We start from the raw sequence: 144,179 nt of genomic DNA on the forward strand, positions 1-144,179 counted from the left end.
TTACAATATATGCTTTCGTCAACATACCGACTTGGCGTAGAAACACTTTCACGTTTTTTGAATAACTGGATTCTCGAGACTTGCTACTTGTACGATGTATCGTTGGTGACTATAACGGCCATTTTGTATGATAGTATGTTTTAGTTGTATTGTTGTGAGGACAACCATGTGATGACTCAGCGCTTTTCGTTAGCAAAGTAGGTTGATTTGTGTGTAAGATGTAAGCACCGTGCTAGAAAACATATGTACTCTGTTGTTGGAGTAGTTGATTTATTGTTATGACATGGACATATCCTGAAGCCTTGGTTTGTTGTCTTACGAAAGATGAGGCGACCTCGGTGTCGTAAATTGTGTTAACTAAACTCGTATGGATACCACAATTGTGCTGGACTTACACCACCAATCATTGTACAGGTTTGTAGCATGAGCGAATATTTTCGTGTAACATGAATATCTTTCGTATACACTTAGTATGAAATGAGATGTGTGGAACAATAATTAGTGTCGTACAAAGTGTTGTGTTTGATTGCTTACTTTTTATCAATGTCTATGTGATGTTAAAAGACGACTGAGTTTTCATTTACATTAAGCGGAGAAACTCATGTAATAAATTTTACTCATTTGAAAATCGACTCGCGTGAAAATACCGATTAACAGTATCAATATGAGCAGTATGTTATTTTTCGCGATATGCAACCAATCTTCTAAGCATAACTTGTCAAAATTTATCGTGTCATAGAAAAGTCGGCTGTTACGAATTCGAAACAAATGTACTTCGGTTATCACGACAAAGGGAATTGAGATCAACGCAGTATTTCGGAAGTGAATGTGTATCGTTTGGTATGTTCAGCAATCACTAAATGATAAAAATATGAAACTGTGCATACAACTCGGTTAGGTAAACGATACAGTTACAAGTCGGATGTGATCTCGATTTACAGATGACAGCTTGATGATGTAAAGCTCAACCACTCCAGTGTGTGTGTTTATTGCAAAGTATTTGACACAAACAAAATATTGAACGTAGGTCCACCACTTGGTTTCATTACGAGGTGAGTGAAAATTGTTTTCTGTTGGTCAGGTATGATTTGCATTTAGAAAAACGCTCTATGCCGATTAAGCGACGCTGTTTAACATCATAATCCGATGACTGAGTGAAATTTCCTTATGGTTTGATTTAGCGAGTTAATTACCGGCGATTCAATCACATACAAGTAAGATCTTTTACGGGATGAGTATTGTGACAACATATACTTTGACGAATGACAATGGGGAGAAATTTCCGATTTCTTTGGTCGTGAGCGTTCTACAAATATTTCCGGCATACATTTAGCAAGCAACCTACAATATTCTTTTGTTATGGTAATGACTTTCACAAGTTTGGTTTTATGATTACAATTACTTATTTAAATGATAATTTATGATCACTACTTTGAGTAACAATACAAACACATTTTGTAGATTTCAGTGTAGCGCCTATTGCGATTTTGTTAATGCTATGAGTTTTGTGTATTACTCAAGTCTGGTAGAATAGGATGCGTCCAGTAAAGATATTCCAAACGAAATTGTTGTGTCATCTTTAGTCTTGGTTACTGGAAACAACTACATTTGTAAAAATATTTTCTGATATCCGTAATACACAGAGTGATTTGTACCAACACGGAATATCTTTCAAACCAAGAACATTTCAGACAAGTATAGTTTTACAAATCAATATGTTAATAACCACGGCGGTGAAAAGTTTGTTGCTGTCATAATAACCTTTACCGCAACGCCGGGTCTAATTAACGCGAATAATTTAATAATCAAGTCATGATCAACTATTACATATGTCAAATCCATGTGTCAATCCTTATGTTTACAGCATGATAACTTTCAATGTAATACCGGTGTTCGATCGTATAAAATGAATTCTTAACTACGTTGGTCAGACATTCAAATATCATATACTCAAAACATATGTTAATCTCAAGTCGCCGACACCGAGAAGTAATTACTTTTGTCTTACAAAATATACCACATAGTAATTTCTTTGTCTTGCGGAATAGTAACGACTTTTACAGTTGAATAAAAGTACGAGTTGGTGGACTATGAATACAACCGAACTTGCTATGGATTTTGGATTGTGGTGATTACTCGCGTAGTCTTGTCTACTTTTCATAAGGATACTTTTTGCTTTGGTTGGGTAAGTTACAAACGGATTGACTTGACAAGGTTTTTTGTATTTTACTCTTTTGTGTATGGGAAGATGTTAAAATGTTGAGACGTAATACTATTTCCGTTCACTCGATTACAACAAAAAAAAATAACCCGATAGCTTGTTCAAGGTTTCGACAAATAGATTGAAATATTCCGATTTAACTCATCGCGTCACAAGTCGATCGCGGTATGCACAAGTGGTTGTCAAGTTAGAAATATTTACAACAGGTGCTATTTCATTGAATGATTCTATTGTGTGTAGTAGTACATTAAAATATCGCGATAGTATTTACTGAAACTGACAAACGGAAAACTCAGTCGTGAATAGAGTTGTAAGTTTCAAGGATTGTTTCAAAGTATAATCTTGAAATGTGACTGGATCAAAGTTAGTAGTCATGTTTGTCAAAGTCCAAATATTTCATTTTGGATTATCTGGATTTACCTTTAGTACATCCCGCGAATGGATTCCGATGCGGTACTATAACATTTTTCATAATAATGACTCAAGGATTTTCAATCAACAATACTGGAATTTTTTGGTAATGCTAGAGTTGCCGAATGATTAGTTGCGTGTTTTTGTTAAGTGTTTGATTTCAAGTTAATAAAGACAATAACTGTATAATGCACATACTTGCGATTCTTGATTCTTGTAGAGTTATAGTTGGTATTGATTCTATAAGTGTGAAAACAGCGGCGAATGTGCGAATAATTCGATGCGGCTGAAAGTCGGCGTCAGTAATATTCGGGTTACGTTCGATTCAACAAAAACGCGTTAAGGGATTTGTCAAAGGATTAGAGTTGTACCGATTTAGAACATTCAGATACGAATCGACTTGATTTGTGTAGTGAGTTTCATTTCAAGTTGATAAACTAACACATTGATTGAATATTTTCATGGATCTTATCACGCAACTAAAGTCAGCCACTATTCTGGAGGCGTGAAACATATAGCGATCGCGGGCGAGTGACAAATTGTTGGTTTTCGAATCACCGCCTGCGACGGTTCTGTGACAAACTAATTACCGAAATATTACCTTGTGAGCGGGTATGAGGGATTGCTATGTCTGAAGCATTATCCGGTGAGTGGTCGTTGGATTTTAAAATTATATCACACCCTTTTGAATAAGCGTTCACTTCACAAAGGATTAGGGTTAGAGCGGAAATAAGTGACAATTTGTCGCTATTCAAGTTACCGACACTGGTGGTCTGTTATTCGTTACTTAATAAATCTTACGAGTGAAATCAAGTTCCGTACCAAACTATCAAAATATTACCTTGTGAGCGATTGGTATGTATGTAACATCAAGTCACGAATGATGGTTATGTCTGGGACATTATCTTGTGAGTGAACGTAGCATTTTACAAATATTTCACACCCTTTTTGAAGTGTTAGTTTGTGTGCATGGTTATTGTTGGTGTTGGAATCACCGTCTACGCCGGTTCTGTGACAAAATAATTACCAAAATATAATTCTGCGAGTGATGCCTACGAATATTTCACCGCGTGAGCGATCGATATGCCTGTAACACCAAGTCGCGAAAGATGGTTATGTCCGAGACATTATCTTGTCAGCGATCGCGGGGTTTTGTAAACTATTTCACACATTTTTGAAGTGTTAGTTTGTGAACGCGGTTATTGTTGATATTCGAATCGCCGTCTACGCCAACTCTGTGGTAAACTAATTACCAAAATATTACCTCGGAAGTGACTCCTAGATTTAGCAAACTATTTCGCACTGAATGGAATAGTGTAATAATCGATAGTAGCGGTTGGCCGTGAAACAATTCAGCGCGCAGGTCATTCGAAATATAGATCGCACTGCTTAATCCTCACAACAAGCCACGTTTCCGTTAGTGCGGTTATTGTTGGTGACTCGTAGATATTCAACACCACGCGAGAGATGCCTGAAAGTGCGAATCACGACCGCACCCATAAGAACACATGGTGAATCACCACAGATCCCGTAAGAATACACGACAGGCGAATCGCCGCCACCGCCTATAGCAAAAAAGGCGAGTCACGACCACGAGTTTTCACGGCGAATCACGACCGCGGCCTATACCCGAAAAGGCGAATCACGACCGCACCCATAAGAACACATGGCGAATCGCGGCCCCGCCATAAGAGATAAGGGTCACCTCACCACCCCCGGTTTTCAGGCACCTCACCACCCCACCCATAAGAGATAAGGGTCACCTCACCACCCCCGCCATAAGACACAATGGCACCTCACCACCCCCGCCATAAGAGATAAGGGTCACCTCACCACCCCCGGTTTTCAGGCACCTCACCACCCCGCCCATAAGAACCCCATGCAAAAATTAGCCGCTCACGACCGATCTACTTAACTACTGTCATTGGCGCTACAGGAGTCGTGAGCAAAAAACTCATGAGACATATCCAACAGATCCCGGGTAACGTTAGATTCGACATGATCCAGAAGCTCACGTTATTGGACACTGTGTATATTCTTCGGATAGCCTTGAATGCACCAGTAGACTGAAATTACACTTGTGAATCACAGCATAAGTTCTGTAATTTCGATTCTTCATTTTCAATCATCTCTACCTCTGCTCTGCAACCCTTGCCAATTCTTCATCCACTGCAATTCTGTAATCTGATTTCTTCATGTATTGCGTAGGAATAACAAATTGACTGTATTACTGAAATTTTAAAAAAATTGACTCCAATCCCGCCATTTTCCTTTGGGGCAGGTTGCTCCCAGTTTTACTGTGAATAAAGAATATATTAATAACACAATCAAGCACTCCTAATTGATGAAAGCATTGGTTGAATCACGAAGATGCGTAAGCGAGATTCCCAGTAGTTGGGTTACCATACGTACTCTTTCAAGAGGCTTTGTCCTCTTTTTTGACTGTTTTTAAAGTGTCCTCGGAGGACGCTCTTTTGTCCTTTTTTTTGAGATTTTGTCCTTTTTTTTGAGAATTTTGGTCATATTGATAGCTAAATTCGACTGAGATTCCATTCACCTGGAAATGTGAAGGGGAAAACGGAATCGCTGAGCGAATAAGTTGACCTTTTTTAGTTTGTTTTGGTAACCCTACGCAATAGTGCTTGCTCGTCCGTTGCTCGGTGGAATGGAGAATGATGCAACAGCAACAAGGAAACTACATAGGCAACCAAAGGAAAGAAGAACAGTAATCAAATAATCAGGATTAAAGTCAGACAATTAGAATGATTAGAAAAGCGAGATTGATATAAAGGACAGTTGAATTAGAAACTGAGTCTCTAAGACGTCATCAAATAGAGAACAGCAAATAACATGCGCAATCGCAAACATGGCATATTTAAATGCAAAGTATTGTAATTTTGGCACATATTTATGTTGGTTGGCACCAGAATTTTGAGTTTATTGCGCTGGCAGTTTCGACTTTCTTCAACTATAATAATTAGCACATTAGATCTGTAACAAGCGTTGTTTACTCGCGTACCTAACCAAGTATTAGTGGCTAATGAAAATAAAATTAGAGTAAGCACATTGGTGTCTTACGTCCGAATAATCTTTATCTTGCATTACATCTAATTATTCATTCACTGGGCAGTTTATCCACTAACCAGTGCAATATCCTCTTTGTTGTAAACCGCACCATTTCGGCGTAGACACGTTCTCCTGTTCTTGGACTGATGATCCCAGGCCGAGTCTATATCGTTAAAGCATATGCATATCTATAATAAATTTGTGATGCCCCTAAGCTTGCTGATTCATAGGAAAAATTTGCCTGGTTCGTATTCGTACCGCCTTTATTTCTATTACAAACTTCGCAAATTCTTGGTATCACATGACTTTTATGAAAATTGAATGTCGGTACTACGTGAAAACAGCCCCCAAATTCCTTAGGCTATCTTTCTTATAGGGGGATTAAACTACTTCTACTTGACGAACTGAAAATAGCGAAAAGTAAGTAAGTGGTTCACAGAATATTACGAAGTAGAAGTAGCGGGAAAAAAGATCTGCATGAGTATGTACCAGAAGTAGAGGAAAACTAGTTGAGTACTTCCAAAAAGTAAGAAGTGCTACGTTACTGACCACCTCTGCTTTTACCCAGCAATACAGTATACAGAATTTGTTGAATCGTTCGGAATCGAATTACTGAATGGTGTACTTCTGACGGTATAACTATGCCATTAGTGTCATATATTTTCACAAAACAATCTGTAGTAAAATGTAAATTTTACCAATCAATTGAGAATCATGAAAAACCTTTAATAAACCCATCCTTAGTTACTTATAGGCGATAAAGATTTATTTTTCTATTTTTTTCAAATTTGTCAAATTAAACAGCTTTTTTCTGGGTTTCCCACAAGAGTTGAACTTCAACATTTTAACACATGTTATAGGAGACCTTGACAGACATATTGGTGAAGAAATTGTTTGGTAACAATATAGTTCACAGATTTGTGAGATATTCGATAAAATGCTCTTACTAATAAATGCCTATTCTCTGCAGCCAACAAGCCTAGGGCAAATCCGTGATTTTTTAATCCAGTGATTCTTGACCTTGTCTCCAGCGCCTCCGAAGGGGCGATTTGGATTTTGAAGGGATCGGAAACGCTCAGGGGGCGAAATGGGGGGCGCTGAAGAAAAATGGCCTCGCAGTAGATGGTGTAGTAAGGACATATGATTATATAGTAGACCAATAATTCTATATATCCCTGAGTTCTCATTGCAAAGTAACATTCGACAAAATCTGTCAAATCAAAACGTTTTTCGTTGCGCTCATCGTGAAAAATCCACCAACGATATTTCCATGAATGCAGTGGTTCATTTTAATTCATATAAAATGAATTTGGCGTACTTTTGGATTGTCAATTCCCCGTTAAAACACTCCTGTCGCGCTAGCCACTCCAAGTCGTTTGGACACCTTCCTATCTTTTCACAGTATCGCAGTTTTGTGGTGTTTTGAAATGATGAAAATAATAATAAACGGATACTTATACTGATAATTCGGGTTAATTTCCACAAAATGTTATGAACTAGATGTTGTATCCTGCAGCGCACTGCGTGTCGATGTCGAAAAGGCACTGGACTGTAAAACTTTTGAGAGTTAGGCCCATTGTACATTGAAGATGTCTTGAAGCTTTTTGGCAAAGCATGCTCAACTAAATATACTTGTATTTGAGAGCTACAAAATCAAATCCTCGTAATATTTCTTCATCGTATCATGAAGAATGATACTGATTAGTGTTGTTAGTTTGTTACCCTCATTCATGATTTAATAGTCACACAAAGCAATAAAACAAAACCCATTACAATTAACTTCCCCGTATTGCCAATTGCAGAGGAGAATTCGGGATCTGTACATCGATCTCGAACCAATGCTATGAGCCCGTAGGCCTTACCCGATGGTTGCTCTAACAACCTGGATTTGATCCCGAATAACACATACAATTTTACCGTTAATTAGTCGAAAGGTCTAATAGTTACTAAAGTCCTTAAAAAAGGGGGTGTCAGACCCAGGCAATTTTTGAAAGACGGCGCTGGAAAAATTACGTAAAAATTTTCGTTAATAATCTGATTATTTAATCCGTCAGTGACAACGATAATAGCTCTCGGTTTTGCATAACGATTAGACAGTTGCCCCTGTCACCGACATGATTCCAATAGATTCCGATCCTTCCTTGAACGTGCTTATGCCGGGCAGATATTTTTCATGATATATTTAAACTTTGAAGCTCCTCATGGCTATGAAGTGAAGGCTGTGATGCAAAAGTGTCAGCAACCGTTTGGAATCGATTTGAAAATAATTAGAACTGCGATGTGTGTATTCAGGTAACTGTAGCAACCAAAACTTGTGAAGGGCCCCAAAATTAGTTCTTAAATGAACATTAAATAGATTATCCATGCGAAGATCTAGTTAACCCCGCCCCTTCCAAAAAACAGTATTTGCAATTCGGAGACAATGTTATATTCATAGTATATCGCTGGAAACAGTTAGAATGCTTTAGTAGCGGAGATTGCAACCTCCGGGTGCAAGATTATCAGGCAATTGCATTTTTAAGGGTCATTTGCACCCCAGGAAACACCAAGATCCGCGAAATGCCCTGCTAAAATATCAGCGGCGATATATCATTGACCTCAAATAAAACACTACATGCTGGGCGAAACCTTCGATATCGATTAGTCCAGACGTCAAAATGGTCGGCGCAAAATAGCAATGTCTTTGCAATCTCAATGACTGAGTTTCACTTCACAAAAATCAGAGAAAATTAGTGCGCTGTTGGAGTTACGCGAATTTATAATGGATTGCATCTCACTAAATATGAGCGTGCTTCGACAAAGTAATTAAAAACAACGTGCCTACACGGACATAACCCGCGAGAAACTTGTGCAAAGTCGTATGGAATGAACAACGCTAAATACGTACAATTACGTGCCTAACATGTTTACCGTAATCATTGAGACATCATAAGATGTGCTATACGGTTAATCTGATAATGATTGGTCTTGAATAACCGTTTACTTGATATCTACGGCAGCAACAATATCAACATAAATGCTATGTGAACGATATATACGATCTCATACATTTTTTCTGCTTGGGGGTCCTCGAAGACTCAGAAAAAAATAGGAGTCCGCATTGGAAAAAGTTTTTAAAAAACCATCACGTATTTGAAATTACCCATATGCATCCATCCGTATGAATAACCGCCATATCTAGCCCAGGATTGAGGCATTTTTATGAAATTCAATATGATAATTGGCAAATCGAGCATGGTACAAGTTGTGACTTTAAAATTCACACAATTCACACAATTAAAAAAATTCCGTTATTGTAGTGCTAAGTCGAGTTCAATGGAAAAATGCAAAGCCCAAAAGGATGTTGCAAGAAAGTGCTGACGCGAAATCAGCGTACGCGAGGACATTAAACAAACCTACAACACTTCGTCTGCAGTCGTACCAGAATCTGAGGCGGTAGGACATATAGCCTAATACTATATTTACACTACTCGTCATAAATAAATTTTCATCTTTTCATACTCAAGTAACGAATGGGAGTAAGATATCACATGATTGACGGGTAACGGTATAGATAGCTGCGTTAATCTTTTCCAGTCATTGACAATATACTGGGATGTTTTGGTCAGCACTGTTAGGGAATATTGGGAAAATACATTTAATGAAAAATTTTGAACACACGACTTCTAGTCGGACTCCATGCTAGCAAATATTTATTTACTCGGCTTTTAAGGCGAAAAGACGAAGTCATATGCTATATTCTACCTCTACCATATCATATCATATTATAAATAGATATGAAAAAAATATTTCGCTTGATAAACTTTGCTTCCAATATAAACCTCGAAAGAAGCAACTATCCCATATACGCATGAATACGAAATATGTATACCTCTGCTGGTGAAGCTATTTCAGGAATGGGGAATCAGGTCAACTCAGGGAACTTCCACCGACTGCACCATCATTTTGAAACGTTTCGGTATCATGCATAATGCAGAACTATTATTTTGGCTGACAGTGTCAGCGACGACGCCGCATAGATGAGATGCTTAACCGGATTTTTTGTTTAGTTCAAGTTTATTCTATAGTGAGACAGCTTTAAGGCGTGAACTGTGGAGTCACGAGAGATTTAGGACCACGATTAGTTGCAGTGTTGCACGTTTGACTGCGCGCTTGCAACAAGTCAGTCACAAATCAACGTGGGTTTGTAACCGCCATGGCGTAATCAGTTACTCACGGCGAGAAACTTGTGATGATCGTAGGATATATTCAAGCTCAAATAAAGCGAGTTCCTGATTTCAGAGGTGTTGTCTATCTGTTGGATTTCGGTGCATCGTTCGGTGATGTAAGTAATAAGGAGTAGGCTGCAAATTCACTGTTTTATTGCGGAGCCTCTTCGAGGTACAGAACTTCAATATACAATTGAATAGTATATTGCGATAAAATCTTATTTGTTTCCACTCCATGTCTACCATGTACGAGGTAAAGGGGTGAACAAACTACAAAGAATACATCCTTGGTTGGCGATTTTAAGTGGTCGGATGCCCTTCCTGACGCAGCCTCATCTGAGCCTGGTATAGCAATACGAATGTTCTGGCCAGTGCGAGACAACCACATATATGATTTAAAACCTAGTGTGTGGATTGCAAGACCAACACTCACAACATTGAGTTTTGGCGGCATGTGTCAAAAAGATGTAATATAAATTTTCATTTTGGGTTACTACAGCAGTATTATAACAAAAGGAGTGTCTGATTTTGACAGGAATCGATGAAATGCATACGAAATTGATTGCTAATGTTTCTCGATTTAGCTGTGTTGCAACTTGCAATAAAATCTTTTAAATCTTTTATGTATTGGCAGAAAATCACCAAGTCGATTTTTATCAAGTCGATGAAGGGCCTCGCTCCATTGGATCTAACGTGACGATTGTGTCAAATGTAACGACTATAAAGCCACGTGCAGGAATGAAATTTGATTTCTTCGTGAAATACCCCGCCGCGGTTAGTATGAATTATAGACTCCGAAGTCTTTATCGATCATTATGAATGCCAATCAATAGATAGAAGTGTCCAAAACCCCATGCAGAAAAAATAGTGACGTTTTGCGGGATTCTGAATGAGGCGTTATTATCCGAATCCTCAGCAACTAGTATAGCGATGTCATCAATTGCCACAATTCCTATACATGTTTATTGGTATTCAATATATAATTTCGATTGAATATAGACTATATCAGCCACTTGTCATGAAAAATAATGTAGGGTAGGTACGATGAAATAAGCATGGATGAATATGCAGTGACATATTCCCAGTACTATCCTTATTGTTGTTCTGTACGGCCCAGCAATACAGTTGCATTCTTGTGAAATCACGTTTAGCGTGTTTATGAAATGATCCAGTGATAAGATCACCGAGAATGAGATGGCCAAGTACCTTGTCTGTTGGCTGGTAACGTGGTACTGTTGTTTGCTCGGCAATTTTCTGTAGCTTGCATCATATATTTTAAAATTTTAGACCTGTTGCAATAGGACTTTCGTCGGGTTCATGAGAGTATTGAATCAAAAGGTCGGAGTTCATTTTCTACACTCGGCAGTTCCACACCTCCGCATCAGGTAACGTCAAGTAGTATAGCCTATGTGAAGTTTTATATCGCTTTCAGAAATGATGCATGTGCGTAACCAATTTAGAAGCATGTGCAGTGCATAACCAATTTAAATGAAATATGCGCTACTGTGTACACCGTTTACATTAGCATACTTACGCAACTTATGTGCATGACTCAATTTCCAAATGAACGACATGTTCGCAGCAGAACAATATACGAGTATTGCATGAGATGCATAGTGTAACAATTGTTATTAATAAAGGGGAACTGCGCTCTAAAAATGATGTGGTCTCTTATTGAAGCACATATCGATTTGTTTTTGATGCAGCCATATTCTTGCAGAAAGCCACCTGCGATTAAATGAATTTCGGATAAGGGCAGTTCTACTCCCGCTGCCGGGGCTGAGTGTCATCGTTGCTTAACCCGTTGCGATTTTTCTGGCGCGATATCATCATTGGTTTATTAGCAATTTTATCATTTCAATACACCGCAAAAATGCGATACAATGAATAGACAGGAAGATGTCGAAGCGACTTGGAGTAGTCTATGGAATCAGACACCCACCACCGATATCTTGACCGTCACCCACGCTCGACGCGATTAAGCAGTCACGCAGCTGTCTAATCATATCCTGAAAATTACTGCTGTATGAATAGCTTTGCATCAATCTACAACTATTCTGGCATCTCAGTTTCAGTCAACTGACAAATATTATAGAGTCAAGACTAGTTTCGGACACAAATCCGTTGCGGTGCGCCTATACTTAAAGTAATTAAACCGCCGTGGTGTGCAAGACATAACTCTTTCATGATATCGGCTGAAAACTATCTAAAGCTCGCTGTTCCCGTGACTGCCTTATCACGTCGAGCAAGTGCAACGGTGGAGATATCCCGCACGAAATTTCACAATGGATTAACCAACGATAACGCGCAGCCGAAGCAGCTGGAGTGGAACGGCCCTTATCCAAAATTCATTTAATTACAGCTCCATTATGGTGGCTTTCTGAAGAAAATGGCTGCAACCAAAATATTTTTTCGATCTGTTTTACTATTTGAGACTACATTATTTTTAGAGCGCAGTGTCCCTTAAACTGATTTGGCAAGTGTACACAGCTCCATAAAATGGAGCGATACTAAAACATAGCAATGCTACAAATTATAGCGTTCCCTCGGTTCATATTTCACGGAAATATGCGAACGATTTACCTGCTTGCACTGGACCTGCCGGTATGAATGTATATGCGAGGGTTACCCGAAGCCCTGGCCAGACGCCGCAAAAGTAGTCATCGTTGCTACTCAAGCAGACGTAGATGTCAAGCGGTCAATTTTTACTCGTTACACAAATACAAGTGTCGATTTCCAACACATATCATAACTTCTTAAAGCGCCAGTAGAAAATAAAGATCTGAAAAATGCTGAATAAATAATTTCAAAACGTAGATTCGTCGATAATTTTAGTATTCAATCGAAGGTGACTGTTTTGGAAATTACAAGATGGATTGTCGCGACTAACGCTAAATAACTAATTCACTGCAAATTGGTGCAATTTTTGAAAACATAGTCAGATACTGTGATTCGGGAGCTAGTCTAGTTATTATGACAATTTTACTCATAAAAGTAATAAAAAAACTGTCGACTCCGCTTAATTCGGACACCTTTGTTCCAGTCACTTCCGGCCGAATTAAGCGGTCAAGCGGATTTGTCTGAATTATGCAGAAAACCAATTGTTCGCTCCATGGTCACGCGTAAAGCCAGATAACGCAATAAAAATACTGTAGGGGAGCCCGGGGACAAATGCAACTATAGGGGCAAATGTAACAATCGACCTCACCGCTAGTAGGATGGAGAAATCAGCTTGATATTTTAAGTGCGCATGCAGTAGTTATCTCTCCTATTATACCTGGAGTTACGTTGAGCTACGATGCGAAACCCCGGAATAATTTGCAAAAACGAAATTTTTGACCCTTGAGTAAAGTTTTTCTGGTCTGGAATAATTTGTCTAGACGAATAGTACCTCAAGTAGTTACAACGTAATATGTGTAGTTGGAACAATGTTACTATAGTCTACCGTGGTGATAGAAAGAATAGGACTTGCATCGCCGGGAAGGTACCATACTGAGACACTAATCATGATCGAGCGTGTCAGGGGCAATCGTAACACTCTGTTACTTTTGCCCCGTTACAATATGTTATCAATTCTGAATGTCTTTGTTCATATGTTGGTATTACCCTTCATCTACTGCAGAATAATCTTGCATCCGCTAGAAGTGCACCAGAACAGATACTGCCTTGCGATACCAATTCTAACATGATCATCTGTCGAAACGGCCATACAATAGTGGTGATGTGAATCTGACGGTTCGGTTATTTTCGTGATTCCACCCTTTCTCATGTTGATCGACTTTTGGTGTATCGTACTTCAATGGCTTAATTCTCGTCCTCTGACTTTGATCATGGCCCACTTACATTTTGATATTTGATGTGAACAATTTATCTTAATTTTCTACAGCACAGAGGAATGTCATTACAGCTTTGACGCCACACAATGTTGCGTCCTCGTTTTACTATACTATCATCGGCCCATTCAACCAAGATATGCTAGCCAGGTCGGTTTCGCACCTTCGCAAGTGACCGAATGACCAACCCATTATGCACGCTGAACAACAGAACCTTGGTAGAAGAGGCCGAATATGTGTAGGGAGATGATGGAATGAATGTGTCTCTTGTACACTTTAAGCTTGAACAAGACACGAAGGGTGATATTACATTCAGATGCCATAAATGCGATGGGGCGTAGCCTGGAAGCGTTCACACGTCTCTTCCTTTAGTTTCATGCAATATTACAATTTGTGCTTCCGTTTTCGTTGTTCATTTCGTTTGAGTTTAGTTATAAATAACACTGTTACAATTGCCCCGCAAGGGTGGTACAATTGCCCCTGGGTACGGGGCGATTATAACCTTTGAGCAGCGATTTTGGCGACCCAAAATTTACATGATTGATTGTTGATTGAGTTTCAATTTATTTTTTTATATCAACTATCGAATTGTTGGCTTCTTTATATAAAACTTTAGAAGTTAAATTTCCATGAGAAAAACACGTAATGTTGGAAAATACGAAAAGTGTTACAGTTGTCCCCGGTCTCCCCTACTGTTGTGCAATAAATTAATTGCATTTACGCTTTACTGCGGTAATGGGCCCTGACCGCATAAAACGCTCGAGAGCGACTATCTGAAACTGGCACGGCTTTCTATGAGTTCATTGTCGATTGTTACAGCATGGATCGTCATTGTTTCACCATCATCACTCATGTTGTGTAAAACGAAGTACTATTTATTATGTCATAACGATAGAAATTGAGTTTTTCACGTGCAAATTTTACTTTTGCGGAGTTGACTGGATTCTCTGAGTATTGGACATACCACCTAGAACTGGGGTGGCCAACCTTTTCGGCCAAAGGGCCACATTTCATTGTCGAACCATCGCGCGGGCCACTAGCTGCGCGAAATATTTTCAAAGTTTATAGGTCAATATTATTGTTGCTTGAGTATATTGCGGGTCTGCTATATATTGCTGGGCTCAGTTTACAAGAACTGGACTATTCGGCGCCTGGACATATCGATATCGAAAGCTTCGGCCAACATGCGTCAATAATGTACTGCCTATGTTTCATCGTCGACTGTCTTTTTGCGAGTGCAAACGCAAGGTCGCATGTTGGACGACACTTTTTCTCGTAATTGCGATTATAATTAGACTTAATCTGGTACATTAGGCGTTCTTTCATTTTCAGGAGGGGGTAACAATATTAAAAGCAAGAAATAGAGTGACAACATATTGCGGAAAGCGTCAAGAAAATTTTTACCCTAGATAAATCTACCAAAATTTGACTGGCCCATGGATCTGCCAATGCGTCGGAACTGATATTTTAGTCGTCACATCCCAAGTTTTGGGGCCAGACTAATCAAATTTTTGGTTGGCCATGCAAGTTCACAATCTGGGCAATCCACTTTTGGTAATATTACTAATTTCTAAAATTACCTCGCGGGCCACTCAAAACCTTCTCGCGGGCCACGGGTTGGCCGGCCCTGACCTAGAAACTGATAGGACTACCTACGTCCGGCTTTGCATGTTGTCACTTATAGTGCCACCGTTGACGTACCATCAGAAATGCCGTGCATATAGTGAAGGAAAGAGGGGTGAAGTCGTTTGACATGCTGTCGTTACACACGAGTTTTGCCACAGTAGACACTAGTCATCAGCAGCGCACTTAGCTTAAAACTACACCTCTGCATAGAATTCGTGCCTTTGACTCATTCACACCAGCGGGAATCAGTGTAAAAGCAGAATATTTTACCGGAAAGTTTTCGTTCTGTACGATGGAAATCAGAATAATCCACGAATTTCGGTCGGGGTCAACATATCGTTCAAATACATGCACCGGATGAAATAAACGCATTATGAATGCGATTTTATGCGATGTTCAAAGAATTAAATGATTTACTGTACTAAATGCATACTTTTCGCGATCGAGCATATTTGATGTGTCGTTGCAGCGATGTTGTTAATCATGGCGACCGCACAAAACTTGTGATGTGGCACTTCAACAACTTGCCGGAAAGTTACGACGGAGTCAAATTAATTTCTCGTTTTCAAGGAGCTGAAGCCCGAATTAAGAACAATATAACATTGACTGTATTGGGTAAGTGTATACGTGTCATAATCTCCGGGAGATGGACTTGGTGGATAGAGACATATATAATAGTGACCGCGTCAATGAGTCGATCAGTATAGGCTACACACCATAGATAAAAATGTTTTATTGAACAATTATGTCATGTTGTTCAATCGCTCACTATCTACAACGGTGGTTCTTAATTTTTTCACTCCCATAGCACCAAGGCAGAGGAGGTCAAGGTCACTGTTCCCGGTTGTTATAAAGACGATTTGTGAGATTTAGTCAATTGCGTGTCTGTCAATTGCGCAACTGGTGACGTCTTGGTAGGATTTCCTATCTTACTGCGTAGTGAACTTACTACTCATTTGTTATTTAAATACCAAGGAGGCCACATGAGTACAGCAAAACTCAACTCTTCAATAATCACAACAAAAGAAGCACGCTCTCTGACTGGACCCTAAAATGGTGCTAGTTAGAGTGGTGAAATCTATCGGAATGATAATATTAGACCGATAACGTGCCGGAAATTAACGTAATACATTACAGAACGATCGATAGGTTTGTTTACAGACCGAATCGATTTAGGGACATGGTGGTTCACTCGTTCAGCCAACCGCAAAGATGTGCGACCCACATACCGACTATCCCAGTGGCATTGGAATTTATAGACAATATTACTCGTTTGTAAAGCAGGAAGCACATCCTTGCGGGTTTGAGGCATGAGCGGTTAGCTGAACGAGTGAACCAACTTGTCCCTGAATCGATTAGGTCTGTAAACAAACCTTTCGATCGTTCTGCACTTGCTCGTCGGTGTAGGGAAGCGGTTGACTCTATTTCCTATAACCAGGTCTCAGCGTTTAATTCAGCAATCGGTCAACATCTAATGATCGATCGGTTTGTGCCAGTCATTATAATGACAGTGTGTCCACTGTGATTGCTAAATCCGGATCTGCCTTCCATCTGTCCGTCTTGGAGTAAACTATTATAAAATTGACCAATCCTGATTTATGTCGGCAGAAGGAGTCTCAATACAATAATAACAATTTCCAATTAATAGATACCGTTATTTGCCTGTGTGTTGTCTTCCGCGTATAATTTGATTTTCTCACGTCTCACGTCTCACGACTACCGGTACAGCTGACTTTGCCCAGTCTTCATTTTTATGAGAGAGTTATTATTAGTCAGAGAGAGGCAGGTTTGGCAGTTCAGGCAAATTAGTTGGTTATCAGAACAATCGAATTAGTTGGTTATCAGAACATTCGAATATACCGCGTACCCTAAAGCCCAAGATCTCTAAGTTTATTTTGTACTATTTTGTACTGAACCTTTTTACCAGACAATTTTGATTATCCCAGGGTCAATCAATCGAAAGCTACTTTCAATCTCCTCAGGTCACAGGAAATACCAGAGAATCACCCGCAGAGTTGGGGATTGGCATTGTTTTGAGTTTTGACTCCGCGCACCAATTGTTTCATAGCAATGCGTCGAGCGGTAAACACCACATTCTTGTGGGATTTGCAGAGTAAACCGAGCCAAATTTATTGTATGAACTGTGGGAATTACGATGTCAGGGGCTAAAACTTACTTCTATTTCTGTAAAACTGTAATTAATGACTTTCCAGATTCTCAGCTATCGCATAGAAATTTGAGTGAAATTGGGGATCTGTTTTTTCTCGGTTCATTTAACGTCTACATCTGGGTTTTTCCGAATTACCCCAGTGGCATCCCTGGTTATTGTGCTCATATCTCTTGATAAGGGGCACACGAAAAGACTTCGAGGAAACAAATTCTTTACTGAAATGAAAGTAGTTGTGAAAGCAATACTCATCATTTACAGCTTGCCCCGTATTTTCGAAAACATCCTCTCCAAGTCTCCATCAACTCCACCGGTGAGTCTGATCTCGTGGGCTGAGAAAGAACAAACGTTTGATCGCTATATGAAAAACTACCAAGGACGAAATTCATTGGTTAATCTGAAAAAAAATTCACACTTCACGTGACCATAAACAAGCCCATAGCATAACCACTCGTGATTTCGGTGCGTTGAGCAAGCCGATATCTTTATACAGAATAGTTTGGAGTTCATCGGAAATGGACACAGTTGAACATCGGTATTTTGCGTCCAGATAGCTAGTTCATTACAACTATGCCCCGGAATGCGGCCGTTGGCTATATGACTAGTCGAAATGTGGTTGTGAATAGTAAAAATAGTTTGCCACCCCTTGGCTAGCCGCTAGTACTACAATAACCGCAGAAAAGATGTCACAACCCAACTCCAATGAACAGCATAATTTCAATACCGTCCATATTTCCGTCCCACAAAACCGAGCGAGATATCACCATTTGTGAATCATCTAGCTACATATAATTTGCCAGCCTGCTTACTTTCGTTACAGCATGTAAATCGTCTGTACGTGTTGGAGCGTCTCGTCAAAATGCAACATACACAATCACTGCTACTGGAAGGTGATTATTATCATTTATCATTATTGCTCAAGTGCTGAGTCTAATAAATCATCGATTGATGCATTTAACGTGGCATTCCTCTCGTATCATGATTGAATGCAGAGTCGGGAATTCAAGTGTTCGCTTCCAGGATCTTGGAATATGCAATTGTACAGAAGAAAATCAATTACCGTTCTATTCAAATGGGACTCGAGCCGACGGAGTAGCACGATGCGCATATAATGCTATCTGGACAGGCTGCGAAAAGCTCCAATGTTGGTCAGGTAATGCACTGTTTTCATGTATGCCCGGCCGTACAAACAATATCACATGGTTCTTGAAAGTAAAATATATATTCGAAATACTTCTGAGCTCTTTGATATATTAGTACAGTCTGCCTGACGTTACCAGCCCGATTAGGGATAACCATGCAACAACTGAGTCTGGATTCTGGCGTCGACATAATACCCTGATCATTTTCTGTAGGCCTAATTGACTGCCCAGGATATAGATGGTGAGCAGCTCCTTCTCTTTTTTTTTCAATTTTTTTTTTGATGGATTAGAAAGTATTTAGAAAACTGCGTTAATAGGAGGAATACAATATCAAATATCTCTCTTGGGCCTGGTGTCATTGTTCATGATCAGCGCAGAATCAATTTGAACGACTACAAAAACAGGGGTTGTTCATTTATTATTGTCTATTCAGCACCGCGAAACTTAAAAATTATTCAATTGAAACGAACTGCGGGATCGCAACGTCCGTTTGATTGCATTTACACCGATGGCTTTCCCGCAGCTCATGAGATCAGATATAAAATCAATAATGTGGTAAGTACAAATGAGTTTGTGTGGTCTGGCCAATGGTCATGAACACTTGTACTTCTGATCAGATACTATAATTTCCAAACCCCAATAAGGTATGTAGTGACGTGCGGTGAGGTTCATGGCTGGTGAGGCACGGACCCCATGGGGTGTATGGGGTGTGCACACATACAGACACACACACAAGTACGCACGCACGTAAAGTACCTGATAAAGTGACCAACAATGTGAATAACAACACCAACGGGTATAGAGAGCATTTTCTTTGCACACTGATAGCCGTTGCAATTCCACATTCTACAATACAGGCAGGACTGGTCGCTATTGTGCTAAATGGGCAAGTCTCGACGGATAATAATTACTATCTCTTCAAGTACCGGTATAAATTATTCGAAGCTCATGAAAGTAGCATCCTCATTTACAAATATTTTTTCAGTAAAAAATCACTATAGATTTGCTGAATTTCGACAGAAAATAACCAAGACACTAGGTCAAGTCAAAATGCACTAGATCTAGTATAAAAACACCAGGGATGGCATCGCTGACCAAAAACAACGACAACGCAGGCTATGTAAGTATCGCTATAACATACCACAAGGGTTATAGGTATTGCAGTTGAACGCGGCATAAAGGCCACAAACAACGGCAATGCAGCCTATGCAAGTAGCTATCGCATACCATAATTTAACGGAAAATACATAACAGCTACAAAAGTAAGGGAATGTATTTGCTCCGCATTACGTATTGGCCGTCGCAACTATATAATTCCTACAGGACTGTTGTATTCCGAAATAGATAGCGCGTTTAACTGTACTGCGATTGTCCAATTGTCACCGAATAGTGCATGAGGCAGATTCGTTTGTGCCTCTCCTGACTATTGTTTCTCTGCGATTGCATTGTCTGTAATAAAGCCGAATGTCACCTTCCTTGGCGATTTTTTTGGGGGGGAGGGGGGGTTATGGTGCTATGACAATGTTATTATTTGGATTTTCCGAATCAGTGTAATAATAGCATTTGATTTATACCAGTTGTTATGAATTCCGAGCTATTTATGATGAATTGCATTATCGCAGGTGAGGCACGACCCGCCCGTGCCTCACATGGGCCTCAATTCTCCATTCGCGCTGTATTTCTGAATATTAATTATGCAAAATGCTAGGTGGTCTTCTCCACACCACCACCTATAGACTAGTGCAGTGCTTTTCAACCTGTGTGACGGTTCGCACTGGTGCGAACGAAAAAAATTGCAGTGCGAATGACGAAGGTGGTGCGAATAGTGCGAATGAAAATCCGGGTCAAGTGCGAATGACGAAGGTGGTGCGAATGGTGCGAATGAAAATCCGGATCAAGTGCGAATGAAAATCGTGATTAATTGTTAACTTTTCTGATGAGGAATAATTCAAATAAACTTAATAGGAAATTTAGAATCAGTGTAACTTTTGTAGTTGCGACGCAATTGTAAAAACTTGATACGACGCACCACTAATCGTAGCTCTTACAAGCCGTAGTGAATTGTTATTCCCACACTATAATTATTACGTCACCAAAAGTCTGGTTTGTAAGCTGGTGTAGTGGCAGTGTAGAGATCTCTACAATCTCTATAGTGGCAGAGATATAGTATATCAGTCCGTCTGACCCTGCGACAGGCCCCCAAAACGATGTCAAATTGACTTTCTGCTTTCTTTGGCTAAGCAAGCATCATATTTTCGTAATAACTGGTCGATTAGCGCGAGGTACGAGGATAGTAGTAAATACCATCATTACAGCGACTCACATTTGCAAGTTTACTGTAACGTAAAGTTTTACCCCTTCATGGTTATTAAAGTAGGGACCGTAAAGGGTATAATTTTGGGTCGACACGGTGCCATAGCAGTCTGTTAATGTGTGTGTAATATTTATTGAATTTATTGCAAAAAATCCTGCGATCGTTTTTGCCTATCCAAGGTCACTGTGTTGGGTACTGTAGCCAATAACTGAGACGCGCAGCAAATATGGTATATGGCATGGAATTCATGATCAAATTTGTCCGACTGTTTTTTTCTGAAAATCATGGTTGAAAACCGTTGGGATGAGCTAGTGTAGGGTGTGCAGCCAGCGAGTTCAGGCCTACGAGACTCATTAATTTCGAGGCCAACCCCTTCTGCGTCGGGGCACATGAAGACGTAAAGTTGTGGCGAATAAACCGCTGATAAAATGCGGGGCCAAAAACATGAGCGGCGACAAAACCTCGGTCTAAAAATGACCGATGCTGGATGGCCAAACCTTTCGAGATGGATTGGATGTACTCCGTTGTCGGCACAGAATAGTCGCGTTCTTGCAATCTGAGTATACAGTATAGTACAACTGTGATACGTAGATGAATTTAATTTGCCCTAATTTGAAATCGCGTACGTCAGACACGTGTTGTAGAGCTGTGTTGGTTAGAATTGTGATGTGCGCGTTCTGTATATGTCATATATAGGCCTACCCGTAACATCGTAGCATACAACTGTAATATTAAATATAAATTGCTCTTCATGGGTGAGGCTCGGGTCGCGAGATGCCACAAAAACTCAGATCTTGGTGGTAGTCTAAAAGCTGTTTACCGTTAATAAACTGTTATGGATTCTCAAGTTTGATTAATGTGAAGAGTAGAACACGCAGTACCATGAGTTATTTGCTCTTCCCATAAACATGCGAGACAGAAGTTGGAGCAACGTATCATCGGGTATCGAGCTCTAATGTGCCAACTCTCCTTGGTCGTTTTGCACCTTATGTTCCAAAGACATAGGACAAAAGCCTCAGCACAAACATATTGGTTTTTAATCGTCAAACTGGAGCTTCACGGGACCTCTGTGTCAGCTCTCAAAAACGATTTCTGCCAGCAAGCATTTTTCACTCGCGAAAAATACGCTGGATTTTGGATAGGAGTGCAGAACAGATTTTAAGACCGGGCTATCCAAGCACTAGTAGAAGTTCTTGTACAAATTCCGAACAACATTGTTTGTCGATAAGGATTGTATTGAAATAATTGGAAGTAAAACGAGCGAAAAAATTTGCCTTTTTATTGAGACATTTGATAGCTTAAGCTACATAGTTATCCAATTTGTTGCACATCTGAACAAATGTTGAGTAGGTCTATCTTCATCTATTTGTATAACAATTTTCGATTAGTTCGTGCGAATGAAATTTATTTCACAAAAAAAGTGCGAATGGAGCTCAAAAAGGTTGAAAAGCACTGGACTAGTGAGAAGCGGATCGACAAATTCACTGGTCCGACACCGATCCTGTTTATCAATTCTCTGGTACGACTCCGAAGCCGGATTCTTCCCAACCGAAGAACTCCAATAATAACCATCTGGAAGTACCTATTTCTAATAAACTACATGAGCATTGTATTATTCGACGCGGGTAAAGGTTATATTGCAAAAACGAAACATGGCATTAGGAACTCACAGGTTGTTATTGAAAATTGAAACAAAACAACATGACAATCAGTTTCAAGTTCACAGATTGGTTGAATATTAATTGAAACAAACAAAATTAAAAACCTAACGACCAAGCCAAACCTTTATCTGAAGTAATTATACATACTTGGACTTCGCCTGTGATTTATTTCCCAGAACTGTTCAATGTTACTATTGGTATTGATTCCAGTTTGAAAGAGGACATGGCTGTACTTTTCTTTGTAAAACGGCATTGCCACATGTAATAAATAGTCACTCACTGGCAACATTAGATGCTGCTATTGAAGCTAGGAAAAGTCAATGTCGATCGGTGTAAGAAGCGAAATAATTTATTGACTGACTGAAATTACCAGATTTTCAGTTCTTTGTTTATTTTGGCGAAGGTATTGGATCCTCATTTTCCATATCTTGCGAGCTTACTTCTTTATGCAAGGTGACCAGAATGCCGGTGTGCCCTGGTTCTTTCCCTTTCAGTCAGTGATATCAGTCCAAATCTCTGTGGTGAACGCAAATACGCAATCATCCATATTCGTCGATAGCCTATTTCAAATTGCTGGAATTTCTTTTCTTCTCTACAGAAGCACTCCTCTTCCAAAAGCATTATCTGGATGGCATGATGGTATAAAAAACAGACAAGTACTCTCCTCTGATAGTACTAACAGAATACTTGGGGCATTTATTGATAATCCATTTCCTCTCATGATTTCCAATCATTGATTCGTTCGTCAATGTTCGACAAAATGAAAAGGTAGGAAGGGTCGAAATCGAAATGACTTGTAGTAATCTTGTAATCGGACACCCACCTTGGCAAGGAACAGGTAAATAGAATGTATGTGCAGTGAAGGAACGGAAGTGACATCATTCCATATAGGCCTATATTCGGAGCAAAAATTACTTTAGATACTCCCCTAATGTTCCCGCGGTCTAAAAGTCGTTAGAGACCCATTTTCAAATCGTGGAATCTATTTTCTAATCGTCTACGGAAGGTATTCTAGAAAATAGATAATTTCTCTTGTGTATTGTTTATGAACATAATGCATATTCTTTACAGACTTTACCATCTAATTACAAATTGCGATTATCAGACAATGGAAAATCTCTCTCTTGCGAAGTGATATCAAATTACTCGTTGGTAACAGGCGAAAAGCCGCCTACGTCATTCCAAGACATTATCGTTTACTGTGAGTATACTCAATAAAATGCATCGTTATTTTATTTTTTGTTTTTGTTTATCTATGACCAATTCTTTCCATTTACACCGTAGACCACTCAATGTGCAATGCTTCACACAAGGAAAGCTCTGTTTACCAATGGTTTTATCACTCAAAAGCTTCGATAAATAAATTTAGCAGGAGGAATAATGATGTAAGCTGTTTTTTGTTGCCCTCCTTAAGCTCTGCGCCCGCAGCAACTTGACAAGATATATCAAATACCTTATGCTGTACATATTTTTACTAGCTACTACCTATAATTATGAAGCGTTGATAGATATTTATATATATATATATATGTATCACATTTGGTACTATTGGTGCGAACCCGTGAAAAGTTATGGTTCATATGACCATAAGCGTTCATGGAAGGTTTGCTTTACACGCGTAGCCTACTTATAAATGGATCGAATAATAAGTCTATGGTAAAATTATAATATCTCTGACGCCACTTGACAGTCCACGAAAAACACACATTCGCAGCAAAATTGCAGAGCTATTGACCGAATCGTCTCGTGGGAACAATTACGTAGCACAACAGACAAATACAGTTTGCGATTGTACCAGACATAGCCATCTCTGTAAGCCACTGCGTCGAAGTATCTGGACTCATAATTCTACCCTATTAGCACGTTTCAAGGCCAAACCCGTACCAGTGAGGGAGGTGAATCATAGTATTATTAACAACCAGATGAGCGTGATGTTTTAAAGTTGAATTCTGAAGAATCGGTAAAAGGCTCATCTTACTTCGTGTTGAATTTCCTTTCATGCATTCCCCACGATACAGACAGTTGCCAGCAAATTCTGATAACAGAATGTCCCTGAATCGATTAGGTCTGTAAACAAACCTATCGATCGTTCTGCACTTGTTCGTCTGTGTCGGGAAGCGGTTGACTCTACTTCCTATAACCAGGTCTCAGCGTTTAACTCAGCAGTCGGTCAACATATGATGAATTATCCGGTCTGTGCCAGCCATCACAATGACAGTATGTTCACTGTGATTGCTAAATGCAGGTCTGCCTTCATCTGTCTGCCTTGGAGTCAACTATAATAAAATTGACCAATCCGGATTTATATCGGCAGAAGGAGTTTCTAAACAATCTTAAAATTTTCCATTATTATAAACGCAATTTGTCTGTGTGTAGTCTTCCGTGTATTGTATAATTTGATGTCTCTGGTTCCTTGTTATGACTACCGGTACCGGTGACTTTGCTTAATTGCCTAGCGTGAATTTTTTATTATTGTGTTATTACGTCATACTTTGCCAATGGGGCTGTTCCACTTCATTTTGAACACGCGGTGGCGATAAAGGTAACTCGACCCAAATTTGTTTTGTTGCAGTATGCTTTACTATGGGAATGGACTAAACATGGACCCAATTTCGTCTATTTGCGTACAATAAGGATGGTGAAAGTATTCATATCAATATAAATCATCCATATGGATATCAAGTAGCTGTTAGCCGACGAAAATGAGGCTATTACTTGGCGTCTTGTCCTCGTGATGGACATTGGCACCATGGCAGGTGGAAGCTTACCGGTACATTGCTGTCAATTTTCCGAGAGTCGTATGATATGGCGAGTGTTATATGCCTCATTGTGTAAGGATGACGGTCATTTGATCTCGGAAGATGCATCAATTAGAAACAGAAAGTTATCGGGAGGATGAGTTCCGTTAACGAAGAAGAGGTATGGATGCCTGGTCCTCTCCTGGAAAAGCTGTCTGCAGAATATCATTTCACCAACATGATTTATCCTGCCTCCCCTCACCGTAAATCAGTTCCTCCGTGAGTGTTGTGTGTTATGGAAAATTATGTTGTGTACATTGTACAATGTATATTTGCTGCTGTGAGGTCCTACAACATATGACAATCATGCGTTCGAATTACAATGAAGCTGATCAAACTTCAGTAAAGGCAGCCTCATCTGTTCTGTTTTCAATGAAAAAGGTTGCAGAAGAGACGTCAGTGTCAAAAGCTGTTGCGAAAGAATAAACCGTACGAGTCATCAGTCACGGCATCTTGTTCTGACAATTAAACAATTTGGAAAAGGGGATAGCTGAATCTATAGTGATTCACCCCTTATTGAAAGAAGCATACTATATAGTTGATAGTGAAAAGCAACCATCATTCCAATTATAAAACCTGAACACTCAACACTGTCGGATATTGTAAGCATGGCGTCATTTTTGTACTTCCAACTGAAAGACTTGGAAATTAGGCTTAGCTGTAAGACAACTATCTCATATGACTTCAACAAAACAGGACTATTGTCAGCTGCTCACTACGTGGACTCTTATTATATGTATCTGATACATAATATATGTTGTTAGCACAACGAACTTTGCTACAACGTTCAAGATTTCCAAGTACAAACTCGATGATAAAAATGACCAAGGCTCACAAGCTCATTTTTGTGTTTTACAATTCTTGGATATGGCGACGCTATTAGTATCAATTGGGTTTACACCATAGTATTTTGCTTTTTGTCTTAAAAGCAGTCCCATATATACATGGTTTTTCGAATAGCCGATTGACATTCCTTCTTCCCAAGAATTATGTAATTGTGTAATAATGAGCATGTATAAATACGTTGCTTAGAATGTTATAATCCAATGTGTATGTGCTTACCATTCTAGAACCTCTGCTATATTGACTATAGACGCTTTGCGACTTCAGTTTATAACCGTTCCATTTTATTCAACAAAATAACTGCAACAATACAACTGGTACATCGTTTAATTGTCAATCATCAGTGAGGATGAGATACAGTTGTTATTATTAGGATTTTATCACTTACAAACACCAACAGATAGTGATGAGTTCGAAGAATAGGAAGGTATCGTAATGACATGAAGTCTTTCCAGACAGCTATTTAGTTAAGGTCATAATATATCTAGAAAGGGTTTGTGTTGAATCCAGTCCAATCTGGTGTAGTTTGGCCGCTAAATGACGAGAATAATAATGATAGAACCATTGCAGTTGGTGATAAGGATAGAATCATAATTTCAGCACTTCCATCACGAGGACAAGACGCCAAGAAATAGCATCATTTTCGTTGGCTAACAGCTATTTCATATCCATATGGATGATTTAAGTTGATATGGATACTCTGACCATCCTCATTGTACTTCAAGAGACGAAATTAGGTCCATGCTTAGTCCATTCCCATAGTAAAGTATATAGCAACAAAACAGATTTGGGTCGAGTTACCTTTGTCGCCACCGCGTGTTCAAAATGAAGTGGAACAGCCCCATTGGTTTTCGTTTGAATCGATTTCTGTATGCTTGTTATTGTGCCGTTAACTCTAGATAAGGGAAGACGAAAAGTCTTCGAGTTAATAAATTCTTTTATTCCAATGAATGTAGTTGTGAAAGCTATATTCAAGTTCGGTACTGCCAACCATATTTTGGAAGACAACACCCAGATAAATGGCGGTATTTATTATTGATAAAATTTTAAGATTGTATAGAAACTCCTTCTGCCAGCATAAATCAGGATTGGTCAATTTTATGATAGTTGACTCCAAAACAGACAGATGGAAGGCAGATCTACAATTAGCAATCACAGCGAACATACTGTCATAGTAATGACTGTCACAGAATGATAGTTCATTAGATGTTGACCGATTGCTGAATTAAACGCTGAGACCTGGTTGTAGGAACTAGAGTCGTCCGCTTCCCCACTCCGACCAAACAAGCGCAAAACTATCGATAGGTTGGTTTACTGACCCAATCGATTTAGGTACATGTTGGTTCACTCGTTCAGTCAACCGAAAGAATGTAAGTCAATCGTACTGGATATCCATTGTCGAACGAGATGAATTCGATAATAATTTCGTTGTTTAATTTTCGTTGTTTAGGGAAAAATGAGTGCCAGCGAATGTAGTTACCAGTAAATGTTGGTTTTCTATATACTGAAGTAATAAAACCGGTGTTACTATTTTCGACTAATACGTCGAGAATGGCGAGTGAGTCGTCAGACAACGAATATTTAAACGAAAATTGAAACGAAAGTTACATTTCAAACTGATAACAAAATTAAATAGGATTTCGTAACTGGTTTACCGTGCGCTAATGATATGTTATGATGTTCGGCCCATGGCAGAAATTGACAATATCAAATATATCCTGATCGACAATGGATATCCAGATTACGCAATTGAATCACAAAGAAAATGTGGCAATTCAAACAGCCGCTGATTAATGGAACCGGTAAATGCCCTGTGTCCATGCATCTCCCTTGGCTTAGGTCAATGTCAGACCGCTTTTCTAATCAGATTCGGTCAACAGTGCGATCGTGCTATTTTATGCTGAATACCCGAGTGGTGTTTATGACTAGACTGCTCAGGCCTCAGACCTGCAAGGAGGTTCTTCATGCTTTACAAAGGAGTAATATTATACATGGATTCCAGTGTCACTGTGATAGTCGGTATGTGGGACGCACATTTGCGGTTGGCTGAACGAGTGAAGCAACATTGCCTATATCGATTAGGTCAGTGAACCAACCTATCGATCGTGCTGCACTTGTTCGTCGGCGAAGGAAAGCAGTTGTCTCTAGTTCCTACAACCAGGTATCGGCGTTTAATTCAGCAATCGGTCAACATCTAATGAACTATCCGGTCTGTGCCAGTCATTATAATGACAATGTGTTCACTGTGATTGCTAAATCCAGATCTGCCTTCCATCTGTCAGTCTTGGAGTGAACTATCATAAAATTGACCAATCCTGATTTATGTCGGCAGAAGGAGTTTCTATACAATATTAACAATTTCCCATTAATATATAGCGCTGTTTGTCTGTGTGTTGTCTTCCGCGTATAATTTTATTTTCTCACGACTGCCGGTACAGCTGACTTTGCCAAGTCTTCATTTTTATGAGAGAGTTATTATTAGTCACAGAGATTTTGGCAGCTGTTTGGCAGTTCAGGCAAATTAGTTGGTTATCAGAACAATCGAATTAGTTGGTTATCAGAACATTCGAATATACCGTACCCTAAAGCTCAAGATATCGAAGTTTATTTTGTACTAAACCTTTTTAATAGACAATTTTGATTGTCTCTGGGTCAATCAATCGAGAGCTACTTTCAATCTGCTCAGGTCATAGGAAATACCCGAGAATCACCCGCAGAGTTGGGGATTGGCATTGTTTTGAGTTCTGACTCCGCGCACCAATTGTTTCAAAGCAATGCGTCGAGCAGTAAACAACATACTCTTGTGGGATTTGCAGAGTAAACCGAGCCAAATTTATGGTATGAACTGTGGGAATTTCGATATCAGGGGCTAAAACTTACTTCTATTTCTGTAAGATTATAATTAATGACTTTCCAGTTTCTCAGCTATCGCATAGAAATTTGAGTAAAATTTGGGATCTGTTTTTTCTCGGTTTATTCAACATCCACCTCTGGGTTTTTCCGAATTACCCCAGTGACATCCTTGGTTATTGCGCTTTATCTCTTGATAAGGGGCACACGAAAAGACTTCGAGGTAACAAATTCCTTACTGAAATGAATGTAGTTGTGAAAGCAATATTCTTTACAGCTTGCCCAATATTTTCGAAAACACCCTCTCCAAGTCTCCATCAACTCCACCGGCGAATCTGATTATATGGGCTGAGAAAGGACAAAAGTTTGATCGTTATATGAAAAACTACCAATGACGAAATTCATTGGTTAATCTGAAGAAAAATTCACACTTCACGTGACCATAAACAATCCCACAGCATAACCACTCGTGAATTCGGTGCGTAGAGTAAGCCGATATCTTTATACGGAATAGTTTGGAGTTCATCGGAAATGGACATTTACTGTTTAACATGGGTATTTTGCGTCCAGATAGCTAGTTCATTACAACTATGCCCCGGAATGCGGTCGTTGGCTATATGACTAGCCGAAATGTGGCTGTGAATAGCAAAAATAGCTCGCCACCCCTTGGCTAGCCGCTAGTACTACAATAACCGCAGAAAAGATGTCACAACCCATCTCCAATGTGCAGCATAATTTCAATATCGTCCATATTTCCGTCCCACAAAACCGAGCGAGATATCAGCATTTGTGGATCATCTAGCTATATACAATTTGTCAACCTGCTTATTTTCGTTACAGCATGTAAATCGTATGTACGTGTTGGAGCGTCTCGTCAAAATGCAACATACACAATCACTGCTACTGGAAGGTGATTATTATCATTTATCATTATTGCTATAGTACTGAGTCTAATAAATCATCGATTGATGCATTTAACGTGACATTCCTCTCGTATCATGATTGAATGCAGAGTCGGGAATTCAAGTGTTCGCTTCCAGGATCTTGGAATATGTAATTGTACAGAAGAAAATCAATTACCGTTCTATTCAAATGGGACTCGAGCCGACGGAGTAGCACGATGCGCATATAATGCTATCTGGACAGGCTGCGAAAAGCTCCAATGTTGGTCAGGTAATGCATTGTTTTCATATAAGCCCGGCCGTACAAACAATAACACATGATTCTTGAAGTGAAAGATATATTTGAAATACTTTTGAGCTCATAGATATATTAGTACAGTCTGCCTGACGTTACCAGCCCGATTAAGAGTAACTATGCAACAACTGAGTCGGGATTCTGGCGTCGACATAATACCCTGATCATTTTTTGTAGGCCTAATTGACTGTTCAGATATAGACGTTGAGTAGCTCCTTCTCTTTTTTTAAATTTTTTATTGGATGGATTAGAAAGTATTTAGAAAACTGCGTTAATAGGAGGAATACAATATAAAATATATCACTTGGGTCTGGTGTCATTGTTCATTATGAGCGCAGAATCAATTTGCAACCACTGCAAAAACAGGGGTTGTTCATTTATTATTGTCTATTCAGCACCTCAAAACTTGAAAATTATTCAATTGAATCGAACTGTGGGATCGCAACGTCCGTTTGATTGCACTTACACCGATGGCTTTCCCGCAGCTCATGAGATCAGATATAAAATCAATAATGTGGTAAGTACAAATGAGCTTGTGTGGTCTTGCCAATGGCCATGGGCACTTGTAGTTCTGATCAGATGCTATAATTTCCAATTCCACAATAAGGTATGCAGTGACGAGCGGTGAGGTTCATGGCTGGTGAGTCACGGACCCCCCACACAAACATACACACACATACACACACACAGACACGCACGCACGTAAAGTACCTGATAAAGATACCCAAAATGTTAATAACAACACCAACGGGTATAGAGAGCATTTTGTTTGCACGCTGATAGCCGTTGCAATTCCACATTCTACAAAACAGGCAGGACTGGTCGCTATTGTGCTAAATTGGCAAGTTTCGACGGATAATAATTACTATCTCTTCAAGTACCGGTATAAATCATTCGAAGCTCATGAAAGTAGCATCCTCATTTACAAATATCTTTCAGTGAAAAATCACAATAGATTTGCTGAATTTCGAAAGAAAATACACAGGACACTAGGTCAAGTCAAAATACACTACATCTAGTATAAAAAAACAAGGTGTGGGATCACTGACCATGTCCACAAACAACGTCAACTCAGGCTATGTAAGTATAGTTATCACATACCACAATTAAGGGTTATAGGCAGGCCGTGTTATTTTTGGCATTTCAGGAGCCAGATGCCAAAACTGCCAAAAATAAAAATTTGAAAATGCCAAAAATAAGCAATTTTTGGCGTATGCCAAAAATAACACGGCCTGCCAAGTAGTGTATCTCGTTCATGGTGTTGTGTTAACAGGACCGCGTTACATGCGAGAAGAGCGTTTGTGAAAGGCAGGTTTCTTAATCTTGGTCCTGCCCACCCATTAGGGGTGAAAGCATGGTGTCCTAAATGGTGTGGGCACAGCGAGATTGAACGGCTTACTGCATTTGGTTTACGTCATACTTTCCATTTGTCCAAAGGCAATTTTACGACCATTTTTGACCGGCTTGTCGAGCGCTAAATTTGATAAAACGGGTATCAATGAGAAGCTGCCGCAGTACTGATTATTAAAATATAAATTATATTCTGCTCATGGAACTGGAACCCCAAAATCAACTACGATTTTTGCATTGTGATCGAGTTGAACATTTTGACGCAACAAACTGTCTGGCTATTTCTGAGCCGCATAGTCTCGTTTTGCCAGACAGTCTTGTTGCGTCAATGTTCTTAAACAATAGCTAACCTTTCCAGGACTCTTCCATGAGAGTTGGTAATATTAAAGCCGCCTGAAGTGACAAAAGTCCTCCGAAAATATATCGGTAGACTGAAGGAGAAATGATAGTCGGGCTACTAAATAGAATGTGTTGAGAGACAACACAGGAAACTCCTGGAAAAGGATCGTGAAGAAAATTCTTTCCGCGATGAGATCGATGGCACTGGCGAAGCGATCTCTTTTCATGATGCATGGAAGCCGGTTCGGCCCTCCAAAGATTTTGAAGCTCTGAAAACCTTTTGTGGATGACTGGCAACATTCTTTCCCTCAACGGCTACTGTTGAAGCCGATATTTCCCAGATTCGCTGGGCGAGAAATGAATTTCGGAGAAACTTAGCGGACCTGAGTTTGGAAGCACTGTTACAGTGCAAACGATTCAAGTCCAACCAACAGCTGTAACAATCAGCTGTTGAGCGTGTTTGTTAGGCTTTTCTCTTTTTTGCTTATTGGCACCGATTATGATGGATACTGCACATTTTGTGGTTTCGTTTGGTATTATTAACCTATGAAATCGTTAGGTTTTTTCTTCTTCTTATTGTTTGTTGGCACTGATTATACGTGGATGCTGCACATTTTGTGGTGTCTTTTGACAAACTAGCCCAAATAAAGCGTTTTTGTGACTAATTCAAGGCTGAAACTATCTATTTAGAGGACGATGCCAAAACTGCCAAAAATAAAAATCGAAAAATGCCAAAAATAAGTTATTTTTGGCAGTTTTGGCATATGCCAAAAATAACACGGCCTGGATAGGTATTGCAGTTGAACACAGCATAAAGGCCACACACAACCGCAATGCAGCCTATGCAAGTAGCTATCGCATACCACAATGTAATGGAAAATACATAACAGCAACATAAGTAAGGGAATGTATTTGCTCTGCATTACGTATTGGCAGTCGCTACTATATAATTCCTACAGGACTGTTGTACTCCAAAATCGATAGCGCGTTTCACTATGCTGCGATTGTCCAATTGTTAGCGAATAGTGCATGAGGCAGATTCGTTTGTGCCTCACCTGGCTATTGTTACTCTGCGATGGCATTGTCTGTAATAAAGCCAAATGTCACTTTCCTTGGCGAATTTTTTTTGGGGAAGGGGGGTTCTGGTGCTCTGACACTGTTATTATTTGGGATTTCGGAATCAGTGTGATGATATCATTTGATTGATACCACTTGTTATGAATTCCGAGCTATTTATGATGAATTGCATTATCGCAGGTGAGGCACGACCCGCCCGTGCGTCACATGTGCCTCAATTCTCCTTTCGCGCTGTATTTTTGAATATTAATTATGCAAATTGCTAGGTGCTCTTCTCCTCACCACCACCTATAGACTAGTGCGAAGCGGATCGACAAATTCACTGATCCGACACCGTTCCCGTTTATCTGTTCTCCGGTACGACTCCGAAGCCGGATTCATCCGAACCGAAAAACTCCAATAATAACCATCTGGGAGTACCTATTTCTAATAAACTACATGAACATTGTATTATTCGCCGCGGGTAAAGGTTATGTTGCAAATACGAAACATGGCATTAGGAACTCACATGTTGTTATTGAAAATTGAAACAAAACAACATGCCAATCAGTTTCAAATTCACAGGTTGGTATTGGATATTGATTGAAACAAAACAAACAAGAAATTAAAAACCTAACGACCAAGCCAAACCTTTATCTGAAGTAATTATACCAACTTGGACTTGGCCTGCGATTTATTTCCAAGAACTGTTCAATGTTACTACCGGTATTGATTCCAGTTTGAAGGAGGACATGGCTGTACTTTTCTTTGTAACGGCATTGCCACATGTACTATAGTCACTCACTGGCAACATTAGATGCTGCTATTGAAGCTAGGAAAAGTCAATGTCGATCGGTGTAAGAAGCGAAATAACAGACAAGTACTCTCCTATAATAGTACTTACAGAATACTTGGGGAATTTATTGATAATCCATTTCCTCTCACGATTTCCAATCATTGATTCGTTCGTCAATATTTATCAATTTAGAATATCACAAATTGCGACAAAATGAAAAGGTAGGAAGGGGTCGAAATCGAAATCGAAACGACTTGTAGTAATCTTGTAATCGGACACCCACCTTGGCATGGAACAGGTAAATAGAATGTATGTGCAGTGAAGCAAAGGAAGTGACGTCATTCCATATAGGCCTATATTCGAAGAAAAAATTACTTTCGATACACCCCTAACGTTCCCGTGGTCTAAAAGTCGTTAGAGACCTATTTTCAAATCGTGGAATCTATTTTCTAATCATCTACGGAAGGTATTCTAGAACAGGGATGGGCAAACTTCTGAGCTCGCGGGCCGCATTCAACATCTGAATCCATTCGCGGGCCGCACTCTATATTATGCGATTATAAACCAAAACGCAATATTGGTATTTGATTATATAGTGAGGACATGGAGATAATATATGTGCTACAAAACAAACATTGCTTTGATGATATCGTACACGCGTCAGAAAGATAGTGACGAGATTTCATAGGCTGGTCGACCTCTAATAACCAATTTGTCAAAACTACAGAGATGAAAGTCGGTTGTCCCGATTCTTAGAACAGTATTGAAATTAAAATCGGTGAGCAGCGATCTGTTCATAGATTTACTAATTTCACTTTTGGTTCAGTTCCAAGACACACAATGCTCACAGAATCATAACCATGTCAGCTTCAAACACGCTTCTACTATGTGTAGATAAAATAAAAATGCCCCAATTCTACGCATAAAGAGAACGAATCTACCTAAGACACGCGCGAATTGGTTTTTATAAGCACATCACTGAAATAATTAAAACTGGAGGGACCAATCTGAAATCACACTCGTGATCCGAATTATGTCAATCTCGTTTAGGATTTCTGTGATGCTTAGCAGTTGAAACCTGTCAAACTGTGTGGGCCTTGCGATCGGGCTGTCGCGCCAGAAATTAAACATAAAAATAAAATAGGAAGTATTTACCTTAGAACAGCGGCTCTCAAACTTTATAAGACACGCCCCCCCCCCTTATGATAGTGAAAGATTTCACGCCCCCTTATCGTCATATCACATAACGCAACCAGGTTGCTAGCAACCTAACGGATAGTTTGATGGCATGGAAATTTACGACTATGGATGAGAGGTTTTTGAATGTCAAATTCAGACTAAATACAGGGCAACAGTTATGAAACTGTTGGTAAATCGCGCGGAGCGCTAAAATTTATTTTTAGTTGAGCTCAGCTTCGAGCCCCACTTCTGATGCTTTCACGCACCCCCAGTTTGAAAACCACTGTCTTAGAATTATCATGGTAAAATATACTAAGAAATAATTCAATCAAGTCCCTGCATTATTTCGATTTTTAGTACGCATTTTATCAATCTTTTTAAAAAGTTTATTTAGACTCTCGCGGGCCGCACAGAACGGTGTGGCGGCCGCATGCGGCCCGCGGGCCGTAGTTTGCCCACCCCTGTTCTAGAACAGGGCCGGCCAACCCGTGGCCCGCGAGGTAATTTCCGAAATCATCAAAAATGGATTGCACAGATTGTGAACTTGCAAGGCCAACGAAAAATTTGATTAGTCTGGCCGCAACACTTGAGATGTGATGACTAAAATATCCGTTTCGACTCATTGACAGATCCATCAACCATTCATATGTTGGTATATCTTCGTACACTACAATATAGCAGAATAATTTGCGATAGATTTATCAAAGGTAAAAATTTTCTACAAGCTTAGCGCAATATGTTGTCACTCGATTTCTTGTTCTTAATATTGTTGCCCTTTTGTGAAAATTGCAGAACACCCAATGTATCAGATTGAGTCTAATTATATTAACGATTACGAGACAAAGTGTCGTTCAACATGTGCGACCATGCGTTTGCACTGGCAGTAAGACTGTCGATTATGAAACCTAGGCACGAAATGATTGACGCATGATGGTCGCAGCTTCCGATATCGATATGTCCATGCGTCGAATAGCCCAGTCCTCGCAAACTTAGCCCAGCGATATACAGCAGGCCCGCAATATAATCAAATGACAATATTATTGACCTATGAACTTCGAAAAATTTTCGCGCTTCGCGCGGATAGTGGCCCGCGCAAAATTTCGTCAATCGAATGTGGCCCGTCGGCCGAAAAGGTTGGCCAGCCCTGTTCCAGAATATAATAATTTCTCTAGTGTATTGTTTATGAACATAATGCATATTCTTTATACAGACTTTACCATCCAATTACAAATTGAGATTATCAGACAATGGACAATCTCTCTCTTGCGAAGTGATATCAAATTACTCGTTGGCAACAGGCGAAAAGCCGCCAACGTCATTCCAAGACATTATCGTTTACTGTGAGTATACTCAATAAAATGCATCGTTATTTTATTTTTTGTTTTTGTTTATCTATGACCAATTCTTTCCATTTACACCGTATACCACTCAATGTGCAATGCTTCACACAAAGAAAGCTGTGCTTACCAATGGTTTTATCACCCAAAAGATTCGATAAATAAATTTAGCAGGACGAATAATGATGTAAGCTGATAAGATATATCAAATGATATATCAAATACCTTATGCTGTACCTATTTTTACTAGCTACTACCTATAATTATAAAGCCTTGATACATATTTGTATCTATATAGCCTATGTATCACATTTGTTACTATTGGTGCGAACCCGTGAAAAGTTATGGTTCATATGACCATGAGCGTTCATGGAAGGTTCGCTTTACACACGTAGCCTACTTATAAATGGATCGAATAATAAGTCTATGAAAAAATTATAATATTTCTGACGCCACTTGACAGTCCACAAAAAACACACATTCCCACCAAAATTGCAGAGCTATTCACCGAATCGTCTCGTGGGAACAATTACGTACCACAACAGACAAATACAGTTTGCGATTGTACCAGACATAGCCATCTTTGTAAGCCACTGCGTCGAAGTATCTGGACTCATAATTCTACCCTATTAGCACGTTTCAAGGCCAAAACCGTACCAGTGAGCGAGGTGAATCATATTATTATTCACATCCATATGAGCGTGATGCTTTAAAGTGGAATTCTCGAGAATCGTTAAAAGGCTCATCTTACTTCGTGTTGAATTTCCTTTCATGCATTCACCACGATACAGACAGTTACCAGCAAATTCTGATAACAGAATGTCCCTGAATCGATTAGGTCTGTAAACAAACCTATCGATCGTTCTGCACTTGCTCGTCGGTGTAGGCAAGCGGTTGACTCTACTTCCTATAAGCAGGTCTCAGCGTTTAACTCAGTAACCGGTCAATATCTGATGAATTATCGGGTCTGTGCCAGTCATTACAATGACAGTATGTTCAATGTGATCGCTAAATGTAGGTCTGCCTTCCATCTGTCTGTCTTGGAGTCAACTATAATAAAATGATCAATCCGGATTTATGTCGACAGAAGGAGTTTCTAAACAATCTTAAAATTTTCCATTATTATAAACGCTATTTCTGTGTGTGTTGTCTTCCGTGTATTGTATAATTTGATTTTCTCTGATTCCTTGTTATGACTACTGGTACAGCTGATTTTGTCTAATTGCCTAGCGGTAATTTTTTATTGTTGTATTATTGCTTTCAATACAATATCCATTGTATAATAATATTTATTAACTCGAAGACTTTTCGGGTGCCTCTTTTCAAGAGTTAACGGCACACTAAAGGGATTTAAACGGATTTAAAAGCAAAACCAAAAAGGCGAAGTATGACGCAACAATCAAAATCACAAACCATGAAATTCGCATTGTATCAATTACAACAATAACTAACCATGAAGTATACGGACATACGGTACTATAGTAGCGACGCAATTCGTAAATAAACAGTTACACGCACGAAACACATGCACTAATGAGAAATTTGTAGGTTATAGAGGAAATCTTTTTGTCTACATAAAATAGGTTTGTTCAACTGAATAATAGTAAGAGACGCTTAGGAGTACAGAACTTCATAACACATTTGAATAAAATATTCATATTTATTCCCGAAGCTTTTCGGCAACAAAGTAACGTCATTTATGAATTCAAGTGCCACTGCGATTGTCGGTACGTAGGGAGAACTTCCAAACGGTTGCAGGACCGAATTAAAGAACACATCCCACCGTCTGTCAAATCATATATCTCGGAATTGCAGCATAACAATCCGCTTGTTCTAGAACATAACCAGGCCATGAGTCAAAAATCTTCTATTGGCAAACATTTACTAGAAAATCATACATGTGCTGCTAACTACCACGAGGACATGTTCTCTGTATTGGCTAAGGGTCGCAATTTATTTCATTTGTCTGTTCTTGAGTCCACCATCATCACTATGAGTAAACCTAGTTTATGGCAACAGAAAGAATTTGTGTATCACTTGAAAATCGCGCATGAACTTGTTTGGTTTCGCTATCTCCATGCCAACGCTTCAGTTCTCTCGTTTTCCTAACTTTGTATATTTTCTGTGTGACGTCATAATTAGCGATACATATTGTTGCTGAACATAGTTATTCGAATTCTCGCATTATTGCCAGGGTTGTAACCAAGTCACAAGGCACCGAGTCACAAGTCAATCTCAGTTTTATAGTTTTGACTCGAGTCAAGTCGAGTCATTTTCAATTCACCACCGAGTCAAGTCCGAGTCCAAGTCAGCGAAAATAGGCTCGAGTCCGAGTCACGGTATTATGACTCGAGTCAAGTTCAAGTCACTGTGTTGACTGCTCAGATTCCTGTCAATGTCTTGTTAAACCCACCTTTTATAACTCTGTTTGATGATATCGAATGGTTCGCATTTATAACATACTAATTTTCCTCAATTTTAGCAGTTCCTGGTCGCATTTTCAAGTACCAGTACCAATAGTCGAGATCCCAATAGCGTGATAACTTTACTATTCTTCGAAATTATAATGAATTGTCGGTCTTCCAAGTCTGAGTCCCGAGTCATATGACTTGGTTCGAGTCATGCGCAATGACTCGAGTCCAAGTCGAGTCAATACACAAATTGACTCGAGTCGAGTCGAGTCATTTCTGAATTTTGCGAAAATGACTGGAGTCAAGTCGAGTCATCAGAAAATCGTGACTCGAGTCGGACTCGAGTCGAGTCATGACTCGAGTCATTACAACCCTGAGTATTGCTGACGATATTCCCCTGACGAGGGTCAGCCGAAAAGCTTCGGGAATAAATATGAATATTTTATTCAAATGTGTTATGAATAATAGTAGACTCCAGCAATTTTAGAAGAAACAGCCACGCGCAACGACAGTGCAATGACCTGCCACGCGCAATGACAGTGAACATATTGTCATCATAGTGCTGTGCACAGGCGAGGTTTTCACTCAAATGCTGACCGATTGACGAAGCATATGCTTGGTCAGGGCCGTAACTGCTGCACCCCAAACCCCCCAATTGGGGGGGCGAGCTCGAAGGGGGCCCAAAATTATTTCGTGAATTAGCACAAATTATAGTGCATTTTTTTTTTAATTTTTGCAACTTTTTCAAAAAATTTTCGCGCTGCGCGCGATTTCAGGTTGAAATATTTATTTATTATTGGGTACTCTTCCCCCAAGAAAAAATACGCAACATTTATAGAAATTGGCATATCAGCGTTGGCCATTACCGCGCACGACGCACCAAGACGTATAAAGTCTTAGGCCATGCAATATGCGATTCCAAGAAGTGTGCCAGAACGATTGGCAGCGAGAAAACCTCGGCCGAAAGAGGTTGCCTTTATACTGACCGAAAACTTCGTTATATATACAAATTACGCATAGGTTTAATTGTCCATAGGCGTCTGAATGACTGGCGCCGGATGTCTTGGCAATCTGAACCTCACAAGACAAAACCATCCCGCAGGGAAAAATTATATGGGAGTGAAGAAATACCAATTTGAAATCGTGTGAACTTTTAGTTTAGTCCGTTTGGGCGATTCTATATCTTTTGATATAGCAGACAGGAGGTCACGAAATATCATCATGTAACGAAGTCGTACCAACGGGTACGCCCGCCCGAATATGTTTAATTATTATTTACGGGCTCTACAGTTTCGAAGACAGCTCACTATGCTATACCGGTAAATATGAGTAGAGAGGACAAGAAATTCATAGCAATAGGCTATATATGTAATTCCCGATCTTATTGACTGATTTATCATGAATTATCGAAAATTTTCGCGCATGGCGCTGGCTCACGAAACGATACCAATATAATTACGTGGTAAAAGTGAACAACGTGATGTGGGACGGTTTATCGCGTAATGGAAGCCCATGACTCAAGTTTTTTTGGGGGCCTGACGAAGTGCTGTTTCGTTCCTGCCAACGGGTATACACCCGGAGATGTTTAACTATTATTGAGGGTCCCTACCTTTTCAAACACCTCACTCAGCTATACCGGCAACTTAGATTGCGTGAGCAGAGAGAGGGTAAAAATTAATAGCAATATATATGTAATTCCCGATCATATTGACCGATTCAGTCATGAATTATAGAATTTTCTTGCGCCTCGCCCGTTCAGGCGAGAAAAGCTGACTCACTAAACGGACACCCAATGTATAATACAAGGACAGCGGTAAACAGCGTACAGTCTGAGGGGGGTCTGGGGGGCTTCGCGTTGTTGCGTTTATCACCCTATAGGGGGCCCAAGATCAACGTTTTGGGGGGGCCTGACGAAGTGCTGTTACGGCCCTGTGCTTGGAAATCGTCATAGCAGTCTGTTTTGGCAGCCAATTTGCACTGACGTGCAAGCTCCGTGCAAGTATTTGCGCATGTTTTTGACCGAATTAATTTTGGGATATGCTGCTTAATACGCTCAAACAATCTTTGAGATGTACGTCCTACATACCTACTATCACAGTGGCACTTGTATTGGTAAACAACATTACTTGCATTAAAGGCAGGAAGTACATCCTTTCGAGAGTTGGGCAACAAGGGTTTCGTTGTGTACACCACGTGCATGTTTACGCTGTAATAACAACGGTGAACAGCCGATTTAATGAGTTTTTCAAAACGGTTAGACACGTTACCTAGCCAAGGTAAGTGTAAAAATGCCGGGCATTTTTCTGGTCCGTATTTGGGAGCTATATCCGATTTTTTCAAAACCCTAGAGATGGAGCATTTTAATATGTGGTCTGGATAGCCATTTTTGGACAGAATCAAGTGGATATCATTCAATTCGCGTGACAGTTTTTCCGGTGAACAGATGCTTGATTCTGTCCAGAGTCGTCAGACAACGAATAATAAAACGAAAATTGAAACGAAAGTTACATTTTAAACTGAAAACAAAGTTAAATTTGATTTCGTCACTGATTTACCGTGCGCTAATGATATGTTATGATGTTCGGCCCGTGGCAGAAATTGACAATATCAAATTTATCTTGATCGACAATGGATATCCAGATTACGCAATTGAATCACAAAGAAAATGTGGCAATTCAAACAGCCGCTAATTAAAGGAATCGGTAAATGCCCAGTCTCCATGCATCTCCCTTGGCTCAGGTCAATGTCAGACCGCTTTTCTAATCAGATTCGGTCAACAGTGCGATCGTGCTATTTTATGCTGAATACCCAAATGGTGTTTATGACTAGACCGCTCAGGCCACAGACCCGCAAGGAGGTGCTTCCTGCTTTACAAAGGAGTAATATTATACATGGATTCCAATGTCACTGTGATAGTCGGTATGTGGGACGCACATTTGCGGTTGGCTGAACGAGTGAAGCAACATTGCCTATATCGATTAGGTCAGTAAACCAATCTGTCGATCGTGCTGCACTTGTTCGTCGGCGAAGGAAAGCAGTTGACTCTAATTCCTATAACCAGGTCTCAGCGTTTAATTCAGCAATCGGTCAACATCTAATGAACTAACCCGTCTGTGCCAGTCATTATAATGACAGTGTGTTTACTGTGATTGCTAAATCCGTATCTGCCTTCCATCTGTCCGTCTTGGAGTGAACTATTATAAAATTGACCAATCCTGATTTATGTCGGCAGAAGGAGTTTCTATACGATAATAACAATTTCCCATTAATATATACCGCTATTTGTCTGTGTGTTGTCTTCCGCGTATAATTAGATTTTCTCACGTCTCACGACTACCGGTACAGCTGACTTTGCCCTGTCTTCATTTTTATGAGAGAGTTATTATTAGTCAGAGAGAGGCAATTTTGGCAGCTGTTTGGCAGTTCAGGCAAATTAGTTGGTTATCAGAACAATCGAATTAGTTGGTTATCAGAACATTCGAATATACCGTACCCTAAAGATCAAGATGTCAAAGTTTATTTTGTACTATTTTGTACTAAACCTTTTTACCAGACAATTTTGATTGTTCCAGGGTCAATGAATCGAAAGCTACTTTCAATCTGCTCAGGTCACAGGAAATACTCGAGAATCACCCGCAGGGTTGGGAATTGGCATTGTTTTGAGTTTTGACTCCGCGCACCAATTGTTTCAAAGCAATGCGTCGAGCAGTAAACAACATATTCTTGTGGGATTTGCAGTGTAAACCGAGCCAAATTTATTGTATGAACTGTGGGAATTTCGATATCAGGGGCTAAAACTTACTTCCATTTCTGTAACATTGTAATTAATGACTTTCCAGTTCCTCAGCTATCGCATAGAATTTGAGTAAAATTTGGGATCTGTTTTTTCTCGGGTTATTCAACCTCCACATCTGGGGTTTTCCGAATTACCCCAGTGGAATCTCTGGTTATTGTGCTCTTATCTCTTAATAAGGGGCACACGAAAAGACTTCGAGGTAACAAATTTTTTACTGAAATGAATGTAGTTGTGAAAGCAATACTCATCATTTACTGCTTGCCCAATATTTTCGAAAACACCCCCTCCAAGTCTCCATCAACTTCAACGGTGAATCTGATCACATGGGCTGAGAAAAGACAAACGTTTGATCGTTATATGAAAAACTACCAATGACGAAATTCATTGGTTAATCTGAAGAAAAATTCACACTTCACGTGACCATAAACAATCCCATAGCATAACCACTCGTGATTTCGGTGCGTATAGTAAGCCGCTATCTTTATATAGATTAGTTCGGAGTTCATCGGAAATAGATATTTACAGTTGAACATGGGTATTTTACGTCCAGATAGCTAGTTCATTAGAACTATGCACTGGAATGCGGCCGTTGGCTATATGACTAGTCGAAATGGGGCTGTGAATAACAAAAATAGTTTGTCACCCCTTGGCTAGCCGCTAGTACTACAATAACCGCAGAAAAGATGCCACAACCCAACTCCAATTTACAGCATAATTTCAATACCGTCCATATTCCCGTCTCACAAGACCGAACGAGATATCACCATTTGTGAATCATCTAGCTATATACAATTTGCCAACCTGCTTACTTTCGTTACAGCATGTAAATCGTCTGTACGTGTTGGAGCGTCTCATCAAAATGCAACATACACAGTCACTGCTACTGGAAGGTGATTATTACCATTTATCGTTATTGCTCTAGTACAGAGTCTAATAAATCATCGACTTATGCATTTAACGTGACATTCCTCTCGTATCATGATTGAATGCAGAGTCGGGAATTCAAGTGTTCGGTTCCAGGATCTTGGATTATGCAATTGTACAGAAGAAAATCAATTACCGTTCTATTCAAATGGGACTCGAGCCGACGGAGTAGCACGATGCGCATATAATGCTGTCTGGACAGGCTGCGAAAAGCTCCAATGTTGGTCAGGTAATGCACTCTTTTCATATAAGCCCGGCCGTACAAACCATATACCATGATTCTTGAAAGTAAAAGATATATTTGAAATACTTTGGAGCTCATAGACATATTAGTACAGTCTGCCTGACGTTACCAGCCCGATTAAGGGTAACTATGCAACAACTGACGTCGACATAATACCCTGATCATTTTCTGTATGCCTAATTGACTGCCCAGGATATAGACGTTGAATAGCTCCTTCTCTTTTTTTTAATTTTTTCAGATGAAATAAAAAGTATTTAGAAAACTGCGTTAATAGCAGGAACACAATATAAAATATCTCTCTTGGGCCTAGTGTCATTGTTCATTATCAGCGCAGAATCAATTTGCAACGACTACAAAAACAGGGATTGTTCATTTATTATTGTCTATTCAGCACCTCGAAACTTGAAAATTATTCAATTGAATCGAACTGTGGGATCGCAACGTCCGTTTGATTGCACTTACACCGATGGCTTTCCCGCAGCTCATGAGATCAGATATAAAATCAATAATGTGGTAAGTACAAATGAGCTTGTGTGGTCTTGCCAATGGCCATGGGCACTAGTACTTCTGATCAGATACTACAATTTCCAAATCCCCAATAAGGTATGCAGTGACGTGCGGTGAGGTTCATGGCTGGTGAGGCACGGACCCCCACATATACATAAACACACACAAACACGCACGCACGTAAAGTACCTGATAAAGAGACCCAAAATATGAATAACAACACCAACGGGTATAGAGAGCATTTTCTTCGGACACTGATAGCCGTTGCAATTCCACATTCTACAATACAGGCAGGACTGGTCGCTATTGTGCTCAATTGGCAAGTTTCGACGAATAATAATTACTATCTCTTCAAGAACCGGTATAAATTATTCGAAGTTCATGAAAGTAGCATTGTAATTTACAAATATTTTTTCAGTAAAAAATCACTATAGATTTGCTGAATTTCGAATGAAAATACACAGGACAATAGGTCAAGTCAAAATACACTAGATCTAGTATAAAAACACCAGGATTGGCATCACTGACCATGACCACAAACAACGACAACGCAGGCTATGTAAGCATAGTTATCGCATACCACAATTAAGGGTTATAGGTATTGCAATTGAACACAGCATAAAGGCCATAAACAACGGCAATGCAGCCTATGCAAGTAGGTATCGCATGCCACAATATAACGGAAAATACATAACAGCTACATAAGTAAGGAAATGTATTTGCTCCGCATTACGTATTGGCCGTCGCTACTACATAATTCCTACATGATTGTTGTATTCCTAAATCGATAGCGCGTTTCACTGTGCTACGATTGTCCAATTGTTAGCGAATAGTCTATGTGGCAGATTCGTTTGTGCCTCACCTGGCTATTGTTTCTCTGCGATGGCATTGTCTGTAATAAAGCCGAATGTCAGCTTCCTTGGCGACATTTTTGGGGGTGGAAGGGAGTTCTGGTGCTCTGGCACTGTTGTTTGTGGGATTTCGGAATCAGTGTGATGATAGCATTTGATTGATACCAATTGTTATGAATTTCGAGCTATTTATGATGACTTGCATTATCGCAGGTGAGGCACGACCTGCCCGTGCCTCACATGTGCCTCAATTCTCCTTTCGCGCTGTATTTTTTAATAATAATTATGCAAATTGCCAGGTGCTCTTCTCCACACCACCACCTATAGATTAGTGAGAAGCGGATCGACAAATTCACTGGTCCGACACCGATCCTGTTTATCAATTCTCTGTTACGAATCCGAAGCCAGATTCATCCGAACCGAAAAACTCCAATAATACCCATCTGGGAATACCTATTTCTATTCAACTACATGAACATTGTATTGTTCGACGCGGGTAAAGGTTATGTTGCAAAAACGAAACATGGCATTAGGAACTCACAGGTTGTTATTGAAAATTGAAACAAAACAACATGACAATCAGTTTCAAGTTCGCAGGTTGGTATTGAATATTGATTGAAACAAAACAAACAAGAAATTAAAAACCTAACGACCAAGCCAAACCATTATTTGAAGTAATTATACCAACTTGGACTTTGCCTGTGATTTATTTCCAAGAACTGTTCAATGTTACTACCCGTATTGATTCCAGTTTAAAAGAGGACATGGCTGTACTTTTCTTTGTAACGACATTGCCACATGTACTAAATAGTCACTCACTGGCAACATTAGATGCCGCTATTGAAGCTAGAAAAAGTCAATGTCGATCGGTGTAAGAAGCGAAATAATTTGTTGACTGACTGAAATTACCAGATTTTCAGTTCTTTGTTTATTTTGACGAAGGTATTGGATCTTCATTTTCCATATCTTGCGAGCTTACTTCTTTATGCAAGGTGACCAGAATGCCGGTGTACCCTGGTTCTTTCCCTTTCACTCAGTGATATCAGTCCAAATCTCTGTGGTGAACGCAAATACGCAATCATTCCATATTCGTCGATAGCCTATTTCAAATTGCTGGAATTTCTTTTCTTCTCTACAGAAGCACTCCTCTTCCAAAAGCATTTTCTGGATGGCATGATGGTATAAAAAAACAGACAAGTATACTCTCCTCTAATAGTACTTACAGAATACTTTGGGAATTTATTGATAATCAATTTCCTCTCACGATTTCCAATCATTGATTCGTTCGTCAATATTTTATCAAGTTAGAATATCATTAATTGCTACAAAATGAAAAGGTAGGAAGGGGTTGAAATCGAAACGACTTGTAGTAATCTCGTAATCTGACACCCACCTTGGCATGGAACAGGTAAATAGAATGTATGTGCAGTGAAGGAAAGGAAATGACATCATTCTATATAGGCCTATATTCGTAGCAAATATTACTTCAGATACTCCCCTAACGTTCTCGTGGTCTAAAAGTCGTTAGAGACCTATTTTCAAATCGTGGAATCTATTTTATAACCGTCTACGGAAGGTATTCTAGAATATAGATAATTTGTCTAGTGTATTGTTTATGAACATAATGCATATTCTTTACAGACTTTACCATCCAATTACAAATTGAGATCATCAGACAATGGACAATCTCTCTCTTGCGAAGTGATATCAAATTACTCGTTGGCAACAGGCGAAAAGCCGTCAACGTCATTCCAAGACATTATCGTTTACTGTGAGTATACTCAATAAAATGCATCGTTATTTTTATTTTTTATTTTTGTTTATCTATGACCAATTTTTTCCATTTACACAGTATACCCCTCAATGTGCAATGCTTTACACAAAGAAAGCTGTGCTTACCAATGGTTTTATCACCCTAAAGCTTCGATAAATAAATTTAGCAAGATGAATAATGATGTAAGCTGTTTTTTGTTGCCCTCCTTAAGCTCTGCTCCCGCAGCACCTGGATAAGATATATCAAATACCTTATGCTGTACATATTGTTACTAGCTACTACCTATAATTATGAAGCGTTGATACATATTTGTATCTGTATATATGTATCACATTTGTTACTATTGGTGCGAACCCTTGAAAAGTTATGGTTCATATGACCATAAGCGTTCATGGAAGGTTCGCTTTACACACGTAGCCTACTTATAAATGGATCGAATAACAAGTCCATGGTAAAATTATAATATCTGTGACGCCACTTGACAGTCCACGAAAAACACACATGCGCACCAAAATTGCAGAGCTATTCACCGAATCATCTCGTAGGAACAATTAGGCTACGTAGGCTACCACAACAGACAAATACAGTTTGCGATTGTACCAAACATAGCCATCTCTCTAAGCCACTGCGTCGAAGTATCTGGACTCATAATTCTACCCTATTAGCACGTTTCAAGGCCAAACCCGTACCAGTGAGGGAGGTGAATCATATTATTATTCACAACTAGATGAGCGTGATGTTTTAAAGTTGAATTCTCGAGAATCGGTAAAAGGCTCATCTTACTTCGTGTTGAATTTCCTTTCATGCATTCACCACGATACAGACAGTTGCCAGCAAATTCTGATAAAAGATGTCATGAATACCTGAGAAAATCCTGTCATCTCAATAAAGTGTTCACAGTGTGGAACCTACCAACATTACTTTGCAAACACGAACTACTGAAATAGCAGAGTTCTCATAACCAACGCGAACGTTCAGCGAATCTCTAGAAATTACATATTTTTTTCTGGCGAAACGCAATCTTTGAGTGTAAAAGTCCGTCACCACATTATATCCAAGCTGCGTCGAGCAGTGCTACTGCACAGGACTGTCAAAATAAATACACTTAAGCCATAACGTTGGAGACCCTGCATATGAGATTGTCACGTCTTTACTTCCAGACCCGCCGGAAAAGTCTTTCTTATCGATGGAATTCGCTTCGGTTCATCTCAATTCTACGGAGATTTTGCATTTCGTAATCTTCGCTAATCCATTAGATGGCAGAATTAGATTGAACCTCGAGGATGCCGCAGGACAAGGCATGTCTATGGCATGTACTTTGTTCCTAAATTGCATCCCGCGAAAATTACGTTTTTGCTTCTCAGGAAACGAAGCCTTGTCATCGCGATTATTTCTTTTGACGGAGTCTTACTCACAGCAAACGATCCATATATATGCTTTTAAAATGCAAGTTGTGAGTATTGCCAGAAAATCACTCGGTAGGTGAATCCATTCCACGTGAAACTGATTTCAATGTTTCCACAGACTAGTCCAGCAGATTACGGCAATTACAATGTATGCGCATCAACGTCAGAGCCGGTGGGGCGATCGTGCTCGCAATTTACCCTCTCTAATCCGTCACGTGCTCCTTATTATGGGACTCCGTCTTTTCTCATTGTTGTATGTGTAGCAGCCACGGTCGTATTACTTTGCATCCTATGCTGCGTTGTTTTATTCCTTGTTTTGCGAAGACGAAATAGCAAAAATCCCAAATCGAGCACAGAAACAAACAGCAAAACCGTAAGAAGCAACAGCGACGAATACGCTGGTATCTTTGTAATATTTTGTAATATATCTTGAAACTATATGGCAATCCTTCCAATTTCAGAATACGAAATGACAAGCTGTGATGCGGAATATGAAGAAACCGCACCTGCTCAACCGATCTATGAAAGCACCGAACCTCGTTCGTGCTATGAAGAAGTTCAGTAAAACGGCTTAAATGCGACAGCAAGTGCACTTGTCGTAATTCGCTACAATGAACTTTTTCAGGCAAAGCTAAATTGACATAATTTAAAGTTAGTATAAGAACCGATCATCGTCTAAATTGACTTATCCTTTTCCTGCGCTTTCATTTGCCATGTGAATTTCAGCAGTGATGATATTTTTTTCGCTTCGTTCAATTTTAAGTGTAAAATGTATATAAAAGTGTATTAGTATGACCATAAGCTATGTGCAAGAGACCTATGATCTTAGACTATGATTGGCTAACGCATGACTCGTTTTCTGTTGTCGTGTGGCAAGAGTTTAATCTATTTTGTGAGCGTTGCTAATCGTCCGAAATGAATACGATATTTCAAGAATATGTACTCATTGCAGTAAAAAGTCATTACTAGGTATGGTGTTAGCGTAAGGTTCACGTTCGCGTTCTGTGTGTGAACATCAGAAATTTAGAGGTTCACGTTCACAAATGAACCTCGGTAGGTTCTGCACTGTGGACCTTTTTAATGTATTACACATTTTCACGTAATTATAACATCTTTGGTTTAAATTCTTTGCATTTCAACTTCAGACCTCTTTATGCAATGCACTGGGAGCATAAAAAAAAATCAACTCTAAACGAGCATGCACCTTGCTAATATAAAAAATTTAACTTGCTTCGTTATAAAGGATTGTTGAAATTTTCAGCTTTCCGTTCGTGAATATTTATTGACTCTCTGCTGTGAACTTGATCCGCAATCGCACAACATCAAGTCGAGATACATGTAGGTAGTCACCGCATTATGCTTATTCAACTAATCATTGAAATGGATATAAAGAATACGTCGGTGTTAAATGAAAATCCAGCAGGCGTACGGGATCCATTTTGAATTGACATGTTTACTATATCATAAAAATAATCTGTTGCGATTGGGGTGTTGGCTATACTGCAGAACTGGTTCATGGTGCAGTATCGGTAGCAAGGTGTATAAACTAGTGAGGAGCATGCACCGGAGCCGTATTGGATATCCGGCCTGATATCCAATACGGCTCCGGTGCATGCTCCTCACTAGTTTATACAAAGTTTATACCACCCACACGTCAGCAACCACCAAGCCAGTGCGAAAATAAACGAGCCATATTTAAAAATTCACGGAACCACCGTATACGAAACCGAATTTATACACAGTCATCACAACAGTCATTTTCTGACTAGGCATTTTTCCTCCAATATTCTAGTCTAGTCTCGTTGTGCAGTGAAATGGCTTGCGTTATCGAAGGAAGGTCTTTATGCAAAAGAGAAATTAAAAGTCAAGGATATCAAGGGCAATGGAAGTGGAATATGGAACAATTTTACCTTGCTCAATCGCACCTGTGAGGGAAACCAATCTGGATTTGTTTTGCAAAACAATCGTATCCTCTCCACAATACCGAGAATCGGAGTCGGAGTCATAGTTGGAGTTTCACTGGTCAGAGTCCACTGACTCCGACTCCGACTTCTTTGATATGAAAGCAATTTTATTCGAAGGCCTCTTAAAATTACTCATAATAAATAAGATTCTATTTTCGAAGAGGAAGAACATCGCAAGATACGTCTTCGTGACGAACGCAAAATTGCCGCTGCAATCGCAAGCTGGTGCAATTTTGGTAATTATGCCATGAAACTGTGAAAGATCAAATAAATAATTTGGTATAGTAAGTGACAACATCACCTGTAAAATTGATGCGAATATAACCAAACGCTGCTGCTTCCGACTTCACAAAATCCAAAATATTTCAAGTAATGAGAAGCTTTGGGTCGAACAAATCTTCGATAAAGAGTTAAAGTATAGTCCTATTCTATGAATCCTTGACTAAGTGCATGTAGACATATGTTGTTTGACTACTCCCTAAACTGCGTTTCTGACCACCGTTTATTAGTAGTGAGAGATTGTGTGCTTGTCATCAGAATAGTGTGTAGTGGAAAAATTGTACATCTATGTATTAGTTGCTGACTCATATATAAAGAGCTAGACTATCATCGTTTTAATCGACATCTTAATAATACACGATGGGATATATATCATCCTTGAAGGATTCATACAAGTTAGAGCAGGGCCGGCCAACCCGTGGCCCGCGAGAAGGTTTTGAGTGGCCCGCGAGGTCATTTCCGAAATTTCTAATATCATCAAAAATGGATTGCACAGATTGTGAACTTGCAAGGCCAACGAAAAATTTGATTAGTCTGGTCGCAACACTTGAGATGTGATGACTAAAATATCAGTTCCGACGCATTGACAGATCCATCAGCCATTCACATATTGGTATATCTTCGTACACTACAATAAAGCAGAATAATTTGCGGTAGATTTATCAAAGGTAAAAATTATCTCAAGCTTGGTGCAACATGTTGTCATTCGTTTTTAATATTGTTGCCCTTTTGTGAAAATGGAAGAACACCTAATGTATCAGATTGAGTCTAACTACATTCGCGATTACGAGACAAAGTGTCGTTCAACATATGCGACGTAGAGTTTTTGCTCGCAGTAAGACCGTCGACTATGCAACCTAGGCACGAAATGATTGACGCATGTTGGTCGCATCTTTCGATATCGATATGTCCATGCGCCGAATAGCCCAGTCCTCGCAAAATTAGCCCAGCGATAAACAACAGGCCCGCAATATAGTCAAATAACAATATTAATGACCTATGAACTTCAAAAAATTTTCGCGCTTAGCGCGGCCAGTGGTCCGCTCACTAATTCGTCAATCGAATGTGGCCCGTTGGCTGAAAAGGTTGGCCAGCCCTGAGTTAGAGAATATCCGTCGCTTGTCTATGTTATAAAATTTTCAAACATATGAAAAAGGAAGGATATTTCGAAATAAATAGGCTACTTCCATGTTAATTGTACAATGAGTATTTAGAGCTATGCCACAATGAAACAATTTTGCACGCCATCGTGACCATTATTTCTTAATATGATTATTGGTTATATGAAAGTCATTTATCCATCACTGTGACATATAATTTTCTGAGTAAATTTGTTGTACTGTTGGAGTCGGAGTTGGAGTTCGAGTCGCCCAGCGGGACGCATCGGGACGGCGTAGTAATGCTGATCATAGATGAAAGACTCTCGTAGTAATATAAATTGTGATTTTTATTCTAAAACAATTCTACGCACATGATCCTCGGCGCAGTGGTTCTCCAACTTTTGTCGTCACGCCACCTTTGTGATAGTGAAAAGGTTCGCAACCCCTTATCGTCATATCACAAAACGCAACGAGAATGTTGGCAATCCCGACGGATAGTTGAAGGCATGGTAGGTTATGAGTGTTGATGAGAGAATTCTCAAATATCATATTCAGACTATACACAGAGCTTGGGGTTAAACGCGCCGTGCGCGATTTTTTTGCTGTTAACGTCAGCTTCGCGCCCCCTTCAGAGGCTTTCTCACCTCCCAAGGGGGTGTGCACCCAGTTTGAGAACTACTGCTCATGCGCCTAGATCAACGGTTCCCAAACTTCTTTCGACACCCCCCCCCCCCCTTGATGATAGTGAAATATTTCCCGCGCCCCTTCGTCACTTCAAAAATATTAAAAAGAGGAACTAGAATGTTTGCAATCCTAACACATTGTTTGATGGCATGAAAGGTGTTATGAATCTTGAGACACTTCTCAAACGTCGAATTTGGACTATACACTGATCGCTAATTATGAGTTAGAGGTTAATCGCGCCTAGCATGGAAAAATTTCCAGATGAATATTTTGACACATTCCTGCACATTCTAGTCCGTGACGCATCTGACGTCACAGCCGAAAAGCGTCACTCATCAATAAAATTATATTGATAAACACAATCATGTACAGTGGTACCATGTATAGCACAGAGATATTTTGGCGATTTCAGTGTCACATCCCTTCCATTACCCAGCTTGAGCATAGTTCAAATGTACGTGACTATAAGATCAATTAAAAACCAATGCCACAGCTACATGCATTCAATATTTACACTTCATTCAGAGACTTCTTCTGATTAGTGCAAGGCTCTGTATCAGTCAAAATTCAGCATCAATGTGTTGATGGTACGACGCAATTATGACATTCAAATTAGAAATATAATTAGGAATATTGCCATTGTTAAAACTTGAAAGTTTCGGCACAAATGGAACTCATTCCTAAATAAAAAAGCATCTACTCCCTCAGGCACCTTTGAGCCTCCCCTCAGTTCAAGTCCCTCAAGGGGGACGCACTATACCCAGTATGAAAACAACTGCCATAGATAGAAAATATCGAATATATTCATATGTCACATCATTGCCTTCCAACCGCAACATTTTTACTCTGGTCACCATCAATAACAGGTCCTGGCAACTGCATCGAGAGTATAGAATGCATATGCATATGGGAGATATCCGGCAAAATGAGCAGAAGTTCAAAAGGTAGTATTCACAGAGGCGAAAACATCAATACTAAAACGTTGTGTGCAAGTGATGTTGGTACCTGTATCCTTAATATCACAAAATATGTCCGGGTTTGAAAGTGAAGCATTCGACAGAAAATAAATTAAAAAATTGGTGGTAACAATCCGGCATCAATCGATCGGACAGTACGGCAAGCGACCAAAAGGTTTAAAAATTATCAAACGCTCTCGGCAAACTATCGAGAAAGTTTTGTCTAAATACATTCACGTGTTAATATGATGGCTATGCTTGTTAATACAAACATTTATTGGACTGAAACCAGGTTTCATTGTTACCAACATATCCGCAATTCGTCATTTCCCAGGCAGTTTCTCACGGTTACAGCTTTCAATTCGGTGAAAGCAGAAAAAACGTGGTCACGTACCCATTAAGGTACAAATGACAATCGAATTTTGATTGCATCCATCATGAATAGGATTTGGAAGAGACAACCCAAACTCATCAACTTTTCGTCAAAATGAACTCTTTTTCTTCTACAAAACAATTGCTTGATTTATGGTTTCTAAAATGCTTAACTGTCCTCATACATTCCTTTATAGTACATCCTGAGAAGTATTGTTGAAGTTTTAGTTGAACTCCAAACAATGTGCTCAATATTTGCCGCAAGATTTCTTGCTCATGAGTTGATTTGAAACGAATGGAAGAATTTCTTCAAATTAATATGTGAAAAATACCCTACTTATCGGCAATGCCATATCACATGGTCACATGTGCTTATTTATCAGCTATTGAAGAAGTTAGACTTCTTTGAATTAGGATTTGCTTATCTGCATGCCTTATCATATTTTTCGTAATTCCAGAAAGACTTGTGGGACACCTGAGAATTTGCGGCGACACACTATAGTCGTAGCGAAACGGGTTTGTATATTCAAACCCAAAGGGTGGTATAAGAATTATATCGCGGTGTTGATATACCTTGATACGTCGCTACGAGTAAGCATCATTTGCTTTAAAACGTTGCGTTTGATTTATACCGTGGTTTAAGTCTGAGGTATGTTCAGGGTTTTTGTACCACGGTTGTATAGTCACATCCGTTCATCACGGGTTGTACACGGGTAAGAATACACACTGTTTCTCTACAAGTGATAGTTTGGGAATCATTGACGTAAGTTGTAAGCTATATGAATATTTCGATTGCGGCAAATAATTTATTGGATATAACAATGCAGTTAGTAAATAAGTAAAATGTACAAACATTGAATGACTGTTTGCTGTCACAACTCACGTTAGCACATCGCAACATGTACAAGACACAGCGATTCATTCGACACCGGTTACGTGATGATGAGGACGATTTTTTACCTAAAATACGGAAGATTTGGACATAGAAAATCAAAATGTTGACTTTTTTGACCTTAAAAAACTTAATTTTGACCAAATTTTGACCTTATCTATGCAAATTAGGTGTTTTCCCACATAATGTTAGAATTGTACTTCTTATCTTCATTTCTGGTTAGAACTGTCTGTCCTCACGAAGTAGTTTGGCCTGAAAAAACTTTTTTGCCTCAAAAACTGACAAATTTTTACATGAAAAAACTTTATTTTAACGAAATCTTACCCTATGAAGAATTCCAGTAGTTACGTAACGTAGAGTTACCAACTTTTGGAATCGGGAAAGGAGGACACTTATACGAAATCAGAAAAAAAATAGTTGGTCAAAATTGGGGGTACCAAAATTGTAAGAAGATGTACCACTCAGATGGGGTGTACTGGGTTGTACCAGATCTGCATTATAATATACCAATGACTAGCTATCACAATTACCTGGTAATTTTGGGCTTCAGAACATGTTGACCTGGCGTGCAATGCCGTACAATGTCCATATCAGCTGTACGTAGCTTGTAAGTAACATTCCGTTTGTGATGTCATTAGCAAAAGCTTTTCCTCATCATTCAAACGTTATAGTAATGGCTTTTTTTGGCTCCTTTTGGAGTAGAACAGCATGGCCTTGGAATATCTTCGGCTTGCGATATCTGTCCATAATGATTCTCGAGGAAACCGCCGCGAGAGCTCAGAAATATTGAATTAGTACTTGCTGCGAGAACCTTATAGATAGTGTAGTGCACATAACTGCAGGGGCGTAGATCGAGTGTCTCGCGGGCGTCGAGTTTGATTACCAATGTGTTAGAAGGTGGTCCCGTAATCTCGAGCCATGATTGGTATTTAGCATTACAAATACTTTGCAGCCTTATTCATCCTTTCTTCAACAGGCCAGAGGTCGCCAACTTGCATACGTTGCATGCAGCCGTCAAACAATAATTATGTGGCCTTCAACACATAATAAATTAACGTGTGTTGACGAACATCAATACGCAACCCGAATTGGTTCACAAATCTTCGAGAGATTATAAACTTGAAAATTATATTCACGCTTGGTGCGATTCAATGTGACTTGGATTTTTCGTTTATAATATAATAGTGTAATCTGAGTCCCAGCGCACAAATGTGAACCGCAGAGCAGAATGATGTACCCCATAGAGAAACATCAAGTCGGAATCGTGTGGGTCTTACGAATGAAGGTTTTTCTCGCACGTTTGGCTGATTACAATATATATATATATTTGGAGTATGCCTACAATCCTGATGGGTGGTCAAAAAACAACAACAGGACACAAAGTGATAAATGAAAACCGGAAGATGTGTCATCGTTATTTTGTGCCCAAAATTTTCGAAAACACATCCTCCATCAGGTCTACCCGTTAATTTGCTCCATGGCCTAGTAAAAATGTGGACTAAGAATGGAAAAAATATTTGACAGTCAGAGGTGGTCAGTAACGAAGTACTTCTACTTTTTGGAAGTACTCAAGCAGTTCTCCTCTACTTCTGGTACTTACTGCAGTAGATCTGATTTTGTCTACTTCTACTTCTACTTCATAATATTTTGTGATCTACTTACTTAATTTTCGCTATTTTCAGATTGTCAAGTAGAAGTAGTTTAATCCTCTAATGCGAAAGATAGCCTGAGGAATGTCGGGGCTGTTTTCACGGAGTACCAACATTTAATATTCATAAAAGTCAAGTAAAGCCCACAAATTTTGTTGCGATTCGCGCGTAGTAGTGATGAAGTGACAAATATGTTTTCACGAAAATATCCGTGAATATAATTTAGGTACCAGATTGCTTGGTTCCACTCACACCGCATTGTCGCCCACATCAAATATGTCATCACAGTAAATATGGCCCATCATAACGTTTGAAACTATCGTTTCGCAATCAAGCAATTACCTATCATATTGCAATCAAGCAGCCCATGACGTGTCTTGCTAATCTGGAAAATCCAGCTTATTTGAACGTTACACCTGTGTTTAGCAGATCACCTTTGAAGCTTTATAGACGAAAGACATGGAATATATTTCCCGCTTTTTCTTTTTCTAATTACTTTCAGTTCTTTTGTCTGCAGAACATACATGTTGAAGCATAAAAAAAGTGTTTTCCGAAAATAAAGTTACACCAAATATAACTTTTACGATCCACAATATATTTGTTATTAACGTATACTAATCGCGCAAAGTCATGATACCGCATCCGATACAACTTCTAGGTATTGCGCTTCGCCTAAACTTGGTGTCATATGATATGCGGTCGGGCGCCATGCCCAGATATTGTCTAAAACGGGGTCACATAGTAAACAAAGGGTTAGTATCGTATTTTCATATCAATACTATAATTTGCATCCCATGATGCTAAACAATGCTGATTATGTCGAAAATTGATGCCTCTTGGGATGCATCAATACGAATCAAGCTCTCTGCACCTTCCGCATAGCTCAATTCGCAGCTTTTGACAGTTCATGCGAACGAATTAAGACTGTTTTCAAAACTACTTACTTACCTGAGTAGATTTAAAGTCAGTCAATTCTACTTCTACTTCAAGTAGTTTTAGGTGGCTTATTGATGAAGTACTTCTACTCGTACTTGAGTAGATTGTTTCGTCGGTACTTCTACATCTACTTGAGTAGCTTTCTTGACTACTTTGACCACCTCTGTTGACAGTCATATATCAAGCAACCATTATTTTCGACAAATTAAATTTTATATATGGAAAAAATTCGTCGCGGCCCGTGCGACTACAAATGGCAATCTGTAGTTGCCTTTTCCTAACATTTATACACTTAGGTATTTGGGTGAAGAGATAAGTCTGTGGGGTGGTCTGCCGCTACAATTTCAAATTTTTATACGTACGGTATATCTCAAGAAATCAGTGATGGCACAGAACACCACAATGGCTCTTCGCGATGCAAAGTTCCCAGTAGACAATTTAACATGGGTATATAACGTCCAGATGGGTCATTCCGACTCTCCGCAGGTTGTTGTTGTTGTTGTTTATTAAACATAAAAATTGGCGCTTATCGCCTGACGGCCTTTTGCACCACGGTCATTGGGCATAGTACACAAATAAAGGAGGTAACACGAAATAATGATCAATAGCACAAAGATCAATAGCACAACGAAGTAGAATCAAGTGAGATAAGGCGATTACACAGATTGATGCATGTAACAAATTGATGCATGTACGAACATAACAGAAATAAATTACGGACTATACGGTTATAAATAGCGGTTGCACGATAACACAAATTCAACGACATACGGGACTATACGAGAATCAGTGAGCAAATCATCAATACAGAAATTCACTTTTAATTGAACACATTTATCAATAAGAAATGAACGATGAAAGTCGTATTTAGCGCAACTAATTAAGAAATGATGCACAGTTTCGGGGTAGCGGCAGTAACAACACGCAGGAGAGTCTACCATTCCAAGATTAAACAAATGGTCATTTAATCGACAATGACCCGATTTCAATCGAAGGATTATACTATCATAAAGGCGATTACCATAACCAGGGGAAGGATGTAGAACAGAACTGTTGAAGGACTTGTAACGTAGGCCGTTTTCAGAGCTCTGGTATTCTTGGTCCCACAATGCCATGCAGTGACGACGTATTATGTGCCGGGCTTCTTGTTCGGAGAGCGCCGGCATATCTTCGGAACTTGGCGGGGTGGTGGAGACATTCTTTGCCAATCTGTCAGCTTCTTCATTGCCGTGAATGCCCATGTGGCCGGGTATCCAAAGGAATGATACGTTGACGTCGAATTCCCTCAATCGAGACAGGGAGAATAATATCTCATAAACCAGCTTATTGCGAGGATACATGTTGAAGTTGCGAATGCAAGCCAGGGCACTCGAACAATCTGACATGATCAGATATTCGGTTGACGAGTTGCGATTTCTTGTAATCCAACTCAGCGCTAGGTCGATCGCTATCATCTCAGTGGCGAAGACAGAATGCTCGGCTGAACAAGCCTGGGCAACTGAAACGTCAAGTGAAGGGATACAAAACGCCGCTCCCCCTCCAACAAGCGATTTAGATCCGTCCGTGTATATTAGCGTGTGTGCATCGTAGTGATCGGCAACGTGACTTAAACAAGTCTGGTTATAGGCCTCAAAAACGCCACGTGAAGCATTCTCCGAGAGGAGAGATAAATCAACACTTGGTTGAGGTAACAACCAAGGAGGAGACGAGGGAAGGCGGTACCTGTCCAATAGGAAGCCGTTGAACAGCGGTGATTTAGTATAGGTGTTGAATGTCTGAAAGCTTGGATTTGTGAGACTGTAAATGTCATGCCAGGAATCTTCAATAATTTGGCTGATGAACGAGTTTCTTAGGTCCTGGTTCATCAGGTGACACCGGTAATTCATTGAAATAAACTTGTGCCGCAGATGCAGCGGCATTTCCCGACATTCGGCTTGGATCACACAAATCGGGGTGCTACGCATGGCATTTGTACAGATCCGTAAAGCTTTATTCTGGATAACCTGGATCTTCTTCAGATGTGTGGCCGGTGCAAAAAAGTACGCCGGCATTCCGTAGTCGATGATGGAGCGAACGAGGGAACGGTAGACACACAGGAGACTCTTCTCTTCTTACTGGCTCCCCAACTTGTCCCAGTGAGAGCTCTCAACAAATTAAGTCTTTTACTACATTTAGATGAAATGTATTCAATATGTGCTTTGTAGGAGAGCCTTATATCAAAAACGACGCCGAGATATTTGAATGTTTCCACGAACGGTATACTTGAACCATCCAGTTGGAGAGCAAGAGGAGGAATTTTTCTTTTATGTGTAAATAACATTGCTACGGTTTTGGATTTGGACAAGAGCATACCCCACTTGTCACACCATTCTTGTATGGAGTCCAGGGAGCGCTGCATGAACAGAAGTAGGTTTGGGATGGAGATACCGCAATCATAAAGTAAGATGTCGTCGGCGAAGAGTGCATGGGAGGTGTTGACCAACAGGGGGAGGTCGGCCATCATGACTGCAAAGAGCAGAGGACTGATGACACTACCCTGTGGCAGGCCATTTTTTAAAAAATGAACGTTGGATAGAGAACCACCAACTCGAACTTGAAAAGATCGGTGTGACAGAAAAATCCTTATCCAATTCAACATTTGGCCCTTTATTCCAAGCTCTGTTAGTTTGAACAAAAGACCATTGCGCCATACCATATCATACGCGGATTGGATGTCCAAAAATACTGCAATCACGGAATACTGATTGTTTACCGCTTTGTACACGGTATCATGGAGTTGCATGATGTTATCCATGGTGCTACGCCCATGACGAAATCCGGACTGAGCGGCGTTGAGAAGGGAGTTCGATTCCAAGTGCCATCTCAAGCGCCTCGTTACCATCACCTCCATTATTTTACATAGGTGACTAGTCAGCGAAATGGGACGATAGGATTTAGCCGCAGCTGGGTCTTTCTCACCTTTCAATATGGGGACAACAACAGAGTGTTTCCAGATGTCGGGAAGAATGCCATTACTCCAAGAAGAGTTGATCAAACGGAGGATATATGTTAGAGACTTGTCAGACAAGTGCTTCAACATGGGGTAAGCGATATCGTCCAAGCCCGGGCTGGTGTTTCCTCGGGACGAAATTGCGGATTTCAGTTCGGCGATGGAAAAAGGACCGTTAATGATATCATTGTTAGGTGCTGAGAGACAGGTGATTCGGGAGGTTATTTGATCCTCAACCGCTTCCTTCCTTGTTCGGAATGTAGACGTGGAATTGCTATCGCTGCTAACCGACGAAAAGTGCAAGGCTAGAGCGTCAGCTTTCGACCTGTCGTCACTACCCGTACAGACGCCACCAATAGTGATAGGAGGTATGATATTGTAGGAACGGACACCAGAAAAGGAGCGAACTACCTTCCAAACTTTGGAGTAATTGCTGGAATCATTCAGAGAAGAACAAAAGTTTTCCCAACTTTCCCTTCTAGAAGAAAGTATCATTTTCCGGCATTCCGACCGCAAGCGTTTATATTGGATGACATCATTTATGAAGAAAGTCCGTTTCATTTTGAGGAAAGCAGCTCTCTTGAGTCTTACAGCTCTATCGCAAGACGCATTCCACCATGGCACAGAAGGTTTTCGGTTCGAGAAATGAGACTTCGGAATTGAAGAATGCGCCGCGTCCATTATGCATTCTGAGAGAGTCTTGTTCAAAAAATTAACATCTTCATAGCCCGAAGATTCTAAGTTCCTGTCGATTTTTCTCTCAAAGGCCGCCCAATCCGCTCTGCGAAAATTCCACGAGTTTTTTCTGTTTGTTTCATTTGAAAACTTCTCTTTGAAGGTAGTTATTACAAGAAAGTGGTCGCTTCCCAGTAACCGATCCGTGACGTCGGTTTGGCACTTCGAAGATACGTCGGCTGACGCGATAGATAAATCAAGTAGCGAGTAGCGGTTTATGGCGTTGGAGGCAATATTAAGATGGGTTGGCGAGCTGCTATTTAACACCACCAATCCATTTTGGTCGAAAGCGTCAAATAGGAGGCGGCCCCGTCGGTTATTTCGTTGCCCCCAGGAAAGATGGTGGGCATTAAAATCCCCGAAGATTATTGCACGATGTGACAGCGATTCAAGGAAAACAAAAGCGCTATCTTCTGAAACTGCGGTAGGGCTCATATAGACGTTGCAGATGCGTAGTTGACCGATTGATATGCATAACACTTCAATGCAAGATGGGGTGTCAAGTTGGATCTCAGTCGCGGGGAGAGATTCCCGTACAAAAATGGCCAGGCCACCGGAATGAAGCGAGTTGTCTTTACGAAAGACCCGAAAACCCGTCAACTTAGGGGAATACTTATCGATGAGATGAGTCTCTTGAAGCAATATCACATCAGGGGTATTTGGTAGGTTGTGGATAAATTGCTTCAGCTCTGGTAGTTCACGATAAATACCTCTACAATTCCATTGGATGAAACGAAGAGCTTGATTAGACATTTATTTTAGGAGCAGGAGCCGAAAAACCATACTTAAGGCATGCTCTGGAAAAGATTTCAAGCGCATTGCATTGACCTGATTTGACAGCCTCCATCGTATATTCAACGATTCCTACAAGTAGGGAAAGTAACTGCGAAAGATCTGGGGTGGATGGTTGACACGGAGACATTAGGGTATTCTCTTCCAATTCGGTAGGCCTATGGCTAGCAGCATGGTTAACCGTATTTTATTTCGATTGGGTCTGACTGAAATGTCGCAAATCCCCGTGATTGGGAGCAGGAGCGGAAATTGTATGTTTGCTGGGAGCAGGAGCGGAAATTGTATGTTTGCTAAGAATCGAACTGATTTTGGTGCGACGCGGTCGTGGTTGTCGGAAAGATGTGGAGGAGTCGTTAGCGAGGACTTCACTAAAAGCCCTGTGCATATGAGACGTAGGCAAAGAGGTAGCAACGGGGGCAGAGTTTAACACGACCTTCGCTTCGGAATAACTGATTTTTGTACGTTCTTTGATAATTTGCAGTTTAGCTTCGGTTTTATATACGCTACAACCGCCATATGCTGCACTGTGAGGTTTTTTGCAGTTGATGCAAAATTTATCCTTCGTGCACGAGGCATGCTCGTGGTCAGAACTACCACATTTGCTACACGTTGCTTTTCCTCTACACGATTCTTTGGAGTGGCCGTACCTATTGCAGCGATAGCATCTCAAAGGGGGAGGATTATAAGGCCTAGTCCAGAACCGAAGGTAAGAGAAATTTACACTCTCAGGTACTTTGTCACAGCGGAAGTAAAGGAGAACGGCGGAACAGGAGTCGTAACCTTTGTCGACTTTCCTCTTAAGGCGTTTTACGGCTGATACTCCAACACTGCCAAGGTTGTCGAGGAGTTCCGACTCCTTGATATCTAGGGGTACGCCAGAAATGACAGCTCTGCTAGCAAATGATTTTTCGGGGTACAGAGAGGTTTTTACGTTAATCTTAGAGCCGGAAACTTTGTCTGTCAAGCAGTCAGACTGGAGGAGAGCTTGGACCTGTTTCGGACTAGTGCATGTGATTAGAAGGTCTCCCGACCGAAGAGGACGAGGTCCCTCATATTCGCTGATCAATGAAAAGAGTGCCCGATGCACTACTGTTGGATGGAGGCGCTTCAACGAAAGGCCTTCACCTGATACAATGACTCTCATTTGGCTACACTGTTGTTGACCTGCTCCATTCTGAGGTCGCTCGCTCAATTCCGGTTCCTGGGTGCTGGAAGGTTGCTTCGTAGGCTGACTAGCAAAATCCTTAGCAGAGACTTTCGCTAAAGAAGCACGAGCATCACTATCACTATCACTATTGTCCACGTCCGTAGGACCACGCGACAGTTTGCGTTTGCCAGAGGAAGAGACTTCCATCCGAACTGGCCTTGTAGATCACTAATTATTATAGAGCGCTTGTCTATCTCAGACTACTCAGTTAGGAAGCGCAGCAAGAGGTCCGCACGCGACGACGTCTCAAGCCGAAAATGACTCTCCGCAGGTACATTCTGCCTATAATGGCACACCGTACATCTTTTCTGGTGATGTTCGGATTAGCTTGACACAGGGACATCATGCCTGGGGCTAGCTCGCCCTCCACCTCGGACATCATTCCAGGGGTATGTTCGCTCAGTGTTCCTCTACTCGGGAATCATGTCACTGGTATATTCGCACTCCCCAGCGGACATCATGCCTGGGGTATGTTCGCACTGTGTTTCGCCTTTCGGACATCATGTCTGGGATATGTAAGGACTATGTTGCCACTCGGACATCACATACAGAGGTGGTCAAAGTAGTCCCCGTCGCTACTCAAGTAGAAGTAGAAGTAACGCCGAAATTTCTACTCAAGTAGAAGTAGAAGTGGTGGTTGACAAGTAAGTAAGTAAGTAGGTATTCTACGCCTATTTTAGCCTAAAAACTGAAAACTGTCAAGTAGAAGTAGAAGTAGTCTAAAATCAAAACTACTTAATAAGTAATGCGAGCAGGCAAAATCTACTTCAAGTACTTAAAAAAGTAGAAGTACTTCGTTACTGACCACCTCTGATCACATACCAGTACTATAGATGTTCCGCCATTCGGACATAATATCCGAGGTAGATTCGGAATGACATGCTGTCCGAATCCATCTCAAACATGATGATCGAGTGGCGGAACACAGTGCGGACATGCCCCTGACATGATGTCACAGTGCCAAGACCATCCGAACGACACCTGCTATGATGTCCAGGTTGCCATTACAGGCAGAATATACATCAGACATATGATGTCCACGTGACACATCACTGTCAGAATCTACACCAGATATAATGTCCGAGTGCTAAAACAGTCCGACCATACCCTATGCGTGATGTCCGCGTGGAGACAGACAGAATGCGACGACATTCAAGATATTATATTAAAGTTGAAAAATAGAATAAACATGCCGCAGACGTGGTGTTCATGTAGTTCAGCGGTTCTTAACCTTTTTTCCTCCAGCGCCCCTTTCAAAAATTATTGTGCTCCAGCGCCCCCCAACCTCATATTGTAAGGAATGTAATAAAGAAAATGACTAAGAGGTAGGGCCGTAACAGCACCTCGTCAACCCCCCTAAAAACGATTGCCTTGCGCACCCATAGCGTGATAAACCAAACTTCTGAGGGCTTCGCCCCCAAGAACGCCGTAGCGTGATTTCGATGGTAGGCAAAGTTTGTGTGGCCTGGTCGCCCTAAGGTACCAAAATTTTCTATAATGCATGAATAAATAGGTGGTAATTACATGCATAAGTCGCTACAAAATTTTTATCCTCTCAGCCCACGTAATCAGATTTACCAGTAGCGCTGAGTGAGCTGTTGTATGGGTAAATAAAGGGCACGTAATTATTAATTAAACATATTCGGGCGTGCCCGTAGGTACAATTAATTCGTTACCAGGGCCGTAACAGCACTTCGCCACCCCCCCCCCAAAAAAACGTTGGTCTTGGGCCCCCCCATCGGGTGATAAGCCAGACTTCCGGGGGGCTTCGCCCCGGACCCTCCTTCAGGTATCCGCTATTTGCTGATACTAGTCATCTACATTGGGTGTCCGTTTACTGAGCCAGCTATTTTCACCTAGACGCGCGAAACGCGAAAAATTTAAATAATTAATGATTGAATTGGTCAATATGATCGAGAATTGCATGTATATTGATATCAATTTTTATCCTCTCTCTGCTCACGTAAACAGATTTACCGGTAGAGCTGAGTGATGTGTGATTTAAAAGGTAGGACCTCTCAATAATAATTCGACATCTTCGGGCGTATACCCGTTGGCAGGAACGAAACGGCACTTCGTCAGGCCCCCCGAAAAAACTTGGGTCTTGGGCTCCCATAGGGTGATAAACCGACCTCCACCCCATCACGTTGTTCGCTTTAGCCACGAAATCAGCTGTACTGTTTAGCGAGCCAGTGCAAAGCGCGAAAACTTTCGATAATTCATGATAAAATCGGTCAGTAAGATCGGGAATTGCATATATATTGCAATCAATTTCTTGTCCTCTCTGCTCACGTTACCAGATTTACCGTTAGAGCTGAGTGAGGTGCAATGTTCCCTCTATGCTGCGCACGTTCGCAGTGCTGACACGGTCTCTGCGCACAGAAAAGCTACGTTGCGCACAACAAATCCGAAGTTATGACCTTTTTTTAGTCGTTACGCACTGTTGTCCAAGGGTCTGCGCAGTGAGTTGTTGAGTGTGTGCAGACTCGTCAAAACGTAGAGCGAACATTGTGAGGTGTCTTGAAAACTGTAGGGCCAGTAACTAATAATTAAACATATTCGGGCTGTCGAACCCGTTGGTATGACTTCGTTGCATGATGTTATTTCGTGACCTCCTGTCTGCTATATCAAAAAATATAGAATCGCCCAACATGAATATATATAGCTTGAGATATCCCTGTCGCCCAATCGTACTAAACTAAAAGACGGACGCACACGATTTCAAATCGGGATTTTTTCCCTGCCAGATGGAATTCGTCTTCTGGGGTTCAGATTGCCAAGACAGGAACATTCGGTGCCATGCAGTCATTTAGGCGCCCATGGACAATTAAACCTATATGTCGAATACTCATTAGGCAGTGGCGGCTCGTGGCAATATCGGGTGGTGGGGCAAGGGCTGCAAGCGACTTTTTTATAAAGATGACGTCACAATGGCGTTTTCCAACGTAAACAAGTAAACTTAATGATGGTACGGTAACATGAATTTCCCGTCAACAGTGATTTAAACGTATGTGCCACGAGAGGTCCGCCGGTGAGCTGTGACTTGAAGTGTGGTAACTGCGTAAACGGCGTACGGAACAAAGATTCAACACGGTTCATGTTCGCACTAGACCTGACTAATTATCTGCAGAAATGGAAATGACCATAACTCGAGAGATAGCGTAAGCCTAATTGGAAAGGTCAACGAGTTCGGACAGATACGCAATTGTTATCTCATAGAGTGGGCCTGTCATATTGAATCCAAAACATCATTCTGAAGAACTAAGAATAGCAGCCTCGGAAATTCGGTCTCGGTACAGCATACGAGATTTTGGCCTTGAAACTGGAGACTGTAACACGACACATACGGTGTTATTACTGTCTAGGTCTGCTGCGAAATCGCCTTTGGAAAATATATTACCGAATAAATACGTGGATGAAAGCCTTAAACTTAGTACACTGTTACATGACATCATCGAGAAGTGGCCTCATGGCCCTTCTCGGTATGGTACACTGTCAAAATTAATGCGAACAGACCAACACCGAATTTTGCGTAAAATTTACTGAGGAATAGGCTGATCAAGTGATCAGATGTTAGCCGCCATCGAAAACGAAATAGATATCGCGCTTGACAGGGGGTTGTAAGCAAATGGCTTGAAGGCCACAATTTCACGGTGAAATTGACATTGGAGAATATAATATCAAAGTAAATATTTGAATGCAAACTGAGAATGATATCATCATCTCAGTTAACGTTACCGCAGATACTCCGGCTTTTGCGTGAAATCCGCAATGCGTTGTAGTCTCAAGTGTCAGATCGGAGCACATCTCTACCATACTCGTCCTTGATAACGAAATTACTGCCCTAATCATTGAGTGTCAACCTTGAGACTTGGCACAGCGTTCGATACTAAAATCAAGACATACCGTGCAAAAGCTTATAACGGATCTAGGTAAGGAGCATCGTTAAAATCAATAGAGACCAATACCGGCTTTGCGTATAATCTGTTAGCGATAAATGACGAGTCAGCTCTCACTCGAATTAGGAAACGAAATTACCACTAACACAGTCCAATGACAAACTTAAAACTTGGTACGGCGTTCGATACTAACATTAAGACTTACCGTGCCAAATGTCATAACCGATCTCAGTATTGAACATCGTCAAAATCAATGGATACCAATACCGGCTTTTGAGTAAAATCTGTTTGCGATACATGACGGATCAGCACACACTCAACTTCGAAAACGGTATTACTACCCTAAACTTTAAGTAGAAACCCTGAAACTTGGGGCAGTGTTAAATACCACCATCACGACATGACAGACCAAGTTTCAAGAGTTTTCATGGTGTGAAACACCATCAAAATCGACCTATATCAGCAAAGGTCGACTAAACGCATATGACGGTAACCGAGTTCAGATATCGATACGATTGTTACATCACACCTTAGGGGCACAGAGCTACTGTGCCCCGGTTGCTCGGTAATTTTATGAATAGGAGAGAGTAAATCACCGTTTCTTTATTGTGCGCAGCTTTGAGAGAATAGACAGTGAAAGCTTGTTATGAGCGCTACCGGGGCATGCCCCGGCTAGGCATTCGCAAAGCGTAAACACAGAAGAGAATTCGATTTTCGCAGAGACTTCGCTATATATGGGCATTTACAAGCGAAAGGACAAGAAGAAAACGATTTTCGCTGTGATTTCGGTATATATAGATTGGTGTGCGTCTATAAATGGTAAAGAATTGTTATTGAACAGAATTTTAGGTGGGGCAATGCCCCAGTTGCCCTATAGGACGAGCCGCCACTGTCATTAGGGATATGTCGCTAGTATACTTATCTTTCGCGACAAAAAATTCTGCGCTAAAGCTGGGGTCGTTTTTTTGCAGACGTCACTATCAATCCATTTATTGTCTCGTTGCGACGTGGCGGGACTACTTTCTGTGACTATGATGACTCGTAACGTCACGGGGACAATTCCAACACAAATCGATCTCGGTCTTCCTACAGCAGTTAACTCATCATCAATATACGGTTGATGGGATATAGGTATATTGTGCAAACCCACTGAAAGGTTCTGACTCCTGTGCACACGACGTTTAAGAAAAGAGTTGTTTTGAACACGAAGCTCTGACGTGAGACCCTACTATTGCGTACGGTTATGAATGTTTAGATATGTATATCCAACACATGGAGCCATGGAAGACAGAGTGATTTTCTAAAACACAATTTCATCAGATTATCATTGTTTCGTTCTTACTTGTGATGGTGTTACAATGGCTTCGTCAAAAATGTGGATCGTAAGCCACGCACTCGTTTTTCTCCCTCGCCACATTCATGTATGTACAGATGTATGTTTATCAGACATTAGCAAGATGCGGAATTGATTGTTTGGAATATCCGCTGTTTCAATCATCTTTCTTTATAGAGTAGTATAGGAAAGTATCTATTGATTTTATTTTCACGACATGTGTCGTACGATAAATTATTGTCACGGCTCTGGCATTAATGAAGATTCGCTCGATACCATTCGTTACATGATTCATATCGATAATGCTGCAACGAGTGTCCTATTATAATAATGTTACCATATTTTGGAATCGGGAAAGGCGGATACTTTTACCTAATCATAACAGTTAGCTGACCGAAATCGAAATTCTAATATTTACTGGAAATCATGCTGTGTTGATCACTTCCACTCGATCCCCGATTTACCTACTTTTTGCATTTATTCAGTGTTGTTGATTAAAAAAAGGACATTACTTCCATTCGACTCACGAATGACCCGCTCGAGCATCCGTATTACCTATTTCACGTCATTGGCGCCGATTTTCAATTGACTCTGTTCATTATCATATAGCTGTAAAAGCTTCAAAAGAGGACGTGTGGTATCCCTATGGCCTATAATATAATATGCCATAGAGTTGGTCACATTTCATCAGAACTGAGGCCACTTTTATTGGGCTTGCAAGCAGGGCTTTGGAGCAGCCGTAAATTAAAACTGCTCCAGCTCCGGCTCCGGAGCACTCTTCTATCTTTCATTAGCTCCGGCTCCAGCTCCGGAGCCGCATTTTTTCCACTGCTCTGGCTCCAGCTCCGGCTCCGGCTCTGAAATTATCGAATGGGCCTGTCTATATCAAGGGTGGCCAACCCGCGGGTCGAATGCGGCCCGCGAGGGGGTTTTGCGGGGCCCGCGAGGTAATTTCCTATTATATTATCGAAAATGAATTGCTCAGATTGTGCACTTGCAATGCCAAACAAAAATTACAATTCTGGCTGCGACACTTGGGATGTTGATGACTAAATTATCAGTTCCGACTTCCGACGCATTGGCAGATCCAGGGTCGAGTCACATTTTCAGTAAATCGTCGTACATTACAATAAACTAAAATAGTAGCGAAATTTTTCTTCACGCTTCGCGTGTTTAATTGTCACGCGATTTCTTGTTTGGTAGCCTACCTCCTACTGAAAATAAAAAAACGCCTAATTTACCCGATTAAGACTAACTGTATTCGCAGTTACGGAAGAAAGTCTTTTCGCGTTTGCGCTCGCATAAAGATCGTCGACGGTGAAATGTAGGCGCAACATGATTGTCGCATATTAAATTGGAGACCTTCGATATCGATGTGACCAGACGTCCAATAGTCGTGTCCTTGCAAACTGAGCCTAGCGGGCGGTATACAATAGACCCGCAATATTCAAGTAATAATATTATTGACCTAGTTTATTTATAAACTTAAAAAATTTTACCCGCTTGGCGCGGCTAGTGGACCGCACACTCGTTCGTTAATTGCATGTGCCCCTTTACCCGAAAAGGTTGGCCGTTCCTGGTCTATATAGATTACTAATCTACCCATAGGTTAGTTATCTATAGTAATCTAGAGTCTGTCAGCAGTCAGTAACATCCGATATAGCAACGAAGACATATAGCTGCCGCCGTGCCGGCTTGTGACGTCATACTGAATACTTGTCAATTGTCGACAACATCAAAGTTGCACTAGATTGCACTTTACTCTATGCCATTGCTGTGTACAGCATTAAAATTCAGGCCTGCTGTTCAATTATGATAAATCAGCGGATGTGGTTGTTGCATATAATGGCATCTTATGAAATAGGTCGGAGCCGGAGCTACTCCTCAAATAACGGGCTCCAGCTCCGGCTGAATTTTATGTAGAGCTCCGGCTCCGGCTCCAGCTCCGGTGAAAATGCACAGCTCCTGGGCTCCGGCTCTGGGCTCCGGCTCCAAAGCCCTGCTTGCAAGTATGCCTACCTCTCATTACACCCAGCATTGTGGACCAGTGAAAAAATTCTTCGTAGGGGGCCTTTGGAGCCTACGCACATATACACGGTGGCATCAAACGTATCTGCTACTGCGCTTGAATACAGGCTCATGATCCCGCTCCAAACTGTTATCTGATGGAAATGAGCCATTTTATTATCCACAAACAGAAGCGCGTCACATTATTATCAAGAGACTCGAAAATTAGTATAATTATTATAGACGAAGCAAGAACCATCTCGGTTTTGTGTTGAATTTCTCTTTTTACTGTTATGCCCCAACACAGCAAATGATAGCAAGTTAAAATTCAAATAATTTTGATCACAAAAGTTGAGATTAGCATGATATTCTTTCATTCCTCTAACAACTGATATATCGAGGTATGAATACTGAACACGAACGTGAAATGAACGTACACACAAAAAATCTGGTAGATTTACTGGGAAATCTCTGTAAATTTTGCAACGAATTACTAGTCGCAGCCAATAGCTGTGAGTAGCTTGTAATTTTACATTTTGATGTGTAATATTACCTTAATTTAGCTGTAAAGTCAAGTTACCAGAATTTATTCGCAAAATTACTGACAGTTAATCGTTCCTGCAGTATATCAGGCTATTGGCAAAATTGATTAGCTTGAAAATCGCTGCGGCCAATGTTATACGTGGAACTGAATGTTACTGATACTATCATTTTTTGTGGTGATTTGACTTGATTCAACCACGTTCGCGAGACTGGGGTCTATCATACGGAAATTGTTGGCCCTAGTACCAATTTCAGTAAAGTACATACTGGGGTAAAAGAAACAACTGACAATCGTAGCTAATGTGGTACACCATAGCCACTATATTATATTATAAGGCTATGGCTATACGGCCGGTTTCGTTGGTTACCAGGGATAGGACTGATAAGTTAAAATATCAGTTTAGGATGTATAATATTGTTCGGGAAACTGGAAATATCAGCACCGCATGCTAAGTTGGCGGACATGGCGATCTGTCATAGGTTACAGTAGGTTAGGGTTACGCGTTACTGCTTTTTCTGAGTTTCGTAGTAAATAACCAACGCACAACTGTGACATCACAAGCAGCGTCTGGGTAAGTATATGTATAGTAAGTAGTGAACATCACGTGGAATATATATCAATTTATACGAGATTAGATGGAAAAGAAAGGGACTATATGTAATGATAATTGTTTCTGTATGAAAAAATACGACCTAAATCAAACATTATAACGTGGCCGGTAAATATTATTGGTGGCATGTCAGCGGATGAATACCACTCGATTTGAAATCGTTCGAGTGTCGTATCGTCGTTTGGCCATTATTGAGATTTGAGCAAAGGGTGGAGCGCCAATATGGAATCGGTCATCGGTGTCTCGCTAAACGTACCGGGATTCCAACCCGGGTGGAGCGAAGCTTGTTGTGCTTGAAGAAAGTGGATCCTTGAAGATTCCTAGGAATGCTGAATGGGATACGCATCGTAAAAGGTACAGTACTACATAGTATTTGTTACCGTGAATATCTACGACTGTGCACACCATCGGGATGACTTTGATTTCATTATTGAAATATTTCATTCGCCGCATTCTCTGTTCTATTTTGGGATATTAGTCGACTTACATAGTGACCTGTGACACCACATACTCCGCCACAGAGGAGTTGAAACTGTTGGTTTGTTCATGTAATTTTCGGGCCATAGCATAGAGATGTTTCCATCCACTACTGGATTTGTTTGGCACACATGCCACCTCAAATGAGGAACCTTTTGCTTCAACACATTAGATCAGTGGTTCTCAACCTGCGGCTGCGGGGCGCGAGAAATTGACTAAGTCTGTCTGAATTCTGACTAAACATGGGTTTCACAACCATTTTCAGAAGACGATTGTTGAAGAAGAAACTTATTTCGTATTCAAGAAAGCTCGCCAAATTCAAACTCCAGCAGTCGCATTCAACTTCATTTGAGCAGATTTTTGATATTCTTTGAAGATTTAGAGCAATTCCCATGTGTAAGTCATTCATTACTTCATAGATTTGGCAGTAGCCTAAAGCTCAGTGCGCTGGGTAGCTGTTGGTAATAGCTGGCGAACTGCACTACCTAAGACAGACTTACATGCAATATAGGTTGCTATGCCCTGGAATGCGGCCTTAGGAAACCTAAGTAATTGAAATGTGACCTTGATTAGCAAAAAGGTTGCCTATCTCTGTATTAGATGATGTGCTCTATTTGACGTGACGATAACTGCAGGGGGGCGTAAACTTTTTGGTCATCGCCGAGGGTGGCGCATGTCCAAAAAGGTTGAGAACCGCTGCATTAGATAAAGTAAGTCATGAATCTCTGCTATATCATGTAAAAGGCGGAGCCGTCGTCACAAAACGTACCAGTACCCGTACTTCAAAAATTGTTATATTTTTGTTAGCCTATTTGTCTTAGTAGTTATTGTAATGTCATGTCTAGATTAGGAACTTCGCTTAATATAGCGACTTACGCATGAGTTCTTTTTAGTGGAACTGCAAGATACTAGTCACACAGAAGGAATGAAGAAGACGAGAAAAAGAAACAATTGGAAGTTTATCCGGCGGTGGAATTAATTCAGCTTTTCTTGGGACCACTTGTGTTATATTTACATTCCTCCTACAGAAGAATTAGACCTCCAGCAGCAATACTTTTTCATCGTGAATCATGAATGAATATACAGTTGTCCCAATGTCGTTTTTAGAGCGTGAAGAAACTTGCTGTATTTTGGCATCGCGTTGCTTTGGGATAGGTACGGATGTACGTGAATTTAGAAGCTGGCATGTAATCTGATTTACAAAGGACAGCATGTAGGGTTATAGGTACTAGGTAGGAGGTAAAATTACAGTCTCCTCGTAAATGTACAGGAGAGAATGTAGATTGAATATACCAGAGGTGACTGTAACATTACAGTCTGGCGTGTAAAGCTAGATTACCGGACGGGTGTAAGTTGAATTTACATTGAGTGACGGTAATGTTATATTACTGCCAAGTGGCTGGCCACCCTGCTTCCAGACATTTCGCGGTAAATCGAGGTAAATTTTTTTTTGTGTGATACTTACCATCGCCGTTGCCGCTACGTCAACAATATACGTTGGGTGCAATTCGGTGTTGGAGCAAAACAATCTATATTTTGCTGCGCAAATGTCTGTTTATTGAATACATTGTTGAACGAACGATTTTCTGCATCACAGTGGATATCCCATTACTCACCAATGTGCGTTGACGTTACGCTGAGTATTGGCATGTACAAGGTAAGGACTTTTTCCGGAAGAAATGGAAATGAAAGGCACGTATTGTTCATACCGCACTGCATTTGAAAGTCGAAAAGATGACTGTCGTTGATTGTAGTGTCTGACTTTGGGGTTGGACATCAACCTGGAAACTGCAGTTGTTGCGAGCAAACTGGAAACCATATGAGACGGCACAATACAGAATATGGTGCGTGATAATAGTTTGAGATGCCAGGCATAGTGTTAATCTTTCTAGAGGTCTTGATGCATGTGATATTGTTGTTTGAAATAATTGTCAGATAAGGCATTTGATTCGTCAGCCCAAGTTACATAATTGGCTTGTCTGTGCTCATTTTGGCACACGTTCCGCCATCTGTCTGTGTCGGAACCTTTAGCATAATTAACGTTACCCTAGTGCAGCGAATATGGTGAGATTGGTTGTGAATTATGATACATAGGTGAGGTTGTTGGTAATTGACATAATAAAATATTGCTTTCTAAATATTTCAGGGTATTGATATTGAATAGGATGATATGATACAACTCTAACCACGACGGATATATTCCCCTTTGACTTCTGCGGTTAGCAGATTATTTCTTAACCAGCCGAATGGCTTCATATGGATCATTCCGGAAAGTTTTATGGCTTTTAATGGCACTGGCTACGATTTCCAGTCTTGCTAAAGGTACAAGTTATGGTAACGTTCTTACAGTCTTCATTTCTATATGTAAAATGAGACTCGAGCTGCATCACGTTCTACCGCGCCATTTCGATTTGTACATAATACAATCATCACGGAGACCTGTCAGTGCGATGTCCTGTGATACGCGATGCCGCAGCAAAGTATGAAACTATGAATGATGTTAACATCGATTTCAGGAATGCCAAGAATATTAATTGTAAAAACATGTTACAAATAAAAACTTGGTAAGGTAAACAGATGGTAATCCACAAACAGTTGTGAATGAAGTGCCGCTGTGTCCATTTTTGGTTCACAGCAATGGAAATCATGGTCACAATTAAGTGTCCGAATGATGCCGTTTAGACGTTTTGACTTTGTACACCTCAACGTTTGTAAAGACCTTCGTGGCACAGTGATATAGGTGGATACATATGGGACAACATGTTTCGCGAGTAACCGTACTCATGAGTTACATCATAGAGTACAATAGGATACGAATAATGTCATCGGCGCGAATTTCCTGGCAGACCTGGACAACAAGAAAATATTCAACTTTTCCAAATTACATCAGAATTAGAATTAGAGCTACACAGTTGTTTCCAAATCAGATCAGAATTAGAAGTAGAGCTACACAGCTGTTTCCAAATTAGAATATAATTAGATCTTGTGTGCTTTCATACCTTATTTAACGCCCCCTAGCAAAGTAATAACTATATTTACTACACGAGCTGTCGGAGCACCGCTCCTTCATCAGGTGTTAAAGTGAAAATAACGCAAAAAGATTTTGAATCCAAACAAATACGCATATTGTGATATCGCAGAGAAGAATACTTTCAGGTCAGAAAAATGTGTACATTTATGATATCATACACAGTAAAATCGAAGTTTATATATGAAACGTCAACAGCAAGTTGTGGGACTAAAAATGAGATTTGATAGAGTACATACCTGGGGTCACCAACGCGGTTCCCGCAGGCCCCGGGAAGTCCGCGAGCCTGTTCTCAAAATAGATCGAATAGCTGCATTCACCAATATTCGTCAGATTATTACCGGTGATCTTTCAAATATAAAGATGGTTTGATTTACCTATTCTTGTTTAAATCACTCTATCAAGATAATAAAACCTCAAATCTAATTAAGTATATTGAGAGCTTTGTAGGATGTGTTTCGTATGACATACGGACCGCTTGACCTGTCATGAGAATGAGCGCCCTTAATACAGCCATTTTAGTGTATATTTTTCATTCGATGATGAGTGAATACCAAATTCCGAAATTCTGAATCAGCATCGTCAAATTAGGAAAACCTAATTATTCGTTCTACAAAATTAATAAAAAAGTTGAAAAATGTAGCCTAGTGTTATTCAGTGAGACTTCACGAGCGCAAGTTACGAGCATACATTCCAATACATGTACTGCGACGATGCGATTTAAATTGCATACCGCACCACGACGAAGTACGATCAGTCGGAAGATAAATGGCCCGGTACAAATATTTTCACTAATTTTGTCCGTCGTAAAATTTTTACGCGATGTGAATCCGACATAGCGTTCATATCGCACATCGGGCTTCCAAGAGTAGACTGTAAATTCGATATTTTGAAGTGAAGTTGTGGGCACATCTTATTTGTTTCCATTCACCGTTTCTAACGTACGAGTTGAAAGGGAGGATAAGCTACAAATTCCGGACGTATGGCAACCCTAACCTAGTATGGGAATGCGAATGCTCTCATCAATGCGGCAAAGACACAGATAGGATTTATTTGAATAGTATATTCATATTGAAATGAACCCGAATATTTTCGGCTGACACTCGTCACGGGTAATCGTCAGCAACTAGTAGAGAATTCAAAAGAACAGCGTATATCAACAATCGTAACACAAAATATGACGTGACCAGCACATAATGATTCAAACTTTGAAATAGGATTACTACAGTAGTACTATCACAGAGCGAGTTACTGATTTTGACAATAATCGAGAAGAAATTATTTGCTGATGTTTCATTCATGTATTGGCAGAAAATCATCGAGTCAATTTTCACCAAGTCGATGAAGGGCCTCGTTTCATCGGATCGAACGTGACGATTGTGTCAAATGTAACGATTATAAAGCCATGTGTACGAATGCTCATCGAATTCTCCGTGAAATATCCCAGCGCGGTTAGTATGAATTGGAGCGTCCGAAGTCTTTTTCGTCCATTATGAATGTATGTGAATTTAGTCAGCTGGGTGACATATAATTTCAGTCAAAAAAATACAGTGCATTTGTGTAGTGTCGTAAATACTGATGATTTGGTCGTTTGATTGACTAACCCAAGTGATAAATGTATTTTAATATCACAATTACTCTGGTATATTTGACGGTATTAACTTTAGTTTTTGTTAGCGCCAAAAATTCGGCAGTATGCCAACTCACACAACTTAACGGTGCCTTAATAAACATTTATTCAATTATTGACCTTGCATCACTTCATTTTGGAGCCTGGCAGTGATGACGTGATGTCGATTTAGAACAGTGGTTCCCAACCTTTTTCGACTCATTGCCCCCTTTTCAAGCTCAACGCCGATCATCGCCCCCTAGATTTTGTGAACCGAAAAATTGGTGCACAATCTGTAATCATCGGCGTGTTTACTAAAAAAAAGATCAACTTTTCGGCTCGTTGTCGAATTTTACACTTTTGCAACTAAATTTCCGTGGTTTGACTAGAAAAAATGGTCTTTTCTCCGACTTGACTCCAATATAGCCGTTTTAGCGCGTCATCACCCCTTCGCTATTTTCGCCCCCCTATCGCCCCCTTCGTCATTTTCGCCTCCCTAGGCCGCAAAATCGCCCCCGGGGGGGGGGGGGGCGATATCGCCCACGTTGGGAACCACTGATTTAGAACAATCGGATTGGTATACAATAACCAGTAGAGATAGAAGTATCCAGAACCACATATGGAAAAAATAGTGACGTTTTGGGTGATTCTGAATGAGGCGGTAATATCCGAATCCTCCGGCACTATATCCCCATGCCATCAATTGTCACAATTCCTATATGTCTATGTCTATATATGGTATTCCATTAATAATTTTGATTGAATATTGACTATATTAGTCACTTGCCATAAAAAATGTATGTATGATGAAATGTGCATGGACGAATACACAGTTTCAGACTCATTGTACTATATACTTGTTGTTGCTCTGCACGGAACAGCGATACTGTCGTATTTCTGTGAAATGCCGTTTAGCATGTTTATGAAATGATCCTGAGATAAGATCACTGAGAATGGAGTGGCCAATAACGTATTCTGTTGGTTTGTTACGTGATGTTACTGTTAACCCGATGATATTCTGCAAATTTCGTCCTATATTTATATATTTTAGACATATCACAATATCACTTACGTCGGGGCGATGATAGTAGAGTGTAACGAATGCGGAGAGACAAGAGCTCATTTTTATCAGTCGGCAGTTCCCCACCTCCATTTCAGGTAACGTTCAGTAGTATTGCGTCGGTGAAGTTTTATATCGGTTTCAGAAATGAAATTGCATGGGTATAACCAATTTAGACGAACTATGCACTACACCAGGGGCGTCAAACATCCGGCCCGCCAGCCGATTTCATCCGGTCAGCGAAGCAATTCTGAGTAGATTGAAAAATTTGGATATTTTCCAACACATTCTTAACAATTGATGAGATATTTTGCAGGAAATACTTCCGTGCTCATAAGCCCCATTATAACCACCCGGCTACGACGCTGTGGTTTTACCCTATAGTTACCACCAGTAACGGCTCGGTGAAATCGACATCCAATTTAAAGAAGGCAAAAAGTGTAGACTAAGTTCAGAGTTTTATACAAATATGAACCAAAAAGTAATTATTCATAGAAGCGAAAACGCAGTTTACATTGAAAATATATTAGTTGCACAAATATACAATAGAAATAGCCTATCTATGGTCGCACTGCTGTGTCACTTTCAACCCAATGGATCCCCAGACAAGCGAAAAACCGTACTCGCGGATTAATAATAATGGGCCAAATTCCAACGTTCGCGTTCCCAATTAAATATCATGCATTCCTCTCAACTCACATGCAGGGCTAACACCAGATTACGACTAAATCAAAGGGAGCATAGAACATGCCAACAAATATCGTCGTTAACGCCCCTATTTTAGCTGTTCTAAACTATATTCAACTATTTTGCCAATTCCATTGTTCTCTAATAAAGGTGTTGCGACTTGCTACTTGAAAAAACCATGATCCGTGTATTATCTATATAAGCTTATAACGTATTCAAGTGAAGAGCAATCGCACGAGGCAACATTTTAGAATCAGTTGACTGGTCCGACCCGCGACGCAATTTGAGTTTGACACCCCTACACTATACCGTACTTAGTTTACATTAGCATACTTACGTAGTGTATGTTATTTTACAAATGAACCACAAGCACGCGGCACAACAATGTACCGAGTACTACATGTGATGCATAGTGCAGTGTGGGATCAAATCACTATATTCGAGTCACGAGTCATCTCGAGTCATTGCGGATTTTGACTGGAGTCAAGTCAAGTCACTCGTTTTGGAGGTGACTCGAGTCAAGTCAAGTCAAGTCACGAGTCAAATCACAATTCAATTCAAATTGAATTTTCGAAGTATGAGTGATGATTCAAAGTCATTACATTTTGCTAGCTGTGTGAAAGATATATTGGTTGGTCATTTATCTTAAATCAAATAACGATTATAAAATTAAATATACGCAAAAAGGCATTGCATCGCTCATGTTCATTGTAAACGTAGAATTCCTAATAAAATACGTGAGATAAAATAGATAGAATACGAAGCCTAGATAAGTTGAAACATATTCATATGGTACCCATCTACACATCCGTAAGAATATAAACGCATAAACTATATCCGTTCGATTTAAATCAGACATGCCACTCCTGGGTTTGTGCACCCAGATCTGGGTTTTTCCAGCATCACCTGGGTTTCTGGGTTTTTCTCCTTGAAATCTGGGTTTTTTCAACATCATGTTCGCCAGGTTAATTTTATATTCGAAAATCAATTATATTAGATTAGTAAGATCATAATGCCGAAAAATGCACGAGCTTCAGTTGTCGATTGACTGCTTGATTGTTGCATTGTCGAGGAATCTTGTTATATTGTAACGGCAGAGTCTTGAGAAACGGTTTCACTACTAAAATGAAAGGCCGTGATGTGATGAAGCTTTATTGTATACCAACTTCCAGCTCGCAGAAAGTCATGTTCATAGGGCAACTCATTGGAATTCGGAACCGTTTTCTTACAATTTATGTCGATTCAAGACTTGACTGCTTGTATAAATAAATAAAATAAGATATAAGATCTTAATAAAAGATCTTGGTTGCTTTCACAGCTTATTTAACGTCGACTTGCAAAGTGATAATTTTATTTATCACACGAGCTTTTGGAGCAACGCGCACCAATGATTTTCATAGGAATCCGTCAAAAGGATAATAGTATATATTTTTTTATATTTGCATTGTTAACTGAGCAAAATGTATAATATTAACTGTTATAGGTTCAATATCAAGGCTAAAACTTGATTCTATGTCAATATGACTGTAATTAATGACTGCCAGCTTCCATTTTTTATTCTTCCGCATAGGAATTTGAGTGAAATATAGGATCTGGGTTTTTCTGGGTTTATTTAGCGTCCACATCTGGTTTTTTCCGAAATATCCCAGTGGCATCTCTGATTTAAATCATACAAGAGGGTTGCACTGCGCAACGTAAGTACTGAGCCGTCTAAGAAACTGAGATTCTTCGCTATTAGGTCAGGGTGGCCACCTTTTGTGCCATCCACGGCCGCATTACGATTTCTCGTGTGGCCTACGGCCGCATTCCAGTGCATAGTCGTGATGAACTAACAGTACCCCAAATACCCATGTTAATATGACCGCCCTTGCCCATTTCCGGCGAACTCCCGGCAAATTTATTTATGCATATCGGCTTTCTATGCGCACCGCAATCGCGAGTGGTAATGGTCATGTTATGAACAATGAACCGTGACTTGGTTAAAGTACGCTCGGTTGCGTCACGCGCGAAAAGTTTTTCTGGTTTCAAGATTGATTTTCGTTATTAATATTAGTATTTTCCGCGAGTGGCAGAAATCGTTTTGAGGGATGACACAAAGGTCCCAGTTTGTCGAAAGAGTGAAAAACCCAATAGTGTGTGTTAAGGCTTTAGCCTGATGGCTTGGAAAATAACGTTCAAAACGATCGAGGAGAGTAGGGAAATTAGAGCTAGCAACCTTATCATACGTTGGTTCCACTTGTGTTCTGTTTTTTTTTCTCCTATTTTCTGTCTCGCAAGGAGCTGAGAAGAGAAAATAAAGTCACGATACGGTGTGTTCAATTCTTTGGCTCAATCTAACTTGAAAGTTCATAACAGTTCAATAACCTTTTAGAATAATACCAAAATTTGATTTTTTGTGGCATCTCGCGACCCGAGCCTCACACATAAAAAGGAATTAATTGTTATTATTACAGTAGTATGCTACGAGTTTACGGGCATGTATGACATACAGAACGCGCATACCACAATTGTACCCAACACAGCTCTATGCGAAACATGTCTCCCTCACGCGCGATTTCAACTTATAGATTGAATTAAATTCCTCTGCACGTCGCATTTGTACTACTGTCTACTCAGATCGCAAGGACGGAACTACTCGGTGCCGATTGCCGATAATTTCGACAACGGAGCATATCGATATCTATCGAAAGTTTTGGCCATCCTGCGACGGTCATTTTGGATTAAGACTTTGTCGCCGCTGATGTTTGTGACGTCGCATTTTATCAGTGGTATATTGGCCTAAAGTTTGTGTCTTCATGTGCCCCGCCGCAAGAGGGGTCGGCCTCAAAATGAATGAGTCTCATAGGCCTGAACTAACTGGTGGCACACCCCTATACACTAGTACATCCTAACGGTGTTCGACCATGTTTTCCAGAAATACCAGTCGGACAAATCTTATCATGAATTCCAACCAAAGGTCGGCATATTCTCATGATAAAGACATATTCTCTTAGTAGCTCGCTTATTGGCTATCATACCAACACAGTGACTTTGGATATGTAACAATTATCGAAGGATTTTTGTTTGCAATAAATTCAACAAATTTTAACAGAACGCTCTGGCACCGTGCCGAGTGCCGACCCAATATTATACACTTTGCGACCCATACTTCAATAACCCTTGAAGTGGTTAAAATTTTGCGTTACAGTAACTGGCAAATGTGAGTCTGTAATGATGGTAATTATTACTAACCTCGTTCCTCACGCTAATGGAACTGTTGTTGCGAAAATATAATAATTGTTCAGCGAAGAAAAGCGGAAAGTTACTTTGACGTCATTTTTCATCCTGCTGCTGGCTCAGACAGGCTGATACATTGTATGTCTGCCAATACACCGGCTTTCGAACCAGGCTTTTAGTTACGTAATAAGGATAGTGCGCGAATATTAATTCACTACGGTTTGTGAGAGACAAAGTTATTGCCAAAGCTGTTATTGGTGCATCGTAATTTGAACAAGTTTTTACAACTGCATCGCAACTACAAAAGTTACACTGTCCTTGAATCTTCTATTAGGTTTCTTTGAATTATTCTAAGTCAGAAACATGAGCAATTATTTACGATTTTCATCCGCACTCATCGGGATATTCATTCGCACCATCTTCAGCATTCGCACCGCAATTTTTTTTCATTCGCACAAGTGTGTACCAACCCACAGGATAAAAAGCACTGCTCTAATTTATTTTCTTTCATTAAATTTGAAGCAATCCTCTATGTTATTTGTGGTGGCATAAACGGTACATATTTGAACTTTGACATAGTACATACTGTTGTGACGTCATAATGAATGATACTCGAATACTCGACTCGACTCGAAGCGTAATACGTGATTCAGAATCGAATCACTCCACTACTCGATTTTGCCCAGCCCTAATCAAAACTACAATGTTGTTCGCAGACTACAAGCTATTATGACAGCATGGCTATTATACATCACAGTAACTACTATGACTCTGCGGTGTAAAATTAAGTAATACGATGACAGGTTGGCACTGGAGTTTTCAGCGCGAGAGGGATATTCCTGTTAACTCGTATAATGCCTCGGACAAAGAGTCGTTTTCGGGAAAACAATAAATTAGATAAGAATTAGAATTAGAGCATAGGAACATTTCACAAATTAGATTATAATTGAAATTAGAGCGCAAGAACATTTCACTGTCGAAATGCCAGTCATCTAACTCTTATCTAATTTGTGAAATGTTCTCGTTCTCTAATTTTTATTCTAATCTAATCGTAAATAATTGCTCATTTCTCTGACTAAGAATAATTCAAATAAACCTAATAGGAAATTCAAGGACATTGTAACTTCGGTAGTTGCGACGCAATTCTAAAAACCTGTTTGACTTACGATGCACCAATAACCGCTTTGGCAATAAATTTGTCTCTCACAAACCGTAGTGAATCAATTTTTGCGCACCATACTTGTTACGTAACCAAAAAGTCTGGTTCGAAAGCCGGTGTAGTGGCGAGCCTATGATGAACCAGCCTGTTTAAGCCGGCGACAGGATGAAAAATGACGTCAGAGTCACTTTCTGCTTTCTTTCGCTGAACAATTTGTTATGTTCGTGTATTTACGTTGGTATCGTTTAACTCTATTTTGCATAGGACTAGTAATGAGCGCCAATCATTATTTCCTCGTGTGACTTGCGTTGTATTTATACCCCGTGTTCTGTCATTTACTGGTCTTTCGTTTATCTGCACTCTGGATAGTGTCGCTGCCTTAAAGTTATTCTGCTATATAATATACTGATTTCATATTGTAACCTCGTCATATGAGTTATTGTTCACACAAGATCAAGAACATAACACAATTATATTTTCGTAATAACAGTTTGATTAGCGTGAGGCACATCTGCATATGAATTTGTGCATTCGACTCATTTATACCAGCGGTAATCAGTGTAAAAGCAGAATGCTTTACCAAAAAGTGCCGAATATCCCAGCCGTACGATGGAAATCAGGATAATCCACGGATTTCCGTCGGAGTGAACACCGAGTTAAAATAACTGCGCAGAATAAAATATTCGCATATTGGATGCTGTTTTCAAAGAATTCAATGATTTACTGTACTAGATTCATATTATTCGCTATCGACTATATTTGATGTGTCCTTGCAGCGATGTTGTTAATCATGGCGACCGTACACGACTCGTGATGTGGTACTTCAGCAACATGCCGGAAAGTTACGACGGAATCCAATTGAATTCTCGTTTTCGTGGAGCTGTAGGCCCAGTATCTACAAATAATATAACATTGAATGTCTTAGGTGAGTGTGTACGTGTCATAATCTACGGAAATTAGAACTTAGTGAACAAAGACTATAGCCTTACCAGGATTCGGCATTTATAACAGTGACCGTTTCATTGAGTCGAGCATGTTTTTCTCTGTTATGCAGTATATACTTTTGAGCAATATGTTTTAATTGAACAATTATGTCATGTTGCTCAATCTCTCACTATCTACAACGGTGGTTCCTAATATTTTTATTCGAATGGCACAGAGCCCTTATAGGTCAAGTTCACTGCTCCAGCTTGTTACAAAGACGATTTCTGATATTTATGCAACGGCGTCTCTATCAATTGCGCAACTGGTGATGTCGTTGTAGGAACTCCTATCCTACTGCATAGTAAACTAACTACTTAACTGATATTTGAATACTGAGAAAGCCAGACGAATACAGCAAAACCAAAATCTTTAATACTCGAAACAAAGGAACCGCGCTCTCCGATTGGACCCTATTCGCGTGCTAGTCAGAGCGGTACGAATCTAAACGAATGATAATATTAGAACGGAGACGGTGCCAGAAATAAACGTAAGTTAATACTTCTATGAGTCGCGATCGCCCGGATATAATTTGTAGGTGTGTTATGTGGTAGCTACATCGTGGTAATCCGAAAGCAAGGTTGTTGCAAATCGCCCTATTTTGTACAAGTTGAAACTCATACCCGTGTCCTAATCCCTGCCATTAATACAACTGGATTATGATTTGGCTCAATTTCATGCCTTCAAGTAGACCAGGAGTTCTCAACTCGCGGCCCGCGACATCTTTCACTATGAAAGCAATAATTACTGACACTGCATTGTTACATATTGACTTGGCTGCAGAGGTGGTCAGTAACGAAGTACTTCTACTTTTTCGAAGTACTCAAGTAGTTTTCCTCGACTTCTGGTACTTACTCAAGTAGATCTGAATTTCACCACTTCTACTTCTACTTCATAATAGTTTGTGATCTACTTACTTACTTTTCGCTATTTTCAGTTTGTCAAGTAGAAGTAGTTTAATCCTCCAATCAAGAAGAAAGCCTGAGAAATTTCGGGGCTGTTTTCACGGAGTATCGACATTTAATTTTCATTAAAGTTGAGTTAAGCCCAGAATTTTCGTTGCGCTTCGCGCGCAGTGAATGCGGAGATCCAACGCGATTTCACGAAAGTATCGGTGAATATAATTTAGGTAGCGGGTTGGCGTGGTTCCGTTCACACCGCATTGTCGCCCTTCGCCATATCAAATATTTCATCACAGTATATATGGCTTATCATAACGTTTGAAACTGATGTTTCGCGATCTAGCATTTACTTATCATACCGTAATCTAGCTGTCCATGGCGTGTCCTTATCTGGAAAAGTGGACTCTGACTTTTTTTTAGTTTTAGAGCTGTTTTAGCATACCAACCTTCGAAACTTTCTGGACTAAGGAAATTAAATACATGTTCCGTTTTTAGATTTATATTTCACTTTCAATTCCCAGTACCATATATTTTGATTTCTATCAGTTCTTTTGTCTGGATAACGTACATCTTAAAGTATAAAGACAAGTGTAGTATTGCCTTCAGTTTCCAGAAGTAAAGCTACACAATATAGCATTTTTACGGTCAAACATATTTTTTATTAACGTTTACTAATCGAAGAAAGGGTTTACACCGCATCCAACACAACATCTCCGTATTGCTCTTCGACTAAACTACAGGCCTTATAACATGGGGTAGTGCGCAATACCATGATATTTTCTAAAACGTGCTGTTTGAGTTAACAGAGGATTAGTATCGCATTTCCATATCAATACTATCATTTTCATTCCATGATGTGGACGAATGCTTATGCTATCGAACATTGGATACCTGCTGGTATGCATCAATATGAATCAAGCTCGTCACCTTTCGCATAACTCAATTTGCACCTTTTTATAATCCATCTGAACGAATTAGGATCGTTTTCACAACTACTTACTTACTTGAGTACTTTTAAAGTCACTCAATTCTACTTCTACGTCAAGTAGTTTTAGGTTGTTCATGGAAGAAGTACTCCTACTCGTACTTGAGTAGATTTTTTTCGTCGCAACTTCTACTTCTACTTGAGTAGCTTTCTTGACTACTTTGACCACCTCTGCTTAGCTGCCTATCCCTATTGTCGCACCGTCTCTGTTTCATTTGATTACTCATTTTTGATGTGTTCTGGTTTCTTGATATATGCTCCAGTTTAGATTGTTATTGTTTTGAATCTGTATTCGGCTGGAATCTGTACGTAGTACATTTTCTAGAGAGTGTTTCAGTCACCGCGAATGGTTCGAACAGAAACAAGAACAAGGAATGGGAAATTAAACAGCGAAAACTGGGTTTGTACCTCTGCGTGGTACAGTGAATTTTCTTTCTCAGATATAAATGGAAGACCGATGTGCCATATTTGTCGAAGAACAGTTTTCGTAAGTCGCAACGAGGCGTAGAAGCTTGAAATGATACCACGACAATTTCGTCTGGAGTTATACATATCGCCTGATCTTAGAAAAAAAGTTGCTAGCTAGGTGTCAAGCCGAGCAATCCATATTTCGAGTTGTTGTTAAAACTTCCGACGACGTTACATATACGTCGTTCCAATTTGCTGGGAATATCGCTAAACCCAAGAAAAGTGCTAGAGAAGGTGTGATTTTTGAAAAAACGTGCGAGTATTTTCTGTTTCCGCAGCTTAGCAGCAAGGACAACATCACCTGACATATTTCAAAGCTATAGTTGTCCGATTCAACCGTGACCAAAAGAGGAACTGCAATGTCAGTCGACCTTTTATCGCATGTTCTGAAACTCGTTGCCGACTACTTTAGCCTAGCATTAGACGAATTCACCGACTCCACGTGTATTGTATAGCTAATTATCTGGGTGTATTTTATCGGAGTGGACATATTTGCAGAGGAAATGGTGGCTGGGCAAACGTGGGAGGGGGCCAGCGAAAAGCAGCAACTTGACAAAGCTGACGTCTGTTACTAATGGTGCCGGGCCCCGCGACGGAATGAAAAGAGAAGGATTGATTGGTTTGCTCAGGAATGACCCCGAACGCCAGACTTCTTTTCATATCACTGAGAGCTCAATGTGATATTGGCGCCTGTAACGAAAAAATGACCGTAATTTTATACTTGCTCGCTCACGCATTGAAACAGAGAGTTCGGTTCGTTCTCTGGTGGAAGGGTTTAAAGGTGCATATACCTGCCCGTATATACGACTGGTAAATAGGCTACAGTAGCGAGCGTAAATTTAATAGTAGCCCACAAATACATGGTAATAATGTTCTGCGGCCTGCAGCGTCTTTTGCTGTTAAAATTCTGCCGTTATACAAAGGAAGTTGGGAACTCCTGAAGTAGACTATAAATATTGTAATATCATTAACTATACAGCAGTGGTGTCATCAATCACAGCCTAGCATGAACTGTGCTTTGTTCTACTTCCATGTAAAACATCGGCATTTTATGCAAATGTTGCTTTACCGAATTCTCTATAATCTATAGATTAACACAAGCAGCCTACACAGGGTACTCGCATACCACCTGAGAGATTAACGCGTACGCGTGCCATAGTTTCGTAACCGCTGAACTGCGACAATCACGAATCAAATTTTACTATAATTCTCTATTTGAAGCCACTGTGTATGTGTTATCAAATTATAATTCTTCCATTCATTGTCATGATTACTACATTGGTTGATTTCGTCATAGATTCCAAACCGTTTCATCAAGTGTGATAGAGGGAGGGATATGAATTTTGAAATCGCAGGGATGCAATTGAAGGACATGAAGCACATAAAAGCATAGTCGTCTTTAACGCAGGGGTTCTTAAAGTTTGGGTCTCGACCCAAACGTGGGTCACGAAGGTTATAAATTTGGGTTGCGACCGCCCAAAGCGATAGCTGAATTTACTGCAACTGCAGAATTTATTCGCGCTTCGCGCTATATCCCGTGCCTGGCTTGTATCCATAGAAGGTCACACGCAGAAAAGTCGTTACTACAATGTTGTGATCATAAAAATGCGCCGATCTTTGTTTTACACAAATTGCTTTACTCTCATAATAAGAATTATTTGACATTGGTTTCTCGGGAAGGTACAACTTATGCGGCTAATACTCTGGCAGGGTCGAGGAAAGGATAGAGCGTGGCCGTAACTGACGCACCCGATATTTTTCGTACGCATAATTTACAGAAATTAATAATATTATTATTTAAATAGTGGCGCGTCCGTGATGATTAGCGTACACAAGATTTTACAGGTATTTCGCACACGACAAATATATTATATACAAAAATGAATCGACTTTATTCGCAATTGTGAAAAAGCAGAATATTCCTAGTATTGCTTAACGCTGCCGGAGACCGTTGGGGCTGCTTTAATCTAAGGGTGTCCAAATGTATTTCGAGGCCACCCTTTCCGTCCGCGCCGGGACACATGGAACCTAAAGTTTTGGCATGTATACGGCTGCGACAAAATGCGGTGCTAAAAACGCAGGATGAATGCGCTAAAACCTTGGCCCAAAATGACCGTTGATGTTGGCCAAAACCTTCAATATTGATATGTCTGGTCTTCGAAATGGTCGGCACCGAGTAATCTTGTCCCGCAGCACAAATGTAGCCCACAGAGGAAAATAATGCACGTCGATTTGAAATCGTGCGGAACACTGTTTCGTAGAACTGCATTGTGTACAACTAGTTGTCTACGCCTTTTCTACTTCATATATGCCCGTAAATACGTAGCATACTGCCATTATAAGTACATTCATGTCGATGCGTGAGGTCGCGGTCTAAAAAGGTTAAGAACCCCCGCTTTAACGCCGCCGAAAAGGTTCAATTAGGTGTAGGTTCCATTGACATTACATTATTGCACTCGTTGAAAATTGATTGGGCTGGCCATTAGCCATAGAAGAATCGCAGAAGATATCCCAGCCCAACTCCAATGTACAGCATAATTTGAATACCGTCCATATTGCCGTACCGCAAATCCGCCGTACCGCATTTGAAAATCATCCAGTTATACAAATTATCAATTTGCTTACTTTCCTTACAGCATGTAAATCGTATGTACGTGTCGGAGCGTCCGGTCAAAGTGCAACGTACACAATCACTACTACTGGAAGGTGATTATCATTTATCATTTATCATTATTGCTATAGTAGTGGGGCTAATAAATCATCGATTTGACGCATTTAACGTGTAATTTCTCTCGTATCATGGTTGAATGCAGAGTCGGGAATTCAAGAAGTGTTCGCTTCCGGGATCTTGGAATATGCAATTGTACAAAAGAATATCAATTACTGTTCCATTCAAATGGGACTCGGGCCGACGGAGTAGCACGATGCGCATACAATGCTATGTGGACAGGCTGCGAAAACCTCCAATGTTGGTCAGGTAATGCACTGTTTTAATATAAGCCCCGTCGTACAAACAATATCACATGATTTTTGAAAGTAAAAGTTGAATTTTGAATACCTCATAGATATATTACAGTCTGTTGGACGTTAACATCCCGTTTAATTTTAAGGTTAACTTTGCGACAACTGATCGGATAGTCTAGAGTCGACGTATATCCTTGATCTTTTTATATAATTGACTGCCCAAGATATAGATCAGTGGTTCTCAAACTTTTTTTGGACACGTCTCCCTTTATGATGCTTAAAATTCTTGCGCCCTCCTTATCGCCATTTCACAAAATGCAACCAGAATGCCTGCAATCCCTAAGAATAGTTTGATGTCATGGAAAGTTATGACTGTTGATGAGAGAATTAGCAATTATGAAATTCGGACTATACACAGAGCAATAACCATGAATTGGAGGTAAATCGCGCGACCGTTATTCATTATCATTACAGAATTACGCGTGGGGAGCAACGACTACAAAATTAGGAGTTGTTCATTTATTATTGTTTATTCAGCACCTCGCAACTTGACAATTATTCAATTGAATCGAACTATGGGATCGCAACGTCCGTTTCATTGCACTTACGCTGATGGTTTTCCCGCAGCACATGAAATCAAATATAAAATCAATAATGTGGTAAGTACAAATGAGCTTGGGCTGGCTATGAGCAATTGTACTTCTGCTCACATACAAATTTCCAAATCCACAGTGATGTATTTCGTATTATAGATCCTAAATTTTCTTTGTGAGTCTTGTATTAGCATCGGCATATCGTGGCTAGCCATGGTTATAGGAATACATGTGTAACGCAACCGCGTCTGCTTAGGTATAGGATACATATAATCATCCAGCTTTCGTATAACTTTTGCTGTGTACGGTGTGCTAGGTGCTCTGCCACACCACCACCTAGACGCCCCGAAACAGACAAGTACTCTCCTCGAATAATAATTTTAGAGTAATTGAGGGGTTTAATGATAATCCATTTCCTCTCACGACTTCCATTCATCGATTCGTTCATCAATACTTTATCAATTTGAAATGCCAGAAGATTGCGATAAAATGAAAAGGTAGGAAGGGGTCGAAATCAAAACGATTTGTAATAGTCTTTCAATCGGACTCCCCTTTTGTCCTGGAACACGTAAATAAAATGTATGTGCATTGAGTAAAAGTATGTTACATCATTCCATATAGGCAGGCCGTGTTATTTTTGGCATTTCAGGAGCCAGATGCCAAAACTGCCAAAAATAAAAATCGAAAAATGCCAAAAATAAGTTATTTTGGGCAGTTTTGGCATATGCCAAAAATAACACGGCCTGCATATAGGCCTATATTCGTAGCATAAATTAGTTCAGATACCCCCTAACGTTGCCGAGGTCTACAAGTAGGCAATGACCTTTTTTTCCAAATCAGGGTAGGCCCTATCTGTTTCCCAATCATCTTCTGAAGATATTCATCTCTACCGTCTACAATTCTGCTGTAATCGCAGGCCGCATCTTGTTAAACAGGACTGATTGTAATATTTACCCGCTTTTTCAGCACAAAGAAAAAGACTCGCTTTGTTGGTGCATTTTTTCAATTAAAAATGAAATACAATAAAGATTTGCTTATACATACATCCTAAACTAATCAAATACAATCTTCCTTGGTAATGTGACTTCCGGGCTTCTCAGTTTAATAGCTTTATAAATTTCCTTTGACTGTAACAAGATATCAAAAAGTGAGACAATGAATGAATTAACCTAACTAATGCTATAACCCTACTAATCCTATTCTAATAACTAAACTAATGCCAGACGATCCTACCACTTACACTTACGCACTTGCACTGAACAGTGAATTGCACGTTGCACCACGATACGTCACACCTAGTTACCGATGTGTTGTAACAATGACACTGAGCTAACTTCTTAGCTTGTCGGGAGTGTGAAGGCGCCATAGCGACACCATAGGGTCGTACGGCGGATACATCTACAAAATAGATAATTTCCCAAGTGCATGGTTTCTGTACATAGTGCATATTCTTTGCAGACTTTACCTTCCGATTACAAATTGAGATCATCAGATAACGGACAGTCTCTCTCGTGCGAAGTGATATCAAATTACTCGTTAGCAATAGGCGACAAGCCGTCATCTCCATTCGAGGACATTATCGTTTACTGTGAGTATATACTCAATAAAATGTACTGTTATCTTCATTCTTTAGTTTTGTTTATTAATGTCCAATTCTTTCCATTGATACCGTATAGGGGAGATGTGGTACCGATGGATCAAAAATCGGAAAATGATCGCTGACCCTGAAATGTTCAACCGAAAACAGCAGATTTTTTGCTGGCTCAGCACTTTGATACAAGCTCTACCTATCGCGCACATATACATGAATATCCACCTTCTCAAAAAATATTAATGGACGTTCAAAATTTGTTGCTCGAACGTGTCATCGGTCCCCACATGGTGGGTCCAATGACACACGACCCTGGGACCTATGACACATATACCCTAAAAAGCTCAAATGTGACTACTTTTCTTGCTCAGTATTATAATCTAAGCTACAGCAAGCCAAAGAAGAATGTTTGGTCGCAACTTTCAAAAAATAGAATAAATATTAACTCAAATGTTGTCATAAAATCACGTTTCGATTAAGGCTCGGACTTATAAATTTGAGGGTACATACATATTGCCTGAAAATCGATAGTGTGACTTCCAAATACCTCGTTATAGCGATAAAACATCATATGCAATTATTACATAAATATTTTTTATACGTAGGCATGTTTTATTTGTTTCGTGATTAGTATGCTTGATTATTTTGCTTGATTTGGCTATTGTATCATCGGTCCCCACCCTACGAATTTTATACATAAATCGAAAAAAAGTCGACTCAAGGAAAGTACTGAAATAGGTGCCATTATATAGCCTGATACCAGCCCTACACTTCACAATAAAAATGATTGCTGGTTTGTTTGTGTTGAAGGTTACAAAGAAAAATGTATATGTCAATCTAAATTTAGTTTGCACCCCCGAAAACAAAAATCATCTGTGAGAGACCCCATTGCTCGCGCACGTCAAATTTTTTTGTATGCGAGGAAAGATTTTGCCAGCATGCAATTGTAGACAAGTTCATGGAGTGCAATCATGGAATTATCATAGAGAATTTTCAAAGTATTTTTGGTCCCAGTGATCCATCGGTACCACATCTCCCCTACTACTCAATGTACAATGCTTCACACAAAGCTGTGTTTGTCAATGGTTTTATCACCCAAAAGCTTCGATAAAGTAATTTAGCAGGAAGTCTAATGATGTAAGCTGTTCTTTGTCGCCCTCTTTAAGATCTGCGCACGCAGCAACTTGATGAGATGAATCAAATACCTTAAAATGTACACATTTTTACTATCTAACACCTAATAATTATTAAACCTTGATACATTTACCTTCTCGCATTTGTAACTATTGGTGCGAACCCCTGAAAAGCTCTTGTTCATATGACCTCGAACGTTCATGAAAGATTCGCTTTACACAAGTAGCCTAATAATCGAATAACAAGTATATGGTAAAATTAGAATAGATCTGACGCCACTTGACAGTCCTCGAAGAACACACATTCGCACCAAAATTGTAGAGCTACTAACCGAATCGTCTCGCGGTAAAAATTACGTACCACTACACACAAATACAGTTTGCGATTGTACCAGACAAAGCCATCTCTGTAAGCCACGGCGTGGAAGTATCTGGTTTCATAAATCAACCCTATTAGCTCGTTTCCAGGCCAAACCCGTATCAGTGAGGGAGGTGAGTCATATTATTATTCACAGCTAGATGAGCGTGATGTTTTAAGGTCAGATTCTCGAAAATCCGTAAAAGGCTCATCTTACTTCCGTGTTGAATGTTCTTTCATGCATTCACCATGATACAGACAGTTGTCAGCAAATTTTGATCACGGATGTCATGACTACTTGAGAAAATCTTGTCATCTCATTCAAATGTTATCAATGTGGAGCCTACCAAAATTGTTTTGCAAACGCGAACTACTGAGATACAAGAGTTTTCATAACGAACGCGAACGTTCGCGCAATCTGTAGTAATTACATAATTGTATTCTAAAGAAACGCAATCTTCATCGGTCAAAGTCCGTCACCATGTAATATCCAAGCTGCGCCGATCAGTGCTACCGCACAGGACTGTCAAATTAAATAGACTCAACCCATAACGTTGGAGCCCCTGGATATGAGATTGTAGATAACCAAACACGACTTACTTCTAGACGCGCCTGAAAAGTCTTTCTTATCGATTGAATTCGCTTCGGATCATCTCAATTCTACGAAAATTTTGCACTTCGTGTTCTTCGCTAATCCATTAGATGGCAGAATTGTATTGAACTTCGAGGATGCCGTAGGACAAGGCATGTCTTTTGCATGATATTTGTTATTAAATGGCATCCCCGCGAAAATAACGTTTTTGCTTCTCAGGAAACGATGCCTTGATATCACGATTATTTCATTTGAAGGAATATTACTCACAGCACACGATCCATATATATGTTTTCGAAATGCAAGTTGTGAGTACAGCCAGCAAATCACTCGGTAGCTGAACCCATTCCACATGAAACTGATGTCGATTTTTCCACAGACTAGCTCAGCAGATTACGGTAATTACAATATATGCGCATCAACGTCAGAGCCGGTGGGTCGATCATGCTCGCAATTCATCCTCTCTAGTCCGCCACGTGATCACTATCATGGGATTCCATCTCTTCTCATTCCTCTAGTAGCCACGGTCGTGTTACTTTGCATCCTATGCTGCGTTGGTTTATTCCTTGTTTTGCGAAAACGAAATAACACAAATCCTAAATCAGGCACTGAAAAGAACACCAAAGCCGTAAGAAGCAACAGCGACGTATACGCAGGTATGTTTGTAATTTTGTAATATACCGTGAACGTTTGTGGGCAGTCCTCTCCGAATTCAGAATACGAAATGAAAAGCTATGATGCAGAATATGAAGAAACCGCACCTGCCCCACTGATCTATGAAGTCACCAAACCGCGTTCGTGCTATGAAGAAGTTCATTAGCATGACTCGAATGCGACAGCAATTGCACTTTTCATTATTCGCTACAATTGACGTTTTGGAATTTTGCCTTCTTTGCGGGCAAAGTTAAGTGACATAACTTTGAATAAGACTATAAACCGATCATTGTCTTAATTGGCTTATCCTTTTTCTGCGCTTTCATTTGTCCTATGAGGTTCAGCAGTGATAATAATATTTTCGCTTCTTTCATTTTTGAGTGTAGAATATGTAGAAAAGTGTATTAATATCATCGAGAGACCAAGACTATGAATGGCCAACGCACGCCGCTTTTGCTGTTTACGTGATGCCACAGGTCAAACTATATGTGTCAGTTGTTACTCGCCTGAAATGAATACGGTTTTCAAATAATACGTACTCAATGCAGTAAAAAGTCGTTAGCATACTACTGGACATGGCGGTGCAAGAAGTCAATATATCTGATTAAGAAAACACAATATATGAATTTTGCATCTCAACTTCCAGACCGTCCGGAGCACTTAATTCATCTAACAAACTTGTCCATTATTGTCCCATGTTATTTAAGATTACTTCGAAAATGATAGGCGTAATGCTCATGTATAATGCATTGGACGCATCAGACCATCTCTATGAGTGAGTGCGTGTACGGGGCGCCTTCTGGTTAAAGTTGTTCATCCTACTCTCCCCTAAATAATGTGGCTCATGATATTTTCAATCAAGAAACGCCAAGCATGAACATCTCTCTAACGCAGGGCCACCAAAAATCGAGTATTGACTTTGAGTCCTGTAGTGGTGTTTTAACTTGCTCTCCACATTTTGCCGATATCAGTCCCAAATATGGTCACATAAAATGAAACAGGAGAAGATGTTGTTGCGTAATATACACCGACGTTAACACTAAGGCAGGAAAGTCTGAAGTCATATACTATTAGATACTGATACTTTATGTGGTTTTCTGGCCGGTCGAAGCACAGTCGCTCAAAGGCACGGTTCCAGACGATGCCTGCATTGCCTGTCGTGTTGCTGCTACGGCAGCTTGGGTAATCAATGCACCTTGCACGTTCATACATTGAGATCCGGCCCACAACTGGAGATGAAACGACGCCGATCAGATAGCCTCGCCAAGAGCATATATTGGGATTGTTGCCTAGCCTAAATAGCAAATATCCGGAACTGGTTAAAAATATCTGTCTTGTAGGAAATAGTTTTACGTTTTGTCGCCTTCCATCTCGCGGGTGCAAATTGGGTGTCTATACTATTTTTCTGTGATGTAAATAGTATGATATCTATAAAATATATCATCTGGAAGAAAATATCGTAGCCTACGTGTACCCAGTACTTTGCTAATGAAGTACACATTTCCGCTATACCAGCACGGTGGATCCGATTTTGGTTCGGCAGCAGTAGCGGATCGAATTGCGCGAGATTGCTTTGTTTCGAGTTTCCTGTCTAACATAGCCTACGCCCTACATGAATGATTTAATCACATTATAGATAATTATTACTCCTTGGAAGAATATGGAGGTAAGAGAATCAGGTGCAATCTAGCGGACATACTGCATGATTGAGATGAATATATATTACACCTAATAAATTGGTTCAACTTGTTTGAACTCGAAGTATGATATCTAGCGATGTGCGCTTATTACGCGGTGTCATTTAACGTACACGGTACACACCATACGCTGCCGTGTTCAATAATATTTCACGGATTCCAAGTTTTCACGGCGTTCTTACCAGAGTTTCTTAACCGGTGTTCCATAGAACACTATGGGTTCCGTCCGTCAGTCTCAGGGGTTACGTGGAGGTCACGACACATACTCAACTCATGCATATGATTTGTGAGTTTGTGACGATACGTCAGTCTTGACCATCTTGGTTGCAGGTAATTAAGCCCGATTCGAATTTCGGATTCATAAAAATTCATTGCGTGACAACACATTTTTTCATTTGGCGTAAACTCGGAGCAAAGGCGTAATCAGGAATCTATAGTCTAGGTAGTTAGTTAGGCGAGGTCATTAAAAATACCCAAATTTATTGTGCACTTGCAAGAACAACCGAAAATATGAATAGCCTGACCGCGAACTACGGGATGTTGATGACTAAAATATCAGTTCCGACGTATCGGCGTAGCCAGGGGCCATCCGCATTTTTTGTAGATCTTCATATATGTATAGGTACCACGTATATACGAGTATAAGCAGAATATTTCGTGGCAGATTTATTCGACTTGATATTTTTCGTAGCACTTCGCGCGATCTAGTGTCACTCAATTTCTTGCTTTTAATGCGTTTTCCTGAAAATTAAAAATTCAAAATAGTCTAACTTAGAGAATTGAATCCAACTGTATTCGCAATTATGAGAGCATGTGTCGTCCAACTTGCGACTTCCCGTCTGCACTCGCAGAAAGATCGTCGGCGACGACACCTTTGCACAAAGTCGTAGAGGCATGTTCACTGAAATCTTCGATATTGATATGTCCAAGCCCCGATTAATCATGTCCTGGCCCAATGAGCCCGGCGGTATATAGAGGTGACCCATAATATATGCAGCTAACATTATTATTGACCGAATTCATTCATTGTCAAAATTCATTGTCAAAATTTCGCGTGTCGCGAGACGCGGACTTTTCATGACATAATTGTTATTGATTTCGATACGTAGTAGGCTAATATAAGTCCTATTTTTACCGTTATATAATACGGTTCGCTCCTATCGGACGACAGAAAAATGGACATCAACATTCAAGTGGCCCGCGCGGTGGTTCGTGAATCTCATGTGGTCCTTTGGCCGAAAAGATTGGTCACTCCTGCACTACGCAGATTGTAACAATTGCAGATCAAAAAGTACATATTCCTATAAAGAATCGACTGTATACTTTTCACATCGATTATACAATAATTGGATGTGGCCGTGAATTCGGAGGTAAAAAATAAACTTCAATATCGGATACAGAATTTCGATGCGTTAAAACTTGAAGAGGATTCTGGTTTCGACGAATTAGTGTTGATTTTCTGGCAATTCAACCAATCATCATCCGTGCTAAAATGAATCTAAAGTTTTTGTATCGAGTCGGGTTTTGGTATAGAGCCAATGCCGTTGATAATTGCTAAGAGAGCTAATTGTATATTCAGTCGAAAAATATCCATATCAGTTCGATTAACACATTACTTACTTCAGCCTGCAAAAATTGATATCGTGAAATAGTGCGCAGGGTAATTTAATCAGAGAGCAATAATCATATTCATCTACTCGTTTTCAAGTGGGTGAATTGAGATAAACGATGGAGAATATATATCCTTCTTACATATGTGGGCACTCGGGATCAATTCAAGGACGTTAATGGAATCCAAATCATAACATCGGAGCCCGGAAATAGGGTACGTCAAAAGGTGATCTATATAATGTAATCGAAGTTTCATTACTCTTCCTTCTAACGCAGTGACTTCATGATTCGTACGGCATTCTATATATGACGTGCAAATGATATGTATTCCGAATCACGTTTGTGCAGCACTTAGGTATTTTCTTCCTATTCGGTAGAAATAAAAAGAGAGAGAGAGAGAGAGGAATGATTTATTTCAGCGATACCACATACAGAAATACAGAAATTGAATAAATACATTAGCAGATACATAGGCAAAACCATGAGAAATGACATCGAATTTTGTACCTCTAATGCAGACCTGGGCAAAGTGCGGTTCGCGACGTGGTTTTGAATGGCTCGCGAAAAGTTGCCTGGAATTCAGTACATAAAACATACTTTTCAATGTTAATCCGTGGACTAGAATCGTAGGCTGTATAAACGGAACCTGACATTCGCTCCTGTTTATTTATTTGACGAGATTACGTAGCCTACGTAAGTCATATGAGTAATAGAGATTCAAAATATAGCCGATGTAGCAAGGTGCGCCGTAATAATTGAAATCGCAAAAAGTAACTGATTCCATAGTTTCGTTCAAACCTTCTTTGTTGCCAGTGTTACATTTACACAATCCGTGCTTCGAATTGCTGCGTGATACGTTTCCAAATCCCTAATTCCAAAAACAAGTCAATCAGTGATCGTGATGAAACGATGAACGGGCAGGCTTGTCATAACAGAAAGGTGACCAAGACAAGTTTTGCAGTATCGCAAAAACGCGTCTCTCGGTTAAAAAAAGTTTAAAATGTATCACGCCTACCGTTGTTTTAATTATGACGGCGAATAAATATCGATTTTGGTAATTAACCGTAACTTTCTCATTGCCTAATTTCATTCCAGTGAGCGCCATGTATTAACAATGTAATTCACTGCTTCCAATTTAGAAACACAATTGTTACGCCGCAGAACATAGTTGAAAATGTTGACTCGGCCCGCCAATATGTTTTCCACTTCTATATGGCCCGCGGGAAAAAATAATAGCCCACGTCTGCTTTAATGCAATATACATATAAAATCGAACGTGAAATCGGATAAACAGCATGAGTATTATGTACAGCAGTGCTTCCAAACCAGTGGTGTATGTCATGGGAGGATCGCGAAGAATTATTAAATTCAATTTGTCGGACATATCAAACCACTTACCTTACTATTAGACGGGCAAATATCCGTTTTCCACCTCTGAATTATGCTGTTTTTGAGCCCATTAGTGCCCTAAACCATATTCCCGTTCTCACAATAATTCGTGGCCCAGATTTTTGTGACAGTCATTTTGATTGGAGCGAGAGATTGCATGGAGCGTGTGTTTATGTATGCCTCAACATTAGAATTCATTCCTTCCTCCAAAGGCTTTACGAACGTTGATTGGAAAAAGCAATTCATGCCGATTATAATCAGCAACGAATTGACACGACGCGAGCTATAATCATAACCCCTTTCTGTGTTCGACGTAAAATATGGATTACTGATTGAAGACGCGTTTTCTCGTTAGTAATCATGCATTACGTGTATTCTTGTCTACATGATACACATGTGTTCTCGAATTGTCGCGCAATGTTACTTAAGGGCGTCTATAGTAAATCTGGTTACTCACACGAAATACGTTCTGATTCGTTCGGTCATATATCTCATGGTGGGTCGCACAATCAAGCTTGTATTATAAGTGGGTCGCGAACTGAAAAAGGGTTGGGAAGCACTGATATAGATCACGCAGACGCGGGAAATTAGTATACTAACTCCTACGCTTCAAGATACACGTTTATGAGCATTTTACTATAGTATGGCTACCATATTTTGGAAATCTGAAAAGAGGACACTTTTTCAAAATTTTCAGACTTTGGATTGAGGATGCTTTCGAAAAAGTCAAAAAAGGGGACAAATCCTCTTAAAAGAGGACGTATGGTAACCTTATACTATAGCAAAACAAGAAATGTTTCGTCAGAGAACCACTGTACACCGTATCGGTATCAAACAATACACGTTCGTAATTCTACTCACACAATACACAGTCGCTGAAGTATATATGTCTGATATCTGATATTAAAACAATTATATAACTTACATCAGGAAAAATTAACATTTTCTTGTTTTGAATTCATTCGTGAACAAGAACGTGCTTTAATCGGTGCGTTCAACCTACTTTGTCCTATACATTTGATAGTATTACTACGATTACCGACTAGAAAGCTGTCGTAGAACGAAGTCCAGTGAAAGATGACAATGATATCTGATACGACGGAGGTATCGAACGGGAGAATTGATCCATTTTACAGAAAATGAATCCATCGCTATTTGGATAACCTTCGGTCTTCTGTCCATCCTTGGTTTCATCACGAACGTGATGATGATCGCCACTGTATATAGGATGAAGGAGACGGTGTTCCTCATCATCGTAAATGGACTATGCTTTTCAGATATTATTTCAGCATGTAACAGTCTATTTTATATTTACGTCACTGTAACAGTACCTGACTTTAAATTGGGTCCATTTCTCTGCTCACTACCGCTAACATTCAACGTGCTGGTCTCGACAGTAACCATAAATCAAGTACTTCTGCTTAGCGTCATTCGATTCCGCGGTGTGGTATACGCGGTTTCTTCACGTGGCAAGATGAATACCAAAACATGCAAACTATATGTTATTGGTATTTGGCTCGCATCCTGCGTGGTGGCAATACCATTCTTATTTGGGTTCGATAGTACAGAGGGGAGCAGTGGAGGATCTGAATGTGCTTTTAAAACAGAAAATAGTGATATCATCATATATATATGCGGACTGTCATTAACAATAGGGTATCTCATTCCAATGCTGCTTGTCATGATACTATGTATCTGTATTGCCATATTTCTGACGTTTAGGAAGACATTAGTATCAACCAGACAGAACAATCGCTCGTCAACACAGCGAGAAAAGCAAATATATCACCAACTGGCGATAGTTGCCATTAGTTCTGTCACAGGGTACGGAGTGGGATTTGGGGTGGCGATATACATTTTCGCTAAGATTCATGAAATGCGTTCTCGAGTAGTGTGGACAATGGTCATCATCGCACATGCAGTGCGTCGCGTTTGCGAATCCGTTAATCCTTTCCTTTTCTACATGGGATCGAGTGAAATTAGAGGCACAGTGAAAAAAATGTGTAGCAATCTGCGGAGTCCAGCTGTCGAAGCTTCAGGAAACAGGAACGCCACCACTGCATCATCGCCTGATGCAGTTGGTTGAATTTCGGATGATTGCAATTGTGGTGAAAAGGTCATGCGGAACGAATTGCAGATGTCTATTCATTTCCAATTTCAAATTTATAGCTTTGGTATACAATGTCTCTGTAATTTTTTCCAAATTTCTCTCTTTCATATGTATATATAATGGATTTGGTGTATTATATCATCCCGTTTTTAACAAAATCATAAACATCCGAAGGCATGGAATCATTACTCCAAATCTGTTGTTTTTGAACAAGCATTCATAGTAAACGGACGTAGCAAGAATTTATCTTCAAATCGTAAATTGCAAATTACGAAGGTCAGCAAAGCAAATACGATCGCGCACCTCGCACGATCCGATATCGAGACTGTCACATTATGAGAGTATAGCTCGGATATTCGCAACGATTGTTTTAAGATCCAAGATGTCAGCTCGGCAATTGAAGAGTAATTGGTGATCTTTAGGAATGTGTTGTGAAAGATTTTTCTTCATACTTGTTAATATATTTATCCTTGTCCAGAATCGCTACTAGAAAGTGACAATGCATGATACAGATGCTGATGCATGATAGAATACACGACAGTATCGTCCGCGACTCATGAATGGGTTAAATCCCCGGCCTGAATCATAAAATAGGTAAAGGATAGTTAATCTATCTAAAACAGGGCTCTTCATCCGGGTGTATCGTACATCGTATAGGGCAGGGGCGGGAAACATATGACCCGCGGGCCGGATCCGGCTCGCGACGATTTGTTGACTGGCCCGCAGACTGTTTCTACCTTGAAAGTGAAATTCGAATTTGCAAGTATTGACAAATTCTATTTGTCACAGACTGAATCCAAGTTTGCCAACCTAAGAACATGATCATGAAACTACTTTTTCTGTTCGGGTCTACATTACATTTACAACCATGAACATTAACAAGACATGGCTCCGTGCCAATATAAGTGATGTTCAGGTGCAGTCTTTACTAAGGGTTTCTACATCCGACATACAGCCAGAATTTAAAGAACTTGATTTGATCGACCTCAAATGTCTGATTGCCTTTAACAGCTGTTGGTTGGTTTGTGGTATTCACGGAGCTTGTCGACTACAATATTCATTTGCACAAGGCCGATTTTCTGGATTTTCATTCCGTATCTGTCGATTTATAGCACGACCACTTCTATGCTTTTTTAAGACGCCGCTGACGAGAATGAGATGGCGAGGAAAAGTATAGATAACTTAGGTTAGAATTTTGGAATCGCGCTCGGTTGGACTAGAACCTGTAACCAATTTGTGTTGCAGCCGTATTGCAGCCATACGGCGCAATGTCGCCGCACGTTCAACAGCTATTAAAGTACCCTAGGTTAATAAATTGAATAAATACTGTTTTGATCTCTATGCTTCGAACGTAAATTTTACACTAAATACGATTTATCAGTTGTATATGTTGATAAATACGCGATTAATGTATAGCAGTGGTCAACTGATTATCAAAGGTGACTCGAGTCAAGTCAAGTCAATTGATTTTTAGAGGTGACTCGAGTCAAGTCGAGTCAAGTCAAGTCACGAGTCAAGTCACTAGTCACGAGTCACTAGTCACTAGTCAATAACGATGTGATTATATATACCAACGGTCGGGGACCTTTTTTGTCCGAAGAGCCATATGGGCCGTATTTTCCATCTCAACTCAATACTTATCGACTACTTTAACGAAATATATTGTTCACGCCATTTTAAGATTTGAGCAATAGGGAGTGTTGTGAACCTTACCTAATTCCCTGAAGTGAAAACCCGAAAGACCTTCGTGAGTCGTCTATTTGTCGTGTGAATTATAGATAAGAGGAATAAATCGTACGATGTTGGTGCATGTAATCTCTCGTGGCTATGATATATATACGAATGTAATACAGCGTATAGATTCATTCACACATTGATTCATAATTATTCGCTGATTCGGAAGTCCGTTGCATTGCCGTACGTGAGTCAATAAAGTTACAAGTCGTGGAGACGGAAACAAAATATATTCGTCTGTGTGATCCATCGAATACGTGTGCAATAGACAGGTCGTGGTACGTCAGCCAACAATTAAGGCCGTACGGCATGGTTACGCCGGTCCGTCGAACGAAAGAAGAAACACGCAGCGAATTGTAAACGCAACCTTCTGGAGTCAATTATACAACTACAAACATTCGCTCTGCGTTATAACTACTCAAAGTATTCGGCGGTAACATAACGTTGCGCTGCACGCCTACATTATATCGCCGGTACTACACAGAGCTATACTTACCGATCAAGAACGGGGATAGCTATGACATTGTTTGTAATTCGAGTTTGTAATTGTCACATTCACAACAGTTCATTTCGCGACGTGGATCAGGAAGACAATGCGTATTTGAAATCAGAGTTTTGAAATGGGCGGCGCCGTGTCTGCTATGCTCTTTGATTAATCAACGTATCGCACAATTCAAGATTTCGAGTCGGGTATATAGAATTTGCGAGTGATATTTACCGCCGACGTGACAGTAACTTGAATTTGATGATTTTGAAAAGAGGGGGTCTGAGCCCCTAAACTTGAAGACGGCATTGTCTTCACCTGTCAAAGACATGTTTATACTGCCACGAGAATAATTATTTTGGCCGTGATGAAAATGTACCAACAAGTCATTGCAATATTGATCAATCCAATACAAAAATAAATATTTGGCAAAGAGCCATATCTTATACCCAAAAGAGCCATAAGTTCCCGGCCACTGATATATACAAAAAGGAGCTGCACTGCTGCAACTACGCAAGTAGCAGTATGGCCCCAGTCAGTCAAAATACAAAATAAAATACGAAACATCAGAAAGTTGAAAAATGATATGGTACAATACCTCACCCAACTTCATATCCATGATATACAATTATAAACGCATGAGCGATATTCATTCGATTTAAATCATACAAGAGGGTTTGTAGAGGTGGACACTGGGCACTGTGAGCCATTTATAGAACCGAGATAGGCCTACATTGCTAGTATATTACTTAACTACTAGTTTACGACAACGTAACCTGTAAGAAGAAGCACCGATCACTGCGTTTGCGATCAATTTATTTGTGACATAATATTGGAGGCACTGTAAAACGCACAATCATTGAGTGATTGGTTGCTCTCACGGGTCAAATCAGCGTATCGTTAGCAATCCGAACTTTTACTAGATACAGCGATTAAGTCGACATCGATTACTTGGTGACTTGAAATTGACTCGTCAATTTTGCATCGAGTCACGAGTCAATATGCATTTCTGAAAAGTTGGGTCAAGTCAAGTCACGTCATTTTTGCAAAGTGATTCCAGTCAAGTCAAGTCATACGAAAAAGGTGACTCGAGTCATCCCAACAGTGATAGCAAGTATCAAAAGGTACTATACACTTGGATAAACATCTTCTTAGAGGTAGAGAACTTCAATATACAATTGAATAGTATATTCATGTTGAAACGAACACGAATATTTTCGGCTGACACTCGTCAGGGATAATCGTCCGCAACTATAAGACAATTCAAAAGTCGCCTTAGAGTCGACTTTTATCAAAATACACCAGTCAAGGCTGTGTTAACAAAAAGAGTTCGTGTACCATCTAAAAATATTGGAAGAGCATCTTGGAGGTACAAAACTTCAATATGCAATTGAATAGTATATTCATATTGAAATGAACCCGAATATTTTCGGCTGACACTCGTCATAGGGGTAATCGTCAGCAACTAGCAGAGAATTGGAAAGAACATTGTATATCAACAATCGTATCACAAAATATGACGTCACCAACATGAAATTTAAATGCTGGCAACGTCTTTTTTGCGATACAAGCCTTCAAAAAGGCTGTTGTTGATACAGCAGTTCAAATATTTCCGTAAGCGGTACAGTGAAAGTCAGTTGCGTATCCTAAACCAGCTGATAAAGACTAGGGGAAGATTGAGAACTGCGGTATCAACAACAGCCTTTTTGAAGGCTTGTATCGCAAAAAAGACGTTGGCAGCATTTGAATTTCATGCTGGGGACGTCATATTTTGTGATACGATTGTTGATATACAATGTTCTTTCAAATTCTCTGCTAGTTGCTGACGATTACCCCTGACGAGAGTCAGCCGAATATATTCGGGTTCATTTCAATATGAATATACTATTCAATTGTATATTGAAGTTCTGTACCTCCAAGAAGCTCTTCAAATATTTCCGTAAGCGGTACAGTGAAAGTCAGTTGTGTATCCTAAACCAGCTGATAAAGACTAGGGGAAGATTGAGAACTGCGGTATCAACAACAGCCTTTTTGAAGGCTTGTATCGCAAAAAAGACGTTGCCAGCATTTAAATTTCATGCTGGTGACGTCATATTTTGTGATACGAGTGTTGATATACAATGTTCTTTTCAATTTTCTGCTAGTTGCTGAAGATTACCCCTGACGAGTGTCAGCCGAAAATATTCGGGTTCATTTCAATACGAATATACTATTCAATTGTACATCTAAAAATAGTACATTGAACGCTCTCGTATTCGACATTTCATGCTGGCGACTTCATATTTTGTGATACGATTGCTGATATACGATGTTCTTTTGACTTCTCTACTAGTTGCTGACGATTACCCCTGACGAGTGTCAGCCGAAAATATTCGGGTTCATTTCAATATGAATACACTATTCACTTCGATAAACGTAAACGTTGGCTATCGATCTTGGTAAAATTTTACTGTGATGTATTGAATACTTTCTTGCCTAAGTATGCATAACTAATAGCTGCATAACTACAACTAATTGCCATTTCAGATGACACATCGTTATTACACCGCAGTGATATCTTCGCGCGTTGGCTAACCGCCTTGTGAAAGTGTAAATAGAGAAATATAATTCATGATTGCAAGGATGAGTCGAAGAGATAGACGTTTTTTGGGGGGCTGACGAAGTGCTGTTACGGTCCTGGTAACGAATTAATTGTACCTACGGGCACGCCCGAATATGTTCATTATTAATTACGTGCCCTTTATTTTCCAATACAACAGCTCACTCAGCGCTACTGGTAAATCTGATTACGTGGGCTGAGAGGATAAAAAGTTTATAGCGACATATATATGTAATTACCACCTATTCATTCATGCATTATAGAATATTTTGGCACCTAGGGCGACCAGGCCTAGGTCACACAAACTTTGCTGACCATCGAAATCACGCTACGGGGTTCTTGGGGCGAAGCCCTCAGAAGTTTGGTTTATCACGCTATGGGTGCGCAAGGCAATCGTTTTTAGGGGGGTTGACGAAGTGCTGTTACGGCCCTCCCTCTTACTCATTGTCTTTGTTCCATTCCTTACAATATGAGGTTGGGGGGCGCTGGAGCACGATAATCTTTGAAATGGGGCGCTGGAGGAAAAAAGGTTAAGAACCACTGGTTTATACCATCATTACAGACTCACATTTGCAAGTTACTATAACGCAAACTTTTTTACCCCCTCAAGGGTTATTAAATTATGGGTCGCAAAGAGTATGATTTTGGGTCGACACGGTGCCAGAGCGATTTGTTAATACAAAGGTCTCAAATTCAAATGTGCTCGCGGGCCAATTTCCTACTTTTTGATGACGCCGCGGGCCGCAGCACCAATAATAGGGGAATTCAATGTATTTCCGATTAGGCCTTATTTGACCGGACCTTACTGATTGACATTCCACACGCATTTTGAGAATGGGATTTACTATAGTGAATTCACGCCTGGCACGAAAAAAATTACATTTTAAAATGTTTGAATAAATTTGTTGCTGTACTTGGCATAGTTGCTGTATATTTAGTCGTAGACAGACACCATGCGAGAGTACAAATGCATCAGGACATCGTAAAAGCTGTCGCGTTATAATTTTCCAGCAAGCGGACATTTGACGTGTTATAATTATAAGTAGAATATTTTTGAATTTCACAAAGATTGATCTGATATGAGAGCATTGGAGCAGTACAGCCTAACCCGTGTTTCAGGCATACTTCTGATTACAAGGCTATTGATCATGTCATTACCTAAGTCAAATTCAATCAGCGTTAGATTTACCTTCGAATATTGGTTTAAAAGCACTGATCTAGACCAGGGGTGGGCAATTATTTTCCTCCGCGGGCCAAATGAGAAGTAGAAATACGTGGGCGGGCCGAGTGAAAATTTCATTTCTAAATTACATTGTTAATAAATGATGCTCACTGAATGTGTACAGGCCAGGTAATGAGAAAGTGACGGTTAATTAAAAATATGTATTTGCCGTCATGATTCGAAACAATGTTAAACATGATACATTTTAACTCTTTTGAAACCCCTATACACGTTCTTCTATTAAGACTATAAAACAGTGGTTCTGCAACTTTTTAGGCACGCCCCCCTTTATGATAGTGAAAAATTTCACGCCCCAGTATCATGATATCACAAAATATTATAAATTGCAATCAGAATGCTAGCAATCCTAACAGATAGTTTGATGACAGGGAAGTTTATGGTGGTTGATGAGTGAATTCTTAAATATCAAAGTAAGACAATACGTAGAGCAATAACTGTGAGTTTTGAGTAAATCGCGCGAAGCGTGAAATTTTTTTCCATCAAACTTCTGATGCTTTCACGCCGCCCAGTTCGAGAACCACTGAAATGTATTAGTGCGGGGCGGATCGACAAATTCTTTGGTCCGACTCCGATCCTGTTCCACAATTCTCTGGTCCGACTCCACTCCGACTCCGAGGCCGGATACTTGAAATGAGCGATATCCGATCCATAAAACTCCGATAATATTCATGTGCGACTAGCTATTTCCAGTTAACTACAAATGCAGTAGATCATAGGCAATGGGTTCAGGTTATATTGAAACAAAAACTCACAGGTTTATATGGGATATGGAAACTACACTCACAGGCTGGTATCGAATTAAAAATGACAAGGTAGACTATACGCGGTCAAAGATTTGCAACGAGATATTGTATCAGAAACTTTTTCTATACTATCTTCTTTACTTTCATTCAGTGTGCATGCCTTCTCTTTACATCGCCTAGGCCAAGGTGGGTGTCTGATTCCATAGACAACTCCAAGTCGCTTCGACATCTTCCTTTCTTTTTATTGTATCCCATTTTTTGTGGTGTATTGAACTGATAAAATTGCTAGTAAACCAATGATGATGATGATGTCAGTATCAGACACAACTATAGGGCAGTGACTATGCACGGACATCGAGGGCTGTAACGTGTGGTGCAGGACAGTCGACAACATGTGGCAAGCGCATGTCAGTCTCTGATGTGCTTGCTGTCAGTGCAGATCTTATATTGCTTGCGGCATCCTTTACAAAATAACAGCAGTCTAGCATAGAGCTAGATAGTCCAATCTCAGTGCAACATTCATGGATTTTATTTAGCAGATTTACACCTGATTTCTGCTCCTCAAACTTTGTTGCAGATATTGCTACAGAGCGCAACTTATCCTCGCGAATGTAATGGGCTGTCACTCTGTCAGTGACATGTAATATCTGCTTTTGACATCAGTCCACATATTCGTGGTGAGCCCAATCATCCCATATTCGCCAATAGTCGCTTTCACAATGATAGAAATTTTTTCCTTCTCCAGCGCAGCACGGCTTAGAACTTCCCTTTTAACGGTATGTCTGGATGGGATGGGTATTTCTTCTGCATTCATTCGACCATACACCGACCCTATATCCATAAATGTTTGAGCAAGTTCGACAAAACCATCACCTTTAAGGATGGGAATGGTCTCAAATCCTTACAATGAATGGTGTGGCTGCTTTGAGCAATTGTACCTTGGCCTTAGTCGGAAGCGGAACAGATTTTTTTTGTCAGAAAGGATGACATTGAACGTTGGCCCGCTGATGGTATGACTTTCGATACACTGCATCTGGTTTTGATATGAGTGGCTAAATGTGTTGTGCCACTGTTCTTTCTGTCATGCTTGAATATCAAACCACAATGCCGACAGAGAACAAATCCTGAGTAGTCACCGCCGTCCTCACTGGTGCCAGGGCCGGTTAGCAAGGCAAAACTCTTCCACACCTCACTTTTATTTCCCTTCACATCAACCGCGTTTAGTTTCCCTTCTTCATACAGAGCTTTTGCTATTTTCGATGATCTTATAATACTAGGATTACTAGCCATCTCACTGCACGCTAAGGAGACCCCGCATCGACCACAAACAATGTAAACAAGGATGTTGGAGGTAATAAATGCTTAGTCATATAATAAATGCTGCGATTGAATGAGTTTCCATAAATTTGGGTCAAGGCTCAGTGATTTTACAAATATGGCTCGGTTATTTTCTCACTGTGGTCGGAAGTTACTATAGTCAAGCTGTGGCCGGATCAAAAATATACTGATCCGGCTCCGATCCGGCTCCGGCCGTAACAGAGAAAATACTGATCCGGCTCCGATCCGGTCCGACCAAAATTGAAAAAATCCGGCTGGATATCCGATCCGGCTCCGGTCCATGCCCCGCACTAAAATGTATATGCACAAAGCTTATTTTCTTGGTCGCTGCCTTCCGAGCCCTGTGCAGCTTAAGTAACCTTGATGTTGAGCGAAGCTTGCAGTTTTTCTGAACTTCGCCCTACCTTGACTGAGGGCTTCGTGTTTTTGTCATAAGATTGCCATTAATTAAAACCCCTAATCTCGGTGACATGCTCTTCAAAAACTAGATGGACGGGTTTACTCCTGACTCCCATATATAAATATTTAGTGCTTTAAAGTCTAAACCTGTGAATTTCAGTTTTCGGTTTTCTTTTTTGGCATGCCCGTTAATCCTTTATGAGTGATATATATGATGAGTCACATAGTAATCGCACGCACTGATTGACTTGTTTTACGAATTAGAGATTTGGAAACGTATCACATTACAATTTGAAACACATGCCGTATAATGCGTAATGTCACAATGGCAACAAAGAAGGTTTGAACTAAACTATGTGGAAAGAGTGATTTCTGGTAACTTTGATTGCTACTCATACTTTGCCACACTGCCGTTATTTGTAATCTAGATCACGCATGTGCAGTTCGCAGGCACCGTAATCATGGCATATTTATGAACAGGCTTCAAACTAAACGAATTTCCTGTTGAGTTGATACGTCCTATGGTGATAGTCATTCAAAAAGCAAGTTTTATGTTTTGAATTCCAAGCAACCTTTCGCGGGCCGCACATATTAGCTTCGCGGGCCGCATTTGGCCCGCGGGCCGCACTTTGCCCAGGTCTGATCTAGACCTAGGTTGAACTGGCGACGATTTCGAGGGTTCCACCCATTCCGTATCGTATACGTCGACTATATCGGCCTCAAATTGTCAGTAGGCTCATGCAAAATGTTTTTTCGAAAGTATTTACACAATTATGAAGTAATTATAAAGCTTTTGAAAAAACACATTTTTTATGTAAATAGTATTTTTAAAACACTGTTTAAAGCATGTATGCTTTAAATGCTACCCTAATTACAACTGTACTTACTTTCGTCAATAATAATATTAGTCTCTGTAATGGAATCATGGGGCGATAATCGTGTAGACGTAGTCATGTTCAAGTGGATGGACTAAGATAAATAATGTTGAATATACAATTATACCTAATTCGCGCATATGGGGGTAATCGAAGATCGAATAAAGGACTTCAATGGATCACAAATCACAATATTGGAATCCGGAAACAATCGTCCATTACAAGATACTGGAAAAGATGATCGATATAATGTTTAATCGATGTTGCTGGAACCTTCTTCATAACGGAGAGACTACATGACATCGTATACTTCATTCCATTTGAATTTTGTCAAGAAGGAAGAAATATGTGTTCCTAATCATGTCTCTCTAGCATGGGGTTACTTAAAAGTAAACATATTTACTTATGTAGAAAGAGAGGGAGCCACAGCACAATCAAAAATATTTAAGTGAAATAAGTATATCAACCATGATATATGCAAAACTATATCAATAGTTATCCAGTTGTGATGCTCATTATGCAGGGCATACACAGAGCCGATCAAGCAAGAGATAGGATATTGCAAGAAACATTGTATCGCAACAATAGTATAATTTATATTAGGAATTGATTTACTAATTGCAATTTACGATGCATTCATGCACTTAGATTATATTACTGCACACCCATTGGAAATCCGGGATTTAAAGCGACGCTCAGTGCAATATGGCAGAAACGTCCGACGTGAATGAGGTGTCGAATTCGACAGGAGATTTGTTTCATTTCTCTTATGACGAATCTATCGCTATTTGGATAACCTTTGGACTTTTGACGTTATTTGGTGTCGTGACAAACGTCATGATGATTTCCACGGTATACAGGATGAAGAAATCGGTATTCCTTGTCATCGTCACCGGACTTAGTTTATCAGATCTCATTTCAGCTGCAAACAGTCTATTTTATATCCATGTCACTACTACAGCAATTAACTTCAAATGGGGTCGATTGCTCTGCATACTACCGCTAACATTCAACATGCTGATTTCGACTGTAACCATCAATCAAGTGCTATTGCTCAGTGTCATTCGATTCCGCGGTGTGGTATACGCGGTTTCATCTCGTGGTGAGATGACTGTCAAAACATGCAAACAATTTGTTATCGGTATTTGGCTCGTATCTTGTGTGGCAGCACTACCGTTTTATTTTGCGTTCGATGTTACACAAGGAAGCAGCGGAATCTCCTATTGTGGCGTTGAAGCAGAAGGCATGAATATATGGGTTTATGTATACGGACTGTCATTAACCATTGGGTGTCTCATTCCAATGCTGCTAGTAATAATGCTATGTATCTCTATCGTCATATTCCTTATGTTCAGGAAGACATCAGTATCAACTAGATCGAACAGTCATTCATCAAGACAGCGAGACCAACAAGTATATCATCAGCTGGCGATAGTTGTCATTAGTTCTCTGATAGGGTACGGGGTGGGATTTAGCATCACAATATATATTTTCGCTGAGGTTGATAAAATCTCTTCTGGGTTAGCATGGACAATGGTCATCATAGCACATGCAGTACGTCGTGTTTGCGAAAGTGTAAATCCTTTCCTCTTCTACATGGGTTCGAGTGAAATAAGAGACAAAGCGAAGCAAATGTGGAACAATCTGCTAAGTCCCGATGTCGAAGGTGTAGGAAATCCGAACGCAACTACAGCATCGCCGCGAGAGGAAGTGCGGTAAATTTGAGAAGATTGCAATATCTGTGAAGGTCATGCGGAAGGATTTGCAAATTCATCTACATATTCAAATGTGTATTAAATCTAGCTGTCGTAGAGTATCTCTGGTAATTAGTGCGAGTTGCTCTCGTTAATAATTGCCTATCTACTATCTGTATCACTCTCGTCTATTGTATCATTTGCAAAATCATTTCAAATCTGTCATCGTCGCATGGCGAAGTGCTTTAGCGGATTAGCGTAACGAATTGCAAATTCAGATGTGTATTCATTTACAGTTTTAATTCGGGCTGTTGTATATAGTTGTTACTTTTTCCTGGCTTTCGTTTATATATCTATATCAACTTCGACCACCTTTATTTATAACGAAATCCTCAAAACCCGAAGACATGGCAACTTCATTTCGAATCTGCTGTGTTTGACCAAGCTTGTTGTTGTTTTGTGGTATTCATGGTGTTTGTCGACTACTCTGGTCATTTACACCAGGCCGATATTCTTCATTTTTTCCGTAACTGCCGACTTGCAGCACGGCCCACTTTCAGGCTTTTTGTAAGACACCGCTTACGCAGATGAGATGGCGAGGAGGAGCCTAGATAAACCTCCAACACTTAGGTATAGGAAGTCGACCTCGGTCGGTCTGGAACCCGCACCTATTGGTGTTGGAGCCGCGGATTATACCACTGCGCTATCTATCCTTGAAGAACCACCACTAAAAAGAAGTCATGAGTGATATGATTGCTCGAGGAATGCCATACGTGAGTTTTGAATGGTCAGAAATACCTGGCTGACCGGGAAATACGTAACGTTGAGGAAACCGGATTGTAACATAATACTGCACGATTTCAAGATAACTAGTTCAAGATAACGAGTCAAATAAAATAACCCAAACTCACCCTGTAGCATCACCCTTCACGCCCCCGTAATACGTTACAGCATGGGTTCTCAACTCGCGGCCCGTAGACGCTTATTCTGCGGCCCGCGAGATCTTTCAATATGATCGCAATTACTACCGGCACACTGTTGTTACATATTAATTTAGCTACTTAAGCTCTTATATCGCACCGTCTCTGTTTCGTTTGATTTATTCTCATTCTTCAATTTGTTCTGGTTTCTTGATATATGGTCGAGTTTAGATTCTTATTGTTTTGAATAGGTCTTCGGACCGTTCCATCTGGAGTTATACATATCACCTGATCTTAGAAAAAAGCGTTGCTAGCTAGGTCTCATGCCCAGCAATCCATATTTTGAGGCATTGTCGAGATTGCCAACGACGTTAACGACGCATGGTTCAAAATTGCTTGGTATATCGCTAAACCCATGAAATCTGCTAGAAAAGGTGTGTTTTCAACAAAACGTTACTATACTGTGCGAATCTCCGCTGTTTCCGGAATTTAGCAGCAAGGACAACTTCACCTAACAAATTTCGAAGCTGCAGTTGTCTGATTCAACCGTGACAAGAAGAGTAAGAGCAATGTCAGTTGATCTTTTGTCGCAAGTTTTGAGACACGTTGCCGCGTAGATTACTTTAACCTAGCATTGGACAAAATCCACGGACATTGCAACGCTAGTTGTATTGGAGTTTTCTATCGGAGTGGATATATTTGTAGACGTAATGCTGGCCGGGCAAACGTGGGGGGAGGGGACTAGCAAACAACATCAACTTGACAAAGCTGACTTCTGTAACTATTGGTGTAGGGTATCAGCCATGGAAGGAAAGGAGAATGGTTGATTGGTTTGCTCAGAAATTACCCCGAACATGAGACTTCTTCTCATATCACTGAGAGCTCAAAGTGACTATGACCTCTGTAACGAAAAAGTTACCGTAATTTTATACTTGCTCGCTCACGCAATGAAACAGAGAGTTCAGTTTTCTGGTGCAAGGGTTTTCTGGTGCACACTGCACATACCGACTTGGGAACGAATGCAATGCACGCTTCATGAAGGGATTTACTTGTTCCGTCGAAAGATGACATATAATCTCACTAGAAACAGCAACTGAAAGCTTACGAACACGGTCCATTAATGCTGTAAAATGCATACAAATGTACTAAATGCCCATATACGACTGGACAATAGGCTATATTAGCCTAAATATAAGAGTAGTCCACAAATATACGGTAATAATGTTCTGCGGCCCGCAGCGGTTTTTGCTGTTAAGATGCGGCCCGTTATGCAAGGAAAGTTGAGAACCCCTGCGTTACAGCCTCAACTCTCACCCAAGCTAATCCTAACCTTATCCCTAACGTGTCAATATGAATAACTCGGTTTTTGAAATGACTAGCTATTTGAGAATGACTCGCTAAGACATTCGCTGTTTTTAATGCTTCGCTATTATGACCCTAATTGATTGGATACTCGTGTTTCCATGATGCCAGGCTATATATACAAAGCGAGACTGCACGCACTGTTACCATTGCAGTGAGTCGATATTGTAGGTGAAAGGGGATACCATGTGGTATGTAGCTCGATTACAACGAATAATTATTATACACTTCCTTCCGTTTGAGACGCTATGAAATAACAGCATGCAACAAAGTGACGAATAACAGTTGTCCCAACCGAATATGCATTGTCATTTATAACTTGTCCTAAATTTTGGAAAGCACTGCCTCTATCAACTCTAACGGTGAATGTGATCACATGTGCTGAGAAGGGATATTCGATAGTAATATGTGATACTGCTACCAATAATAACGTAATCCATTCGTGAATCTGAAATTTTTTTGCGCTTCGCGCGACCATAGCCATTCATAACATGACCACTCGCGATTTCGGTGCGTATAATAGGCCGATATGAAAAGTAGAATAGTCCGGAGTTCACCGGAAATGGAAATGGACAGTTTAACATAGGTATATTTTGTGTCCAGTTAGTTAATTACGGCTATGCCGTTGGAATTCGACCGTAGGCTACACGAGTAATCGAAATGCCGCCGTGATTAGCGAAAAGGTTGTCCATCTCAGGTTTAGAGCAACAAAGGCCTATTGCAGGCATGACAGAGGTGAAACAGCGAATGATTGTGAACTTATATAACTAACTATAAATCCGAGAAATACCTATTCGATATGCTTGAGATTACGCCGAGTGCTCCTGCTTTTCTAGGTGCAGGTAAAGTACATTAGTCACCACCAAACTGGTGCGGCATACTATGTAAGATGGATGCTGGACACGATCCTGTATGCTCAGAAGATATGTGGGCCGACCAGGTAGCTTACACTGGAACTCTGAAGAAGTGTAACTACCACACGTCCCGCTTCATTACATTTTTTATATATCCATGTTTGGTTTGATTCAAGCATTAGTCGCAATGCAGCCGGTAATGATCTAAGATTCATTAGGGGCATGCTAAGATAACCAAGCAAACTGTCTTTTTACTGGTCCTACCAGCATAGTAAGTGCTTACCTTTAGACCTCTTTCCGCAGCATCATTAAGGACTTTGACAGCATTGACGGGTAGATTCATTATGCTGTAAGAATCTGACAAGTGCCAAGCATAAATGGCTGATTCATCCTACCCTTACAGCATTCAAGACTTCACGACAGGAGCCTAACAAGATCAGACAAAGTATAGTGGCATTGTCAAGCTTTATATTTGTATCCAATGATGGTACATCACTTCCGAAACTAGAATTTCATTCGCCACTTGCATAAGCGCCTTTGCAATATTTCTTCGCGTGTTTTTGTGCTTTCCCTCAATGAAAACAAGGCTTGCAGGGTACAACGGTTACCTTCACAATAAGCCAGTCACGTTTAAAAAGTTTTTGTGAAGCAGCTGTTTTTTGTTCAACATGTATTTCGTAACGCAACATGTCCTGAATTAATCTTAAATCATTAACTGCATACCAACCTATAATGTGCTTACAGAATCATCGCTGTTAGCAGGCGCATTGAACAGCTGATCAGTAAGCCACAACCGTCGTGATCATTGAAACATAGCAGATTAACCAATCAAGCGCCGTAATTTCGTGACTACTAGTCTTCTAGCCGTTCTATGGTCGCTGACACGCCCACTCTACGGCAGCTACTTTCAAACGCATTTAGACAAATCTTAACGAATTTCCTGTGAGCTTATTGCAACCCTACGATACATCAGAGTGGGATCAATTACAATAATTCAGTTCAATTACAATTACAATAACTCCCTTACATGTTTCAATTACATTACAATTACTCAATGTTAAAAATATCAAATTACAATTACAATTACAATTAATGTTTAACATGTAATTATTACAATTACAATTACAATTACTGTTAAACATGTAATTGATTCTGTAGAAAGGTGTTCTTTGACAACCGTGGCAACGTAATTAGCAACAATCTCGAGCTATTCATGTTTCATTCATGATACGTAGAATACCCTTTTATTAAAAAAAATACTCGAAAGTATTCGAACTATTCCTAATCATGAGTACTGAAAACTACAAACACAGAAAAATGTTTCAAGCGACTGTTCACAACCAAAAGTTTAAGCGACTAACAGCGAATAGGTTACAGGACAGTCAATGAAATGTAATCAAACGATTAGGCTAGTCAGAGCGGAGTGAGGATAATGAAATGTAATTGGTAAGGCGTCAGCGATAAGGATGATACCGATAAGATGTGTAAAATTAAAATAAATGCAAAAGGAAAGAACCTCCTGTTAACTACGAATTACAACATTTTGGTTCGCATGTACATTTTCACTTGCTCAGAAACTGTTAGATTGCATTGGAGTGCGAAAATTTCTGGCCCCAGTAAATTTGGCCAAGATTGGTAGTAAGATTGGGATAACATCTCAACAAATGCGTGATCAAGTTTGATGAAGCCTTGTTTGGAAACTTGAATTTGTTTCTGCAATTGTTGCAGCAAGCCTCGGTACTGGTCAGAGATTTAAAAATAAAACTCTGACCGGGGCGTAGGAAATGGTTCAGCACAGGTTTCAGAAGAGTTTATTTGCTGTTCATCCATTTTTGAAATATTAAGATTTAGTTTAGCCAACCGGTTCTCTAACTTTTTTAGACACGCCTCTTTTATGACAGTGATATATTTCGTGCCCCCCCCCCCCCCTATCGTCATATCACACAATGAAACCAGAATGTTAGCAATCCTTACATAAAGTTTGATGGTATGGAAGGTTATGACTGTTGATGAGAGAATTCTTCGATATGAAATTCGGACTATACACAGAGCAATAACTATGAAATGGAGGTGAATCGCGCCAAGCGCGGAAAAAAATTCAATTTACCGGAGCTTCGCACCCCCTTCAGATGCTTTCGCGCCACCTAAGGGGGGCACGCCCCTCCCCCAGTTTGAGAACCACTGGTTTAGCCTATATTGTAATTCACTAAGTTTTCTATTGCTACTGAAGTATGGGAAACAGTTTAGCACGGCCGAATTATCTAGTTATAACGCGGCACGCATAGAACACCGATGTAAATAGGCTAATTATGACAGGTGGCGACTGTGTACTAAGGCCTTAAGGCCTTGCGGCCCCTCATCGTCATCCTGGTCCGTACCGGATTTTCACTGGTGTGACGAATAAAAGATTGATTGATTGAATATTTTATGTTGTGATTGTCAGGTTTCCATAACAATGTAGTTGAAATTGTACTTGAACAATTTTTTTTATCAAATTACAATTACAATTACGATTACACAAAATAGAAATGCTTCAATTACAATTACATGAAAAAATGTAATAAATTAAATTCAGCTCAATTACAAAATACAATTGATCCGACTCTGCTATACATGCATACCTTCCTACGTTCCTGCATGCATAATTTGGATTAAAATGTTGTACTAAATTTATACCGCGGTATAAGTCTAAGGTAGGTTCTGTTTCGTAGTGTCATGAGCGTATATTCACACCTGCATATTAGGGGTGTTACACGGTGGTAATAAGCACTCTTTTCGCTAGAATGTACCTCAGCATGTGAAACATGTGCTACAATCCTACACACGTTACTGGAAATGCATTTCTGTGAAGTCGTAATCAACCCAAAAGTGCAATGAAATATGTGATCCTAAATATGACATGACTCAGTGGTCTCAAACACGCGGCAAGAAAATTTTGTGCGGTCGCGTTGGCATTTGGGATTTTCAAGTATTCGAGAATATTTAACTGGCACTATCTTATTTCTGTTTTGAGAACTTAAAATTCACTCTTAAGCTACTCATCAAACTCCCCTTTCAAAAGCCGTGGAAGATCAGTTTTCATGTCATATTACCGGATCATGATGATAAAACATGACCCGTGACTGAAAGTTGTGATTTGGACTTGAGAAAGAGATAGATGTGATATTATTTTTCGCCTGCACCATCGAGATGCTTTGAGGACGGAGATTCGATACAACCGTAAGGGTAATCTAGTCTGAACCCCGTTTATTTTTTCTCGTCCATGCTATCCTTGGATACTGAGCGCCCAGCAGGATAACTGCCGACACTAGTTTTCGAGTCTTTGGTCTGACCCGGCCGGGTAACGAACCCACGACCCACCGATCGAGAAGCCATTACACTACGCCAGGGGCGGGGAACTTTTACGGTCGGCGGGCCGGATATGGGGAAATGAAGCACTTGGCGGGCCGGATTATAGAATATATATATTAATCGCGTACACAGAAAAAACAATAACCTCGATTTATCACGAAAATTCTGGAAGCAGGGTGGTCAGCCACTTGGTAGTAATATAACATTACCGTCACTCAATGTAAATTTAGTGTATACACCCGTCCGGTAATCAGACTTTACATGCCAAACTGTAAGTTACAGCTAGCTCCGGTGTTCTCCTGTACATTCACGACCAAGACTGTTATTTACCGCCTACCTCATTCTGCCCGTGTAAATCAGGATCACATGCCAGCTTGTAAATTAACGTACATCCATACCTATCCCAAGGCCAGACTTGGACAACTAGATAATTCTAGTTGTCTAATTTCACTAAATTAGAGCGAAATGCCAGTAATCTAATTCTAATCTAATTTGTGAAATGCTTCCATGCTCTAATTCTAATCTAATTTGTGAAATGTTCTTATGCTCTAATTCTTATTCTAATCTAATTTATGAAATGTCCGTATTCTCTAATTCTAGTTCTAATCTAATTATTGTTTTTCTGAAAATGCCTCTTTGTCCGAGGCATATTGCACTATTGCAGTGAGTTAAAAAGAATATCCCGCTTGCGCAGGGATATCCAGTGCCAAGCCGCCATCGCCTTACTTACACCGTGCAGTCATAGTAGATATTATGACGAATATAGGATGCTAGAGTAGCTTGTAGTCTGCGAACAACATTCTAGTTTCTAAAACTTTACGTTAGTACATCGCCATTCTGACTAACATGGGCGATGCCCACGGTTACCATAAAAGAAGTAATATTTTATTAAAGTATAGTAAAAATCGAGCCAAGCTTGGTGTACAGAAGTTAACCATTCTCATGTTATGGGAATGCACTGTTGTTGTTGTTTATTAAACAAAAATATGTGGCGCTTATCGCCTTACGGCCTTTTGCACCACGCACTGTGATTTGATGTGAACTGCTGTATTCATTTCCCATATACAATTTCATTCAATTTCCAAGTTTTTGCGAACCAAGTATAGCTCTAATTCTAATTCTAATCTAATCTGGAAAAAGCTTGATAGCTCTAATTCTAATTCTAATCTAATTTGGAAAAAGCTGTGCAGCTCTAATTCTAATTCTAATCTAATTTGGAAAAACTGTACAGCTCTAATTCTAATCTAATTTGAAAAAAACTATGGAGCTCTAATTCTAATTCTAATCTAATTCAGAAAAGCTGAAAATTTTCTAGTTGTCCAAGTCTGCCCAAGGCAATGCTAAAATATCGTAAAAGTTTCTTCACACTCTCAAAACGACATAGGAACAAACTGTATATTCATTCATGATTCACGATGAAATAGTTGTTGATGGAAAAGCATTGCTGCTAGAGGTCTAATTCTTCTTTAGGGGGCATGCAGTAGAACGAGTGGTCTCACAGAAAAGGTGAATTAATTCCACCGTCGGATAAACTTCCAATTGTTTCTTTTTCTCGTCCTCATTCCTTCTGTGTAACTCATATCTTGCAGTTCCATTAAAAAGAATTCATGCATAAGTCGGTATATTAGGCTAAGTTCCTAACCGAGACATGGCCTTATCAAGACCAAGACAAATGTGGCCAGATACCGTAGTGGTATAATCCACAGCTGCAACACCAATAGGTTGCGGGTTCGAGTGCGACCGAGGTCGACTCCAGAATTCCTTCCTAAGCCGTGCTACAAGTCGGCAGCTATGGAATAAAAATGATAAAAATTGATGAAAATACTACAAACTAACCAAGACAAATAGGCTAACAAAAATATAGCAAGTTTTGAAGTACCGGTACTGGTACATTGTGTGATGACGGCTCCTCATTAGGGGTCTTCAAAAATGACTTTTTTTTCAAATTGTACTGGCTACTTGATAAAATTGTTAGGTTACCTAATTTAAGCCTACACACCAAATTTGGTTCAATTCCCACCAGTAGCCGCATTGCTACAGAAGAAAGTTTCTACTTATATAAAATTAAATAACAAAAAATTTGAAAGTTTTCTGTTCACCCTGTGAAAGTGTTAGGTTGTCCATAGAAACGATGTTCAGCAAATTTGATTCAATTCCAACTATAGTGGAAGCGGAGTTATCGCCGTCGAAAAAAATTGGATTATGAATAGAATAGTATTTACGGTGAGCAATTCTTCAATTATTTATTATAGTGGTGCTCACCGTAAATGCTATTTTATTCAAATCCCGTGAATATCCGCGCTATCTCCCGCGATTACGCGATCTACGCATGCCCTGACATCCCAATCACTCAATAGTATAATTATGTAATTGAATCATGTTAACGGCTGGTAATTCATTTTAATACAATATTCTCGGAGGGCCGAATTTACCGAGGTCATGGCCGAATTTACTGGCAACCCAATGCGGCTACTGGTTGGAATTGAACCAAATTTGATGTGTAGGCTTAAATTAGGTAACCTAACAATTTTATCAAGTAGCCAGTACGATTTGAGAAAAAAGTCATTTTTGAAGACCCCTATTCCTCATTTTACATGATATAGCCGAGATTCATGACTTAATTTATCTAATGTATTGAAGCAAAAGGTGCTTCATTAGAGGCGTCATGTACGCCAAACATATCCAGCAGTGGATGAAAACATATCTAAGCTATGGCCCGGTAAATGTCATTAACAAGCCAACAGTTTCAACTACTTCGCGGCGGAGTATGCGATGTCGCAGGTCACTATATAAGTCGAGTAATATCACAAAATAGAACAGAGAATGCGGCGAATGAAATATTTAAATCATGAAATCTATGTGATGCGGGTGGTGTGCACCAGACATGGGGTGATTACTTCACGAATGTAATCGATTGCGATTACGATTACTTGTGGATCCCGCGATTACGATTACGATTACGATTACAGCAAAATCAGGAAGTAGTCGATTACGATTACGATTACATTTCAAAAGTAATCACGATTACTCACGATTGCATTTGTTTTGCTTCTTGGAACTAATTTCAGAAGAGATATTGGAAGACAATACAAGGCTTGCGATGAAAAGGTCCAATGAGATAACCACTTTCTTTATAAATCATACGTCATTTGCTTGTTACGTCATAATGCACCTACCAAAAGACGTACCGGTATGCAATTTCGGCCAACATGCAACTCCACAAAGTGTGCTACCAAAGAATGACCTTCGTGCCAAAACTTTTGGTATGTGTCCGTCGTCAGTAGCCGCGCTCTGTGGGCGTCACGAATAGTCCGTTCATTCCAACATGAGCCCCAATAATGCAAATGCCACCCGGGGTACTCACAGAGGAATGAAGACATGACAATTTGTGTGTGCGTCTCACGAAAGTTTTTTTTAGTCTGCTACGTTTGGGCGACTACAGTATCTTTTGATTATATAAAAAACGGGAGGTCACGAATCAACAACATACAATAAAGTAAATACAACTACTTATCAGATGCTATAATTATGAATTACGTGCCCCCAGCTCTACCGGTAAATCTGAATTAATAGCAATATAATGTAATTACCAATATTATTGACGAAATTCAGTCATCACCTTTAAAACTGACCACCCTATGGGGCCCCAATACCCAGCATTGTAATGACTCGAGTCATGACTCGACTCGAGTCGCGATGTTTTGGTGACTAGACTTGACTCGAGTCATTTTTTCAAATGCGTAAATTGACTCGACTCGAGTCAATTTTTGCATTGACTCGACTTGTACTGGAGTCATTTTGCATGACTCGAGCCAAGCCATATGACTCGAGACTAGAACGGCTAAAACAGACATTCCACGTAACTTCGAAGAATAGTAAAGTTACCACATTTGTTTTTCGTCTATCAGTCCTGATACTTGGAAATAGGGCCGTAAACGGTGAAAACTGATGAAAATTACTATATTATGTATACGAGCCATTCTATATCACTCGAGCAGAGTTGAAAAAAGGGGGTTGAACCGGATTGATCTGAAAACTGATCTGTGAACATAACGACTTGGCATCGTACACGAGCCAAACACTATCACTCGGACTCGTCCATATACTAGCTGACTTGGACTCGGACTTGACTGGGGGGGGGGGTGAATTGAAAATGACTCGACTTGAATCGAGTCAAAACTATAAAAGTGCGGTTGACTTGTGACTCGGAACATTGTGACTTGGTTACAACCCTACCAATACCAACGTTGGGAGTGGGGGACGAATTGCTGTTTTGGTCCTGATTGTGCCTACAACCCATGCTAACATGGCGCATAAGCGGATGGCCATGGCGACAGGTATAAATCTCGAGTGAAGAACTATGAAATAATGATTGGCGCCCGTTTCAAGTAGAGTCATATGAGAATAAGATAAAGTGAACCTAAAATTCTACTTTACACTTAATACAGATACTGAAAGCTGACGTTACGAGAAACAGCAAAGAACGGGTCGGTTATGATATATATCAGCAGCGGTTGATTTTAACCATCGTAATGTTTTATTTGAGTACAAAATTTCAAATCTTTGTCCGGTGTACGTACAATACATACGTATACTACATAGATAGGCCTACTGCTCGCCAAGCAGCAACGGTCAAACTGCGTTTAACTAAGTATAACCAAACACCAATACATCAGTTACTATTTGAAACTTGGCAGAGTGGTGATTATTATCTTGCTGCAAGGCAGTGGCGTCTGCAGTGTATTGATAACCTGATATACAGCGTGATTCACACTGTTCTAACAATAACACAACAATGAGCGTCGAATATATATTTACTACGTGTGGATACTTCTCACGCAAGGACGAGCAAAGCTAATACTTATGACGTAATAATGAGCAGTGGCGTTTGAAAATCAAAAGTTTGCGCTATCAATAACCTGGTATAATATCTCCTCCTTGTTCACGAATGTTCGGTAATGTCATATTCATTGTACAAATAAAAGTAATCGTTCTTTCACAAAGAAATCGATTAGATATGTGAAGTAGTCGATTACGATTACGATTACTTTGGATTTTTTGCGAATGTAATCGATTGCGATTACGATTACTTGAAAATGCTGTAATCGTCGTAATCGATTACGATTACTAATCGCGATTACCCCATGTCTGGTGTGCACACAGTGCACAGTCGTAAATGTTCACGGCAACTACACTACGCAGTACTGTACCTTTTATGATGCGTATCTCACTCATCAGTCTTAGGAATCTTCAACGAAAGTCTCCACATTCTTCAATCACAACACGCTTCGCACGGCCCTTTGCTCAAAACGCAATAACGACCAGACGGCACCCAGACGACTTCGAAATAAGTGATATTCATCCGCTCACATACGCCATAGTTTACTGAAAATGTTGAAATGTTCAATTTAGGTCGTTTTTTTTTCATACCGAAACATCTATCAACACGTATAGTTATTTTCTTTCCTATCTAATTTCGTATATATTAATATTTATTCCATGTGCAGTTCACTACTTACTTACTTACCTAACCGGACGCTCCTAGTGATGTCACAGTTATGCGTTGGTTCTTTACTACAACGCGTAACCTAAGGTAACCTATTACTGGACGCCGTGTCCGTTATTAACAAATGGTCAACTGAGCCATCGGTGCTGATATTTCTAGTTTGAGGAACAGGATTATATATCCTAAACTGATTTTCTAACTTATCAGCCCTATCTGTGACAACAAATCTAACCGTGTAGCCATAGTCTTATAATATAATATAATATAATATAATGGCTATGATGTAGGCTAACCACATTAGCTACGATTGTCAGTTATTTCTTGTACCTTACTACGTACTATAGCGAAATTGGTACTAGGGTGAGCCAGTTCCGTATAACCTACCCCTGTCTCGCGAACGAGGTTGAATCTGGTCAAATCGCAACGAGAACGATATCACAGTGACATTCAGTTCCACGTGTCCATTGGCTGCTGGGGTTTGGATGCTAATCAATTTTGCCAATAGCCTGGTAAAAGACAGTAGTGAGTAACTGTCAGTAATCTTGCGGAGAAATTCTGGTAACTTGACTTTGTAGTTAAATTGAGTTATTTTCACATATCATAATGTAAAATTACAAGCTACACGCAGGTATTGGCTGCGACCGGTAATTCGTTATAAAGTTTACTGAAATTACTTTGTAAATCTACCAGATTTTTTACAGTGTATTTATCTATGTATAGGTCTACCAGGAATAAATGGTATAATGTCAACGTCAAGTTTAAAGCATAGAGACCAAAACAGTACTTGATGAATTCATCAACTGTAGCTGTTGAAGTCAATCAGACATCTGTAGTCGGTCACAGTTGTCAACAAGTTCTTTGAACTCTGGCCGCATGTCGTACGTAGAAACATTTAGTTATGATGGAACGCAGCTATGTCTCGTTAATGTTCATGGTCGAAAATAGATGTACACACGATAATATAGTAAGTAGTTTCTTGCCCATCTTTCTCGGGTTAGCAAACTTGGATTCATTCTGTGACGCGTAAAATTTGTCGATACATTCAGAATAGAATTTCACTTTCAGTATAGAAACTCCCTGCGGTCCGGTCAAAATCCTTTCGCAGGCCGGATCCATCCCGCGGGCCGTATGTTGTCAGTCCCTGCACTACATAATCTCGCTCGACTTGGGCGCGACCTTTCGTATAATTACTCGAGCTCGGACCGACTGGCTGAGTTATTATTATATTCTTTATTCACAGTAAAACTGGTAGATACACACATAATCCGGGGAGCAACCTGCCCCCAAAGGAAAATGGCGAGATTGGAGTAAATTTTTAGAATTTCAGCAATACATTCAAATTGTTATTCCTATGCAATACACGGAGAAGTTAGATTACAGAATTGCAGCAGATGAAGAATTGGCAAGGGTTACAGAGCAGAGGTAGAGATGATTGAAGATGAAGAATCGAAATTACAGAAATTATGCTGTGATTCACAAGCGTAATTTTAGTCCAGTGGTGCATTCAAGGCCTTCCGAAGAATGTGCACAGTGCCCAATAATGTGATCTTTTGGATCATGTCGAATCGAACGTTACCCGGAATTTGTTGGATATGTCTCATGAGTTTTTTGCTCACGACCCCTGTAGCACCAATGACTATCGGTACAATGTTTATTTTGCATCGCCACATTTTCTCACATTCCATTTTGAGGTCTGCGTATTTGGAGTATTTTTCTGATTCTTTTTGCAGTAGGTTGTGATCAGCTGGGACAGCCAGTTCAATGAATAAGCATTCTCTTTTCTTTTTTAGTTTGACGATTATATCCGGGCGGTTGCTCCTGATTTCGCGGTCAGTTATAACTGGTACATCCCACAGAATTTTTACTTGTTCGTTTTCTGTCACTGGTGCTGGGCTGTAATCGTACCAATTTTTTGTCGAAGTGGTGATGTTAAAATGTTTGCATAATTCAAGATGAATGTAGTGACCAATCCTATTGTGTCTCCATGTGTATTCGGTAGCTGCAAGTGCACCACAGCCGGACATGAGATGTGCTACAGTTTCATTTTGGTTGTGGCACATTCTGCATTTGCCGTCCGTGTTTTGCTTCAGAATTCTTTTGCGATAGTATTTTGTAGGAAGCGATTGGTCTTGTGCTGCGAAAATGAATCCTTCGCTTGCCGGTTTCAGGCCAGAGCTGGATAGCCAGGTCCATGAAAGCTCGTCTACATGGGGCTGTGAAGTTAACTTCTTGTGCTGTCCATGAAGAGGCATCGACTCCCATATCGTTTCTCTCATTTTCAGCGTTGCATTTTTGTATCGGACTCGTGCTGCTTTTGCTATTGTTGTGGGTTTAGCAACAGTGTTTTCTGCAGTGTACAGGTTAGCTGTTTCCAAGTTGACTTCTCTGGCGTACTTGTCGTGACGATAGCTCAGAGATTTTGTTTTGCGCTGTTTGTCTTCCTGTGCAATGAGTTTGCAGTAAATGTTATCGCTGTTGTTGATGTACTGTGACAAGCCGATGATTTCTGTTTTGAAGGTTTGTTCAATTTCTTGTAGTCCTCGACCACCTTTTTTTCTGGGGATGTACAGTCTTTGTGTATCAGATTTTGGGTGATGCATGTGGTGCATTGTCATCAGTTTTCTCGTCTTTGTGTCCAATTTTTTAATTTCATCTTTACGCCAGTTCACCACACCAAAGCTATATCTCAAGACAGGCACTGCAAGACTGTTTATGGCATTGATTTTGTTTTTGGAATTGAGTTCAGTTTTGAGAATTGACTTGAGCCTGCTGATGTATTCTTTTTTTAGACTTGATTTCATTGCAGCATGTTTAATGTTGTCGCTTTCACAGATCCCTAGATATTTATAGTGATCTTCGGCATTCAATTCTGTTATGGTTTCGTCCATTTTGAAGTTCATGTCGCCAGTGCTGGTGGCTCTTCCGCGTCGTATGGTAAGTTTTGAGCATTTATCCAAGCCAAATTTCATTTTTATATCTTCCGAAAACTCATGAACAATTTTCATTTGGTTATTCAGGTCCGTGTCGGATTTCGCATACAGTTTCAGATCATCCATGAACAAAAGGTGATGAATCTTTTGAACTTCAGAATTTGCTGCTTTTTTCATCACGTATCCTGTTTCATTTTTTCTCAGCAACTCGCTGAGTGTAGCTAAGCTGAGGCAGAATAGAAGTGGTGAGAATGAGTCGCCTTGGAAGATACCATTGCATATCTGAATTGTACAGGTTTCTGTTTCACCTTGGTCATGTTTGATCAACAGTTTTGTATGCCAATTTTTCATTGAATTTTCAATAAATCTGATGATGATCGGATTCATTTTGTACATACGCATTGTTTTCAGTATCCACGTGTGAGGGACTGAATCGAAAGCTTTTTTGTAATCTATCCATGCCATGCTGAGGTCAGTGTGTTTCCTCTTGCAGTTTTCAAGAATGGTTTTGTCAAGGAGCAGGTGGTCCTTACAGCCAAGGGCGCCTTCCTTGCATCCTTTCTGTTCAGGCGGTAGAAGATTTTCTAGGTGTTTGTAGCTTCGTTTTGCCAGGATTTTGGTCAGTGTTTTGTACATGGTTGTCAGGCATGTTATTGGCCTGTAGTTCTTGGGGTCCCTGGTGTTTTCATTTTTTGGAATAAGATAGGTGATCCCTTGTGTGAACCAGGCTGGGATCTCGTGCGAGCTGGTTGAGGATAAAAGCTCATTGTAGGTCACCGCTAGGTAATTATGTGTTGCAGTTAGTTTTTTTAGCCAAAAGTTTTTGATCTGGTCAGGACCAGCTGCTTTCCAGTTCAGTGAACTCTTTAGGGCCTCCTTGATTTCTTGTTTTGTGATTTCTGACCATTGTTGTTCTGGTGTTTGTAGATGGTCAGTGTGTAGGTCTTGTATCCAATTTGCATTTGAGTTGTGCAATTTTTTGGTTTCCCATATTTTCTTCCAAAATGATTCCACATCTGCAGTGGCTGGTATTTTGCTGCTGGTAATTTTTTGATTTGACTTTTGTTTCATCATTCGAAAAAATTGTCCAGGTTTGCGAGCAAATAACAAATTTTGGCGATATTGTGTTTCTCGTTTTTTATATCGTTTCAATCGTTGTGCTTTGGCGCATATTCTCATTTTTAATTCTTCTTGCAACATTGTCACTTTTTCTGTTGACTGCAGTTTGGTTTGGTGCTCCAGTTCTATTCTTTTTACTTTATTTTTTACTTTGCGGGAAACATTTCCTTTTTTTAGTTCTGAGAGTATCGCAACGTCACACCTTAGTTTTGCGATTTTGTTTTCAATTCTGCGTTGCCAAGCTGGCGTATGCCTTCCCCTTTTTTTGTTGACAGTTCTTGGTATTTTGCAGTGCCTTTCTGAGATAACTGCCGCAGTGCTGTAAATGAGGTTGTTGATTGTTGTCAAGGGACATTGTGGTCTTTCTCCTTGTTTGTCATTTAGAGTTGCAGGTAGTATGGTTTCTGTCAAAATTTTGTTCGCTACTGCAATATCAGTTTTCAGTTTCTTTGTAATTTGTAAGTCAGGTAACTGCACTCTGTCATTTACATTCAATGTGGATTTCATGCGGTCGATGATTTGATTTTTGATCTCCAATTCTAATTCCGTGTCTATGTCGCCATCGTTAGGTGTTGTTGATTCATTCGGGTGCCCGGTGGTATTTTGTAATTCTACTTCTGCGATGTTCGGGTCATCAAGTGATTGTTGTGGGTTCAGGTCATCTTGGCCGAATTGCAGTTCCATTGCCTCAGAGTTTTCTATGTTTTTGTTACACATTTCTCCCTCGATTTCTGCGAGTTCTTGCTCAGATATTTTTTTATTTTTTATTACACAACGTCTCATTGTTGCCAGGGTATTGGCAGTCATGGTTGGAGAGTTGTTCGTTCTCTCTTTCCATTTTTGAAAAGTTCCTTCGGTTACTCCTGCCGAGTTTTCAAATTTGGCTAAGAAGTAACATCTCATTATTTCTTTATACTCTTCTTTACTCCATCTGTGTCTCTTCTTTTTTTCTTTTGCAGCAGAGCTGTTTTGTGAGCCACAGTTCGGTGTTGCACAGGCGCCATGTTGAGAAATATCTTCTCTTTGGTGTTCCTGTGTGGTCGGAGTTGACGAGTCCTCTGGGGTCATCCGCTTGGTCCCACGGCGGGTACGTCCACCCAAAGAAAAATGGCGAGATTGGAGTAAATTTCTTAAACTTCAGTAATGCAGTCAAATTGCTATTCCTATGCAACACATGGAGAAGTCAGATTACAGAATTGCAGCAGATGAAGAATTGGCAAGGGTTACAGAGTAGAGGTAGAGATGATTGAAAATGAAGAATCGAAATTACAGAAATTATGCTGTGATTCACTAGTGTAATTTTAGTCCAGTGGTGCATTCAAGGCCTTTCGAAGAATATGCACAGTGCCCAATAACGTGATCTTTTGGATCATGTCGAATCGAACGTTACCCGGAATCTGTTGGATATGTCTCATGAGTTTTTTGCTTACGACCCCTGTAGCGCCAATGACTATCGGTACAATGTTTATTTTGCATCGCCACATTTTCTCACATTCCATTTTGATATCTTCGTATTTGGATTGCTTTTCTGATTCTTTTTGTTGTATGTTGTGATCAGCTGGGACAGCCAGTTCAATGAATAAGCATTCTCTTTTCTTTTTTAGTTTGATGATCATATCCGGGAGGTTGCTCCTGATTTCGCGGTCAGTTATAACTGGTACATCCCACAGAATTTTTACTTGGTCATTTTCTGTCACTGGTGCTGGGCTGTAATCGTACCAATGTTTTGTCGAAGTGGTGATGCTAAAATGTTTGCATAATTCAAGATGAATGTAGTGACCAATCCTATTGTGTCTCCATGTGTATTCGGTAGCTGCAAGTGCACCACAGCCGGACATGAGATGTGCTACAATTTCATTTTGGTTGTGGCACATTCTGCATTTGCCGTCCGTGGTTTGCTTCAGAATTCTTTAGCGATAGTATTTTGTAGGAAGCGATTGGTCTTGTGCTACGAAAATGAATCTTTCGCTTGCCGGTTCAGGCCAGAGCTGGATAGCCAGGCCCATGAAAGCTCGTCTACATGGGGCAGTGAAGTTAACTTCTTGTGCTGTCCATGAAGAGGCATCGACTCCCATATCGTTTCTCTCATTTCGAACGTTGCATTTTTGTATTGAACTCGTGCGGCTTTTGCTATTGTTGTGGGTTTGGCAACAGTGTTTTCAGCAGTGTACATTGTACTTAACTGTTTCCATGTTGACTTCTCTGACGTACTTGTCGTGACGATAGCTCAGAGATTTTGTTTTGCGCTGTTTGTCTTCCTGTGCAATGAGTTTGTAGTAAATGTTATCGCTGTTGTTGATGTACTGTGATAAGCCGATGATTTCTGTTTTGAAAGTTTGTTCAATTTCTTGTAGTCCTCGACCACCTTTTTTTTCTGGGGATGTACAGTCTTTGTGTATCAGATTTTGGGTGATGCATGTGGTGCATTGTCATCAGTTTTCTCGTCTTTGTGTCCAATGTTTTAATTTCATCTTTGCGCCAGTTCACCACACCAAAGCTATATCTCAAGACAGGCACTGCAAGACTGTCTATGGCATTGATTTTATTTTTGGAATTGAGTTCAGTTTTGAGAATTGACTTGAGCCTGCCAATGTATTCTTTTTTTAGACTTGATTTCATTGCAGCATGTTTAATGTTGTCGCTTTCACAGATCCCTAGATATTTATAGTGATCTTCAGCATTCAATTCTGTTATGGTTTCGTCCATTTTGAAGTTCATGTCGCCAGTGTTGGTGACTCTTCCACGTCGTATGGTAAGTTTTGAGCATTTATCCAAGCCAAATTTCATTTTTATATCTTCCGAAAACTCATGAACAATTTTCATTTGGTTATTCAGGTCCGCATCGGATTTCGCATACAGTTTCAGATCATCCATGAACAAAAGGTGATGAATCTTTTGACCTTCAGAGTTTGCTGCTTTTTTCATCACGTATCCTGTTTCATTTTTTCTCAGCAACTCACTGAGTGGAGATGAGCTGAGGCAGAATAGAAGTGGTTAGAATGAGTTGCCTTGAAAGATACCATTGCGTATCTGAATTGTACAGGTTTCTGTTTCACCTTGGTCATGTTTGATCAACAGTTTTGTATGCCAATTTTTCATTGAATTTTCAAAAAATCTGATGATTATCGGATTCATTTTGTACACACGCATTGTTTTCAGTATCCATGTGTGAGGGACTTAATCGAAAGCTTTTTTGTAGTCTATCCATGCCATGCTGAGGTTAGTGTGTCTCCTCTTGCAGTTTTCAAGAATGGTTTTGTCAAGGAGCAGGTGGTCCTTACAGCCAAGGGCGCCTTCCTTGCATCCTTTCTGTTCAGGCGGTAGAAGATTTTCTAGGTGTTTGTAGCTTCGTTTTGCCAGGATTTTGGTCAGTGTTTTGTACATGGTTGTCAGGCATGTTATTGGCCTGTAGTTCTTGGGGTCCCTGGTGTTTTCATTTTTTGGAATAAGATAGGTGATCCCTTGTGTGAACCAGGCTGGGATCTCGTGCGAGCTGGTTGAGGATAAAAGCTCATTGTAGGTCACCGCTAGGTAATTATGTGTTGCAGTTAGTTTTTTTAGCCAAAAGTTTTTGATCTGGTCAGGACCAGCTGCTTTCCAGTTCAGTGAACTCTTTAGGGCCTCCTTGATTTCTTGTTTTGTGATTTCTGACCATTGTTGTTCTGGTGTTTGTAGATGGTCAGTGTGTAGGTCTTGTATCCAATTTGCATTTGAGTTGTGCAATTTTTTGGTTTCCCATATTTTCTTCCAAAATGATTCCACATCTGCAGTGGCTGGTATTTTGCTGCTGGTAATTTTTTGATTTGACTTTTGTTTCATCATTCGAAAAAATTGTCCAGGTTTGCGAGCAAATAACAAATTTTGGCGATATTGTGTTTCTCGTTTTTTATATCGTTTCAATCGTTGTGCTTTGGCGCATATTCTCATTTTTAATTCTTCTTGCAACATTGTCACTTTTTCTGTTGACTGCAGTTTGGTTTGGTGCTCCAGCTCTATTCTTTTTACTTTATTTTTTACTTTGCGGGAAACATTTCCTTTTTTTAGTTCTGAGAGTATCGCAACGTCACACCTTAGTTTTGCGATTTTGTTTTCAATTCTGCGTTGCCAAGCTGGCGTATGCCTTCCCCTTTTTTTGTTGACAGTTCTTGGTATTTTGCAGTGCCTTTCTGAGATAACTGCCGCAGTGCTGTAAATGAGGTTGTTGATTGTTGTCAAGGGACATTGTGGTCTTTCTCCTTGTTTGTCATTTAGAGTTGCAGGTAGTATGGTTTCTGTCAAAATTTTGTTCGCTACTGCAATATCAGTTTTCAGTTTCTTTGTAATTTGTAAGTCAGGTAACTGCACTCTGTCATTTACATTCAATGTGGATTTCATGCGGTCGATGATTTGATTTTTGATCTCCAATTCTAATTCCGTGTCTATGTCGCCATCGTTAGGTGTTGTTGATTCATTCGGGTGCCCGGTGGTATTTTGTAATTCTACTTCTGCGATGTTCGGGTCATCAAGTGATTGTTGTGGGTTCAGGTCATCTTGGCCGAATTTCAGTTCCATTGCCTCAGAGTTTTCTATGTTTTTGTTACACATTTCTCCCTCGATTTCTGCGAGTTCTTGCTCAGATATTTTTTTATTTTTTATTACACAACGTCTCATTGTTGCCAGGGTATTGGCAGTCATGGTTGGAGAGTTGTTCGTTCTCTCTTTCCATTTTTGAAAAGTTCCTTCGGTTACTCCTGCCGAGTTTTCAAATTTGGCTAAGAAGTAACATCTCATTATTTCTTTATACTCTTCTTTACTCCATCTGTGTCTCTTCTTTTTTTCTTTTGCAGCAGAGCTGTTTTGTGAGCCACAGTTCGGTGTTGCACAGGCGCCATGTTGAGAAATATCTTCTCTTTGGTGTTCCTGTGTGGTCGGAGTTGACGAGTCCTCTGGGGTCATCCGCTTGGTCCCACGGCGGGTACGTCCACCCAAAGAAAAATGGCGAGATTGGAGTAAATTTCTTAAACTTCAGTAATGCAGTCAAATTGCTATTCCTATGCAACACATGGAGAAGTCAGATTACAGAATTGCAGCAGATGAAGAATTGGCAAGGGTTACAGAGTAGAGGTAGAGATGATTGAAAATGAAGAATCGAAATTACAGAAATTATGCTGTGATTCACTAGTGTAATTTTAGTCCAGTGGTGCATTCAAGGCCTTTCGAAGAATATGCACAGTGCCCAATAACGTGATCTTTTGGATCATGTCGAATCGAACGTTACCCGGAATCTGTTGGATATGTCTCATGAGTTTTTTGCTTACGACCCCTGTAGCGCCAATGACTATCGGTACAATGTTTATTTTGCATCGCCACATTTTCTCACATTCCATTTTGATATCTTCGTATTTGGATTGCTTTTCTGATTCTTTTTGTTGTATGTTGTGATCAGCTGGGACAGCCAGTTCAATGAATAAGCATTCTCTTTTCTTTTTTAGTTTGATGATCATATCCGGGAGGTTGCTCCTGATTTCGCGGTCAGTTATAACTGGTACATCCCACAGAATTTTTACTTGGTCATTTTCTGTCACTGGTGCTGGGCTGTAATCGTACCAATGTTTTGTCGAAGTGGTGATGCTAAAATGTTTGCATAATTCAAGATGAATGTAGTGACCAATCCTATTGTGTCTCCATGTGTATTCGGTAGCTGCAAGTGCACCACAGCCGGACATGAGATGTGCTACAATTTCATTTTGGTTGTGGCACATTCTGCATTTGCCGTCCGTGGTTTGCTTCAGAATTCTTTAGCGATAGTATTTTGTAGGAAGCGATTGGTCTTGTGCTACGAAAATGAATCTTTCGCTTGCCGGTTCAGGCCAGAGCTGGATAGCCAGGCCCATGAAAGCTCGTCTACATGGGGCAGTGAAGTTAACTTCTTGTGCTGTCCATGAAGAGGCATCGACTCCCATATCGTTTCTCTCATTTCGAACGTTGCATTTTTGTATTGAACTCGTGCGGCTTTTGCTATTGTTGTGGGTTTGGCAACAGTGTTTTCAGCAGTGTACAGTGTACTTAACTGTTTCCATGTTGACTTCTCTGACGTACTTGTCGTGACGATAGCTCAGAGATTTTGTTTTGCGCTGTTTGTCTTCCTGTGCAATGAGTTTGTAGTAAATGTTATCGCTGTTGTTGATGTACTGTGATAAGCCGATGATTTCTGTTTTGAAAGTTTGTTCAATTTCTTGTAGTCCTCGACCACCTTTTTTTTCTGGGGATGTACAGTCTTTGTGTATCAGATTTTGGGTGATGCATGTGGTGCATTGTCATCAGTTTTCTCGTCTTTGTGTCCAATGTTTTAATTTCATCTTTGCGCCAGTTCACCACACCAAAGCTATATCTCAAGACAGGCACTGCAAGACTGTCTATGGCATTGATTTTATTTTTGGAATTGAGTTCAGTTTTGAGAATTGACTTGAGCCTGCCAATGTATTCTTTTTTTAGACTTGATTTCATTGCAGCATGTTTAATGTTGTCGCTTTCACAGATCCCTAGATATTTATAGTGATCTTCAGCATTCAATTCTGTTATGGTTTCGTCCATTTTGAAGTTCATGTCGCCAGTGTTGGTGACTCTTCCACGTCGTATGGTAAGTTTTGAGCATTTATCCAAGCCAAATTTCATTTTTATATCTTCCGAAAACTCATGAACAATTTTCATTTGGTTATTCAGGTCCGCATCGGATTTCGCATACAGTTTCAGATCATCCATGAACAAAAGGTGATGAATCTTTTGACCTTCAGAGTTTGCTGCTTTTTTCATCACGTATCCTGTTTCATTTTTTCTCAGCAACTCACTGAGTGGAGATGAGCTGAGGCAGAATAGAAGTGGTTAGAATGAGTTGCCTTGAAAGATACCATTGCGTATCTGAATTGTACAGGTTTCTGTTTCACCTTGGTCATGTTTGATCAACAGTTTTGTATGCCAATTTTTCATTGAATTTTCAAAAAATCTGATGAATATCGGATTCATTTTGTACACACGCATTGTTTTCAGTATCCATGTGTGAGGGACTTAATCGAAAGCTTTTTTGTAGTCTATCCATGCCATGCTGAGGTTAGTGTGTCTCCTCTTGCAGTTTTCAAGAATGGTTTTGTCAAGGAGCAGGTGGTCCTTACAGCCAAGGGCGCCTTCCTTGCATCCTTTCTGTTCAGGCGGTAGAAGATTTTCTAGGTGTTTGTAGCTTCGTTTTGCCAGGATTTTGGTCAGTGTTTTGTACATGGTTGTCAGGCATGTTATTGGCCTGTAGTTCTTGGGGTCCCTGGTGTTTTCATTTTTTGGAATAAGATAGGTGATCCCTTGTGTGAACCAGGCTGGGATCTCGTGCGAGCTGGTTGAGGATAAAAGCTCATTGTAGGTCACCGCTAGGTAATTATGTGTTGCAGTTAGTTTTTTTAGCCAAAAGTTTTTGATCTGGTCAGGACCAGCTGCTTTCCAGTTCAGTGAACTCTTTAGGGCCTCCTTGATTTCTTGTTTTGTGATTTCTGACCATTGTTGTTCTGGTGTTTGTAGATGGTCAGTGTGTAGGTCTTGTATCCAATTTGCATTTGAGTTGTGCAATTTTTTGGTTTCCCATATTTTCTTCCAAAATGATTCCACATCTGCAGTGGCTGGTATTTTGCTGCTGGTAATTTTGTGGTTTGACTTTTGTTTCATCATTCGGAAAAATTTTCCAGGTTTGCGAGCAAATAACAAGTTTTGGCGATATTGTGTTTCTCGTTTTTTATATCGTTTCAATCGTTGTGCTTTGGCGCATATTCTCATTTTTAATTCTTCTTGCAACAATGTCACTTTTTCTGTTGACTGCAGTTTGGTTTGGTGCTCCAGTTCTATTCTTTTTACTTTGCGCGAAACATTTCCTTTTTTTAGTTCTGAGAGTATCACAACATCACATCTTAGTTTTGCGATTTTGTTTTCAATTCTGCGTTGCCAAGCTGGCGTATGGCTTCCCCTTTTTTTGTTGACAGGTCTTGGTATTTTGCAGTGCCTTTCTGAGATAACTGCCGCAGTGATGTAAATGAGGTTGTTGATTTTTGTTAAGGGACATTGTGGTCTTTCTCCTTGTTTGTCATTTAGAATTGCAGGTAGTATGGTTTCTGTCAAAATTTTGTTCGCTTCTGCAATATCAATTTTCAGTTTCTTTGTAATTTGTAGGTCAGGTATATTCACTCTGTCATTTGTATCCAATGTGGAGTTCATTCGGTCGATAAGTTGATTTTTGATCTCCAATTCTAATTCCGTGTCCATGTCATCATCGTTAGGTGATGTTGGTTCATTCGGGTGCCCGATGGTGTTTTCTACCTCTGTGATGTTCAGGTCGTCAAGCGGTTGTTGCGGATACAGGTCATCTTGGCCGAATTGAAGTTTTAGTGCCTCAGAATTTTCTATGCTTTTGTTACAAATTTCGCTCTCGATTTCTGCGAGTTCTTGTTCTGATAATTTTTTGATTACACAGCGTCTCATAGTTGCCAGGGTGTTGGCAGTCATGGTTGAAGAGTTGTTTGTTCTCTCTTTCCATTTTTGAAAAGTTCCTTCGGTTACTGCTGCCGAGTTTTCAAGTTTGGTCAAGAAGTAACATCTCATTATTTCTTTATACTCTTTACTCCATCTGTGTCTCTTCTTTCTTTCTTTTGCAGCAGAGCTGTTTTGTGAGCCACAGTTTGGTGTTGCACAGGTGCCATGTTGAGAAATATCTTCTCTTTGGTGTTCCTGTGTGGTCGGAGTTGACGAGTCCTCTGGGGTCATCCGCTTCGTCCCAAGGCGGGTACGTCCAGCTGCGATATATCCAGATCGTTTCGCAGGCATCCACAGCAGTGATGCGTCAGTCCGAAAGTTAGGTTCAGGTGCTAGACTACCCCCGAAAACTAAAAAAAAAGTCCTAATACAACCAAATATTAATATTATTATTATTCACAACAGTGGTGCTTTTAGCCTGTTTAAGGCTTTGTGCTCCACGACATTACAATTTGTGCAGTACAATGAATGGCATTTCTTCGTGTCTTTTTATGTTCTTGCACGCTCTCAGGCAATCTCTGTCACGCGCGCTTCATCATTGCCTCTTTTGCTGCCGACTTATAGCTCGACCGATTGCGATTGGGCTTTTTAAATCACTGCGACTGCATTGGGGATTCGAACCACTCCCATTGGTGTCGTGACGCTGGCGCTTAACCAACTGCGCCACTCGCTTCCCCTGACTGGCTGAGTTGAGTCGCGTCAAACGTTAAAATCAGAGAAGGACTAGTGACTTGGAACTCTGTGCCTTGCTACAATCACGAACGGAATACTATCATAATGTCATGGAGAATAGCAATATATCAAAAAGGTAGCTTGCGTTGCGTTTAGCTATCTAAGCAGATCGGTATGCTAACCATTGGCATATTGTTACCCCTTGATGTATAGTTAGCTACATCATCGGTTATCTTCTGTCTCTTTATACATGATATTATCGCCAATTAAAAGTGAATAGGAGTATACGCTTCACAGCTGTAGCACAAATGGATTCTTTGGTGATTGGACATTTAGGCTAGATTACAATGGCACAATTATTATATTTAAGTTGTTATTGATCTGCATCGATATTCGAACGCTGATTTAATTTGACTATGGCAATGACATGATCATAATATAGGCTATACTTACAAGCAGTATGCCCGAGACTATAGGGTTGGATTTAAAACAAAAATGAATTTAAAACAAGCATGTTTAAAACAAGGCCCTAATTAAAAACATGTTTCTTGTTGTATTTTTTTCTTCAAGTCATGACGTCATGAATATTTAATTGTGACGTCATAGTGTATTGACATTGACAATTGAAAATATATGGTAAATATAGCTCCTTTGACGAAATATCTGTACTATTAATGTTGAACCGACTATTTTGGGGGTTCCCACCATCCCATATCGCTATACTTTGGCTATATCTGGCGGTAATTGTCCGTAGGCTCATGCAACATGTTTTTTCCGAAAGAATTTACACTTTTATGGCATTATTTTACAACTTAAAAAAAACTCATTTAAAAAAAAGCCCTGTGTTTTAAAACACCGTTTGTTTTAAATGCAACCCTACCCGAGACCCGGATTAGGCTACACTGCCCAAATGCCCTGATATCGGATCAATCTTTGTTACATTCTAAAATATTCTACCTAGCTGCGGCACGTCATATGTCCGCTAGCTGTAAAATTATAACGCGACAGCTTTTACAATGTCATGATGCATTTTTAGTCTCGCATAGTGTCTATGATAAATTATTATTTCGGCCAATTATTCCAAGTACAACAGCAATTTTATTCACATCTTTCAAAATGTGACGAGCCTGAATATTAAGATAGTAAATCACATTTTCAGGATGTGTGTTAAATGTCAGTCTGCAAGGTCCCGTCAAATAAGGCCTACTTGGAAAGACATATATTAACCCTACTTGATGCTGCGGCCCGACTTGGAAAAAATTTCAGAATTTTGTCTGTCCTGTAATTACACATGATGAACTTTTGTGTTCTGATGTCAAAATTCACAGAAGTTAATACCGTTTAAACAAAAATCCACCTGAGAAAAATTTTCCAGTTTTCACTGTGTGAAGTGTGAAGTAGGCCTATTGGCTTTTTTTTTGTAGATACAGACTATATGATATATATAGCGACTGATTTGAATTTAGCAGACACAATTTCAATTGTGAAGATTTAGAATAGTATTTTGGTAAATTGTAATTGCCCAGATTGAATTAAACCTATCGTGTTCTTGTTTACAGTCAAAATTATATGAATAATATCTAATTATTAATTTCGATTTTAGATGTAGACTGTATATATCGTATCATTTCAACATGTCTGATACAAATCAAACTGGGTGTTCGAAAAAGCGAAAGCAGAACAATTCAAAATATTTCCAGCGGTCTAGAAAAGCGATTAGAGAAATTTGATGCATGGGAAAGATTGAGAATTTCATATCATATGTGACAGCATCTGTTGATACTGGACGGCTCAATGGCGTTGTTGTGAAATTGCACAATGTAATGATGAGCAAGGGTTTTCATAAACCACAATATATTGGTTGTCAACATTATATTTTCAATTCTTAAAGCATATATCAGAATTCTTCAATCCAACGTCTTCAACAAATTCAACTCTCAGCTACGAATTTTGAGTTGATGTGGTAAAACACTACGAAAACTTGTTACAATCCACCAAGGCAGAATTTCAGACGAAAATATTAGAAAACCGAGGATGGAGGGATGATCTCTAGTTTATCTATGAGCTGTGCAGAGCATGCCGCTCTTTCAAAGAAAATAGTACCCTACATTACCACTAATCAGATGGCATGAACTTCCATCTCGACGCAATGCGAGATGGAGTTCAAGGGCCATGATTGCCTACTTCTAAATCCCCAGATGGAGAGTACCTTTACACTCCAAGTTCACAAGTGTTGCTCAACCCAGAAAATTGAACACGAAACGTGATCCCAAATTGAGCGCCTAGAAGTGTTGCGAAGTGTTTAAATTTAAAGTGTTGTCCTAACAAGTGTTCAGTCTCAAATTGGCTGGTTGACCTGTCACCGGAACGCAGGGCTCACAATAAAATCAGATTTTATTGATTCATTCAATAATAAATAGCCTACACTTATAATACATAACCTGGGTGAATAAATACGTGCAAACATTCAAATTTCCAATAGTTGCTGTGACAGAGTTTCATAAATTCAAATCAGCAGTAGAAACCGTTTCCGGAATAGTCCATAAAATCACGAACATCAGAAATGATTCAGAGCAAACTCTCTACAAATATCATGCAACTCAATCAGCCATGGGAATGAAAACGAACGCATTGGGATAGTGATAACAAAATATCATTTAGTATCTTAAACTTTCGTGACAGGGGTATGGAATTAAATTCATTGGTTACGTCCATTAGCGGAAAACATGATCAAAACAAATCATTACAACTTATTGAAAACTGATCAAATTATGGTTTGTAAATTCCAAATTTTATTTTTAACAAACAATGTACCAGTATCACTACCTCTACCATGAAAACTAACCATAACAATTTGTTGACTCTCAATGAAATTGGGCCTGCTCACCAGGCATCAAAAATATTGTAGTGCTTGCATTATAAGTATTTATATCAGGGAAAAGCCAATCGCTTTTAGGTTAAACAACATAGAAATCGTTTCTTCGAGTCCATACAAATTTTGCAGATTTATGGAAAAGATTTTTGTTATCCTTTACCACAGTCTGCTGCAAAGTATGAAATCTTGAAGTCATTAGTGCAGTGGTTCTCATAAATTTTTAGAAACGCCCCCTTTATGACAGCAAAAATGTCACACACACCCTATAGTCATATCATAAAATAAAAAAGCAACCAGAATGCTAGAAATCCCAACGGATAAATTGATGGCATGGAAAGTAATGGCTGTTGGTGAGAGAATATTCAAATATGAAAATCTATAAATAACTATGAGCAGGAGGTAATTCGCGCCCCCTTCAAGTGCTTTCACGCCCCCGGTTTGAGAACCACTCCTTGAGGGTATGACAATCCAATGCATAACAGCTCAAAATGTCAAAAATCTTTCCATCTTCAATAAAGCATTTTTATATTCTTGCCATCTGCTGCAACCCAGGCTTGTTGAATCTCTGATTCGTGGCGTGCCATGGTGTCTCCATTTTTTTACTGGTCGACTCCAAGTGGTGCTCCTTGAAAATATGATGAAATACCAAAGTTTTGGATATGCCAAGGAAAATTCTAAATTTTATGAAGAAATAAATATAAATATTTCAGACAGGTAGGTTACAGAAGCGCAGGAGAGCAGGGTTGTAACCAAGTCACAAAGCTCCGAGTCACAAGTCATTCTCACTTTTACGGTTTTGACTCGAGTCATTTTCAATTCACCACCGAGTCAAGTCCGAGTCCAAGTCATCGAGCAGAGGTTCGAGTCCGAGTCATGGTATTATGACTCGAGTCCGAGTCCAAGTCATTGTGTTGACTGCTCAGTTTCCAGTTAAAGTCTTGTTAAAGCCACTCTTATAACTCTGTTTGGTGATATCGAATGGTTCGTATTTATAATATACTAATTTTCCTCACTTTTAACAGTTTCTGGTCGCATTTTTAAGTACCAGTACCAATAGACGTAATCCCAATAGAGTGGTTACTTTACTGTTCTTCGAAATTACAATGAAATGTCGGTCTTGGCCGGCTGAAGCTCGAGTCATATGACTTGGTTCGAGTCATGCGCAATGACTCGAGTCCAAGTCGAGTCAATACACAAATTGACTCGAGTCGAGTCATTTCTGTAATTTAAGAAGTTGACTCGAGTCATCACAAAATCGTGACTCCAGTCTGACTCGAGTCAGACTGGAGTCACGATTTTTTGATGACATTACAACCCTGGTGGCCACTGTCTATCTATAACATTTGCGAGAAAACATTTTTCGACCATGAACATTAACAAGACAAAGCTGCGTCCCAATGCAACTGATGCACATAACTTGTTGACAACTTTTATCTCCCACATGTCTCATTGACTTCAACAGCTACTGAAGTGCATTGCGTCAATATATTCATTTGATGCTGTTTGGTCTCCACGCTCTAGAGCAGTGGTTCCTAACCTTTTTCATATCATTATCTCCAAGAAGAAAATGACGGGATGCAATTACCAGTGGCGGCTCGTCATATAGGGCAACTGGTTGTTTACTAAGAATCTCAGAAAAAGCAGTAACGCGTAACGGTAACCTAATGTAACCTATAACAGGTCGGCTGGTTCGCCATTAACAAATGGTCAACTTGAAATGCGGTGCTGATATTTCTAGTTTCCCGAACAATATTATACATCCTAAACTGATATTCTAACTCATCAGTCCTATCCGTGACAACGAATGTAACCAGCGAGACCGGCCGTATAGCCATATAGCCTTACAATATAATATTATAGTATCTACGATTGTCAGTTGTTTTTTTTACCCTACTATGTACTATACTGAAATTGGTACTAGGGCCAACAATTTCCGTATGACATACCCCAGTCTCGCGAACGAGGTTGAATCAGGTCGAATCACCACGAGAATGATATCAGTAACATTCAGTTCCACGTATACATTGGCTGCAGAGATTTTCACGCTAATCAATTTTGCCAATAGCCTGGTAAACTTCAGAAACGAGTAACTGTCAGTAATTTTGCGAAAAAATTCTGGTAACTTGACATTAGAGCTAAATTGAGGTAATATTACATATCATGATGTAAAATTACAAGCTACGCACAGTTATTGGCAGCTACCGGTAATTCGTTGCAAAATTTACAGAGATTTCTCAGTAAATCTACCTGATTTTTTACAGTGTACATTCATTTCGCTTGAAAATACTTCAGGCAGCGTTATGGGTATATAATAAACGTCAATTTGAATTACCCCCCCTCCCCAAAGATTGGTAAATTACTCCATTAGGGGGTAATTACCCCCAGGTTAAGAACCACTGCTCTGGAGTCTAGACTTGAAGTGTTATTTAAATTCTATTTGTTCCTTGTATAGGTGGATAAACACACGAATAATGGATCTATTCAGTAATCCGGCCACCAATTACTTCATTTTGCCGTATCCGGTCCGCCGACTGAATGGGTTTCCCGACCCTGCCGTAGGCTATTCGTGAAGCATGAACGTGAACGGGCTAATATACATTTCCCTACAGTGACTTAATTTGCCCGTCAATAACGGAAATCATATTTTGTTTTAAACTTGAGTGATATCAAATAGGTTTGAGAATGGAACAGCTGTAATTGTAATTTACCTCAAATACCAACACATATATTTCCACGCTGTACTATTGCTGGATTAACTAACTGTAGAAAATGAGTCCTGAATGATCTTAATGACGACAGAGAAAGCTAGTAATCACGAAACTACGGCTCTTGATTGGCTAATAGGCTATGCTTCAATGATCACGACAGCAGCAGCTTGCTGATTAGGGGATCAAGGAGTCTGGTACCGGCAGCGATTTTGAAAGCGCACTGTCGGTAGGTTGGCAGATAATGATTTAGGAATACTTGAGCATCTTGTGGTACGAAATACATGATGAACAAACAACAGCTGATTCACAAAAGCGTCTAAAGCATGACCGTTTTATTGTGAAGGAAAGCGCTGTAGCCTACATGCCTCGTTTTCATCGAGGGAAAGCAGAGGCGCTTATGCAAGTGGCGAACGAATTCATTATTTCAGAGGGGATCTATTATCAATGAATACAAATATAGAGCTTAACAATGACACAACACTTTGTGTGATCTGCAGTGGGCTTGAACTGTAGTATATAGGTGACGTTTTGAAGGCTCTAGGGATCGACTGAATCAGCCGGTTATGCTTGACACTTCTCCGATGCTTACAGCAAATTCAATTCACTTGTAAGCGTTGTCAAAGTCCTTAAATGGCCTCAAGCCCCACATTCAATAAATAGGTAAATTTACAGGATTGTTGTATGGCAATACAAGTCTTTCACGCCAACACTTTCCGGTAGCGTTAAGTGCAAGAAAGTTTTTAGAATTAAATATTAAAAGTGATTTCGGTCGGTTCATATGATTGTTCGAAATAAATACATCAGCAGGGTTGTGATGACTCGAGTCATCACTCGCCTTGTAGAACATAATGATCGACACATGCTTATTCCAGTCGTAGAATTTGTTGTATTGTGTAGACATATATGATTTAACTATAGCCCCCTCAGGCCTGGTGCACAGGACGTCTGTAGTCGAGCACCTTAAAACCGCATATACCTACCTACCTACATGCATACATACACACACACACACACACACACACACACTTACACATACATACATCCATATATACCTAACAGAACAGTTTTCTGCCTACCCAAATACTTTTTGTTAGAGACGTAGTATCTATGTGCTGTGCATGTGCAGTTGTGCATCATTCACTTTTAGTAGTAACTGACTTGACGTCATGTCCGGCTTGATTCATTTTGTATAGTAGATGGCGCGAAGTATGACATGTAGTGAGAGTAGAGCCTGGAAAGTCGGTACGTTTTACAGTTAGGTTAGGTTAGGTTTTGTATTTCTACTTGTACTTTGATTTCAATTTGCCATATTCGTGAGGCATTGTAACAACTTATTAAAGATTTGACAGACACTAAAACGGTTGTGCTATGTCTTGCATTACGCGTTGAACACTACCGGAAAGATACCTGTGCGTGACCTTGCGCAACGTAAAGTGCCTGGGATCGCAATAGTAAACGACTACAGACACTTGGCGGTAAAGACTAGGCCAAGTGAACTACTCTTACGGGACTTGGCGGTAAATACTGGGCCAAGAAAACGACTGGCTGTTTGGCGGTAAACACGGGGCCAAGTAAACTACGAAAGACACTTGGCGGTTAATTCTGGGTCAAGTTATTGCTGGAGAAGTATAGAAGATTGCATCATGAATGATACGGAAGAATTATCTTATGTTGACAACATGAAGAAGCCGGTACACAAGCTGTACCAGT

General features: G+C 40.0%; 3 protein-coding genes and 2 long non-coding RNA genes across 7 annotated transcripts in view; all 5 read left to right on the plus strand.

Annotated features, from left to right (window-relative positions):
• Window positions 1-15,784: 15,784 nt before the first annotated feature.
• LOC145446061 (uncharacterized) lies at window positions 15,785-31,451 on the plus strand. Of its 2 annotated transcripts, none has more exons than XR_013917195.1 (3): window positions 15,785-15,980; window positions 29,981-30,313; window positions 30,733-31,451. It is a non-coding gene; the product is annotated as an uncharacterized LOC145446061 (long non-coding RNA). The 2 variants fall into 2 exon arrangements; XR_013917196.1 differs by lacking the exon at window positions 15,785-15,980 and adding an exon at window positions 23,720-23,850.
• A 12,113-nt stretch (window positions 31,452-43,564) lies between these two features.
• On the plus strand, window positions 43,565-49,734 carry LOC145446038 (uncharacterized). Its single transcript, XM_080324224.1, has 6 exons — window positions 43,565-43,754; window positions 44,161-44,282; window positions 46,769-46,898; window positions 48,062-48,354; window positions 48,426-48,708; window positions 48,769-49,734. The coding sequence occupies exons 1-6, from the start codon at window positions 43,580-43,582 to the stop codon at window positions 48,870-48,872; spliced, it is 1,107 nt and encodes a 368-aa protein (XP_080180350.1). The 5' UTR covers window positions 43,565-43,579; the 3' UTR covers window positions 48,873-49,734.
• Window positions 49,735-71,162: 21,428 nt separating this feature from the next.
• LOC145447321 (uncharacterized) lies at window positions 71,163-72,864 on the plus strand. The gene is made up of 3 exons (XR_013917530.1): window positions 71,163-71,609; window positions 71,998-72,128; window positions 72,626-72,864. It is a non-coding gene; the product is annotated as an uncharacterized LOC145447321 (long non-coding RNA).
• A 902-nt stretch (window positions 72,865-73,766) lies between these two features.
• Window positions 73,767-94,823, plus strand: LOC145446053 (uncharacterized). The gene is made up of 12 exons (XM_080324235.1): window positions 73,767-74,054; window positions 76,072-76,211; window positions 77,421-77,527; window positions 83,268-83,416; window positions 88,464-88,533; window positions 88,641-88,804; window positions 89,329-89,450; window positions 90,843-90,972; window positions 93,073-93,210; window positions 93,278-93,366; window positions 93,438-93,714; window positions 93,775-94,823. Exons 1-12 carry the CDS (start codon window positions 73,979-73,981, stop codon window positions 93,876-93,878), a joined length of 1,566 nt encoding a protein of 521 aa, XP_080180361.1. The 5' UTR covers window positions 73,767-73,978; the 3' UTR covers window positions 93,879-94,823.
• Window positions 94,824-143,690: 48,867 nt separating this feature from the next.
• Window positions 143,691-144,179, plus strand: part of LOC145447176 (uncharacterized) — an 8,085-nt gene continuing 7,596 nt past the window's right edge. For both annotated transcript variants that reach the window (XM_080325586.1, XM_080325587.1), the window contains exon 1: window positions 143,691-144,179. This exon is cut by the window's right edge and continues 3,699 nt beyond it. The gene's annotated coding sequence lies outside the window, so the exon portion shown is untranslated.

The sequence above is a fragment of the Botryllus schlosseri genome, chromosome 9 (genome assembly GCF_051294905.1).
Source record: "Botryllus schlosseri isolate E-star chromosome 9, Bs_hap1, whole genome shotgun sequence".
Taxonomy (NCBI): domain Eukaryota; kingdom Metazoa; phylum Chordata; class Ascidiacea; order Stolidobranchia; family Styelidae; genus Botryllus; species Botryllus schlosseri.

Coding starts and splice junctions, on each gene's coding strand:
- LOC145446038 (XM_080324224.1), top strand. CDS start 43,580: ATGATTGAATGCAGAGTCGGGAATTCAAGTGTTCGGTTCCAGGATCTT. Junction 43,755..44,160: donor AAAGCTCCAATGTTGGTCAG/GTAATGCACTCT, acceptor TTGTCTATTCAG/CACCTCGAAACTTGAAAATT. Junction 48,355..48,425: donor ATGCTTTTAAAATGCAAGTT/GTGAGTATTGCC, acceptor ATGTTTCCACAG/ACTAGTCCAGCAGATTACGG.
- LOC145446053 (XM_080324235.1), top strand. CDS start 73,979: ATGGCTTCATATGGATCATTCCGGAAAGTTTTATGGCTTTTAATGGCA. Junction 88,805..89,328: donor AAACCTCCAATGTTGGTCAG/GTAATGCACTGT, acceptor TTGTTTATTCAG/CACCTCGCAACTTGACAATT. Junction 93,367..93,437: donor ATGTTTTCGAAATGCAAGTT/GTGAGTACAGCC, acceptor ATTTTTCCACAG/ACTAGCTCAGCAGATTACGG.